We start from the raw sequence: 144179 nt of genomic DNA on the forward strand, positions 1-144179 counted from the left end.
TGTGTCGGTAGTGTACAAAACAAAGGAAGCACAAAAAGAGAAAAACATCAGTCAAAATAGATAAAAACTTTATAAATTGACTCAAAATAAATTCACATACAAATTCACATAATAAAAAGAATCCTAGTAGACCCAGATGAACCACATAGCCCAAGCACTAGAAAGGGGTTCCCATCTCCAAAAACCCACAGAACTATAGATGTAAAAGACACAGAAAGTTACACAATTCAAGATTAACAAACTTACTGGGAATGGGGCTAACGAATAAATCTGTTTCTGGAACGAAATTCCTTAAGATCACCTTTTTAGAGCACTTTCCAATGACCGGTAGTTACTCCCAAAAGTCCTGGAACTGCTTTGAGCATGCAATGCCTGCTGCGACTGCTACTGCACTGACACACTTTATTCGAGCAAATACCCAGTATGTACCTGGCAGATACCTGGAATGCGCCGCTCCTCACCTCTGACAAGCCCCGTTGTGTTTGCCTTCCCAGCCTGGGTTCATGCCTGGCTGACGGGCGGCTGATCTGTTAAATGATAATGATTAGGATTTAATAGGCTGCAATGCTTCGCGTGTCTACCAGATGGCATAAATTCATGAATTGTAATGCAGTATATATATATACTGTGCAGTATTGCAGCCAGCGGGAATAAAATGCTTCAATCCCTGCCTGGAAAATAACGCAATGCACTCGGGCAGAAAACAGTCACAAACCTCAATACACCCGGGTATACCCGAATTCGTGGGACTAGCCGAGCTCAAATAAAGTGTGTCGCCAGTGTATGTTCTAAAAAGTGGGACTTACAGTAGAAACTTTTCTGCCTTGAAAATCTTTGAAGACGGCTCGCATCTATTCAGTTCTGAGCATCTTTGAATTCGCCACTGTTGGTTTGGCGCTTGGAATCTGCACTCCCCATTGGCTGCAGACTCTCTTAAGCTTTCAGGCTTTCATTCACTAATCTGAATAGCCTATCAGAGCGTGGGAATTCTTCTGCCAGCCAATCACCAATATGCCGGTATTGTAAAACCGGGAGGGCACCTTTTCTCAGGTAGCAAGGGGACATAGGCTAACCTGGCCCCTCTGCCTCTTTGCATACAGAGCCCCCCCCCCCCTGTTGCTTAGGCTCCACAGAGTCTGGATTTGGGCAAATGGTCATCGGGTAGCCTTGTGTTAATCCAGGACGTGGGTACTCAAGTATAACTGCAGTGCCCCTCCTGTTCTAACACCTTGGCCTCCCTGAGTCTTTCAAGTATGGACTCCGGACAGACACAGCGGCACCAAGCTTGAAAGCCTGCATGGTCTTCCGGAATCCATGACTTAGCCCTCAGTTCATATACAGGTTATATATATATATATATATATATATATATATATATATATATATATATATATATATATATATGTACAGTTTGGCCCGGAAATATTTGGACACTGTAACAATTTTCATAATTTTGGCTCTGTACGCCACCACAATGGATTTGAAATGAAACAACTGAGATGCAATAGAAGTACAGCCTTTCAGCTTTAATTCAAGGGGTTGAACAAAAATATCGTATGAAACGTTTAGGAATTGCAAACATTTTCATACACAGTCCCCTTATTTCAGGGGCTCAAATGTAACTGGACAAATTAACAGCAAAAAAGTTGTAAGAATGCTCAAATACCCTGCTGAAATAAGATCATTCAGTCCCAAAACATAGAGAGGTGTATGTCATAAAGTGAGTAAGTCCTTATTAAATGTATTTAAGCCACATTACCTGAAAACTGAGAGTGAATGAGGGACTCACCACAGACATTTCATTGGGGGCTAGTGGGGCATAATAGCCCAATTACTCAGACACCTCTTGTAGTGGATGATGTGCTGCTGCTGATAGATCCAGAGTGAAAAACGAAAGAAGAGAGCACCATCGATGACTGGAGTCAGGAGGGGATCCAAATAACAACTTTATTGGAGTAAAAGCACAGGAACACCTCCTGTGTTCCTGTTCTTTTACTCCAATAAAGTATTGTTATTTGTATCCCTCCTGACTCCAGTCATCGATGGTGCTCTCTTCTTTCGTTTTTCACTCTGGACAAATTAACACAATCATAAATAAAATGTTCATTTTTAATACTTTGTTGAGAATCCTTTGCAGGCAATGACTGCTTGAAGTCTGGAATGCATGGACATCATCAAACGCTGGGTTTCCTCCTTTGTGATGCTTTGCCAGGCCTTTACTGAAGCTGTCTTTAGTTGTTGTTTGTTCATTGGTCTTTCTGCCTTATTTTTTGTCTTCAGCAAGTGAAATGCATGTTCGATCAGGTTGAGATAAGGTGATTGACTCGGCCATTGCAGAATATTCCACTTCTTTGCCTTAAAAAACTCCTGGGTTGCTTTCGCAGTATGTTTTGGGTCATTGTCCATCTGTAAAGTGAAGCTCCGTCCAATCAACTTCGCTGAATTTGGCTGAATCTGAGCAGATATTATATCCCTATACACTTCAGAATTCATCCGGCTGCTTCTGTCTTCTGTCACATGATCAATAAACACTAGTGACCCAGTGCCATTGTAAGCCATGCATGCCCATGCCATCACACTGCCTAACCGTGTTTTACATTTGATGTGGTATGCTTCGGATCATGAGCCGTTCCATGCCTTCTCCATACTTTTTTCTTCCCATCATTGTGGTACAGGTTGATCTTAGTTTAATCTGTCCAAAGAATGCTGTTCCAGAACTGGGCTGGCTTTTTTACATATTGTTTGGCAAAGTCTAACCTGGCCTTTCTATTCTTGAGGCTTATGAATGGTTTGCACCTTGTGGTGAACCCTCTGTATTTGCTCTCATGAAGTCTTCTCTTTATGGTAGACTTGGATAATGATATGCCTACCTGCTGGAGAGTGTTCTTCACTTGGCTGGATATTGTGAAGGGGTTTTTCTTTACCATGGAAAGGATCCTACGATCATCCACCACTGTTGTCTTCCGTGGACGTCCAGGCCTTTTTGTGTTGCTGAGCTCACCAGTGCGTTCTTTTTTTCTCACAATGTACCAAACTGTTGATTTGGCCACTCCCAATGTTCCTGCTATCTCTCTGATGGATTTTCCTTTTTTTTTTGCAGCATAATGATGCCCTGTTTCCCTTGCATTGAGAGCTCCTTTGACCGCATGTTGTGGGTTCACAGCAACAGCTTCCAAATGCGAATGCCACAACTGGAATCAACTCCAGACCTTTTACCTGCTTAATTGATGATGAAATAACGAAGGAATAGCCACACCTGTCCATGAAACAGCTTTTGAGTCAATTGTCCAATTACTTTTGGTCCCTTGAAAAAGAGGGGGCTACATATTAAAGAGATGTCATTCCTAAACCCTTTCTCCAATTTGGATGTGAATACCCTCAAATTAAAGCTGATAGACTGCACTTAAAGCCCATATTCATTATTTAACTGTAACTTTAATTTATTTTGGTACACAGCCGAAATAACAAAATTTGCATTAGTGTCCAATTATTTCCGGACCTAACTGTATATAGATAGATATAGATATAGACAGTGCTTGACAAATCACCCAAAAATCTACTCGCCGAACCAAAAAATCTACTCGCCACCTAGTCCCGCCCCTAGTCCCGCCCCCAACCCCGCCTCTAGTCCCGCCCCCAGCCACGCATTTAAAAAAAAGCCATAAATTAAATAAATTGAATAAATTCCTAGTAAGAACATTCGTTTTTGATATTAGTTTATTTATTGTATTACATTATACTACAATTAGTCCTTGGTGTGTGTGTGTGTGTGTGTGTGTGTGTATAAATGTCAAATCTAGAAGAAAAAAAGCCAGATGTGGATGACTAGTTTCCTGCACCCCTTAACTAGTGTCTGGATGCCCCCGCTTCACAATATTTAAAGCAGCAATCCCGTCTGGGATCTTACCTGATCCGCAGACCCTCAAAGTCCAGGTACCCTCATTCCCGCAATGTTATACATTGGAGGGGAGGTGTTCGTTACCTGTCTTCTGGGTTAGGGGGGGTTCGATGTCTTCCGTGTGAAGCTTGAGTCAGATCTGGAAGTAAGCAGTATAGGTTATTTCAGTGTAGTATAGGGCAGTTAAGATATCCAGATCCATAGTGTGAGAGTGTGTGGGGGAGAGAGCGAGAGTGTGTGGGGGAGACAGAGAGAGAGTGTGGGAGAGAGAGAGTGGGAGAGAGAGAGAGTGGGAGAGAGAGAGAGTGGGAGAGAGAGAGAGTGGGAGAGAGAGAGAGTGGGAGAGAGAGAGAGTGGGAGAGAGAGAGAGTGGGAGAGAGAGAGAGAGTGGGAGAGAGAGTGTGGGAGAGAGAGAGAGTGGGAGAGAGAGAGAGTGGGAGAGAGAGAGAGTGGGAGAGAGAGAGGGTGGGAGAGAGAGAGAGTGGGAGAGAGAGAGAGTGGGAGAGAGAGAGAGTGGGAGAGAGAGAGAGTGGGAGAGAGAGAGAGTGGGAGAGAGAGAGAGACAGAGAGAGAGTGGGAGAGACAGAGAGAGAGTGGGAGAGACAGAGAGAGAGTGGGAGAGACAGAGAGAGAGTGGGAGAGACAGAGAGAGAGTGGGAGAGACAGAGAGAGAGTGGGAGAGACAGAGAGAGAGAGTGGGAGAGACAGAGAGAGAGAGTGGGAGAGACAGAGAGAGAGAGTGGGAGAGACAGAGAGAGAGAGTGGGAGAGACAGAGAGAGAGTGGGAGAGACAGAGAGAGAGAGTGGGAGAGACAGAGAGAGAGAGTGGGAGAGAGAGAGTGGGAGAGAGAGAGACAGAGAGAGAGACAGAGAGAGACAGATAAAGAGACGTCAAGGCGCCGTGATGTTGACGCTGCTCCGCGCTGATTGGATGTTTTCAGCCGACAGTGCTCTGAAAAACAGCTTGGCTGTCGGCTGAAAACTCCAGCTCCTCAGCACGCCTGCGGACGCTCGCGTGAGCCCCCTCTCAAGGCATCCTCATTGAGTATGCAGGGGCTCAGCGCGGAGCGTCCGCACGGCTCAGCGCGGCCTGTCCTTCTATGGACTCGGCCAGAGAGACAGATAGAGAGAGACAGATAGAGAGAGACAGACAGAGAGAGACAGACAGAGAGAGACAGACAGAGAGAGACAGACAGAGAGAGACAGACAGAGAGAGACAGACAGAGAGAGACACACAGAGAGAGACACACAGAGAGAGACACACAGAGAAAGAGAGAGACACACAGAGAAAGAGAGAGACACACAGAAAAAGAGAGAGACACACAGAAAAAGAGAGAGACACAGAAAAAGAGAGAGACACACAGAAAAAGAGAGAGACACACAGAAAAAGAGAGAGACACACAGAAAAAGAGAGAGACACACAGAAAAAGAGAGAGACACACAGAAAAAGAGAGAGACACACAGAAAAAGAGAGAGACACACAGAAAAAGAGAGACACACAGAAAAAGAGAGACACAGAAAAAGAGAGAGACACAGAAAAAGAGAGACACACACAGAAAAAGAGAGACACACACAGAAAAAGAGAGACACACACAGAAAAAGAGAGACACACACAGAAAAAGAGAGACACACACAGAAAAAGAGAGACACACACAGAAAAAGAGAGACACACACAGAAAAAGAGAGACACACACAGAAAAAGAGACACACACAGAAAAAGAGAGACACACACAGAAAAAGAGAGACACACACAGAAAAAGAGAGACACACACAGAAAAAGAGAGACACACAAAAATGAGAGACACACAAAAATGAGAGACACAGAACACACACAGAGAGAATGAGAGACAAAGACAGAGAGAGGGCGAGGGCGACACAGGGAGAGGGTGACACTCACAGACACACACTCACTCTCACAGACATGCAGAGACACACTCATGCAGAGACACACTCACGCAGAAGACTCACAGACACACACTCAGAGACACTCACTCACACACACAGACACACAGACACACACACACACAGACACACACACACAGACAGGCACACAGACACACAGACAGGCACACACACAGACACACAGACAGGCACACAGGCACACTGACAGACACACAGGCACACTGACAGACACACAGGCACACTCACAGACACACAGGCACACTCACAGACACACAGACACACTCACAGACACACAGGCACACTCACAGACACACAGGCACACTCACAGACACACAGGCACACTCACAGACACACAGGCACACTCACAGACACACAGGCACACTGACAGACACACAGGCACACTGACAGACACACAGGCACACTCACAGACACACAGGCACACTCACAGACACACAGGCACACTCACAGACACACAGGAACACTGACAGACACACACACACACACACACACAGGCACACTGACAGGCACACTCACAGACACACAGGCACACTCACAGACACACAGGCACACTGACAGACACACAGGCACACTGACAGACACACAGGCACACTGACAGACACACAGGCACACTCACAGACACACAGGCACACTGACAGACACACAGGCACACTCACACAGGCACACTCACAGACACACAGGCACACTGACAGACACACACACACACAGGCACACTGACAGGCACACTCACAGACACACAGGCACACTCACAGACACACAGGCACACTGACAGACACACAGGCACACTGACAGACACACAGACACACAGGCTCACTCACAGACACACCGGCACACTGACAGACACACAGGCACACTCACAGACACACAGGCACACTGACAGACACACAGGCACACTCACAGACACACAGGCACACTCACAGGCACACTCACAGACACACTCACAGACACACAAGCACACTCACACACTCACAGACACTCAGTCTGTCACTCACACACTCACCGGGTCACACGTGGCAGCAGTGGGGTCTCCGCACGGCAGTGGGCCCTCTCCAAGACATGGGACACACAGCGCAGCGTGGGCCTCAGCAGCAGCAGCAGGTTCCCCCCCCCCCCCGAAGCGGCCGACGCCGCAGCACGCTCCCCGGACACCCCCGGGCAGCAAGCGAGGATCGGGGGCAAGTGATTAGGGGGAGATCATGGGCAGGAGGCGGACTGGCGCAGGAGGCGCGCACGGGGGAAGCTGGCTTGGCACTTCCCCCTCCGTCCCACGTGGGGAGCGGAGGGTGCGGGGGGGCTGGATCGCGCGCTTGTTTTGGGCTTCCCCCTCCGTCCCATGTGGGGAGCGGAGGGTGCGGGGGGGCTGGATCGCGCGCTTGTTTTGGGCTTCCCCCTCCATCCCACGTGGGGAGCGGAGGGTGCGGGGGGCTGGATCGCGCGCTTGTTTTGGGCTTCCCCCTCCGTCCCACGTGGGGAGCGGAGGGGGGAGGGTGTGGGGGCTGGATCGCGCGCGGCGCTTGTTTTGGGCTTCCCCCTCCGTCCCACTTGGGGAGCGGAGGGGGGGGGGCTGGGTTGCGCGCGGGGCTTGGTTTGGGCTTCCCCCTCCGTCCCACGTGGGGAGTGGGGGGGGAGGGATGCGGGGGATTCTGGGTTGCTGGGGGGAACAGGCAGCGCAAATGGCAGGACACTCTGCTTGCCCTGTGCACGCGCGCCGGGACCACAGGATTTGCCGCCATTTTTTCTAACTTTTTTTTTAACCCAATCAGGGAGGGGGATTATTTATTTATTTAAAAAAAAAAAAAAAAAATTGGCACGAGCAGGGGAATTCATTGAGCTGCAGCACGGGTCGCCAGCTGCCTAAATCCACTCGCAACGGGCGACAGGTTATCATTATTTGTCGAGCACTGGATATAGATATAGATACACATACATATTAAACTATAACCATTTAATAAAATATATTGTGCCCTGTTTTCTGTGTGCTAAAAGTTATGGGTTCCTATTCTGATGTCAGGAATGAAGTGAGTGTATATATTCCTTACAATCACGAGCCACATTTTTGGCACACAAGAGAAAATAACATTTAAAACTTTTAGACACTTTAAAAATCCGCTCAGCATTATAACCTAGCTGGAGCAGCCCCTGAACCACTAAACTAGGTTCAGTGTACAGGGGTATGTATGTGGGTATCTCTGCTACTGCTGCGGCGCATCTAATTCTAACACATCGCCGTTTTTTCCCTGGCTTTTTCCTGGAATGCGACGCACTTCACCTGGAGCATGCCGCATTCATTTTGCTTTCTCAGCCACGGATCATGCGCGGTTGACGCGCGGTTGATGCGTTTATTGAGAATGGTTCGGATTTAATATGTTGCAATTCTTCGCGTGTTCGCCAGATGGCAGATATTCATGAATTGTAATGCTCATGCGCTTCAGTAATGTGTCGACTTGCAGGTGTTTCGTTTAAAAAAGATTCCACAGTGTGCTATTGTAACTTGGCCTTGAGACTGACGGAAGAGGTTGCAAAAATGTATAAATTTAGGCTTTACATATTAAAGAAAGACAAAGACCAGTTTCGGTTACAGTATTCTCCAGAGACCCGCCGCCCGCCCTGAGTGTTCAAGTGCAGCCCGCTTTCCAAAAACCCGACAGAAGTTACGTGTATTTGATATGGGCCGCGATTAATGCAACAGATGATAAGATGGCAACAGTTGTTCAAATTTATCAGTATTTTATCGAAAACTATGACTTTTACAAATTTTTGCCAGCTCCTCACACGTGGAAGCGTGCAATAAGGAAAAGGTTATGTAGCGATCCCTGTTTTTATCGTATTGAGTCACAATTTGTTGGAGGGTATTGGTGTGTATCACCAGCTTTTTCCTGTATCTATGATCATGCAAACAGCAAAAGGCGAAGGGTCGTGTTAAAACCAACTAAGAAACGACAGTCGCTGCCAAGCAATGGCTTCAAATGACGGTCCCACCGTCAGTGACAACCCTTTCTGTCTATCCAGAAAGCCTGAGATGGATTTCGTGTGCAGTTTCGATCAAGCTTGCATGTACCTAAGCAATTTCCAGCCTCATCAGCTGACTACAGGTGGACTAGTCCCGCTGCAAACTATCGACGTGGATGATCAAGAACACTGGACTGGCAGTGGACAGGCGCCGGTGCCAGCTGAATGGGAAATTCTATGGTGAGTATTGTTGCCGTATTATTTTCTGTGTTTTTTTTATTTTGACAATACAGTATCAATATCGGTGCGATTCAAAAGTCAAGCGATTCTCCTGTAAGCAATATCATTGGCTGAGCGGCTTCTCCAGTACTGTACTGCAGATACAGTACTGAACAATTGGTGGAACACTAGGCGCATGCGCATTGGAACCTTCTTGAAACGCATATGCGTGTCATTACATCGACGGTAGGCGCATGCGCATGAGAACAGGAGACGCCCCCCGAGAAAATTATTGGTGGGACTGGCTGGGAACTTCTTTAGGGGGCTGACCATTACAGTAAAACTTTTCTTTTTGTTTTTCCTCAGAAAAGTAAACAGCTAATGGAGGGATTTCGATGGATAATATCGCTTTGTGTAACAATGCCTGTACATTGCTGAATCGGATTTAAAAACCCACGTACCGGAGTCTACAGTTTAGTGGCCGTTGTTATTGATTAGGATGGAATACTGTACCTGAAACAGTATGCTGATGTTTTCCGGCCGTACAGTATACAATAATTTTTTATATACAGTATACTGTGTAATAAACCCGAAAAAATAAAAACTATGCATTTATTCTACATGTATCACAGTACTGTACATACATTATGTGTCTTCTACAGTATACAGTGCCAGTACATACAGTACAGTATGTGTCTTCTATTTTTTTTAATACTCTTATACTGAGCATGCCTACAGTAGACAGTGCAGTATGCCTCGACATTCTAGAAACACTGTATTTTGTTACAGTAGCAAAGGAGCCAATGGAACAATGTAAAACAAAACAACATGTTCTTTTATTGATGGAGTAAGTACAAAAACATTTATTTACAAATACTGTACAATGTAGAAACATTTTAAGTGCACAGCAATTGAAAACATCAACAGGTGTATGGTTTACTGCTACAGTAGTGAAAACATTTATGCATAGAAAGTAAAAACATTTACAGTCAGTCAGTATGGTTTACAGTCACATGTTATAAAAACAATTCTTTATTCATAAAATATACAAACCGCAACATCTCCTTTATTAAAGAAACATACAGTATACAGTACAGTGGGATGGTGTGCAAAACAGTCAGACAGGCCTGCACCACTACAGTCCTCGAGGGCAGCAAACAGGCCCGGTTTTGTATTTCTTTCTACTCGCAGCAATGGCTGTTAAAAAGATTTCCAAGGATCTTAGCATGCGAATTAAGGAGATGTACATGAGTGGACACCGAATTGCTGCTATCCAACGCTGGTTAGCAACTTCTGGCCTCGTTGTGCCAGCAACCACCGTGAGCTATAAGGCAAACGGAAAAAACAGAGAATGCAAAAGGGCACCAAGGGTAACTAACGCGTAAGTATATTTATAAAACGTAAAAAAAAATTATATCAAAAAATGTACTGTACATCTACAGTACTGTATCTAATATTTTTGTTATTTCTGTTGATTTATATTACAACAGTATATATATTTTGTATAATTATATTTATATTATAACAGTATATAAATTTTGTATATTTATATTTATATTACAACAATATATATATTTTGTATATTTATATATATATTACAACAGTATATATATTTTGTATATTTATATTTATATTACAACAGTATATATATTTTTTCTATTTATATTACAACAGTATATATATTTTGTATATTTATATTTATATTACAACAGTATATATATTTTGTATATTTATATTTATATTACAACAGTATTTATATATTTTCTATTTATATTTATATTACAACAGTATATATATTTTGTATATTTATATTTATATTACAACAGTATATATATTTTTTATATTGCTGCATATTAATAGAACAATATATTGTATCCTGTTGATCTACTGTCTGTAATGTTTTTACTTACCGGATTGTTTCTCTTTACATTGTAGGCACACAACTCTTCTGGTGGACAAAATAAGTGAAGAGAATGATGAGAAGAGTGCATTGAGAGTCAAATACACTCTACAGGAAAAACACAGTCTCACTGTATCCGAGACCAGCATAAAGAAGATGAGACGCAGCATTGGATGGAAATATGGACGTGTGAGGTTAGTACTGGACAGTACAGGAGGTTAAAGTGTTGTTTAGGAAACTGTACTGTACCGCTAAAATTATTTATTCCTTGTCATTACAGAGAGTACCCCATGATAAGGGACGCAAACAAAATCAAAAGAGTGGTCCAGGCCCAGGCATGGATCGACAGTGGGGAAACTTTCCAGGATTGCATCTTCACTGACGAGTCTACTGTGTCGCTGGAGAGATTTGCAAGCTTTGCATTCCACAAAAGAGGCCGCATATCTTTGAAGTCGCGGCCAAAACACCCCGTGAAGCTGCATGTGTGGGGTGCCATCTCTAGGCGTGGACCGAGATGCATTGTCATCTTTGAAGGTAAAATGTATCAAATATAATGTCGCCTAATGCACTGTACTTGACTAGTGTTGCCTTACCGTATGCACTGTACTGTACTATTGTGCAGTTTTTTGAGCACTTTTCTTTTCTTGCTATAGGAATCATGAATAAAGCTTTCTTCCAAGACAACATTGTGCCTGAGATAGTGCAATACATCACACGCGAGTTCCCGAATGGTCACCACTTCTACCAGGACAACAATCCCAAGCACACCGCGTCAACGGCGCATATCCTTGAGCGCGGTATCAACTGGGTGAAGATGCCAGCGGAGTAAGTGCGGTAACCGTGTCTCATTTTTTCCCCACTGTTTTTACTATGTACTGTATCTCTTAAACTAATTGTCCTTTTTTTCCAATGACAGATCGCCAGACTTCAATCCGATCGAAATCGTCTGGCATGAGCTGAAGGACCATATCCGGGAAGTGGTGAAACCCTCCAAAAAGGACGAGTTGTTGAAAGGCATAATGAGTTTTTGGAAAGATGTACTCACCGTGGAACGCTGCAATAAATATATAGACCATATTGCCACTGTGTTGCCCATTGTGATCGCGCGTAATTGGCAAGCATCAGGAAAGTAGTACTGTGCTGTAGTATTGTAAGTACAGTATGATACATGTAAGTATGGCACAGATTTTTTCTTTACCAATAGTCAGAGTATACAGTAATTACAGTTTTTTCTTTACAGAGAGAGCAGCACCAGCCATCAGGTTACAGTACATAGTATTTAACAGTAGTCAGAGTATACAGTAGTTCCAGTATAGAATAGTTTGACATTACTACAGTAACTGCCTACTAACTGCTCAATTTTTTTCTTTCCAGAGAAAGCAGCACCAGCCATGTACAGTAGTACTACACATCACACAATGCCATAATACAGTACGCACATAACTGCACTAATTGTTTGTTTTCTTGTCGTTTCAGGAAAAAAGGGTGGCCTGGGGGGAGGTGGGGTGTTGTGTCCAGTCTAATCTATTTGTACAGTCAAATGTACAGTATATAAACAGTATACTGATGTACACAAAACCTCTCCTCTCTCAATGAACTACTGTACTGTACACAGAATGAGGAACAAGATAAAGACGTAAAAAATAATATATATATATATATATATTATACATTACAGTATATATTATTAAATCATATTCTTATAAATGTGCATTATTCATGTTTCTCCATGTTTTACAAATGTTTTCTAAATGTTTATCCAATTTCAATCTGCCAGAAGAACTTAATAAAGACTGCATTATGTATTATTCATGATTATTTTTATATTTGTATTTTTTGATTCCTGATAAAATAAATATTTATTTACATTCCTGCTAATCATAATCATTGACAACACCCATCCCCTCCCACACTCACAGTAAACCAATAAATAAGAATGAATGACAAAACAACATGAATCAGTTAATGTTTTTTTTAACTCTCAATTCTCACAATGTTGTGCAAATCAGATTTACATTTCAAATTCGAGAAGGGATTTTCCAAAGCGTTACCATAAACAAAGCCTCAAAGGGTTGGGGGGGGGGGTTGGGTGAGTCATGTGCAGTAATCAGCTAGCTCCCATCTCAAAGAGGATTATACGAAGGCGCAGTGAGGCTTTGTAGCTCGGCTATGGATGGATTAAGAACACAATGGCAAGATTCAGAAAATTAATGACTCTGTGGAGAGGGGGGGGGGGGGTTGGGTGACGCATGCAAGCTCCCATCTCAAAGAGGATTAGAGTACACGCAGGCGCAGTGAGGCGATTGACGCTCGGCTAGGGACGGATTATAAACACAATGACTAACTTCAGAAAATTAATGACTCTGTGAAGGTGTCTGTCGAAAAGAATTTGTGTGTGCATGGAGGAGGGATGAAGGATTAGTTGTGCAGCAGTTCAAAGAAATTACATACTGTAGAGTACAGTAATTTCAAAAGGCAGTTCATCATAATAATTTGATTAATAAACCCCCAAATACAACCCCCAAATACAGTACATAAAAAGCACAGAAATCAAACATGTGCAGGCAAACGCATAGATTGAATATCGTAATATGAGATGAGTGGCTCAGTGAGTAAATTACAGAGTGGCACTGAGAGTTTGAAGCAGGGGAGCCTGGTTCAATTCCCGGTGTCAGTGTTACGCCGGTGCTGCCCACAGACCAGACCCGTCCCCTGTGCTGAGGTGGGATGTAGGGATACACACACCCGCAGCAAAGGGAGCGCATCCGGAGTGTGGTGTTAGTGTTGCCAGGCCAGGTATAGTAATGAAGACAATACTTGCCGGTACTGGTAGTAGAGGAGGAGTAGTTATTGCCGTTGCCAAGATCAGGGTTAGGAGAGTTGCGGATGATCGAAGGTATAAGCCGTGTTACAGGGATGCCAGAAGTCACGAAGTCCAAGTAGAGCCAAAGTCGAGAGCCAGAGGGGGTAGTCGTCCAATCCGCGTCAATACCTGAGGAGTCACTGAGAGAGTAGTTAAATGCTTCCATACAGAACTATGTCGAGCGACGGAGTGATGGGAAGCACAGGCATAATAAAGCTGGGCAGGCCAATGGGAAAAGGGGGCAGGCCTGGAGGACTGCAAGGAGTCCTCCCTGATAGGAGGGAGGTGTTACAGCCCAGCTGAGTGTAATCATTGATTTGCATGGAACTGTGTGATGCTTGGGGCGACGCCTCACTGCAGGAGCAGTGGTTAAAAGTGCTCTGTTAGGCGTGTGCTCTGTAAACTTGGAATGCATGCACATAACGTCTGGGGCTGGTGTGCGTATAGGTGTGCGTGCAGGAGGGCGTGGGCGCGCCCGGCGCTGAGCAGAGGAATCGCCGAGGTGAGTGATCGCTTGACGGCGGCAGGGGCGAGGAGCCGTGGAGGACGGTAAGGCAGGATTGTTTTGTGGGTCCAGGGGCTCCCTGCGGAGAGGGGGTGCTATGTGTGGGAAGCGAGGAGAACGCCGATTCCTGACAGTACCCCCCTCTTCAGGAACGGCCTCAGGACGGTCCAAGAACGGTTTCTCTGGAAACTTCTTCCTGAAGGACTTAAGAAGAGCCGGGGCATGAATGTCCTTTGAAGGTACCCAGGTTCTCTCTTCAGGGCCAAAGCCCTTCCACTGCACCAAGAACTGGAGCTGACCCCTGGATAGGCGAGAATCCAAAAGAGAGTGAACTTCATATTCCTCGTCATTTTGTACCGTCATGGGATCTGGTTTACGAGTCTGATCCGGAAAGAAGTGACTGGAGATAAATGGTTTTAAGAGAGACACATGAAAGACATTGGGAATCTTTATACTGGGTGGTAGTTGGAGCCGGAATGCCACAGAATTGATTTGTTCACAAATAGGGAAAGGACCCAGGAACTTGGGTGCCAGTTTAGGAGATGGTACCTTGAGGTGGATATTCCTAGAGGAGAGCCATACCAAATCCCCTGGTTTGTAACTGGGCGCCGAATGACGACGACGATCGGCCTGTAATTTCGATCTGCGGGAGGAGTTGAGAAGGGTAGACTGAATCCTGGACCATGCGGTTTGGAGGGAAGAAATGCGTTCATCTACGGCTGGTACTCCAGAAAGAATGTTGGGGATGGGAAGACAGGGAGGGTGGAACCCATAATTTATAAAGAAGGGTGACTCCCGGGTGGACTCGTTTTTTGCAGAATTGACGGCATACTCTGCCCAAGAGAGGAGTTGAGCCCAATCATCCTGGAAATCGGATATAAAACATCTCAGGTACTTCTCCAGGGATTGATTGATTCTCTCCATTTGTCCATTGGACTGAGGATGATAGGCGGAAGAGAAGGAAGAAGAGATGCCCAATCTCTTCGTGATAGCTCTCCAAAATTTGGATACGAACTGAGAACCTCTGTCAGACACAATGGACGAAGGGATCCCATGAATCCGGAAAATCTGCTCCGTAAAGATATCAGCAAGGGCGGGGGAGTTGGGTAATCCTTTAAGTGGAATGAAATGGGACATCTTCGAGAACCTGTCCACGACCACCAAGATAGTGTTCATTCCTCTGGACCTGGGCAACTCCACGATGAAGTCCATAGAAATGTGGGACCAGGGGCGGTCGGGAACTGGAAGGGGTAACAGAAAACCCTGAGGCTTTTGACGGAGAGTCTTGCTTTGAGCGCACGTGGGGCATGCGCGGGTAAACTCCAGAATATCTTGAGACATCCTTGGCCACCAGAAATTCCGACGAATGAGATCAGTAGTCTTCTTAAAACCTGGATGACCTGCAGATTTAGAGGAGTGACCCCAAGACAGGACCTCTGGAACAAATTTGGATGGTACAAAGAGTTTGTTGTCGGGAACGACCAAGTCCTTGGGAATGCATCTCTGGGAGTGCAAAATCTTGTCAAGATTCTTAAAAGAAGACATGGAGAGAATCCTCTCATGCGGAAGGATAGTCTCCAAAGATTCCTCTGGCCTCTCTTCAGAAGAATGTGTACGGGAGAGTGCGGAGGTTATTTGGACTGGGGCGCTCCCTAAATTTTGTGGCTTAAAAAGTTGTTATAACGCCTTACTCTATTGAAAAATGATAAAATATAAAATATGGTTTTGGTGTTTGTGGTGCAAAAGGGTGTGTGGAAAAAAATATACTGGCCCTTTTAGTTGATTTTGTGGTTGCTGCTTGACCTTGGAGAAGGGAATCCCGTGTCCTTCTCAGCGTGGCAGTAGTGGTGTGAAGATGGTCAGCGCGAACCTCGTGGACCTCACGAATATAGTGGATCCGGATGCAGTATTAGGACAAGAATAAAAGAATAAAACACGATATTAGTGTATCATGTCCACATTGGGGGATTGAGGGGAAGGGGAGTGGGAAGGGGGAGTGGGTAGGTGGGGTAGGAGTGGACGGTGGTGGGATGGATGGTGGGTTCCCACTAACTAATCACAGAATACATAGAATATATGGATCTAGTGACTCACACGGGCTTGTGTGGTGTCTCTCCCTCAACGCTGACTGGAGTGGGTAAATACAGACTCATATACTGGAGTCTCAGATATACATTAAACTCACACGGCCTGATGTGAGTCCTTGCCCTCAGAGGGTAATATCCTGTATGGATGGTAATACAGGATATTACCCTCTGAGGGCAAGGACTCACATCAGGCCGTGTGAGTTTAATGTATATCTGAGACTCCAGTATATGAGTCTGTATTTACCCACTCCAGTCAGCGTTGAGGGAGAGACACCACACAAGCCCATGTGAGTCACTGGATCCATATATTCTATGTATTCTGTGATTAGTTAGTGGGAACCCACCATCCATCCCACCACCGTCCACTCCTACCCCACCTCCCCACTCCCCCTTCCCACTCCCCTTCCCCTCAATCCCCCAATGTGGACATGATACACTAATATCGTGTTTTATTCTTTTATTCTTGTCCTAATACTGCATCCGGATCCACTATATTCGTGAGGTCCACGAGGTTCGCGCTGACCATCTTCACACCAATACGGGAGAGTGCGTCTGCCTTTATATTCTTGTTCCGGGAATATAGGACAGGTGAAAATCGAATCGAGAGAAAAAAAGAGCCCAACGAGCCTGTCATGGACCAAGGCGTCGAGCGTTCTCTATGTAAAGAAGGTTCTTGTGGTCCGTGAGAATAGTAAACGGCTCTTTTGACCCCTCCAGCAGGTGTCTCCACTCTTGAAGAGCCATCTTCACGGCCAGAAGTTTCCTGTTACCCACGTCATAGTTCCTCTCGGCAGACGAGAATTTCTTGGAAAAATATGCACAGGGATGTAACTTATCTTGGGGCGTGGGTCTCTGGGAAAGAACGGCACCAGCGCCGCAATCAGAAGCGTCGACCTCCAGGACGAAGGGAAGTTCGATGTTGGGATGACGGAGAATAGGTGCGGATATAAAGGCTTCCTTGAGTGTCTCGAAGGCGGAGATGGCCTCGTGTGACCAAGCAGAAGGATCAGCTCCTTTTTTGGTGAGCGCAGTGAGGGGTGCCACAATGGTGGAAAAACTCTGTATAAACTTACGATAGTAATTAGAGAACCCTAAAAAACGTTGTATGGCTTTGAGAGAGTTGGGTCTTGGCCATTCAGTGACTGCTTGAAGTTTACCGGAGTCCATCATAAACCCCTCATCGGAAATGATATACCCCAGGAACGGCGTAGAGGTCGTATGAAAGGTGCACTTCTCCAGTTTGGCGTACAAATGGTGTTCACGGAGACGGGAAAGGACATAGGAAGTGTGGCGTATGTGGTCCTGGAGATCTTTGGAAAAAATCAGGATATCATCCAAGTATACAATAACAAAAATATTGAGTTCCTTTACGAAAGACGTCGTTGATGAAATCCTGGCAGACAGCGGGAGCATTACATAAGCCGGAAGGCATTACCAGATATTCGTAGTGTCCACTACGCGTGTTGAAGGCCGTCTTCCATTCATCCCCCTTCCTGATGCGCACCAGGTTATAGGCACCACGTAGATCCAACTTGGAAAAAATCTTGGCCCCCTGTAATTTATCGAACAGTTTGGTAATAAGGGGAAGGGCGTGACGATTTTTAATAGTTATCTTGTTCAAACCCCTGTAGTCGATGCAAGGCCTCAACGACCCGTCCTTTTTCTTGACGAAGAAAAACCCAGCCCCTGCTGGGGAATTGGAGTGACGAAAAAAGCCTTTCTTGAGATTCTCCTGGATATATTCATCCATAGCGTGAGATTCTGGTAACGACAAGGGGTAGGTCTTGGATTTGGGTAAGTAAACGGAAGGTAGAATAACTTCGGGAACAGAGGTATTGGCCAGCAGTTGATGAGTCTCGTCTGACCTCGGCCTCCAGGAAATGGGAGCGGAGGAAGTCCAGTCAATGAGAGGATTGTTAAGCTGTAGCCAAGGAAGACCAAGGGTGATGGGTATCCCAGGTGCATGAATGGCATCGAGAACTAAGGTCTCCTTGTGCAGATGTGAAGACAGAAGCAAGGGAGCCGTCTCTAAGGAGATGTGGGCCGGGGTAAGAGGACATCCATCGATACCGACGAGTGCGATGGGAACCTTCTTTCTCACTAGTGGTATGCGGTTTACCCTGGTGAATTCAAGATCCACGAAGTTTCCTCCAGCTCCTGAGTCAATGAAAGCGGCGGTAGAAGTCTTGAACTTATCGCCTGAAAGGAAGACTGGAAATGTAAGTTTCTTAGGGAGTTCATCTTTATGAAGGGGACATGGAGACATTACACCCAGAGAGAGCTCCTCTGTACTCACTGGGTGTTCCCGTTTCCCGGACACAGTGGACACTCCCGAATCAGATGTTCCATGGAACCGCAGTAGAAACACAATCCCCCGGCGTGGCGGAACTGCCGTATCGGTGTGCGGATGCGTTGTACCCCCAATTGCATTGGCTCTGGCCACTCCAGTGCAGGCAAAGAGGTGTAGTAGCACTTGGGGGAGCAGGAGTGCTGCTGAGAGTACTGGAGAACGGAACTTGAAAGTTATGGAAGCGAGTGCGCTGACGCTCTGAGCGGCGTATCTGGATGCGTTGATCCACTCGGACGGCCAAACAATCAGGACCTCCAGTTGATCCGGCCTGGATTGGCGAGAGAGTCCATCCTTGATGGGATCTTCCAGGCCTTGCCAGAATACGGAGATGAAAGCCTCTTGTCCCCAGTTAGTCTCGGCTGCTAGAGTCCGGAATTCCACAGCATACTGTGTCACCATCCGCAGTACCTGAGTGATCTGGAGGAGAGAAACAGATGCCATCTCCCGACGAACGGGGGAATCGAATACCCGTTGAAACTCGGCTTTAAATGCCGGGTAATCTTGGGTAAGGTCAGAACGTCGCTCCCAAACCGGGGAAGCCCAAGCCAGGGCGCTGCCAGTGAGGAGGTTATAAATGTAGGCTACCTTCTTGCGATCAGTATTGTAGAGATGGGGAGCCATTTCAAACTGCACCTCACACTGGTTTAGGAAACCCCTACAATCTTGCGGTTCACCTGCATAAGGCTTGGGGGGAGGAATCCTTACATCTGAGCTGCTAACTGTGCTTGCGGAATGGGGTCGCGGTTGGTAACCTGTCTGAGAGTACTGCAACCTGGCATGTAAGTGCCACAATTTGATCCGCCATGGCCTGGTTTTGCTGAAGCAGATTAGAGAGAAACTGCTGTAGTTCGGTCTGGTCTGCGTCTTGTGGGCTCGACATAATGTTACGCCGGTGCTGCCCGCAGACCAGACCCGTCCCCTGAGCTGAAGGGGGAATTGGTAATACACTCACCCGCAGCGAAGGGAGCGTGTCCGGAGTGTGGTGTGAAGCGTTGCCAGGCCAGGTGTAGTAAGGTAGACAATACTTGCCGGTACCGGTTGTAGAGATAGAGTGATGAATGCCTTGCCGAGGTCAGGGAGTGGAGAGTGGAGATAGGTCGTAGTCCAAGCCGTGTTCAAGGGATTACCAGAGTGAGCATTGTCCAAGGAGTGCCGAGATCGAGAGCCAGAGGGGGTAGTCGTACAAGCCGCGTCAGAACCTGTGAAAACACTGAGAGAATCCAGAAGTACTTCCATACAGAGACTATGTCGAGCAAAGACTGAGAGCAGAGAGGAGCTAGATAAAGCAGGAAGGTCCAATTAGGAACGGAGGCGGGACAGGAAGAGCTACAGGGAGACACTGCAGATTGGTGCAAGCATAACAGGCCAGGTGAATCTTGTTGGTAACCTGAGTATGCTCATGCAGTGTGCGGGGGCGGAGCCTAAGGTCCGGGGGACGGGAAGAAGAGTGTGCAGACTGAGCTTGCTCCGTAACTCGTGTACGCGCGTGAACCGAGCCAGTGGATGCTGCAGGTGTGCGTGCAGGAGGGCATGGGCGCGCGCGGCGCTGTACAGAGGAATCGCCGAGGGGAGTGATCCCGTGACGGCGGCAGGGGCAGGGAGCCGTGGAGGCCGGTAAGGGAGGATTGTTTTGTGTGTCCAGGGGTTCCCTGCGGGGAGGGAGTGCTCTGTGTGAGGAGCGTGGAGAACGCCGATTCCTGACATTCTGGAATATTTTTGATACGCAGATTGTTGTGGTTTGATCTGTTTATGCTATCTTCAGCTTTTACAAGCAGAGCATCCACCTGTCTGCGTAAATAGAGTAGTTCCTGGTCAGCCCCCATCTGGAATTGGTGCACTTTCTCTAGGCTGCGTTCCACAGCATCCGTCCTTTCCCGTAGTTCAGTCAATTCTGTTTTGATTTTTTCCATTAATCTGTTCAATTCTGTCTCTTTTAATTCTGTTTTAAGGTCTTGCATCCTGGAAAGCATATCTTGCCTTGTAAGAGGTATGTGGTGTCCTCCCTCTCCGTCCACTTCTCGGTCCTTCTGGCCTCTTGGGGATCCGGAATCATGTGTCACCGTTGAGCTAGCGGATGTTGGTTTCTTGAAGAAGCTGGAGGCTTCTTAAGCGTTCCCTCTGCGTGCTTTTTACATCGCACAGGTATAGGATGTGTCGGCTGCCAGACTTATTTAATTCACCTTTAGAGTTATTGTTACGTTTCAATGTTTAGTGTTCCCAGGTTCTGGGTTGCGCGGCTGTCAGTGGTGCTCCACTACATAGCGGTCATCACCAGTGAGTTGTGTTATTTCTTTTTATACCCTCCTTTTTGTTTTTTGTTGGGAGGTCTCCACTTTTTTATGTGAGGGGGTTTTATACTTAGATTTTATTTTGGCCAACCTATAGTTATTTTGTGGGGGTGATGTGAGGTGTGAGGGCTCCTCTGCTTTTCTACACTCCTTAACCTCAAGCCCCCCTCTCTGGATCCTCCCTCCTTGTATTATTAGGGTTATTCTGCCACAGCTCCTGTCAGGGATCGCTCCTAACGTAGGCTGCACTGCAGGTAGGTGCCAGTTTGTCCAATCTGACACTTTTATCCTTATTTATGTTGTTTCCCTCCGTTGGGGTATTGTGATTCAGGGTGGCCGTCTTCTCAGCCTCTTTTCCTTAAGTGACCGCTACTCAGACAGTGCACACGTAGTGCCTGTTGAAACATGAAACTCTTGGCTTTCAGTCTGCATCCAATCTTGTGCAGCAGCCTCTGTAGTGAAGCATAATAGCATAAACCGTATAGTCTCCGGTCACTGTGAGGCAGCTGTTTTAGGAAGTTAAAATTGCATTATTACTGCAAGCACATAGCTGCTAATCAGCTAATCAGTGACCAGAGACTATACGGTTTATGCTATTATGCTTCACTACTGAGACTGCTGCACAAAATTGGATGCAGACTGAAAGCCAAGGGTTTCATGTTTCAACAGGCACTACGTTTGCACTGTCTGAGTAGCTCCGGTTCCTACCCACCTGTATGCTATCCTGTCTAAACTGAGTATTTTATTCCTAGTCAGCATTAACCTTTTACAGGCAGAATAAAGCCTGCACCTATCATTATGGTGTGGCAAAGCAAAGAATATATACAACTACTATGCTGTCCCTACCCATATAGCCTATTGCACTAAGGTTAAGATTAGCCCCATACACTCACGGATCAAGGCGTGCATTGATTATATCCTACATAGTGGCTTTTATACAGGCTTTACAGGTGGGCAAGAGGATATACAGTGGCGGCCGCCTTTATGCTCCTGCGGCCGCCACAGTGGGATTTTTAAAAACGCGGCGGCGCACAGGTTTTTTCCACAGGTTTCCCGCGCCGCGGGCGCTTTCAATGATAAGCGCCATTAGCGCTTATCTGATGATGCGGCCGCCGCGCGGGAAACTCCAATAAAAATGGAGAAACTCCCCTCATTTAGCCGGGTAAGTAGGAGAATAAAGGTGGCTGCAACAGACCATAGCATTGCTATAGTACCGCAGTCATTGCACTTACACTATCCTCTTTTCTATTTAGATAGGATACTGGCCACATACAGTGGCGACCAACTTTATTCTAACTCGGCTATCTCCGCGAATTTCAGAATATCCCTGTGATGTGCGGTTTTGTGTCGTTTTCGCCCGGAGTGTATTGCGTTATTTTCGCGCCGTGATTTAAGCATTTTAATCCCGCTGTCTGCAATTCTGCAATGCCGTGTAAAAACGCATGGGGGCATTTGCGAGCTGTTGTCTTTGAAGTCTAATACCTTCGCGGATCAACCTACACAGTCTGTGCGTGCGCGCGCAGTAATAGTAAAATTGCATATTTAATTTATTTTAAAGTACAGTACTGTACATGCTCGGACCCTGTTGGGGTGAAGTGAGGGGGTTCCTAACATCTGGGGGCAAAATGAATTTTATTTCTAGGTGCCCTAGAACCGAAGTTCCCACGCCAATTGCGCGCTCATTGCTCTTTTTTTACATTGTTGCAGATCTTGCGGCTTTGCGGTCAGGCAGTGAAAAAACAGTGCAGTAAGCCTCTACATTTGTTGCACTGTCAAAGGAGCAAATGGAAACAATGTGAGGCAATTCAACATGTTCTTTTATTGGTGGAGTCAGTACAAAAACATTTATTTACAAATACTGTACAATGTTGAAACATTTAAAGTGCACAGCAATTCTAACCATCAACGCACAATAATACATACTGCAGCCTTTATTAAATTCTTCTGCCACAAAACATTTGTAAAACATGGAGATACCTGAAAAATGGACGTTTATACTGTGTGAATATTAATTTATAATACAGTATACAGGCATACCCCGTTTTAAGTACACCCGTTTTACGTACACTCACAAGTACGTACATTTTTTTTTAATTGCACCTTACCCCCTGTGTACGTACACATGCTTCGCGAGTACGGACACCAGGGGGCAGCGTGCGCATGCTGCGGCGGTGTGCCCTCTCTTCCTCTCCTCGGCGCTTCCTTTACCCGGCTCCCCTAGCTCTTCAGTTCCCCAGCTTCCCCCTCGCTCTTCCTTTACCCGGCTCATCCAATGCCTGGCTCTTACGAACACCCCCCACCTCCCCTGGCTCTTCAGATCACCCCCCTGGCTCTTCCGATCACCCCCCCACCCCTTCCGATCAATCCCCCACCCCCCCTGGTCCTTCCGATTACTCCCCCCACCCCCTGTCTCTTCAGATCACCCCCCCACCCCCCCTGGCTCTTCCGATCACCCCCCCACCCCCACTGGCTCTTCCGATCACCCCCCCACCCCCCCTGGCTCTTCCGATCATCCCCCCATCCTCCCCGGCTCTTCCGATCACCCCCCACCCCCCTGGCTCTTCCGATCACCCCCCCACCCAGCCTGGCTCTTCCGATCACCCCCCCCCCCCCCCCCGAGCCCGCTCAGAGCCTCCGCTTACTGCCATGCTTCTGCCGCCCGCAACCTGCACGCTGCTTCAGGTAGGGGAAGAAAGGGAGGAGGGACATGGGGGGGTTGATGTGAGGGACATGGGGGGGGTTGATGTGAGGGACATGGGGGGGTTGATGTGAGGGACATGGGGGGGGGGTTGATGTGAGGGACATGGGGGGGTGATGTGAGGGACATACAGGGAGGTGGTGATGTGAGGGACATGCAGGGGGGGATGATGTGAGGGACATGCAGGGGGGGTGATGTGAGGGACATGCAGGGGGGGTGATGTGAGGGGCATGCAGGGGTGGGGATGATGTGAGGGACATGCAGGGGGGGTGATGATGTGAGGGACATGCAGGGGGGGATGATGTGAGGGACATGCAGGGGGGATGATGTGAGGGACATGCAGGCAGGGATGATGTGAGGGACATGCAGGGGGGGTGATGTGAGGGGCATGGAGGGGTGGGGATGATGTGAGGGACATGCAGGGGGGGAGGATGTGAGGGACATGCAGGGGGGGATGATGTGAGGGACATGCAGGGGGGATGATGTGAGGGACATGCAGGGGGGGATGTGAGGGACATGCAGGGGGGGGATGATGTGAGGGACATGCAGGGGGGGTGGATGATGTGAGGGACATGCAGGGGGGGTGATTATGTGAGGGACATGCAGGGGGGGTATGATGTGAGGGACATGCAGGGGGGGGATGATGTGAGGGACATGCAGGGGGGGGATGATGTGAGGGACATGCAGGGGGGGGGATGATGTGAGGGACATGCAGGGGGGGATGATGTGAGGGACATGCACAGGGGGGATGATGTGAGGGACATGCACGGGGGGGTGATGTGAGGGACATGCAGGGGGGGATGATGTGAGGGACATGCAGGGGGGGGATGATGTGAGGGACATGCAGGGGGGGATGATGTGAGGGACATGCACGGGGGGGATGATGTGAGGGACATGCAGTGGGGGTGATATATGGGAAACGCAGGGTGGTGATATGAGGGGTGTTGGAGGAGATGTGATGATTTTACCCGTGCAGCCCGATTTTTGTATGGGGGGGGGGGGATCTTTTAAAATGTATTAAGGCGGTGTTTTTAAAAAAAAAATGTATTGAGGCGGTGGGGGTCTTTTTAAAATGTATTGGCGGGAGCGGGTATTTTTATTATGTATTGCGGGGTGGGGTTACATGTATTTAGAGGGGTGGGGGTTTTTGGTATGTATTTTGTGGGGGGGATTGAGTGAGTGGGGTAATTGACATAATTTTTACATAATTTTCCGTTCATCCATTTTGCATCTGCCAGCACTAGTAAGAAAAAAATCAGCTGACATTAAAGATTTTCTTTCTATAAAGCTTACTATATTTATTTTGGTTACAAATGCATTATTTACATCAGTTATGCACGTATATGACGATTGCAGTATAGTACATGCATCGTAAAGTGGAAAAAAAGTAGTGCTTCACTTTAAGTACATTTTCACTTTACATACATGCTCCGGTCCCATTGCGTATGTTAAAGCGGGGTATGCCTGTACAGTATATGCAGTATATATATATACTGTATATAAAATCTACTGTTTGTTTTTGGTACATGGGGCAAAGGGAGTTAAAGTGACTTGCTTTTTATGTACTGTATTTGGGGGTTGTCTTTGGGGGTTTATTCATCAAATTATTATGATGAACTGCCTTTTGAAATTACAGTGCTGTTAACTATTTCAGCCACACACCTCCAGAGTTTTAAATCCCTCCCTAGACAAGTGTCAATTGGCTGAGTCACCCTATCCTAGCAACCCCCTCTCTCCACTGGGTCGTTAACCTTCTGCATATTGCCATTGTATTCTTAATCCGCCCATAGCCGAGCTACAAACACTCAGTACGCCTGCGTCTAATCACACCACCCCCTTCCCCCAACCCTTAGAGGCCTGTTGTTTTAACGGTAACGCTTTGGAAAATCCCATCTCGAATTTGAAATGTAAATCTGATGTGCACAGCACTGTGAGAATTGAGAGTAAACTGATGTATTTCATCAGGGTGTGAAAACATTTGTCAGTCAGTATGGTTTACAGTCACATGTTTTAAATACAATACAGTACATTCTTTAATATCTTTAAAATAAAAATATATAAATATATAAGTATAATTTAAAATAATCCGTTCTGTGGGTCTGAGCGGGTTGAATCGGATAAACATTTACAAAACATTCTTATTCATTGGTGCACTATAGGGGTGGCTGTCAATGATTATGATTCGCAGGAAAGTGAATAAATATTTATTTTATTTTATCAGGAACCAAAAAATACAAATATAAAAATAATCAGGAATAATTCATAATGCAGTCTTTATTAATTTTTTTGGCAGCTTGAAATTGGATAACCATTTGGAAAACATTTGGAAAACATGGGGAAACATGAGTAATGCACATTTATAAGAATATTATTTAATACTATATACAGTACAGTACTGTAATGTACTGTATAATATACTGTATATACTATATACTGTATAATAAAATTATTTTTTCCGTCTTTATCTTTTCCTCATTCTGTCTGCAGTACAGTAGTTCATTGAGAGAGGAGAGGAGAGGTTTTGTGTACATCATTACTGCTGTTTATATACTGTACATTTGACTGTACAAGCAGATTTGACTGGACACAACGCCCCCATCTCCCCCTAGGCCACCCTTTTTCCTGGAACGACAAGAAAACCAAAAATTAGTGCAGTTACTGTACTGTACTGGTGCAGCTTTCTCTGGAAAGAAAAAAATGGAGCAGTTAGTACGCAGTTACTGTAGTACTGTCAAACTAGTCTACTGTATACTGTACTGGAACTACTGTATACTCTGACTACTGTTAAATTATATGTACTGTAACCTGATGGCTGGTGCTGCTCTCTCTGTAAAGAAAAAACTAACTACTGTATACTCTTACTATCTGGAAAGAAAAAATATGTGCCATACTTACCTGTATCATACTGTACTTACAATACTACAGCACAGTACTACTTTCCTGATGCTTGCCCATTACGCACGATGACAATGGGCAGCACAGTGGCAATATGGTCTATATATTTATTGCAGCGTTCCACGGTGAGTACATCGTTCCAAAAACTCATTATGCCTTTCAACAACTCGTCCTTTTTGGAGGGTTTCGCCACTTTCCGGATATGGTCCTTCAGCTGATGCCAGACCATTTCGATCGGATTGAAGTCTGGCGATCTGTCATTGGAAAGAAAGGACAATTGGTTTAAGAGCTGAAAACAGTGGGGAACAAAAATGGGACACGGTCTACTACACTTAATCCGCTGGCGTCTTCACCCAGTTGATGCCGCGCTCAAGGGTATGCGCCATTGACGCGGTGTGCTTGGGATCGTTGTCCTGGTAGAAGTGGTGACCATTGGGGAACTCATGTGTGATGTATTGCACTATCTCGGGCACAATGTTGTCTTGGAAGAAAGCTTTATTCATGATTCCTATAGCAAGAAAAGAAAAGTGCTCAAAAAACTGCACAATAGTACAGTACAGTGTACAGTAAGGCAACACTAGTCAAGTACAGTGCATTAGGCGACATTATATTTGATACATTTTACCTTCAAAGATGACAATGCATCTCGGTCCACGCCTAGAGATGGCACCCCACACATGCAGCTTCACAGGGTGTTTTGGCCGCGGCTTCAAAGATATGCGGCCTTTTTTGTGGAATGCTATCTTGCAAATCTCTCCAGTGACACAGTAGACTCATCAGTGAAGATGCAATCCTTGAAAGTGTCCCTGCTGTCGATCCATGCCTGGGCCTGGAGCACACTTTTGATTTTGTTTGCGTCCCGTATCATGGGGTACACTCTGTAATGACAAGGAATAAAAAAAATTTGCAGCACAGTGCAGTACAGTTTGCGAAACAACACTTTTACCTCCTGTACTGTCCAGTACTAACCTCACACGTCCATATTTCCATCCAATGCTGCGTCTCATCTTCTTTATGTTGGTCTCGGATACAGTCAGATTGTGCTTTTCCTGCAGAGTGTTTTTAACCCTTAATGCACTCCTCTCATCATTCTCCTCACTTATTTTGTCCACCAGAACAGTTGTCTCCCTACAATGTAAAGAAATTATATTGTTTTATTAATATGCAACAATATAAAATGTATATAAATGTAATGTTGTAATATACAGTAAATATAAAAATACAAAAAATGTATACTGTTGTACTATTAATATAAATATACATCCTATACAGTATATACCGTTGTAAGATTAATTGAAATATACAAAAAATGTATACTGCTGTACTATAAATATAAATAGACAAAATATATATACTGTTGTACTATAAATATACAAAATAAATATACTTTTGTAATATAATTAAAAATATACATCCTATATACTGTATACCGTTGTAAGATTAATTGAAATATACAAAAAATGTATACTGCTGTACTATAAATATAAATAGACAAAATATATATACTGTTGTACTATAAATATAAATATACAAAATAAATATACTGTTGTAATATAAATATAAATATACATCCTATATATACCGTTGTAAGATTAATTGAAATATATAAAAAATGTATACTGCTGTACTATAAATATAAATAGACAAACTACTGTATGTTGTAATATAAATCAACAGAAATAACAACAGTATTACAGTAGATACAGAACTGTACTGTAGATGTACAGTACAGTTTTCTATATTTTTTTTTGTTAAGTTTTATAAATATACTTACGCGTTAGTTACCCTTGGTGCCCTTTTGCGGTCTCTGTTTTCTCCGTTTGCATGATAGCACACGGTGCTTGATGGCACAACGAGGTCAGAAGTAGCTAACCAGCGTTGGATAGCAGCAATTCGGTGTCCGCTCTTCTACATATCCTTAATCCGCATGCTGAGATCCTTTGAAATCTTTTTAACAGGCATTGCTGCGAGTAGAAAGAAATACAAACACAAGAATGTATATTCGATGTTTAGTCGATGTGTATTCTATGTGCAGTCAATCCACAAAATGGATGGTGTATTTATACGGTAATGACTCACATTAGAGTACACCCACTTTCAACACCTGTACCTGGTCGCCATGCATAAAAGGTCACACACTTTGCATAGCCCACCACTCCATGATCTTTATCTGAACTTGCTCTTGTCCAGATACTGTACTGCATTGTGCAACCTGCTTCCATGGAGCAACCCCATTTCTATGGACGCAAGAACCCACTCACCTCTGCCATGCCTGTCATGCTGAAAAAGCAAAAGGCGGTTGCCGTTTCCACGCCAAGGGCAAAGCGACAGGCTAAGGCCAATAAAGATAACCTTCTGCTGACCCCAAAGGTTAAGGGTTTTCTTAGACGTAAGCCTCATTATTTGAAGAAGATATACGGTGATGTACTCTCGACACAAAACGATTGGCAGCCAACCCATCGTATCCGCAGACCACTTCCTCCCATATGCTTCGACGACTCTGCTGTAGCTGTCCCGGAAATCTTCATCCCGTCTTCTCTACCCCCATCTTCTCCGGTTCCATCTGACGATGCTGCCGCCTCTGAAATCCACGGGTCACTTTCTCCTTTGCTCTTAGACGACTCTGCTTCTCACCGGAAATCCAAAGGTCACCTTCTCCATCCCTCTTCGACGACGCTGACGCTTCTCCTCTACCGGGTATCCACAGGTCACCTCCTCCACTCTCCATCGATGCCGCTTCTGTCCATGGAACCCCCATCTCATCCTCCGTTGCACCCATCCCCCCAGATGTCCAGACGCCATGCACAAGAAGCAGCTCGTTAGACCAGATGCTGAATGGGATAAGTGTGGATCTCCCCGGGAACTCTATTGTGCTAGCAAAGATAGATCTGCTTCTGGAGACAATGCTAAATGTGGAGCAATGGATGCTACAAATGGAACAACGGATGGATCAACGGATGGAGAAGATAGAGGCTGACATTGCGGGCATACATTATTTGCTCGGTGCTAATACCCCTGTTTCCCCGACCCGGAGCAGGGGGGTGACATGGATGTGATGAATGGGACCTTCGACCCCCTTCCATCACCAAGCGCCCCCCTCCACCAGAAGATGTAGTGTACATGTATGCTGTTGAGGAGGACATGACAACCCCATCAAGACCACGCCAGGAGACAACACGGCGACCACGACCGGAGGAAAGCTTCCTCCCAAACAACCTACCATCGCCCGTCGCCTCAAGCACACCCGTTCCCAAAAGACCTACACCCGCTCGCATCGAAACAGGGCCCGACATCACCCTGTGCGATCTGCCACCAGGCTCAGGGAGAAGTATAGGGTGATGAGTGCTGGTGTAACCCACAAGTATGCCTTGATCATTTTTAAGCACCATGTTCCCTACACGTTGTACTGCGAGTGGGTGTTCAAAGTGAACTACGAAGGAAATCGCGTTAAAAAGGCGCTTCCTGTCAATTTAAAGAAAAACAATGTGGAAGAAATGCGGCGCTTTTATGCAGTTACAGATCCTGTAATGAAAGGCGTTCGAGACTGCATTAATGGCGTTTTGCGCCATGCAAGGAATCGGCCATGGCTGGACAACGTGGAGGACTTTCAGTGAGACCATACTGTTGTGCTGAACTGTATTGTACTGTACATGTTTTGCCCTACAGTACCTGCTGTACTTAAACAAAGGAGATGTTGTTGTGTGTTTTTTTACACAGGACATGCACAACTCCAGTCCCTGAGGGCCGCAAACAGGCACGGTTTTCAATGTTGCCCTGAAAACCTGCCCTGTTTGCTGCCCTCTAGGACTGAACTGGTGCAGGTCTGACTGACAGTGTTGCGCACCATCCCACTGTACTGTACTGTATACAGTACTGTGTTTTTTTTAATAAAGGAGATGTTACTTAAAATGCTTCAACATTGTACTGTATTTGTAAATAAATGTTTTTGAACTGACTGCACCAATAAAAGAACATGTTGATTTGTCTTACTGTACTGTGCATTGTTTCCATTTGCTCCTTTGATAGTACTGTATAACAAAATACAGAGTAACAAATGTCGAGGCTTGCTGCACTGTTTTTTTACTGCCTGGTCGCGCAATTGGCGTGGGAACTAGGGCAATTGGCGTGGGAACTAGGTCAATTGGCGTGGGAACTTCTGTTCCAGGGCACCTAGAGATAAAATTCATTTTTCCCCTAGATGTTAGGAACCACCTCACTTGACCCCAACAGGGCCCGAGCAGTAATGGCGGCGAGAAAGGGTCACGCCGGCGAGGAGGGGCCTACAATTTAGCGTAATGGCGGAGAAAGCTTTGAACCGGCTAAGTCAGAATGAGCAGAAACCTGGAACCCACAACTCCGTTTCTGTTCAACCTAGAGGGCTCAGATTCGGTCACCATGTAGTCCTAGTTGCGGCAGGATTGCAGGTCAAATTGCGACCCTCTCGTGGCAACAGAACGGAGTCAGGGTAATGTTAAAGTTCAGGTTTCTGACATTGACTTGCATGGCAGAAAAAAAGCCACTTTGGTAATGTGCTTTTAAACTGTCTTTTGGTATCTCTGGTTCCGGGGGTCGTGCAAGGCTGATATTTTGCCACTATGGCAATGGTCCTCACGCATGAGGACCAGGCGAATTTCAACCCACTCAGACCCACAGAACGGATTATTTTACATTATATTCGCGCAATTGGCGTGGGAACTACTTAGGGCCTCGGTCAAGTTCACGGCCAATTGGCGTGGGAACTTCTGTTCTAGGGCACCTAGAAATAAAATTATTTTTGCCCATAGTTGTTAGGCACTGTATACCACTGTACAGTATACTGTAGAAGACACATAATGAAACAATACTGAACATGTAGAATAAATGCATAGTTTTATTTATTCGGGTTTATTACACAGTATACTGTACGGCCGGAAAACATCAGCATACAGTACAATATTATCCATCGAAATCCCCCCATTAGCCGTTTTCTTTTCTGAGAAAAAACAAAAAGAAAAGTTTTAATGTACAGTAATGGTCAGCCCCCTAAAAAAGTACCCAGCCAGCCCCACCAAAATAATACGGCAACAATACAGTACTCACCATAGAATTTCCCATTCAGCTGGTGCCGGCGCCGGTCCACTGCCAGTCCAGCTTTCTTTATCATCCACGTCGATAGTTTGCAGCGGGACTAGTCCACCTGTAGTCAGCAGGTGAGGCTGGAAATTGCTTAGGTACATGCAAGCTTCATCAAAACTGCACGCCAAATCCGACTCAGGCTCAGGGTTGTCACTGACAGTGGGACCGTCATTGGAAGCCGGTGCTGGTGCTGGTGCATTGCTTGGCAGCGACTGTCACTTCTTAGTTGGTTTTAACATGACCCTTTGCCTTTTGCCGTCTCCATGATCATAGATATACGGGAAAAATCCGGTGACACACACCAATACCCCCCAACAAATTGGGGCTCAATACGGTGAAAACAGGGATCGCTACATAACCTTTTCCTTACTGCACGCTTCCACGTATGAGGAGTTGGCAAAAATTTGTAAAAGTAATAGTTTTCGATAAAATACTGATAAATTTGAGCAACTGTTGCCATCTTATCATCTGTTGCATTAATCGCGGCCCATATCAAATACGCGTAACTTCTGTCGGGTTTTTGGAAAGCGGGCTGCACTTGAACACTCATGGTAGGTCTCTGGAGAATAGTGTAACAGAAACTGAAACTGGTCTTTGTCTTTCTTTAATATGAAAAGCCTAAATTGATACATTTTTGCAACTCTTCCTTCAGTGTCAAGGCCAAGGCCAAGTTACAATAGCACACTGTGGTACCGTATCTTTTTTAAACGAAACACCTGCAAGCCGACACATTACTGATTCGGCGCATTACAATTCATGAATTTCTGCCATCTGGCGGACACGCGAAGCATTGCAGCCTATTAAAATCCGAACCATTATCAATAAACGCATCAGCCGGGCATGACCCGTGGCTGGGAACTCAAGGTGAACGCGGCATGCGCCAGGTGAACAGCGTCGCATTCCAGGAACCAGCCAGGGACAAACCGGTGATTTGTCAGAATAAAAGCTGCCGCAACAGTATCTTGCTGCATCCACATCGTTTTAATTCGCTGTTTCACTGGCCTTACTTGAATCACATCATTTTGATTCTTGAGCGCTCTTATTTTATTACATTAGAGTTATGTACTCATTAATAAAGTGTGTTTTAAATGTATCATTTATCCACTAGGGCCCCTGTGATCCAGAGGTGACGAGTGCTCTCCTTGGGGTTCTTTCTTTCTTTGTTGTTCTATTCTGCTATTACCCCTGATTGTAGCACCATCACTACATACTATAGCAGTAGCGAGGGTTCCTCTCCCCTTCCCTATCCCCTTCTCCCTCCTCCACGTTTGTGCATCTATATGCAGTAAAGTAAAACAAATTGAATTAAACATTACTTAAATTACAATTCTACTCACTACTGTAAGTTATTTAATACAAAAAATTTTAAGGACTTACATACATACATCCACAATTTAAGGACTTATTTTCCTTTAGATATAATACAGTTGAGGTGTGTCTAAGTATTACAGACTTCTAGACAAAATGTATGCTAGTATATTACATGTGCATACTGTATACAGTACCAGTGTTAGTATGATAAAGTGTGAGGCATAGTTGCATAGCACTTGTATCTCAGTGGACAAACTTTTAGGCTAAGTGGTATTTACCACAATGAGTCTTTTAGTGGTAGAATATTAATTGAGTTAGACAGACAATTTACATCATGTACAGTAAGCAGCATACCGTTAACCTCAAATTAAAATACCACTACAATCCAGTACACTTTTTGGTGTACTACAATAATATGTCCTATGCAAGTACTGAGAGAAAAAAGAGAGCGTTTCTTCACTGTGTACATGCACGGTCCCTTGGCAGCTTGGCTGACATTCTAGCAGGTTCATTTAATCTCACCAGTTGTTTGCAGAGTGGAACAGAGATGGTCGGGATCTGTATTTCTATGTGGCTGCCAGAAGCTGTGTTTCAAAGCTTTTTAAATCAATGAGCAGGATCAAACCTTAACTCAGCTGTCAGGCAGAACTACTGTACAGTACAGTAGCACTCTGAAAACTTAGAATGGACTATAGGTATGTATTAAACTTGTAGTCTTAAGTAACAGGATTTCTCCCTTTTACATTCCGCCTCTTTTGGCAGGTAGCCGAGGGCACATGTGGAAGGCACCTGTGGTACAAACTATACGATTGAACCATCCGATTTTGAAACCGGCATCACTGACCTACACAAGTCACTCTGAGAAGACTTAATCACACCTACAGTAGTCATAGCATGTCCTAGATATCCATTCGTAAAAGACTTATCTTACTCTCAAGGAGCTGGTACGGGAGTGTCAAAACATTTGCTCCTGGCGAGGTGTTAATTGCGTATTTTATGAGATTAGTTTTACCTGTTACTTCAACAGCATTGAATTTGGCCTCCCTCTCTGAAAGCTGTTCCCTGCTTAAGTGATCTTCCATGCGAGCCTGATGGGATATTGTGGTTTTTTTTTACGGGGAATTTTAAGACCCTGCTCAAAAGGGTGTGCTTCCCAAGGCTACAGGAGGTTAATACATTTGTAAACTTTTTTCTGGTGCCTGATTTGCAAATGCCACACTTTAACCTTTACACTGATAACCTAAAAGGGGCATAGCCACTCAGCCAAGGGTTTACTCTCATTTGATGATAGAACGAGCATTATTTTATTACCAAGTTGGTACAGTATATCCTCACATGGGGATTTTTGGTTGTAAAGTTTTTTCCTTGGACGTGTCTCTCTCAGTATCCACAAGATTGTTTGGCATATTTTTTTAAAGTTTGATGCAATTTCTCTAAAAATTCATCCATTTGTTGATGGTAGACAGAGTTCACAATGACTTCACCTTCAAATCTTTCAACATACCCTGCATAAGTTTTGACATGGAATTGGCGCTTTTGGTAAGGAATGGATCACCTTCCATTGGTTGTAGCCAATCCATACTCTGAAGAATAACTTGTTAGCCACCTGTTTAGCTGTGGCCACTCACCGTGGGAAGGCTACTGCTTTACTTATTGACCTGTTATTGACCCTCAAATCATCTTCCTGTCTAAATGCATTCCAGACTTCTGATGTTAGTCATTGCAATCATGTTAGAAATCATCACTTTTCAATTAATTAACGTTGCTTTGTGACCATGACATACTTGAAAATGAGAGGTCACTCTAAATGTCATTGCTCTACAAAAGAGTGATAAACTATAGCATGGTTCAGCTCTCATTGATGTGAATTGGAGTAATGGCCTTCTAAACTTCTGCAACAGGTTGTGAATCAGGGCCTCTATATATTCTACTGCTAAAATGTTCTATAAATAAAGGGACATGTTAAAAAATGCATGAAGCTTAGCAAATCTATCAAAATGTGCATAAACGTGCCCATGTGCTATATGAATGTATTTGATGATATGATGTATATCTTTTTCGAAAATATCACGCAGGCAGCCAGTGGCTACGGCTGCAGAGCAATGGAATGAAGGAAGAGAAGACAGTGACCCTCTTCCTGATGGGGGTCACGTAACAGGAGACCCCAGCTGCACACCAAGCTGACCATCCAGCTGCACCTGACGATTCTGCTGCCACAGATGCCCCCATAGCTGATCAAGCTGCTGCCCCAGCTGTCCCAATTGCTGTCCCAGCTGCACCAGATCTCTATCTGTGACAGAGGAGACACTGATGGGCCATCAGTTAGAGCTCCTTGAAAGGCAGCGCAGCGAGTTCTGAAGTGTCACGGCCACATCTAGGTGTCGGGAGCTTGCAGCCCTCCACTTATCATTGAGCAGACCATGCAGCAGCACACATGCCATGCTTGATAGCAGACACAGATTGCTGCAGCCCTCATTGCACCAACATGGGCCATACAGCAGGGGATGGAGGGAATCCACATTCCATCCCTTGTAACACCTGGTGCCTCTAGTGACTCCCTGGAAACATCAGGGGTGTTAAATTAGGGGTCAACACTCCATCCTCCTCAATCCACACCACCAAGAGGTGCTGAACTTTCTTTTCAGTTTTTGTTATATGTGGATATCGTATATATTGTTTAAAAAAATATTTGTTTACACGCAGTGAATTAACTGTAGGAATATATTTTATTTTGGCATCGTCTGTCTATTGGTCATTTTTGTTTCAATATATAGACCTATTATTGTACTCACTTAATACACTTAATATTAAATACCATAGTAGTCACACAAACATATCCTACATTCCCTTTAATCATAAAAAACCATAGTATACTGTAGTTTAATACATGAAAATAACACAATATCGGATGCATCTGTTGATGTGTTCCTGCCATCAAGATGTTCCATTACATATATATATATATATAGATATATATATATATATATATATTTATACAGTATATATCTTGGTATTACATATGTAATGAAAGGGTTAAGTCCTACACTCTTGTAGGCTATTTCTTGAAATAAAGCAGCGGTGCGCAAACTTGGGGGCGCAAGACTTTTCCGTGGGGGAGCAGCATTTACAGAGGTCCCGCACTAAAAGTGCGAGGCCTCTGTAAACTTACTTACCCAGCTCCAGTCACGCGTCTCTATGACAACGCAGCGTCAAATGACATGTCATGTAACCCAGACATCCATTAAAAGTTGGCCATCTGCTATTTTAAAGGTGAACGCAAGCACATCATAACGCTAAGCACTTTTGGGGATATCCGTTATATGCTAACTCAATTTAGCGCCACATAAAATACATTCCAATATATTCCCACTTTATGGTTTTAGCAAATTCCTCATTTTCTCAAAACTTAAAAGGTGCTCTAAACCAAAATTGACCCCATGAGGTTTTCTGATTTTGTGCCAGTGTAGTAGCAATTGACTTTATGAACCCTTCCCCAGAAGATTAAATTCGACACTCAATGAATCCCTTCTAGTGATTCTTAATATTTCTAAATCTCTTGATCAAAAAATAACAAATTATTTTGATTTAAAGACATCTCATTTTCCACAGTATGGGACGCTCATCACACTTTTCTTAGAGGCAAACTTATTAATCTAGCCCCTAAATGCAAAAAGTTAAAACTGCTAAAGACTGCTGAGCTCACTGATTCCTTAAAAAAGATTGGAGTCAATCTATAAACAGACTCTTAGCCCTCCGTTTATAAAAAGAAATGATTAAAAAAAAAAGAGGCTAATTGAACCTCTTGTTATCTGAAAAAAGCTGAGCAAGCTCTAAGATGGTTAAATCAAAAATACGATGACAAGAGTAATAAATCTGATCGCACTCTGTGCAACTAAAGATTGGAATAGAAAACATTCACACAATATTGTGTTGATTAGGTCTGTATGACGTTTTTCATACAGAAATAGATATATACACTAAGTAAAAAGGGGTATTTTAGAATTTTTATTGAATATACAAAAGATCGACAGAGCACAATGTTTTTGGGGTGTTATCCCTTATTCAGATGCAACACTCCGAATTATTGTGCTCTGTTAATCTTTTGTGTATTCCATAATGGTCTAAAAGATCCTTTTTTCAATTAGAGTGCGTATATCTATTTCTTGATGAAAAACTTTATGCAGTGACGGTTCGTGGGAGATCCCGTCATACAGACACTCAGCACCGTGAGAAATACCTTTGACAAGATCTCTACTTCAAAAGAGATCATAATGGGGCAGTGCAGGGCAAGTATATAATTTGGTAGGTCTGCATGACCCTAAATTTATATATAGTGAATTTGAAAGTTTATTTATTTCTCACACATTTACTGTATATAATCTGCTGATTGATCGTTTTGTAATTATGAAATATTTAAATAAAAATATTTAAAAAAAATAAATGGTATAAAAAAATAAAAGAGAGGTCAGTGCGTAATAATAAATGCATCTTCCCAGAACAAATTAATAAATAGAACTTGAAGATGCGTTGAATTCTTTTTAACATTGACCCTGAGAAGTTACAGTCAAGAACAAGTCAGAGGAACAAAATCATATGATCAGCTTTCAGTCGGTCACACAATTATTCATCTATATTCTGCACACTTCACCTGCAGGTTTAATTCCCTAGGGTTTCTCTTGAGATGTATTTGATTTGTATCTCTCATTAAAGTTTCAATTCTGTTGGTAGTCCACACATTGTGGCTACATGCTCTGCTTTTAGGTGTTTCACTTGTTTCCTGCCTTGTCATTAATCACAGCTTTGTCAGTTTTTACAGGCTCAAAGAGTTCATTATACAGTATGCAGAAGTGTAGAATATATGCTATCTCCAGAAGAGATGAAAGTCAAAGGGATCAGATTCTAAAAGTTTGTTGAAACATTTTTTTTGTGAGTGTTGCTGCAGCATTCGTACCAATAATTTATAAAGAAAAATAACTACGTGATCTGAAAAGGAGCTGGTGACTTCCTAACACAAAACATCATGGGCCTCATGCAGAGAGCAGCGCTATGCAGAATTGGAGAGGGGGAAAAATTTTACCTTTTTTGGAGAGTTTTTATGTCCATATGCAGAAAGGGCAGAAAACTGCCTTTCTGCATATGGAGAGTTTCAAACAGCGCTATTAGCGCTGTTGAAACTACTGGGGAAAAAATCGCGTTTTTTTTTTTTCCCTCTCCACCGGCCGCAGAGCGCCAGCTGCTTGGTGGAGAGGGAAAATGTTGAAAATCGCGCCATTTTTTTGCCGCGAACAGCCACTAGATGGCGATCGCGCCTCTCTGCATACGGCAGAGAAAAAAACTGGAGAGAATTTAAACTCTCCAGGCACGCGGCGAATTTGAAGGGGAAAAAAAAAAATGGCGCTTTTTTTTAAACTTGCCGGTTTCTGCCTTTCTGAAGGCAGAATCCGCCAATTAATGCCGCTTTCACTTTTTGCGCTGCTCTCTGCATGAGGCCCCATGTCTCTTAATGACACATTTCATAAAATAATTGAAATAACCCTATAATATTTCTAGTGAAAATGAATGGTGTTTGGTGATTGTACTGTTAACTTTAATATTGTGTGTGTCATTTTAGAGTCAGAGATGATCATAATAATTAGATGTGTGTCTGGAGCTCATTTACAGTATATCACCAATACTACTGTGGTCTGTGCTATTTGTTAACCTCAGTGACAAAAGTGTGTATTTCAAAATTAATTTCCAAATGGCTGAGTGATAATGCTTGTACAAAATGTCATAATGTACAAAGCTATAACAAAAGACATATTTTTACATGTTTTTATTTTACAGGTTGGCTCTATACTGTATAAATAATGTTATGCATACGGTGTATGCAATGTTGCATTAGAAAATGTCATTTAATTATACAGTACATGTACATTTGTCCATAGACCTATTCTTACAGCACTCGATGCTTACTTATTTTCATTTTTGTTTGCATTTTTTTGTACATACCACATTGTAATTACTTTCATTTACTTCTTGTTCTTTCCAGAGCAATGTTTAGTTTTTAAATCCGATTCTCAGTACAGGAGATATAATCATTTGAAATATTACGTGTATGGGAGGTTAAAAAGGAGCTCTCCCCTGAGCTCAGACAGTCTAAAGGTCACCATAGTAACCTCAGATGCGAAATAATTAGAAAACCCTGATGTTATATACTAAAACATAAAAAAGCAGTGAATGTTTAGGAGGCGATATACTAACATTAAATGAGTTATATGGATATGCTGTTGGCTTTTAGAATGGGATTGCTGCTTTAATTGGACTGGACTGAAAGTAACTACAGTATAAATCTATAACAGATTGTAGTAAAAGAAGTTTGTTGATTTGCTGGAAATTTTATTTGAGTTTTCCCGATTGTCATCTCCCTCATCCTGTTGATTTGCACTGTGTTTCTGCACCGGGGCTTGAGGTATATGTAAACAAAATGATACAAACATTTAGAGCTGGTGCAGATGTTAAGATTCTCCTTCAGCAATAAAAATAAAATGGAGGCTTCAATCAAAGCTGAAACTTGTTAATTTGCTGAAGTTATCATCAGCATGTTATATGAATCATTCACAAAATGAACAGAACCTAACTGCTTTGGTGCTGCAGGGCTAAAACAGGTAAAAAAAAAATGCAATAAAGTAGCCATATGTTTCAACCAAGGCTCCCTATGTTTGAAACAGTGAAATGTTATACCAAAATGTTAAATAAGTTATGTTGTGCATCCACATCAATAAATAAGACTGCCATTTTCAGATGCAGCGGCCGTTATTCGAACACTTCACACGTTGTATACCTCGGAATACCCATGTCATGGCGCGAGATTTCTTCCAACCGTACCGCCTTAAGACGCGAGTGCAGAAAATGGCATTTTAGTGTTCTGGTTTTTAAACACCTGAAATTTGCACAGTAGCACAGTACTGTACACATTACAATTCGTTCATTTCATTGCATACAAAGAAACAGAATCCATGAAATTCAAACAAAGCAACCACGATAAACACGTGTGCCCGGGGCGATTGGCGGCGTTAATGCCGCGTGGAATACAGCGAGCACACGAAAACGGCCGCTGCATCTGTATATGTATTGCATTTCTTTCACTTCAGCTTTCTTGTGTGATTTAAATATACTGCTGCGGCCGAGTTTATTCGAGCATTTGCCCGGTCTCGGCCGCAGCAGTAACCTGGCGCGCGCCGCAGGGTGCCGGGCGCGTGCCGAAGCCGCGGAGGAGCGCCCTCCGATCGGGGCTTTCTCCTCCCCGCTGCCGGGTCCGCTGGGTCCCCCGGAACCCCCTGCCGCCGTCCCCCACATCGTGGGACACCAGGGCTCCCTCGGGGAGCCCTGGACGCGCGTGCAGGGGGCGCAGGCTCCCAATGACGCGTGACCGTGCGTCACGCCGAGGGAGTGGGGCTAGCAAGCCGGGACATGTCCCGGCTTGCGGTACTAGCCCTACTCGAATTAAACGTGTCGCCAGTGTATAAAAGCACAAGATGGTATCCTAATGTGCTGTACAACTTTACCAAAAAAAAATATATATTTTATGTATTGTGTAAAATCATTAAATAGCGAGTATACATGTGAAAAAGGTTAATACCTTAATGGTGTATATGAGCTAGATGTGAATATATCTGTAACAGGTTTTTCCCCACCCTCTGGGATATTTTACTATTACAGTTTTTTTTGTGCTGCTCATTGTTGGTTCACACAATGATGAGTTTCTGCCGGTGTTAATGGGGAAGACAGGACAGGCTTTCAGATGATGGTTGGTTCTTTCTCACTGGTGCAGCGCCTCCATCTCCAGCAGGCTCCAGTAGCAGTAGATGCAATCCCTGCAGGAGAACTCTCTACTGATACTGCCCCTGATTAATTGCAGTCTTAGGCCGGAATATATAAAACTGGAACGACTTTATTCTCTCCAACAGGATACAGTATACAACGGTACACTCTACTCCCTCTTCTGAATGGTCCCTGCACTCAACCAAGGAAGCTTGAAGCCCCAAGGGATTATCCTCATCTCTTCCCCTATTTCCTGGTGGAATAGGCGGCATTGGGCCCTCTCCCTTAATTGAGGGGACGGAATGTGGTCAGAGCCCTGACTCCCAACTACCTAGACTCAGGCTCTCTAAATTTGGCTGTGCAGCCCTTTTTCTACCCAGGGGGAGGGTCCAAGGTCTGAGACCTTGATTTGGGCAGTACAAAGGCCTTAGCCCACCCTCTGTCACTCAAAGTAGCTGCTTACTACAGGGGAAAGTTTATAAACACATTGTGTAATGCTCAGCATTTAAGCAAGATCTTGCATGAAGGTGAATAATGTCCTTTAGAGGGAGTATCCTTAAGGTATCCGTGTATGAGGCAATCTCTTGAATGACCAATCAACTGGTGGTAACCCACTAGCACTCTTGTAAGGTATACCCACAAAATAGTGTCCAGACACACACATATATATATATATATATTGTAATGAAAGGTAAGAGATACTTTACAAGGACTCACATGAAGTGCAGCATCCTTGGGTGGTATATCCACATCCTCCATGTCCTCAGGTACAGGTGTGCGGAAGTCTTTGAGAAACAGGAACAAGAATGGCCGAAAAGATTGAGCACTACTTGTATTGTATGTCTTTATTTATATAGCGCCATAAATGTACATAGCGCTTCACAGTAGTAATACATGTTGTAATCATATAAATAACAAATAATATAAATAACAGGTAATGGGAATAAGTGCTTCAGACATAAAAGTAACATTAAGGAAGAGGAGTCCCTACTCCGAGGAGCTTACAATCTAATTGGTAGGTAGGGGAACGTATAGAGACAGTAGGAGGGAATTCTAGTAAGTGCATATGCAGGGGGCCAAGCTTTATGTATCATGTTTCCAGGATTATCCAGTGCAATTCATATGCTTCTTTAAGCAAATGTGTCTTAAGGTGGGTCTTAAAGGTGGATTGATACTTCCCCACGATGAACAAAAAATGATGTAGCTCCCTTCCGGGGGTCCTAGTCACTTGGATCCCTATATTCCCCCTGAGATACCATACATAATCCCTAAGCAGCAGGCCCTGATACTGTGGTTTTCAAGCACCTCTCAGCTAGGCATAGTGGAAATCAATTATCTTTCTGCTGCAAAATCCTTGTCACAAGAGACCAGGCAGTTTACACCATTTTATCAGGATCGAGATTTGGAAGCCGGTCAAATTTGATTTTTCAGAGGCTGTCGCCACATGTGAGCCTCTGAACCAATCAATGGCTAGGTCGCTTGTGTGGTCGCTGCAAAAGGAAATACAACTTTCGTGGGTGGCGACGGGTGACGTTATCCGTTGTGTCGCCGTCACGCGCACTAGAAGTTCAGCCTTACAGAGACAGCAGGTGAGTGGCTGGCAGTGCTTTGCCTCAGTGACTGTGGGTGTGGGACAATAGCTATGAGTGCAGGCTATTGGGATGCGTGAATAGTGAGGTAAGTTTTAAGGTTAATCAGTATTAGATGCCAGAAGGAGTGGAATCATTTGCATAGAAATGGTCCAGACTTTAATGGGGATTCATCGATCGACTCCACTGCCTCTACTCAGATCTTCTTCAATAATGTAGAATGGTGGGTATTGTGGTGCTCAAAAACAAGATGAGGCTTTATAAGAAACCAGGTAAGGCTTTATAAATCCAATAAATGTCCGGACATTAACACAGTGTTCATATTCTGCATGCTTGATGAAATATGAAAAGGGTATGTGCCTAGTGGTGTCCACTTGACATCCACATAGAATGACACATTTGAGTAAACCCAAGCATATGGTCATTGTAAGCAGCAATGTCCAGAGGAAACAGGAACAATTACATGGCACTATGGCCCATTACCTGTCTGGTGCAGGAACACTGAAAGCATCCACGGAGTGCATCCATCCAAAGTAGAAATCCAGATGATAGTGTGCCAAACAATCTGGCTCACTATCATCTAGACTTCTTCAATAATGGATTTTGGTGTTCCTATACAGATAGTTCATCAATGAAATTTCCTGATATTCCTGAATCGATTAAAGCATCAACAGGACAAGGAGATTGATCATGCTGAAGCATCATAGCTAAAGTCAAAAGTTAATATCTGGCAATCTTATTCAGTCTAGAAAAGGCAGCATGTCTAATGCAGAGTTAGACCTTAACCCTACATCATATAGCGCTACTACAATGCTTTCTGACATGGGCGATACCAATAACAGCAGTTGAGTGCAGTAATTGAGCACTAGGCCAACAGTTGATGTAAACTACCCAGGGCCCTAAATTCTAAACCCTAAGTCTGTAGCCAAAACCAAGTGTACGTGAATTCTTCCTTGTAGTACAGTACATCTGCAGCTATGTCTATACTGAATGCAAAGCCTAAACAGGGTGTACGTGCTGTAATAAAGAAAATTAAATCATAACACACCAGCCACAGTGAAAACAAAGAATAAAAAAGGAGGACTTTTGCTTTAATATGTAAATTAACACTACCTTAACTTTCAAGTAAATATTAGATTGTAAGCTCCTCGGGGCAGGGACTCCTTTTCCTAAATGTCACTTTTATGTCTGAAAGCACTTCTTCCCATTATGTGTTATTTGTATTATTTGTTAGTTAGATAATTATCATGTGTATTACTACTGTTGTGAAGCGCTATGTACATTAATGGTGCTATAAAACTAAAGATATACAGACAGTACATACATACAATGCTGATGTATCCAAAGGATATTTGAATATATGAGGTGGTGTCTATTTTACAAGATTTGGTGTTGCTGTTGTACAGGTATTTGAGATTTGCAAATATTTAGAAAAAAACTGTGGGGTAATATGACATTTTGGTGCTAAATTGATGCCAATAGGCATTTTCATCCAGCATAAATGCATCAAGGTACAGGTATTTATTAGCTTACATCAGTTTACAATGTAGGGAGTATTTACAGGAGTCAATAGTTAGTTTTATCAGTATAAACATTCTGAAAGGCCATAGATTATGTATTCAATCACTACAAACCGAATTACATGGTCTACTAAGTGCATTTTCTGATTTACTGTTTGTTCAAAGCTTAGAAAAGAAAATACTACATTGTTAAGCACCTTATGCAAGCCAATACAGTGAGTTTTAGGAAATATAACCCAGTAAACTGTAAAATGTGTTCACCCAATTTTAAATGAAGACTGGGAAACTGAGAAACTGTCCAACCTGGGAAAGCACTAGGTTGGGTTAAGGTTAAGAAAAATTGTAGACTGATTCTAAATTATTATTACTATGTGTATTATCTTTTTTTTAATTTATTTATTTTTACTATTATTAGTATTAATAAATATTTTACAGTTTTCATCTTTATAATATAAAATTATTCTTAATAATATTAATGACAATATTAATTGTACAAATAATGATGCCATGATTGTTGTTAATACATTACTATTATTAAATTATTAAATAATTATTGTGGTTTTATTGTTTAGGTTTTGCCTATTCTTCTTTTAGATGGCTATAGAGAAGGGTCCTCTCTAAATAGTGACGTACAGTAAAGTTGGTGTTTTCTTTCATTATCAAACATGTAACATGTAATATAATATATAAACTAATGTGATCCTTTAAAACAAACAGTTCTTTAAATACATTAGAGTGCAACTTTTGTTTTTTACAGCTTGTCTATTAAGGCAAGGGTGCTCAAATCCAGTCCTCAAGCCTCCCCCCACCCCCCAACAGGTCAGGTTTTTAGGATATCCATGGCTCAATCAGTCCTGCTTCAGCACAGGGGGCTCAATCAGAGGCTCATTGTTTGACTGAGCATCAGATTGAGTCCCCTGTGCTGAATCTGGATGCCCTTAAAATCTGACTTGTTAAGGGGGCTTGAAGACTGGAGTTTAGCACCCCTGTATTAGGGTATGAAAAGAAAGTTCAGTACACAATACAGTAAATACCATTGTGTTTGCTTTTTGAGGTTAAAGAGATTCCCGGTCTAGCTCTACATACTGTACAAGATCAAGAGGTAATTTATGCCGTACCAAACATATTCAATACAATGGAGGTGGAATTTCTTGGCAGCACAAGTTTTCTCACATAATTCATGACATCGGACAAACGCCGTCAGCCCATACTGTATCTGTCTTTATAAATATTCCTAGTAAAGATGAACACCTTCAATGGTGTATTAGTTTTGGTAATGGAAAAATTGTGTATTTGGTTCTAAACCTTTTTAGTGGATCTGGTTTTCGGTTGTTATTAATTATGGGAAAAATACATTGCCCAGCTTTCATATATTGTATAGATATACAGTATGTGTGTATGTATAGATGAAAACTGACAAAAGACTACGCTGCTCAACGAGTCTATAGAAATATGAATCAAACAGTAGTGTATATAATGTATATAAGCCCCTAACACATTTGTGATGGTGATATGGTGCTACCCTTGTTCAATTTCAACGTGCAAAAAAACATTAGAGAACTAAGGGAAGTCTCTAAACACAGAGCACATTTGTGGAGCACACCGCGGGACATTAAGCAACTTCTATTTAGGAATTGGTTTAAAACGCAAACGGAATGAGCTCAAACGAAAATGTGACATATTAAAATAATCCCTAACTAATTACTTGAACTACTTTATCAGTGGATTCACTTGTGAGACAAACATGTAGGGCATAATGATGCTTTCATCGCAATCAGGAAGCATTTGGTGGAGAGACGGAGGAGAGGGCTGGATTTGCCGAATGGCAAGGGGCAGAGTAGGAATATTATAAATTGCCAATATGCCGATAATATGTTCCTGGCTGGTCTTACAGTAGTTTGACTAATGTGTAACTAGACAAATAAATGTTACTTATCTACATTAGTACACTACCCAATAGGCACAGGAGGCTAAGGATTCCAAGCTATTGCATACTGCATACTGTGTATCTATATATTTCCCTGACTGTTCAGCCACTCTCATTTTGGGCATCTACTATTAGGAAATACATGATTATTGCATCTAGTTAAACAGTTTGAGTGTCCACTATTAGCTAAGTAGAGGTTCAGATGATAACCATTCTTGCCTCCTGCCTCCCTATCAAGAGGTATTATACTCTTAATTGTGTAATACAGAATTTACACCTGTGTCTCCCCTGCCATGCTCCTGTTCTTCTGTAATTAGTTTGGCTTAATTTTATCATTTGAGCTTTTTCCGTTTTTAACCAATATGTAAACAAAAGTCAAGTTTTAAGCCCCATGATGTTCTCCACAAATGTGCTCAATCTTTAGCGGACTTTTCTTACTTCTCTAATGTTATTTTGCATGTGTGTACTGTATGCGCATACATATATATTGTGACAGTCATAGACTCTGTATACATTAGTAGGAGTTGGCAGTATGCCTACTTTCCAGTATGCGAAGAGTTAACACCACTGATTAGGCAGTCCACAAGTAATCCTAATTAAGGATGCTCATCTGCTTTTTGTAGGGAATCAGGGAACACATCCTTTGCGACGTGTTTCCTCCTTACCTGCCTTATCTCAGACCTCCGCTCTGGCACCAGCGCGTGCGTGCACTCCCGCTCTGCTTACAGAGCGCGCGCGCAAGTGCAGCTCTTCTAGTGTGCCACGGAGCTTAGCTCCAACCCCTCGGACGTGCCGCGCTTCTCTCACGCTCCCCAGCTGCGTGGCAAGTATTCAATTAGCCCACTTGTCTCCTGCAGCCAATCCTTGCCTCCGCGGAGGCCGCACCTCTGCTCCGTCTCCCTTGCTACTGGTTCCTGTTTCCTATAAGTAGCCTGCTCTCACTCCCAGTCATTGCTGAGCATAACTTTTTGTAGCCTTGAGCTCCTACGTCCATTGTGCCTTGCTCCTTGTCCTGTGTCTCTCTTGCTGTTATCCCTTCATGTACCAACCCAGCTTGACCTTGATACCCCTCTGGATATTGACCCCGGCTTACCCTCGACTCTGTGGACCACTCCAACCCAGACCATGGCTATACGGACTTCCATGTTTCTAACCTCTCCAACTCCAGACCACAGCTAATGGACTTTGACTATTCTGAACTCTCCATTCCAAGACATTGGCAAGTATCGACTAACCCACTTTCTCCAACCCAGACCCTGCTATGTTTGACAATCCACCTGCCAGGCACGCTTCCGCTGCTGTGGGTGCGTGGTTTGCTACTTCCCCACCTCAGTACCGGGGTCCTGTCTTGCTCGCGGGCAGCGCAAGCGTTACAGTTTTAAAAGAGGAAGTGCCTCCGCAGCAGCAGTCTCTCTCAGACAGAGAGGACAGAGTAGAGTTGACAGGCTGCTCATATTTCTTCCTTCTTCCAGTTGACACTACTCCCCTCCATATCACTCACGCAGCACACAAAAAACATTAAGGGAAAAAAAATAAACAAAAATGAAGACACACTACAAGAAAACTTTCACATTGACAATTATACTAAGGCTTATACATATCTACTCTCACTGCTCTGTACATCAAGCATTTGCTTGTAACCCGGTGATCTTTTTATTATTCACACATGTCTTATGCTATATTAATATACTTTAACAAGGAACTTGACTATCTATCAAAGAGTTTGCTGGAATATTGATCACGTTCAGGTTACCTTGGGTCACCATCCACTGCCATGTCCAGAATACAGGATGCTATAATTGATAGGCAGTCCTTCTGAATTGATAGGCAGCTTCACATTATACAGTACTATCATTCTATGATGTACTGTAGCAAGCACCCGAGGGATCATATGAATATAGCAGCCATGTGTGTCTTCTTTTTCATTGCAGCAATGTTAAGCTTACCACACTATTTAGCTGATACACCCGCTTCTGATACATTGACACAAACTTGCTACATTGCTCACTATAAATTGGCAACATCAGAGCACTCAATATACTACTGTATCAGTATTATGGTTTAGATTTTTTAACATCCAATAAGTATCTATTTAAGTATCCAATTTGTTCAACCTCCAGCAAGTATTTCCTATTAATTGGGGAAAAGGTTGAGGGGTACAATATCACAGTCACCTGACCTCTTACTATACCAACTGTGTATATTTATACTCCTTGCTGTTTGGCTGAAATTAATGGGTTTATCAATATTATACTGTATATACAGTTCCCCTTTGTAATTCAACCTTAGTGTGGTCACCTATCTGCTATACTTTTACATTTGCATGTTATCTATACACGTCCATGTTGCTTATTGATTAGCCATAGATTTACCTACCAATCCATAAATATTCTTTTATATTTCCTTATTTAAATATTTTTTATTATCATTACATTGCTAGAAGTATAGAGTGCATTCAGAGGAATTCTGTTTCTCCTTACCTTGTCCCGAGTTACGAGGTAATGCATTCGGGCAGAGGAGTTTGCTGGCCTAATCGTGGGGTCCCAGATGGTTTCTTCCTTCTTCCGGTTGATATCACCAGAAGTTGTGCGTTGGGTTCCAAGCTGGAAGTGGGCTGATCGATCCTCTTTCAACCAAGGCTCCACCCTACGCGTTTCTCAAATCTAATACTCAACTTCCTCAAGGGTATCCAGTAAAGTAGTCTTTAGGAGTGTATATACTGTACCCTACTAGTAACCCTATCTTTACCTTACATTACATGAATAGTATACAAAGCATTTTCTTATACAGTATTATATTGGGTATGATGAAAAGGGAAGAGATAAAGATCACATACAAATACATACACATTACACAAATGTTTATAACTACAAATATAAAAAATGTAATATGGGTTCAAAAAGGAAAATGTAACAATTTCATCTAAGAGCCTGTGTATGAACAATGCATAAAATATAAAATATAATATAAAAATCTATCAGTGGAGAAAATGTACTTACAAGCTCTACATGCATAAAAGTTATGTTGTGTATAAATTATTCTAAAAAGGAGAAGAACATGTAAATTTGAGGATAAAGTAAATTAACATTAAAGTAATAAGCTGATTAGGAATCAAAAGAGTGAAACATACCACACAATATTGTGTTTTAAACTTTTAACTTGGATAAAGGAACATGTTTTAGTTACTTTCGACAGGTCATCACTATACACAAGCACTGATCATGATCTTGGTTGCACTGGAATAAGATATTTTTTAGAGAACGACCCAGATATGGATATAGATCTAATTCATTTTATAGTCAACTAATATTTGTTTTCTTCTAAAACACAACTATTTTTTTTTTAAACACAGCTTTTATATACAAATATGTGGAACTGCCATAGGTACAAGGTTTGTACCTAAAGCACTTGTAGTTATAATAATTTATTTGTGGGTTAGTGGAAGGACAATCACATTCGGTCTAACAACACATATGGCTCAAACCTTGTACTCAGGAACAGGTATGTGAAGAACACAAAAACGGAGACGCAAACACTCATTTTTCTTTTGTCCTTTATCTCTGATATTTTTTTAAACAATTATTATATTGCATTGTTCTGTACTGACTTTTAACAAAAAAATGTATATATGAAAATTCCTTATTTATGCACAAAATTGCATTAACAGCATTTACTTAATTGCATGTTATACTAACAGCGCTTTTATGATAAGATTCCAGTTTCGCTTTAAGAGTTTTTAAGTGACATCTTTTTTTTATAGATTTAATAGGAAATGGACAGAATTGCTGCCTTAACATTCATTCCTTTTCCTTTCCCCTTATTTGCAAATAGATATCCCCATTTTAATCTGGATGATTACAGTTTGTGGTGTCATTTATACTGTAGTGTACAGACACAAATTAATGAGTTATAGCCTACAGTATATGATCCTACAACTTTATTAACTAATTTCTTATGCTATGAATTTGATTCACATTGTTTTCTTTTGTATGGTAAATGTATACTTTTGCAGGGAAACTTTCTGTAAACAATGAACGTGGAACATACAGTACGTAGAAGAGAAAATTGCAGGATGTGCTAATTAGCTAACAGCAAGTTCCAACCATTATTACAATTATTTCCTAGCGACCCTGTTACTTTTAATTATAGCTGTAATTGAATTGCAAGGATTAGTGTTAAGAAAGGATAATAAGAAAATAAGCTGTTGGGATATAGTCTCTACATTTTAAAAGAGAAATGTTGAGCAGATATTTTTCATACTTATTAAAGTGCTTGACTAAATACTAGTTCATTTTACTCAACCACCTGCTGCCTAGCTAAGTTGATTAACCCCCTTTTAACTGCATACCACTACATACCATTACATAAACACATAGTCCATCACCAAGGAACTGACACTTTAAGGTTGCATTCATTTAAATTAGTTAACCATTAATGCGACGCTGTGCTCCAAAGCTGGCACCATTTGGTGCGGCACTATTGAATTAGATGATGAGGTGCATGATATGATATACAGTGGCGACCAACTTTATTCTAACTCGGCTAGCTCCGCGAATTTCAGATTATCCCTGTGATGTGCGGTTTTGTGTCGTTTTCTCCCGGGGTGTATTGCGTTCTTTTCACAGCTGTGATTTAAGCATTTTATTCCCGCTGGCTGCAATACTGCAATGCCGTGTAAAAACGCATGGGGGCATTTGCGAGCTGTTGTCTTTGAAGCCGAGAAATTCATGAATTGTAATGCAGTATATACTGTATATATACAGTATATACTGTATAACAACCCCTATAACCCCTATAACTCCTAACATACACATACAGTACTGTATATGCACATCAATGATACTATAGGCCGTCCCCTGGCGAGATGTGTTTGCAGCAGAGAGAGATCCGCTGCTCTCTCTGCGCAAACATCGGCACATTAAAAATTATTTAAAATTATTTTTTAGTCATAGTGTAGATGTGCAGGGGGTCTCCGGAGCTGAACCGCATTGGTTTCAGGTCCGGGGACCCCCTGTTTCCCGAGATACAGGCCCCTTTATGAGGTGCCGGTATCCCTCTGCATTTAAAGGTCCCGATCACGTGACCGCGGCATGTAAACAAAGCAGAGGGATACCGGCACCCCCTAAAGGGGCCTGTATCTCGGGAAGCAGGGGGTCCCCGGACCTAAAACCACAGTGGTTCAGCTCCGGAGACCCTCTGCATGACTGTATTTATATATATATATATATACTCACACAGTATATACACACACATGATGAACCAATATACAAATAAATGTACGAGGGTTATCAAAATCATACTGTACTACAAATAACACTTCTCCATACAGACACACTACATTACAATGAATTTCCTTTAATAATCCTAACTGATCTTACAATCTAAATCATCAAATGCCAATGAAAAACCTCACATTCCAATCAATACATTGCATTTACATTGTATTTATGATGCATAAAATCTATGCACCATATACATTCTGCAAATGAATGTGAACAATATCATTGCCAGCTAAATATAAATACTGTACCTCCAAACAAGTAAACTATTTTAACCAATCAAGTAAACAAAAATCCATATATAAGTACCAACCAGAAAACAAAATTTAAAACCAAGGCTAACCCTTACAATACCAAGTATTACATCTATCTAATTGTAAAAAACATTATACTGTACACACATTGAAGCATTGCAATAAACAACATACAGTAAAGTACATCCCCTGTATCACCCTGCCTTGAGTGTAATCTGTGTAAGGCCCATTCCCCCTAATGTTTCTATTAAATCTCCCTGCCTTGAGTGTAATCTGTGTAAAGCCCCCTCCCAACTAATGTTTCTATTAAATCTCCCTGCCTTGAGTGTAATCTGTATAATGCCCCCTCCCCCTAATGTGTCTGTTAAATCCCCCTGCCTGTGTTGCTGTGAGTGCAGTTTATGTAAATGTGGGGAGGGGGGGGACCCGATGTGCATACTGTGAGGTCTAACCACCCTCACCCACTACCCACATACCGTTACCCCCCCCATCCTGGCCATGGCCCCTCCACTTCTGCAAAACAGACACAAAAATTAAAACATCCAAAGTAATGTCCCCTAACCCCTTAATCACCATAGCGGTTATTAACCGCTACAGTCATTAAGGGGTTAACCCACCCTCACCCACCACTCGGGACGCCTACATACCCTCCCACACTAGACCCTCACCCCGTGAGGCCTAACCCTCCTCACCCACTACCCACAAGGGTGGCCTACCCACATACCATTGGGGAACACACCACCCCCAACCCCAGTACCCACAATAAAAACAATACAGTTACCCACAATAAACATCATTATATTTATTAAATACATTACCCACCCCCTGTGCCCCCCCATAAATACAAGATTTATCCTTTTACAAACAGGGTTCATAACGCAGCCCCACGCGAGTCCCCGGTGGGCTGGCGGGGCACCTAACAGACCTACAGGGTACCAGCAGCCCTTTTCAAACAGGTTCTGAAAGCCTGCTGGTGGGTCCCGCCAGCACCATGGCCCCCAGGTGGTCTCCTTGGGTCACCGTGGGCCACAATTGGGTCCCCACGGTAGGCCCAAGGATGTCTGGGAGCCCCGGGTCAGACCCACAGGTGTCTGCGGGGCCTCGGGTGGTTCCCACGGGGGTCTGGGGAACTCACAGGTGCTCACTACGGGTCTGCGGTGCCCCCACAGAAGTGGGACCACACATCTTCATCCCCACACCTATGGGTCGGCGGTGCCCCCACAGAAGTGGGACCACACAGCTTCATCCCCGCAGACTACGGGTCCGCGGTGCCCCCACAGATGTGAAGCCACCGCTTCATCCCCGCATGTGTCACCCGTGGAACCAATACATTGCCAATACAATGGCAACCAAAAAAATACATTGGCAACCAAAAAAAAGCCAATACATTGCAATTACATTCAGATATCAATTCACCCCTTAAACACCTTATCGGATAATAACCGCAAAGGTAATTAAGGGGTTAAGCCACACTGGCCCGATACCCACCCTTCACCCATGAATTTGTACAGTGGCTTCATCATGCAACTATATATACAGTAGGGTTATCAAAATCATACTGTACTACAAATAACACTTCTCCATACAGACACACTACATTACAATGAATTTCCTTTAATAATCCTAACTGATCTTACAATCTAAATCATCAAATGCCAATGAAAAACATCACATTCCAATCAATACATTGCATTTACATTGTATAAATGATGCATAAAATCTATGCACCATATACATTCTGCAAATGAATGTGAACAATATCATTGCAAGCCAAATACAAACACAGTACCTCCAAACAAGTCAACTATTTTAAGCAATCAAGTAAACAAAAATCAATTAGCAATCATTATTTACATCCCTAAACAATTGACAGTCCACCCCGAACAATGAAACATTTAACTAATTCACGCCTGGAGCAAAACAATTTAACATGTGAAAAAATATAAGTACCAACCAGAATACAAACTTTAAAACCAAGGCTAACCCTGAACACAGAAAAAAGGAAAAGAGAACAGCGCAAAGAAAAACCTCATGGTGTAGTATATTAAGAAATTCAATTTATATTTAAAAGGGTGAGTATTGCACGTACATCTAGTAAAAAATCACACAGCATGACATGTTTGGGACATGTTACCCATCTGTAGACAGCCGTTCGTCAGTGGCAGAGGTTCACATGGATCAGCTCGCAGTTGGAGATCACTCAGCAGTGGCAGGGACTCTCCTGGATCAGCTCGCTGATGGAGATCACTCCTAGAGTCTGGCGATATCACCGATAAACACACAATAAAGCATAGCAGCATAGACAAATTATTTTAAAACACATGCTCCGGGTGAACAGCGTCGCATTCCAGGAACAAGCCAGGGACAAACCGGTGATTTGTTAGAATAAAGTGTGCCGCAACAGTACTGCAGGACATCCTTTCCAGTGTTGTATTTAGAATATTAACACATCAGCAGGTGCCATAATGTTGGTTACATCTGTGTTTCACACACTGATCTTGCCCCCATTACTTTAACACACCAAGGGCCACCTCAAAAACCTCATGGAGACCACGTTCCAACAACCGTGGCCCTTTTCCATATAAATGTTGGAAACATTTTCAGACCACACAACAACCACCATCCAAGAAGTATGAACTATATCACACAAATGTATTTTCATTGCACGCTATATGCAAAATTGCTAAATCTGGAACATGCTCCATTTTTTAACCTCAGTCATTCTGGAAAGACCCAAACAACCCTTAAACCAAGATATTTCAATATTCCCAACCACATGCATGGCCAGACCCTCCAGAGTTTCATTAATCCCCTATTTTTGATCCAATGGACACAATCATTCTTTATGATCCAAATGTGCACTTCTTGACTTAGTTTTATAACAATATCATACAGTACAGTAAATTACAATACAGCACAATAAATTATATGACATTAATCAACTTAATTGTCCCATGAAATGCCAAATCAGCCATCCTGATCTCTGATCTTATCCTTTTAAAGACCACATCCCCACAAAGCCTATGAACTTGGGAGTCACTGTCCGCCTTAACATTCACTCAAAGAACATGCAGCAGTGAACATGCCAGGATAATGCGTAAACGGGCTCCATTGTCAATCCCAGATGTCACTAGCAGCTGACTCACTGAAGTAGTGTGTTGTACCCCAGAAAACGTGAACAGCCGAGATGGCCCCAATCTATCTGATGAGTTTACTGAAAGAGAAAAGATTGTGAGTATATCTAATTTAGATATTGTGTTTTTTTTAAACAAATTACTACACTACACAGTGCCTTTTCTCTTTGCTTCTTTTGTTTCAGTATTTATGTTTCTGTACTGTACGTTTCAGTGGGGAGTTTTTGAAGCGATCTGCACAGTGAATTGTCACCACTATAGAGACAATTCACAAAATTGTGCATAGTCACTATTCTTATTTATGTATTAAAAAAAAAAATATATATATATATATAATGTGTAAAAAAGTAAACATAAAAATATATGTATAGTATATTTTCTATATGCTGTGTTCTATACTTCTTTCCAAGTTATACTTTATGTTTTATTAAGATTTTGTGAATTGCCCTTAATTTTACAATACAGTATATCTACTGTAGATCCAAAAATAATTAGTAGAATCCCTTTGGAAAGTCAGGACCCTCCTTTTGAGGGCAACTTTTTCACTGTCCCAATCTAGTATATTTATACTGTAGTATACGTAATCTTAGGGGCCTCTTCTAGTAGCATTGAATTTGTCATTACCAAATCGCACATTTTGGCATGTTCAGAAATTGCGATATGAAATGTGTGAAAAAATTGTATTCTCTATTGCAAATCACATTTTCTAAACTGCATCTATAAAAAGGTGACAACCCGCCCCATTTTTTATCAAGTGAAATGACCTGCTTACTACCTCCAGAGTAGCAAAAGTACACTGGGGTACTGGAGAGAAAAGAATTCCCTTCACGGTGCACAATTGTACTGTAGTATAATGAGTTAATTTAAAATAAGCAATTTTATTATAGTAGTATTAAAATAAGGAGTTCTAATTGGAGATCAGGTATTTACACCTTTTTTACCGGGATCATTGATTGAGCAAAACAAGATAATGAAATAAATTATAGTTTATTCACTTAAAATAGGCATACACACAATGCAACACAAACTACATAAGGAATACACACTTACTTGGGACCTTGGGAAAAATACTAGACATTCCTAGCTGAAATGAACGTAAAACAAGAGTCTTCTGTTGTCCGGGACTAAGCCCGAAATGTCCTGGAACTCAAATCGGCATGAATTTTCTGACGTCACCACTCTCTTTCCTCCAGAGGATTGAAATCATTTCACAGGACTTCGCTCCAAACGTCCTAGAACTAAATTCAACTTGCAATCCCAACCGCGACCGCAATGTTCCTTTTTGAGAACTTGGGGCCTCATGCAGTAAGCGCCGATAAGCCATTTTTCGCCATTTTTTTGGCAAAATTGCCTTTCCGATTCAGTAAGCGCCGATAAGTGGGAAAAATCGGCAATTTTTGTTACCGATAAAAACTTATCGGCAGCCGGGTGGTGATAAGCCTCTTATTGGCACTTTTTTAAATCGGCTGAATTCAAGTAGCCACGATCAGCTTTTCGCTGCTGATCGGCACTCCAGATTTGAGAGTTTAACGGCAATTCATCCCGCCAACTAAAGTTGGCAAGTTGGTGGAGGAGAAGCATCGGCAAGGTCGACACTTAAAAAAAATCAGACCTTTTTCCTGCCTGGGATTGATGCCGGGGGTCTCCGGAGCTGATACCCATTAATACCAGCACCGGAGCCCCCCGGCATGCATCTGAGGCAGGAAAAATGCATGTAAAACGGATGTGGGACCACCGCTTCATCCCCGCAGACTACGGGTCCGCGGTGCCCCCATAGATGTGAGACCACCGCTTCATCCCCGCATGTGTCACCCGTGGAACCACCAGCCTGATACCCGTGAGATACCCGAGAAAACCACAGGTGGTCTCCAGATGTCTCACGCGGAACCACGGAACAAACCCTGAATGTAAAAAAAATAAACCTGGCCTATACATTCAATACATACACCCCCCCACCCCCAACACCTACAGTACAATAATGTGCAAAATAACAATTATCCAGATATGGATAATAGATTAATTGCCCATTATTAAAAACATTAACTAGCATATTCAAATAAATGATAAAGTGCTACTGACCTCATCAAGAAGAAGTCTCCGTCGCCAGCAACATTCTTGTCTTGTCCACAAAATACATTGCCAAAACAAAGCCAATACATTGCAATTACATTCAGATATCAATTAACCCCTTAAACACCTTATCGGATAATAACCGCAAAGGTAATTAAATGGGTTAAGCCACACTGGCCCGATACCCACCCTTCACCCATGAATTTGTACAGTGGCTTCATCATGCAACTATATATACAGTAGGGTTATCAAAATCATACTGTACTACAAATAACACTTCTCCATACAGACACACTACATTACAATGAATTTCCTTTAATAATCCTAACTGATCTTACAATCTAAATCATCAAATGCCAATGAAAAACATCACATTCCAATCAATACATTGCATTTACATTGTATAAATGATGCATAAAATCTATGCACCATATGCATTCTGCAAATGAATGTGAACAATATCATTGCAAGCCAAATACAAACACAGTACCTCCAAACAAGTCAACTATTTTAAGCAATCAAGTAAACAAAAATCAATTAGCAATCATTATTTACATCCCTAAACAATTGACAGTCCACCCCGAACAATGAAACAATTAACTAATTCACGCCTGGAGCAAAACAATTTAACATGTGAAAAAATATAAGTACCAACCAGAATACAAACTTTAAAACCAAGGCTAACCCTGAACACAAGCACACAATAACAACAATTACATCTATCTAATTTTAAAATACTTTAAGCACACAATAAAGCATAGCAGCATAGACAAATTATTTTAAAACACATGAAAGAAAGCTTTTAAAACAACATCATTTCTTACCCTGTATGTATATATCTCTCTAGACATATATACATACATACAGTTGCAAGAAATGATATACCACAAAAAAAATACACATGTTAAAAAAGCTTTTAAAAAAATTAACAAGTTAAATAAAATACATTTCTTTAGTTCACTTACCATTACTTGCCCCCACCGACTCCCGTTGCGCACCTTACTCATGAACCAATCCACCAGGCACAGGAACCCATAAAATAATAAACCATACAAAAAATAAACATTAAACTAAAAATCCAAATCAATCCACGGGTCTTCTAATTGTAATCCATCTTCATCTGTATTATTCTTTCTTCTATCTTCTTCCGGGCGGGGCGGGGTCTTCTTTCCATCTTCGGCCACGCCCTGGTCTTCTTTCTTCTCCGGAGGTCCATCCTCCTTGGCGTCTGGCTTCAAAATGAGACGACATAGGCTTTTAAAGGCCTATGACGTCACATTTTCGTCATATGGTTCCCACGGCCCTTATTGGGCCGTGAAAACCATGTGTTTTGGCCGATAAAAATAAAAATGATGACGTCACTTAAAGGCAATGAAAGCACAGCCAATCAGAATGGCTTTGTTTCAATTGCCTTTAAGATGACATCATTAAAAGAAACATGGACGGCCTCCCATGGTATGGTAGCCAATCAGAGCGTGGGAACTCCATCCCTACTCTGATTGGCTCTAGTATACCATGTGACAGAGGCTTGGGGGGAGAAAGGATGTGACGTACTACAGCCAATCAGAGTAGGGATGGAGTTCCCACGCTCTGATTGGCTCTAGAACCATGTGACAAGCTTTCAATGACGTCACATTTATTTATTTTTTGGGCGGCTGCTGTGTGTGATTTTTTTTATTGTGGGTAGCGGGGGTAGGTGAAGGGGGTATTAGCAAGGGTGAAGGGCTTGCAGGGGGGTAGCGGGAGGGGTTAACCCCTTCATGACCGTAGCGATATTAACTGCTACGGCCGTGAAGGGGTTAAGTGCACCCGCAACCCTCCCCGCAAGTCCTAAACTCACAGCAAGGGCCAAATACCTCCTTCACCCTCCCCCGCTACCCACAATAAAGCGGGCACGGTGGGTTAACCCCTTCAGTGCCTTAGCGGCTATCAGCTATGGTAATGAAGCAGCATTTCTGTATTTTTAATAATATTGTGCAGGACAGGGAACCCCCTGCTCACTGTACAATATTATTAAAAAATACAGTCATGCTGCTTCGTTACCGTAGCACATAGCCGCAAAGGTAAGGAATGAGTGTTTATTTATATATGTGTTTTATTCATACTGTAGATGTGCAGAGGGTCTCCGGAGCTGAACCGCTGTGGTTTTAGGTACAGGGACCCCCTGCTTCCCGAGATACAGACCCCTTTAGGGGGTGCCGGTATCCCTCTGCTTTGTTTACATGCCGCGGTCACGTGATCGGGACCTTGAAATGCAGAGGGATACCGGCACCTCATAAAGGGGGCTGTATCTCGGGAAGCAAGGGGTCCCCGGACCTGAAACCAACGCGGTTCAGCTCCGGAGACCCCCTGCACATCTACACTATGAATAAAAATGAATTTTAAATAATTTTTAATGTGCCGATGTTTGCGCAGAGAGAGCAGCGGTTCTCTCTCTGCTGCAAACACATCTCGCCCCCGCCGGCCTACTATAGTATCATTGATGTGCATATACAGTACTGTATGTGTACAGTACTGTATGTTAGAGGTTATAGGAGTTGTTGTTATACAATATATATATATATATATATATATAATATATATATATATATATATATATATATATATATATATATATACTGCATTACAATTCATGAATTTATGCCATCTGGCAGACACACGAAGCATTGCAGCCTAGTAAATCCTGAACCATTATCAATTAACACATCAACCGCGCGTCAGCCGGGCATGACCCCTGGCTGGAAACGCGGCATGCTCCGGGTGAACAGCGTCGCATTCCAGGAACAAGCCAGGGACAAACCGGTGATTTGTTAGAATAAAGTGTGCCGCAACAGTACTGCAGGACATCCTTTCCAGTGTTGTATTTAGAATATTAACACATCAGCAGGTGCCATAATGTTGGTTACATCTGTGTTTCACACACTGATCTTGTCCCCATTACTTTAACACACCAAGGGCCACCTCAAAAACCTCATGGAGACCACGTTCCAACAACCGTGGCCCTTTTCCATATAAATGTTGGAAACATTTTCAGACCACACAACAACCACCATCCAAGAAGTATGAACTATATCACACAAATGTATTTTCATTGCACGCTATATGCAAAATTGCTAAATCTGGAACATGCTCCATTTTTTAACCTCAGTCATTCTGGAAAGACCCAAGCAGCCCTTAAACCAAGATATTTCAATATTCCCAACCACAAGCATGGCCAGACCCTCCAGAGTTTCATTAATCCCCTATTTTTGATCCAATGGACACAATCATTCTTTATGATCCAAATGTGCATTTCTTGACTTAGTTTTATAACAATATCATACAGTACAGTAAATTACAATACAGCACAATAAATTATATGACATTAATCAACTTAATTGTCCCATGAAATGCCAAATCAGCCATCCTGATCTCTGATCTTATCCTTTTAAAGACCACATCCCCACAAAGCCTATGAACTTGGGAGTCACTGTTCGCCTTAACATTCACTCAAAGAACATGCAGCAGTGAACATGCCAGGATAATGCGTAAAAGTGCTCCATTGTCAATCCCAGATGTCACTAGCAGCTGACTCACTGAAGTAGTGTGTTGTACCCCAGAAAACGTGAACAGTCGAGATGGCCCCAATCTATCTGATGAGTTTACTGAAAGAGAAAAGATTGTGAGTATATCTAATTTAGATATTGTGTTTTTTTTAAACAAATTACTACACTACACAGTGCCTTTTCTCTTTGCTTCTTTTGTTTCAGTATTTATGTTTCTGTACGTTTCAGTGGGGAGTTTTTGAAGCGATCCGGTTTAAGGACACTCACTTAAGTACACCATAGCGGTATTAACCGCTACAGTCATTAAGGGGTTAACCCACCCTCACCCACCACTCGGGACGCCTACATACCCTCCCACACTAACCCCCCACCCTGTGAGGCCTAACCACCCTCATCCACTACCCACAAGGGAGGCCTACCCACATACCCTTGGGGCTAATACCCCCTCCCCCCACCCCCAGTACCCACAATAAAAACAATACACTGCCCCACAATAAACATCATTATATTTATTAAATACATTACCCACCCCCTGTGCCCCCCCATAAACACATGATTTATTCTTTTACATACAGGGTTCAAACCCCAGCCCCATGCAAGTCCCCGGTGGGCTGGCGGGTCACCTGACAGACCTACAGGGTACCAGCAACTTGTTTCACACAGGTTCTGGAGGCCTGTTGGTGGGTCCCGCCAATGGCCATGGGTCACCGTGGGCCACAATTGGGTCCCCACGGTAGGCCCGCAGATGTCTGGGAGCCCCGGGTCAGACCCACAGGTGTCTGCGGGGCCTCGGGTGGTTCTCACGATGGTCTGGGGCACTCACGAGTGCTCACTACGGGTCCGCGGTGCCCCCACGGATGTGGGACCACCGCTTCATCCCCGCACCTATGGGTCCGCGGTGCCCCCACGGATGTGGGACCACCGCTTCATCCCCACAGACTACGGGTCTGCGGTTCCCCCACAGATGTGAGGCCACCTCTTCATCCCCGCATGTGTCACCCGTGGAACCACCAGCCTTATACCCGTGAGATACCCGAGGTCTCCAGAGGTCTCACGCAGAACCAAGGAACCAACCCTGAATGTAAAAAAAATAAACCTGGCCTATACATTCAATACATACTACCCCACCCGCCCCCCAACACCTAAAGTACATTAATTTGCATGAATAAAAGTAATTTTGATATGTTTTTATTTTGCCGATGTTTGCGCAGAGAGAGCGGCAGGTCTCTCTCTGCTGCAAACACATATCGGCAGAAACGGCCTATCGGCAGGTTATCGGTAGCCAGGTTTATTTATCGCCGGCTCATCGGCGTTTTGCTTTTGCAGTGATTCAGCAGGGATCGGCATGGATTTTCCCATACTGAATGCTGCGAGGGCAAATCGCCAAAATCATGCCTATCGGCAACACTTGCCGAAAGCACTTTTTCGCTGCTTACTGCATAGAGCCCATGGTCCCAAAAAGCGGGTCTTAGAAAATATTTTGACTTGAAATTTTCTGAAGCCGGTCTCTTGCTATGTCTCTGAGAGCATCTTTTTGTACATTCAAATTTGCCAGTTCTGTTTTGGCGCTTAGAATCTGATGACCGGACTGGCTGAGGGATTCTTATAGTATTTCTGAGTTCATTCATGAAATACTACAGCCAATCCCAGCGTGGGAACTTTTTCACCAACCAATCAGAGCGATGCTAGTCTTCTGAACCCGGGCAAGCATGACTTCTGAATCAGCCAAGGGCATGCACAAGTTTGCCACCTTAGCCACTTGCAATTCAGAAGCCACCCACTGGTTTAGGCACCACACAGTCTGGTGGGGTTAATTGTAGTCCCAAGGACATCCATTTATCCCAGGATGTGGGTATTCAAGCATAAACCTCCTGCCAAAATGTCCTTCACACCTTTGGCATCCTCTGTGGCTTTCATGTCCGTTGTCTGAGTAGACACACTGGCACTAATTTGGTAGCCCAGTGGTCTGTCAGAACATTGGATCTGAAAGTCTAAGCTCATAATACTGTGCACAAAGCATATAGTATTTTTAAAACACTGTTAATAAAATATACACTTTAAACTATTCTAAGTCTTCTGGTATGGTAAATAGGATAAAAAGTTGCACTTTATTTCTTACTAGCCATATTCCCCATACACTAGAAAATAGACTTAGACTTTTAAAACTCCTCACAACCTAATGTATGGTTGGAGCACCTCAGAACCCCTATACCGGGTGCTGGGTGACCTGTGAATTAACTGGGTATCCCCCTTAACCTAAGGACCCCTTGACAAGTTCAGGGAAACCTTACATCCTTTTCCCCATTTGCCTTTCTGGTCTGTGCTGAAGCAGGGAATCCTAGCGGTGAGTCGCGCAAGCGTTTTCAAAGGGAGATTTTGCCGGGACCATGTGCCTATACGTATCCGGGAATCTGACCGGAGTCTCAGGTACATTTTTAGGGTATCCAGCAACTCTGGACCCCGACTACCTAGACACATTCTGACAACATTTTTCCCCCAAAGGCCCCCCCCCCCCCTTGAAACTCATAGCCCAGCAATCTCTGCTTGCTGGCACTCCTGGAAAGGTAAAAACACATAATTTCTTTATTGTTGCATAATTTTATAGTATGGCTATACAACAGTTAGGCTCAAGAGCTGACACTCCTGAGCCCCAATACATGGATCAGAGGTAAACAAATGGGCTTAACCTTTATTAGTGAGCCTAGTTACTCCCTCACCATCTCAGGCATCCAAATACAATGAAGTACTAACTAGATAAAAATTAATTGAATTAAATCTCTGTGCAATCAGATTGTGGTCTAAATTTAGGCATGGTAGCAAATGTACCCGTTTAGACCACAGCAAGGAAACACTAATGCTAGGTCCCCACTGCCTGCTGCAGTGTGCGCTATGGTGTGTGCTGCAGGGACAAGAACTGTCCCTCAATGGGGCTGGGGCCACTACCAACCTTGGCCGCTGCACGGCCAGATTTTCCTGAAGACAGAAAAACTGTCTTCAGATCTGGCGATGGAGCACTGGCCACGCCCCCTGGCAGTTTAGCTAATGAGGGCGATCCTGTCGGGTGGCATCATGGCCAGGCCCCCCGCCACGCACCCGTCACGACCACCCCGTCTTTCCCCGTGCAGCACAGTGCAGACTGGGGATCTCAGCTGCACTTGCCGCCAGCCTGGCAAGGGCGCGTGCAGCGTAGACACCGGGGCCACTAACTACTACAGCGCATGCCTCGGCGTGCGTTGTGCGATCAGGCCCTGCACCACCCAGTTCCTCCGGTCCCAGTTCCTACCTTGTCGCTGCACCTTTCCCCAGCGGTGCGCGACAGGTTTTCAGGCAGGCAGGGGAATTTGAGATTGGCATTTGCGACCGAGGCATGGCCACGCCCCGGCCGGCGGTTCAGCAAATGAGGGCGAACAAGCTGCGGGACTGTCTTGGCCACGCCCCGCAAAACTACCGCCACGCCTCCTCCCGTCTCAGACGTTCTCTCTCCCCTCAGTCCGCAGATCGCGGTGTAGCGCTGTGCACGCGCCGCCCCCACCCCCCCACCCCCCCGCCGGGCACGCATGCCACAGTGCTGACTGGGGACTCAGCCTAAGTTGTTAACTAGAATGATAAGCAACTGAAAAAAACAAAATTAAAGTTAACGTGTTTGCTGCTGTTTGGCAAACTATTTATTACTGGAGCACAAATGTTTGGGACTATACCTGTCACTAGGATCTACGTGGCAGGTGTTAATGGATTGCGGGATCTGTTCACTAGTTCCCGGCATATACAGTATAAAGGTAGACCTCTGAGGTAAACCTTTAGATTTGCAGGAACGTGAGGGAGTGGAAAACGGGATCTGATTGCCCCTGTATGTCGTTGATTTGACTGAAATAAATATTTTCTTCTTACTGTTGTGAGTAAGTACAGGGGCTAAGAAATAAGCATATTAGGTCTTACAATTGAATACTGTTCTTACATTCCTAGTGGTGGTAAAAACGCTACTGTATGTCCCTATTCAGATCTCTGTAAGGTGGAGATGCTAATGCATGAAAGTATATACATAGCGGACACATTTATAACCAAGATACATTCCTTTAAATCGCAACAAAAGAATTGAGCTTCTGTAGATGTATGGAAATACTGTAGCAGTATATTGTACTAAATCAATTGATTATATTTGGAGGAAAAATCATGGCTCTTATGCTCATGCTATGTGTTCTGTCTTTGTCTTTGTCGTTGTCAACCAGAATGTATTTGTTGCCTTTGCAGCAAAAAGTGTTTTTCACTGGGGAGCGAATGCTCGGGACATTGCCTGTCACCAGAACCTAACTGGCAGCTGTTCATTTTGGCAGAGGATTGCGGAGTGTTTTTGCATGTTCCCAGTGTATATGAAGGTAAATACTGATTTTACATGAATTAGTAGGAACGAGATAGAAATTCCACTGTATGATTACTGATAGATACTGAAAATACGTTTGTCCCACCGCTGTGAGTGAGCTCAGCAGATAGGAAACAAGTATAATCAATATTTCAATTAATTAGTGAGATAATGGTCCTCCGCTTCTAGTGATCATACAGTACAGTAGATACTAGCAGACTATGCTGTGTCCCTGTTATAATCCTAATAAAAAGAGAAAGAGATACCAACGCATAAGAGTATAATCATAGTGAATCCATTTAATGGTGGAATAGAAGGTTGAGGCTGATTGTATATATAGAAAGCTCAATATGTATTTATTAGAGTACCACTAAGGTACATAAAAATAAATTAAATTAAATTTCCTCTTATCTAGATAGTACTTAATTGTATTTGGATGCCCTATTTAAATAGTATTGCAATAAAATTGTTTATTTTAAATTAACTCATTATACTACTGTTGTGCACCGTGAAGGGAATTATTTTCTCTCCAGTACCCCAGTGTACTTTTGCTGCTCTTAGGCTAAGGCCCCGCTGCCTCAGACCACGCGCCCGCACTGCAGACAGGTGGCGCGTGGAGAGGCACTTGACCGCTATATGCGGTCTGTAGGGAGCGGCGGCCGGGGTGTGTGGTTTCAGTGGAGGGCTGCAGCGGGGGTCTCCCGAGCTGCAGGAGGGACCCCCCACATGCCCTCTGCTGCTCTCCGTGCTACTCCCCCCTCCACATGCCCTCTGCAGCTCACGTCCGATAGCACCACCCCCCTCCCCCTCCAGTGGATGGCTGCATCGGGGGTCGGTCTCCCGGGCTGCAGGAGGGAGCTGCTGCTGGCTGTATGCTGGAAGGTAAGCAGCCCCCCCACAAATGCCCTCCTCTCCATGCTGATCCCTCCACACGTACGTACACACACACACACACACACACACACACAAACACACACACACACTCTACCTTGTGGTGGAAGCTCTCTGTCAGCTCCCGCTCCCGCCGCTGATAGGCTCATCAGCGCACCAAGTGATGTGTCACCGCTCGGGATCACAATTTTCTTGCATCCCCTGGCGGCTGACGCGTCACAGCGCGTTGTGAGCCGTGCAGCAAAGGGGGGACTGGGACCGGCTAGGAAAGGATACAGCTGCTGGTGAGGAGCGCGCATGCGGCCGTGCGCGCCGCTGGAGGCAGCGGGACCAAAGCCTTAGCCTTTCCAAGGCAGCACACAGCATACAATCAACAATCAGGTTTGAGCGAGATCTTCTATACCTAACCCTCCAGAACCTGAAATAGGACTTTGCGTAGTGATGGTCGTTGAAGAGGAGGACTATTGAATCTGGTAGTGCTGATTGGCCGGCAAAGCCAATTACATAAACAGGTACCTCACTGGTCCAGGTTAGGGGAGCGCTGAAGATCTCAGATGAACATGTGGAGAAGTGAAAAAAATATAATGGTGTAGACAATAATAAAAGTGTGAATCCAAACTGTGGTGTCTCAGGTTTCACTCACATATTACTTCTGTTATAGAAGGCATATCAGAGAACCATCTCTCTCTGATAAGAGCTCTTTACAGGGACCCATACGTAGATGGCTGTAGTAGAAGGTAATCCTTAAGTGATGTGCTGTATATGTGGTAGGATCCTTATATATCCCTCTCAGGAGATGGAATAAAGAAAAGAGCACACAATAGTGTAGTATGCTTAAGAAAATTCTATTGCATATCATAAACATACAGATATTACACTCACATTCTGTAATGAGGAACAATTCATGGGAGAGAGTCACTGGTGCACATGAGGGACACGCCGTTCGTGCTGCTGCCTCATCCGCTTCCGCGTGCGTCACACCTACGTCACGTCCTGTGACGACTCGAGTGAGGACGGAAGGAACTTTTCTGGATAGTCAGCATTCAGTGGCTCTCAAACATCAGATTCTACGCATTTCATAATGGCTTCTTCAGGAATCATCTTCAGGTTATGACACTGCTGGCTTCCAGAACACATTCGCCACACTGTGTCTGTGCGCCTCAACGCCGGCTAATCCACCCCTGTAACGAGTCACAGAGGAGTGACCGCTCTCAACGGAGGTAGTGCTAGTTTGCTGAGCACACCTGAAGTGTAGCGTTTGGAGTTCTATCCTGTGTATATGCTTTACACTGGTGCTGTACATGCGGAGAGTACACAAATTCTTTCCTGTAACTATGGACTATACACCACTCTGGAACCTTGAGACCCTCTGATGTGGGGAGTTTCCCTTGATGAGACGAATACTCCATGACGGATTGATTGCACCATCTGTGGGAGATACGACCACTCACGAAGAACTGAGACGGAGTCCTGAGACGAACACGGGCCACTTACCAGAGGGATCTGTTCCTGTTTACTGCTTTGAGTGTCGCTAACTGGTAACTTGTCTGTTTAACACACTCAATGCTCATGTTCTTACTCCCAGATGTACGCAGATAACTTACCCTGATTTTATTGTCAATATATTTTGATATACTTCACCATTTGCGTTCTTTGCACTGTTTTTTGTTTCCGTTTCTCTAGTGTTTGGGGTTGCTGTGCCACCCCTTCATTACAGCTGCAGACGCATTCACGATATAAATCACGGTTATTGTATGTATTATACATTTTATATTGTGGTACTCTCACTAAGTGGTTACAGCTTTAGTGTATGTGCTAGTTTTACTTATTACTTATTGTCACGTTGTTATTATTAGTGGTGAATTAGATGTGCACTTAACTTCGGTATTAGCTCACAGAATACCCTCCCTTTCATAAAAATGAGAGCACCTGGAACCTGCAAAACCCATCTCTACAGCCATTGACATTAAGCGTACCTATTCGCAAAGCCATTAATTGTCAGAAGTAAATCTTGTGCTTCCCACCGCTTGAGGTTCTGAACCCTAATACCTAGTAACATCATGTACTATACATATGTTAAGAAGAATACTATTACCTATCAGTCTCAAAATAGGTAATTGAAGGGTGGCTGCCAAATCTAACACTGACCACCAGGTCACTGCAAAAGCTTGTAACACAAAAATGGATGAGGTGCCTATATGCACATATTATTGCAAGCAAACAGATGAAAACATAATTAATAAATAATATACAACCATATTCTGATGTTGGACACAAATTCCATACACTGATGTTGGACACAAATTCCTTGGGACATCCAATGATGAAGATGGTTCAAGGGCATGGAAGACTAAAAGAAAAAACATACATAGTGTAATACTATTAAAAATAACACTAATACTGATAAATGAAAATAGGTGGTCAAACTAAGTTGAACTTAGACCTAATGCTGAAACCTGACATACAGCAAAAAAACTATAGAAGCCTCAGAGAATATAAAAAGGTGATGAATACTAAATAATAAAAAAACACATTTATTAAAATTATGGTAAAATAATAGCTATCAATAGCAGCATTGAGCAATGTGTGCCCATAAATCTCTCAGCTGCTTTAGATGCATTTCCCACTTACTTACGGAAGAGGGTTAAGAGCAGTGGATAGGATTGGAGAGCGTCCCCTCTCATAAGTGGCACATCTACTGCAGGGCAACTGCTGACATCTGTGGTCTGTGGATCCCCAGACCACAGATGTCAGCAGTTGCCCTGCAGCAGATCACCTTTTTGTATTTTCTGATGCTTCTATATCCGAACACCCACCACATACAGTGGCGGCCGCCTTTAGTCTAAAGCGGCCGCCACCGCGGGTATTTTTAAACCGCGTGCAGACGCGGGCTTTCTTTTTCTTTTCGGCGCCGCAGGCGCTTTTTTTGTTCAGTGCCATTAGCGCTGATCGGGAGAAATGGCTGCGCGCGACCGCAAGATGCGGCTGGCGCGCGGCCAAGTTCGGCGGCTGAAAAAAAAAAACCCCGAATAATTGCGGGTAAATGTTAGATTAAAGGTGGCCAGTACAGTACATATATTTGTGTCAAAAGGAGTGTTGTTGAGTGTGACCAAATGTACTCTATACAAGAAAAAACTAAAAGCCCCAATGCAAAATCTAAATGACAAAGTATATAGTCAAATACTTACAGTATCTGTTTGTCTTCTAATAAGTATGGGTGATTTCGTTAAATTCTAGACAAGTATCTTAATGTTTCAGCTGCTTTCCAAGCTCTGCACAGAGCTATTGTACTGTTTGCTTGGCCCTTTCTCTAATGTCCTGCATCAGCATCTCCATTTTGCTGCTGGTACAATGTTACAGTATGGATATTATCATTGCCCACCTCTATCTATTGATGCACAGTACATTACATTTATCAAATTTAGCCAGCCCTCTTTAAACCTTGCACAAGCCCTACGACGTGTTATCCCTTCCTGACAAAACGTCTGGGACCTTCTACATCCAATAGTCATGCCACCATCCTAATTCATGTCTGGGACTCATCTGGATGTTGTGAAAAATAAGTTAAATTAGGATAATGAATGATGGAAACACATGTATTGTACTGTCATGAGCCTTTCAAATTGACAATAACCATGGTCCGTTCAGGATTTAATAAGGGTTGATGTTACAAATGAGGAGGATGAATTTATCAAGCTTTAAAGTATAATATCTCCCTTTAATTATGTGCCTCATTTGAAGAGCTGGTCTACATTAACACTCTATACCAGAGTAACGTGTATTCAGCTATCAATTGTTTTTGAAGTATGCTTTGTTTCTATTATACAAGGGAAATAAAGAAGCTAGTCTGTGATGCTTTTGTTAAATGGTTGAGATGATTTTCAATGTACACTATTGAAATAGAACGTATTATACATCTAAATATTTTTTTACTCAAGAACTTACCAATCATTAATTTTGATAATAAGGGTTACTTTAATCAGTCCATCCTATATGTAAATATACTGTACACCACTCTAAATGTTTAATTTACAAGATTTTTTTTGTATGTCAAAAGGTCACCACTCATGTTTTTATATATTTATGTAAATAATTGTTAAGAAGAATGAAAAAAATTAGGGTCTTGATTCTGTAAAACCAGTCAGTCTGTGATTTGCAAAGTGTATTAACACATGAAACTGAGAGCAAGTTATTACAAAAAAAATGTCCAATATCAAGCTACTGAAAAGGAGATCCAAGGCACTGCGGGTTTGCTGAATATATACATTTATTGTGCCACACAACATTTCGACCTTGAAGGTCTTTATCAAGTGCCTGTCACTTGATAAAGAGCATCACTGCCGAAACGTTGTGTGGCACAATACATTTTTCTATTCAGCAAACCCGCAGTGTGTTGGATCTCCTTTTCAGTAGTTCAGATTCCGATTACAAGGACAGGTGCCCATTGAACCAGCAGCACCGGTAATATTGAATGTATTATTTAATTGTGGTGTGCAGCATATCACTTCTGTTTAGTCCAATACAAGCCACATTGAAATGCATGTCTAGTTTAAATTCAATTTAAATTACCTTTCCTACTAAAAATGTTCTAGGTCAAAAGTCAGTCATTGTATCGATGATGAGGAAACAAAGAAAATCTTAAAATGATGTATAATATGATAGCAGATATTGCAAACAAATTGGTACACGCACACCTGCAAAATATATTACCGAAATTATTGCTTTGTTTCAATGTTCCAGAGCAAATTAATCATAATAGAGTCATTGGGGCCTATTCTAGTACTGTAGGTTCGATAACTAACTCATCGAGCATTTGGAGAACTTCTCAAACGAGTTGGCACAAAGCTCTGATAACATGCCAAATTTGCTTTGGAAGTACTTCTCAATTGGTAGCTCTCCTGCTCACACAAGCTGAGTGTGAGCTCATAAATGCTCAAACTCGCATTTTTTGAGATATCAAGCAATTCAGGTAGCTTTGATAATTACATCATGGCTGCAACTTCCAAGCAAATCACAGGTTCTGATCTCTCCACTTCAAGGGTGGCACGATGGGATCCACGATGTGTCTTAGAAGAACAAATGTATTTTTACTGCATCGGATTGAAGCCGGTTTCTCCAGAGCTAACACACATTAACACCAGCTTCGGTGCCCCCCCGCTTCAATCCTATGTAATACAAATACATTTACGGGCAGCTTCATAACCTTAGCGGCTAACCAATAAGGTAATGAAGGGATTAAATACCAGTTCCCAGTTTATTGGGGGTAGAGGGAGTGGGTGAAGTGGTATTTGGCCAGTTTGGGTGTTTATGCCTACCGGGAGGGTTGTGGGAGAAGTAACCCCTTGATTACCTTCTAAGGTTAAGTCTTATCTACGCGACACTACACACGTGTTGCAAATTCTCAGAGATATAGAATGGTTGGCCGGCTACATTTGGGTCACGGCAGATGTAACATCTCTTTTTACTGTCATTGACCATGGTTTGGGCTGCCAGGCTATATCTCGCACACTAGCATTAGACAATTGTATGACTCCAGCCCTTAAGGCATTTTTATTTGAGAGTATCCAATATATTACGACGCACACTTATTTTTGTTTTAATTCACAGTATTTTTGTCAGATGTGCGGTACAGCCTTGATACGAAGTTTGTGCCGAGCTATGCCAAATTGTTTATAGGCAGGTGGGAGGAGGATTACATCTGGAACCACTGCCCTCTCTGCACAAGCCTGGTGCTCTGGCGCTACAAAATTGATGATGTGAGTTTTATTTGGTCTGGGAGTCAGGAGCAGCTTGATACATTATTTATCTTAATAGCAACAATATAAACCTCCAGTTCCCATGTCATATGATGCACAACACATACATTTTTTTGATTCAAACATTTATATTATTGACAACACTATTCAAACAAAGACTTATTTTAAGTCTGTGCAGGCCAATAATTACCTGATGGCGGATAGCCATCATAATCCTCAGTGGATTGACAATATACCCAAAGGCCAGTTCGTTCGTCTGAAACACAACTTCTCTGATCATGAGACATTTACTGCTCAGGCTTACAAACTGAAAAACAAATTCATTCATAGGAAATATTCTGCTCGCCTATTAGATAAAACATTGGAACAAGTAGGACAGATTGATAGGTCACCATAATTAGAATATATAAATAAAAATAGTCAACAGTCCACTGAGTTTAAAAATCGTTTTTCATTCATCACACAATATAATCAAATGGCTCAGAAAATCAGGAAAATCTTCAATAGACATTGGCCGATCCTACTCAGGGATGATACGCTTGCACAGATTCTTCCAGAAAAACCTAGTATCATTTTCACTAAAGCCACTAATTTGAAATCCAAGTTAGCACCTTACCTGTCCACTTGCACATCCTACATCCTCCTCGTCCAATACCTCTAGAGGTCTCTTTACTTGCGCTGCATGCACAGCTTGTGCATATGGCGTGACTAGAAAAACCTTTAAGTCTAATGTCACTTCCAAGGTTTATTCAATTAAATAATTTATTGTAAGGATCCGTGATGGCCTGCGGCGCCCTCTCCACTGTGCTCACCCACCTCAACCTGCGATCGGGTGCTCTGTCGACCCTTCCTCCCGCGGGTCTGTAGGTGTCGTCCGTCTGCATCGCTTCGCGCGCAGACCCCGCGCTGGTGGAAGCACTGGTCCTGCCTCCAGGCTCCGTCCTCCCAGTGACATTAACGGCGTGCAGCACGCACACGCTATGCGCGGACTGCACACTCACGCTGAATCAGGGTCTGGCCTCTGTCCATTATTGAGAGAACAGGAAACGGAGGGCAGTGCACAGCCAAAAAAAACTCCCCCAGGCAAGGTAAGTGCAGTAAAAACTTATATTTATTAGCACATAAGGGTTAAAAAACACATTGTCTTGTCATTTCTGGTATTGCATGTAGGTTTGGATGGACTTCTTTATGTCAGAGCACTCTGAATCATATTCCATTTTTTGGTTGTCAACAAGACAATTGAACTACATGGATAGACAGAAATAGCCCAATGTGCTCAGAAATGTTGTAATGAGAATAATCCAGTAACTTCTGTTAATGCAGACCTTTATTTATTATGTTTATATGTATTTATTATAGCATGCCTGCAAGTGATATTTACATTTCAACACAAATTATGAATTCTAAATAACCCAAATGTTTCTGTCTCCATCATTTATTTCTAGTGCAAGCTGTCAGGGGAATCTCTAACATTCTAAATGTGAAGTGGCTACAAGAAAAAACACAGCAAGTGAAATTAACCATGTCCTGAAAAAGCTGTGCAACCCAATCAAATTACTGACAATCAATTGACCTACAGATGTAATCAGGTGTTAAAGGGTGCTACAATATTTTTAAACTGTTTTACAATACAAACCCTCTCAGTACACTTGTGACATATCAGATATGACACTCCAGTGGCTCTTGCTATGTACTGTACCAGGTACCTCATGGACATTCAGTCCCCTGTGCATCCAGTGGGACTTTACTTCAACCTCTGCCAGCTAAATTAGTTGCTCTGCACTTCATTGAAATCATTCAGATTTATTTCTATTTTAAAATAAATAGATGTTAGACTAAAGTGAGGGTGCCCTCTCCTCTTTCGCTTAAATCCTGCCCTTCTATGCCCCAATGTGGACAGGACAGGGAGCAGGGACACCCTCAAACAAATTGTTCCCCCATTATATGTCTCCCAATGGTTCTCTATCTTTTGGGGTAATTGGTAGGGACTGGTGAAGAGGTGGGGAAGGCCCTTTTTAGGGCATATCCTAGACTGCTCCATTCGTTAGAGGCTGCCTCAAGTGCAGATCTTGCCCTCTCCAGGCCCTGGTGATGACTGACAGCTCTACTTCTGATGGGATTCTTCAGCATATGTGGTCAGTTGTATGTGTATTTTCAAGATATACTGTGTGTATATATATATATATATATATATATATATACAGTGTTCGACAAACCTATACATTTGCTCGCCCCGGGCGAGTGGATTTAACCCCCGGGCGAGTAAATATTGGCCCAAGCAGCACACGTTTGGTACTAGGTGGCGAGTAGATTTTTTTGTGTGGCGAGTAGATTTTTTGGTGATTTGTCAACCACTGTATATATATATATATATATATATATATATATATATATATATATATATATATATATATATATATATATATATATATATATATATATATATATATATATATATATATATATATATATATATATATATATACATGTAGAGGTATCAGATGATACCGTTCTGTGGCTAACGAAATGCTTTTATTTGTGCGAGCTTTCGAGATACACTGATCTCTTCTTCCGGCGATGTTACAATGAATGAAGCAAGAAAAAGCTATACTATAAACAGTGTCTATTGGAATGTTATCTATGCTGGTCCTTCCCACGGTGTGGATGTGTTTTATGGCTGTAGGTGTCAAAAGGTTCCTGAAAGCAAGTGATGAAAGAGTGTGTATGTGTATCAGTGTGAATTAACATGAATGGAGAGCCCACAGTATATACAGTGCTTTACAAAAGGTGTGTGTGGAGTGGGAGCCGATATAAATGGTGTGGGTGGGTGTGGAAATGTGAGAGTTAGTAGCATAACTAAAAGTGTGTGTGTATACTATGTGGTCCCTATTGGTGTATAGCAGGCCTGCACAACTCCAGTCCTCGAGGGCCGCAAACAGGCCAGGTTTTCAGGATATCCCTAAATCAGCACAGCTGACTCAATTAGTGGCTCAGTCATACTGAGCCACTAATTGAGCCAGCTGTGCTGAAGTAGGGATATCCTAAAAACCTGGCCTGTTTGCGGCCCACGAGGACTGGAGTTGTGCAGGCCTGGTGTATAGGGATGGAAAAAAGGGATGTAGAGGTATCAGTACCGTGTTAGCCGAGCTTGAATAATCAAAAAATAAATAGATGATACCGTTCTGTGGCTAACGAAATGCTTTTATTTGTGCGAGCTTTCGAGATACACTGATCTCTTCTTCCGGCATATATATATATATATTCAATTGTTTTTCATTTTTTTATTTATTCTGTAATTGCTTTTACATTTGTTGTTATTTTGAGTGTTTGTGTTTATAAGAGCTTGTTGTATCTCCCTTTGGTTTTTGGAGATTTTTCAGTAATACCATCCCGATGATCATCACAAGGAGCACACCCCTGTCTGTCAAAATGCATCCCCAAAATGTAAAAAAAAAATGAACAATCTACATAATCACCTTTATATGGCAGTTTCAAGTGACTCCTAGGACTCCTCTGGTTGTATACTTTCAGAAAATATAAGTTTTGTTTGGGGGAATCACTGTTTAGTTAGTGTAATTACATGAGAACATAGCGGTGTGTCAAAATCTGTCTAATGTTACATTGGGATCCACCATCCCTTCACATGAAAACATTAACAAAAAGGCATTGGCCCTTATTCTGTAAGGTGTGATAAGCACAGGTGACATGTATCGCAGTCAAAGCCCCACTAACTTTAATGGGGCTTTTCCAGCAATAGCAAGTCACCCGCACTTATCACAGCTTACAGAATAAGGGCAAATATATTAAACATTATATTTTATAAAAGTAGATACACATTTGGTTAGCCATACATTGCAATGTATGAAAAAAATATTCCTATTTTCTTAGATGCTTAGTAGATTGAAATGTTACATGACTAAACATGCCATCGCATTAACACCAATTTAAATTTAAACTTTTTGTGAAAAAGAAAATAAATACTGTATGCTTTGGTAAGGTACACCACAACAATGACACAGAATCACATTTTTATTGTAAAAAATGGAAAATTCCTTTGGCCATATAGGTGGCAACAAACCTTGGCAGTAAAAAGGGGATTCCTAGCAAGATATTATTTTGGGGAAATACCTAATACCCATACCTGGTATTTTGTTTTACCATGGATGACATCATTTGAAGTTAGTGTAAGTTTATGAGAAAAATATCAAGAGCGTTTTTTCAAAGATTCCCAGCTAGAATGTTTACTGGGAAAACCTGTTACGTGTTTAAATCCATTGGGGTATGTTTTTGTAGAAAATATATACTTTTAGGCTGGAGGAGCCGTATACTGTACATGTTATTTATGTATATATTTTTTTAATCTAAAATGCCAAGTATTGCATTAAAAGTGTATCCAGAGTGCCAGCACACAGGCTCTGAATGTGACCCTGATAACACCAAAGGTGGTAACGACCCCAACAGGAAAGTTAAATATTACTGGGACATCACTCCCCACTAGCGATCCCAAACATCAGAACAAGCATGGCATATAAAATAAGTACGCTAAATGTGAAAGAGTTAAACTCACTAGCAAAAAGGAGGAGAGCTCTTGCAGAGTTCAAAAAGCTGAAAAGTGAGGCAATAATTGTACAAGAAACACATTTTAAAGGGGACACAGGTCCTAAGATGGTAGACAAAGGTATAGTGCAGGGTGGTTACAGCTCATCCAGAACCAAGAAAAATTGAGTGGTCATACTGCTTAGTAAAAACCTCCCACTACAAGACATCACCATTAAAAGAGACTTGGCGGGCAGACACATCCTACTTAAAGGAAAATTGAAAGGGAGGAACGTCATGCTGGCAAATGTATATGCCCCAAATGTAGATATACTAGAGAAAGTACTATCAATCTTTAATATATTTAGAGAAGGGGCTCTATATCTGTGAGGTGACTTCAATATAGCATTGAACCTGGCATTAGATACCTGTAATGGACATCTCAAAACTACTAAGAAACAGAACAAATATCTCATCAAAACATTAAACCAGCATGCGCTAGTTGATACATGGAGGGTGCAAAACCCGTCAGGGAAGGACTATACTGTATGTTGTATTTACATCTACGCAATAGCTTTTCCAGGATAGACTACCTATTTTTAGACCAAATTAATGTGATTAAAATACGAAAAATAGAAATTGGCAATACTACTGTACGTGGTCAGATCACGAACCACTAACTCAAGAAATTGATATGGGGGAAAGGTTCCCACAGAAAGGAGAATAGACATGGAGATTAAATGAGTCCTTACTCAAAAATAGTACAGAAACACTAATAATAGAGGAAGCACTCAAAAACAACTTCATGGAAAATAATATTGAAAATGTATTCCCAGCAACCCTACGGGAAGCCCACAAGAGTGTAATCAGGGGGTTCTTTATTCAGCAAGCTTCCCTGGGAAGAAAGCTAAGAGAAAAATACATTTTGATACCGAACAAGACTATACAAGACCTAGAAACAAAGCACAAAAGAACAGTGGATAGAAAGGAGCTGACAGAATTAGTAACAGCAAGAGGAAAATGTCATCTTTAAATGACTCAAAAAATAGAAAAATCACTGCTCTGGCTTAAACACAAATATTATGAGAAAGATTGATAGATTGGCTAGCAATCAGGTAAAACAAAAACATAGTAAGTATAATATTAACAAGATTAGAAAACAGGATGGAATGGTTTCACAAGACACTAAAATTAATTAAAAAGAATTCAGATTATTCTATGAAAACCTATACAGTACAACATAGAAAGCACACAAAATAGGACAAATGTACAAATTGCAGAAGATATAGAAAACTTCCTAGGTGAAGTTAAAATTGAACAATTAACCGTGGGACTACACTTAGGGCCTATTCTATTAACTTTGATAACAAATGTATTGATGATTTTGGGCACTTTCTATACATTTTGTCAAGTTTGCTTTTCAGAAAGCTCTGATGACCTGCTAAACTTGTTTGGGAAGTGCAAAACCCCCGGGCGGTAGAGCTCCAGCTGAAACACAGCGAGCGAGAGCTGAAAAAGAGCTCCAGATTTAATGTTTTATAAAATCACCCTTTTCTAGTAGCTCCGATAATATCAGCGAGGCTCTGAACTTGTGAACTTATCACAGATCTCATTTCACCACCCCAAGGGTTAGGTGAATATTTTAAGTATTCATATTTGTCAATGACAAATCTTTTAATTCCATCATTAAATGCAGAAAATGTGGAATCCATACGGCAGAACATTCCCTCTGTTTCTTCCTCCCATCCTACACCTCTTCCTAACTCTCCTCCTGCCTTCCTTGACTCTTTTTCCACTGTCTCAGAGGAGGATGTGTCGCTGTTGATCACCTCGTCTCCCTCTACCACTTGCCCTCTCGACCCCATTCCCTCCTATCTCCTAAAACCTCTTGCTCCTACTATAATCCCTACGCTCACACACATTTTTAACTCCACCCTCTGCTCTGGAACCTTTCCATCCTCCTTCAAACATGCAACAGTCATACCATTACTCAAAAACAGCAAGCTTGACCCTACCTGTCTTTTTAACTATCGACCTGTCTCCCTCCTGCCTTTTGCCTCTAAACTCCTTGTACGTCTTGTATTCTCTCGCTTGCTCCATTTTCTCAACACATACTCTCTCCTAGACCCTCTACAATCTGGCTTCCGCACTGCTCACTCCACAGAAACAGCCCTCATTAAAATAACTGACGACCTCCATGCTGCCAAAGACAGAGGTCATTACACTCTGCTCATATTACTCGACCTCTCTGCAGCATTTGACACAGTGGACCACCCTCTTCTCTTCCACATTCTCCATATTCTAGGTATTCGGAACAAAGCTCTATCCTGGATCTCATCCTACCTCTCCCATCGTACTTTCAGTGTCTCTTCTGCTAACACCTCCTCCTCCTCTATTGATCTCTCTGTGGAGGAACCCCAGGGCTCTGTTTTGGGACCTCTTCTCTTGTCTCTGTACACACTCTCTCTAGGTGACCTAATAACATCTTTTGGGTTTAATTATCACCTCTATGCCGACGACACACAAATATACTTTAACACCTGACCTTACACCTGCTGTACAAACCAAAGTTTCTGAATGTCTCTCTGCTATATCATCCTGGATGGCCCTCCGACGCCTTAAACTCAACATGGGTAAAAAAGAGCTCCTCATACTTCCTCCCAAACCTGGCCCTACTACCTCCTTCCACATTACTGTTGGAACTACAATCATTCACCCAGTAGCCCAAGCACGCTGCCTAGGGGTCACACTCGACTCCTCTCTCACATTCGCCCCTCACATTCAAAACATTTCTACGCTTTTTCCTCCGCAATATAACAAAGATACGCCCTTTCCTCTCTTGCTCGACTGCTAAAACTCTGACTCAGGCCCTCATTCTCTCCCGTCTTGATTACTGTAACCTCCTGCTGTCCGGCCTTCCTGCCTCTAACCTGTCTCCCCTACAACCTATCCTAAATGCTGCTGCCAGAATCACTCTACTCTTTCCTAGATCTGTCTCAGCATCTCCCCTCATGAAATCCCTCTCCTGGCTTCCGATCAAATCCCGCATCTTATACTCCATTCTTCTCCTCACTTTTAAAGCTTTACATTCTTCTGCCCCTCCTTACATCTCATCCCTAATTTCTCATTATGCACCATCCAGACTCTTGCTTTCTTCTGAGGATGTCTTCTTTCTACCCCCTTTGTATCTAAAGCCCTCTCCCGCCTTAAACCTTTTTTACTGACTGCCCCACACCTCTGGAATGCCCTTCCCCTCAGTACCCGACTAGCACCCTCTCTATCCACCTTTAAGACCCACCTTAAGACATACTTGCTTAAAGAAGCATATGAATAGCACTGTGGATATTCTGAACACGATACATAAAGCTTGGGCCCCTGCAGACGCACTTACCAGAACTCCCTCCTACTGTCTCTGTACGTTCTACCTGCCTACCAATTAGACTGTAAGCTCCTCGGGGCAGGGACTCCTCTTCCGAAATGTTACTTTTATGTCTAAAGCACTTATTCCCATGATCTGTTATTTATATTATCTGTTATTTATTTGATTACCACATGTATTACTACTGTGAAGCGCTATGTACATAATTGGCGCTATATAAATAAAGACATACAATACAATACAATGTATGTTAAACTGCATTTGGGTTGATTATAAGGAGTTTACATCATGACCCGCTGCAACAGGCTCCGTTTTTTTATTAAATAGTTATTTTTCTTTCAGCTTGATTGTTTTATGTTTGTCTTCTGTTAAGTGTTTCATGTTGTTTGTCCCATTTTAACATTACGTATTACACTATTATTTTTCTTTGTTTCTGTCTATGTTACGGACAACAACAAAAAACACCACACACAAGTGGTATAATAGGCGTCGACACTCAGTATCTTAATCTATAGAGAAGTAGAGAACTTGACACTTGCCTGTGTATTTGTTCCCATAGTGCATACTCCTCTATTTTCCTTCTGCTGTTACCTTAAAAAGTGGAGAGAGGCATAGCATAATACTGTTTATTACAAAAATAAGGGAGGTGAGATAAAAATACACTTACAAACGACCAACCACATGGATTGTGGTGGTTTCTATTGCTGCAAGTGTCCTTTAAAAACTTCCTTGCTGGAGCTGCTTTTCAGTCACTTTTTCTCAACTCCTGACTTGTCTGTCTGGGTCCACGGGGATGGGAGGCTTTCTCAGATTCATGCACAGTCTGTTGTGCCTCTCCATGTGCAGAGCTCCCTGCTGTTTGTCAGTGTTGGTTAGCTGATCCACAGACTCCACAGGTATGGTGGCTCCAAAAGACCAAAAAGGGGATGTCCAAATCAAACTAGCTTCGCCTGGTTTGGCTTCATCAGTGATGTCATCGTGGGTTAATGCAGTGTTCTTTATAGTGGTTTAATTGTGTGCTCCTCCCCTTTATTCAAATCTACCTGGTTGTTGATCTATCATGTTCATTATGTATGCATACATTCTGATGACTCCTTACAATGAGCACAGAATCTTCACTTGGAGACTATAAATACATTGCAGTTAAAAATATAAATATATAAAATGCATTGAGATAACTCCCTTTAAACGGCTACTGTCATAGCTTCCCTCTTTTCGGTTCCTTATAAAACAATGTGTTGATTAGCCCTAAATAGTATGTAACCCCATATATTCATAGAGAGCAACAGTACTTTCATAAAAAGCAGCAGTACATTCATAAAAAAGCAGCAATTTCCATGTCTATATTTAGACCCAAAGGAGTGAGTGTCTGTAAAGTGAATATCCAGAAAGTTTCTCTCCTGGACATTTTCTCACAGAAATCTCCTCCTCTCCAATCATGTTCCACTTTTTCAATTCCCCAGAATCTTAGACATTTTGGGTTCATATTGTGTTTAGTTTTATAGTGTTGTGATACACTATGAGTCTCCAAACCATTTAAAATATTGCGTATATGTTCCCCTATTCTTGTTTTTAGCTTCCTGATCATTCTACCCACATATTGCAGCTTGCAACTACATTCTAATGCATATATCACTCCTTTGCATCTCTCTCTCTCTCTCTCTCTCTCTCTCTCTCTCTCTCTCTCTCTCTCTCTCTCTCTCTCTCTCTCTCTCTCTCTCTCTCTCTCTCTCTCTCTCTCTCTCTCTCTCTCTCTCTCTCTCTCTCTCTCTCCTTCACTTAAAAATTAAACTTCAACATGAGCAATAAATGATATTCTTATTTTAGAAACACTTGCAAGTTCCTACTGGTAGATCATAATTTTGTATATATACAATAAACCGACATTCATATTATTCAATGCACATAAAACTTTCACATAGTTAGGATTCACTCAGAGTAAACAAGTACACAGGGATTACTCAATCAATCAACCTGTTTACCATATTTATAAAATCTAATAAAACATTTTTTTCTTTACCACAGTAGCAATGTCTGACAATCTTTTATGCTTCTAACCAATACACTTCCTCTACTCTCGTCCCAATTTCTGCATGTAAACCTTTATAAAAAAAACGCCACTATAAATGGTCTTGGGAGTGGTCTAGGGAGCCTATTGCTTGGGGTTCCCCATGAAGCCATAAGGGTTTCTTCATCGGAGACTGCCTCAGAGCCTGTGACCTGGGAAAGGTTAAGGGGTTCAGGGGTGTTTAGAACAGGGACACTGGGGTAAATTGGGGCTACCTATGGAAATGGTAATTGTCCCGATGTCATAGGGGCAGGGGGCAAATATGCATTTTGAGAGTTATATAAAAAATTTCAGTTGGCAGCACCTAAAAGATGCAATTCTGAGACAGGCTGCAGCACATTCCTTATCAGTTTTAACACATATCTTTAGTCTTATACTTTATTTTGTGTGGCTTAGTTCCAGACAACATTTTACTTGTTAGTACTCTTTTTAAACAAGCAAGCACAGCACAGTAAATATGAGGAAAAACAGCGTTCTTATGCATATATATATATATATATATATAATATATATATATATATATATATATATATATACACAGTTAGGTCCGGAAATAATTGGACACTGACACAATTTTCATAATTTTGGCTCTGTACGCCACCACAATGGATTTGAAATGAAACAACTGAAATGCAATAGAAGTGCAGGCTTTCAGCTGTAATTCAAGGGGTTGTATGAAACGTTTAGGAATTGCAACCATTTTCATACACAGTCCCCTTATTTCAGGGGCTCAAATGTGATTGGACAAATGAACACAATCATAAATAAAATGTTCATTTTTAATACTTTGGCAAGAATCCTTTGCATGCAATGACTGCTTGAAGTCTGGAACGCATGGACATCACCAAATGCTGGGTTTCCTCCTTTATGATGCTTTGCCAGGCCTTTACTGCAACTGTCTTCGGTTGTTGTTTGTTCATGGGTCTTTCTGCCTTAAGTTTTGTCTTCAGCAAATGAAATGCATGCTCGATCGGGTTGAGATCAGGTGATTGACTCGGACATTGCAGAATATTCCACTTCTTTGCCTTAAAAAACTCCTGGGTTGCTTTTACAGTATGTTTTGGGTCACTGTCCATCTGTAAAGTGAAGCGCCGTCCAATCAATTTTGCTGAATTTGGCTGAATCTGAGCAGACAATATATCCCTATACACTTCAGAATTCATCCGGCTGCTTCTGTCTTCTGTCACATCATCAATAAACACTAGTGACCCAGTGCCATTATAAGCCATGCATGCCCATGCCATCACACTGCCTCCACCGTGTTTTACAGATGATGTGGTATGCTTCGGATCATGAGCCATTCCAAGCCTTCTCCATACTTTTTTCTTCCCATCATTCTGGTACAGGTTGATCTTAGTTTCATCTGTCCAAAGAATGCTGTTCCAGAACTGGGCTGGATTTTTTAGAAATTGTTTGGCAAAGTCTAATCTGGCCTTTCTATTCTTGAGGCTTATGAATGGTTTTCACCTTGTGGTGAACCCTTTGTATTTGCTCTTGTGAAGTCTTCTCTTTATGGTAGACTTGGATAATGATATGCCTACCTCCTGGAGAGTGTTCTTCACTTGGCTGGATGTTGTGAAGGGGTTGTTCTTTACCATGGAAAGGATCCTACGATCATCCACCACTGTTGTTTTCCTGGACGTCCAGGCCTTTTTGTGTTGCAGAGCTCACCAGTGCGTTCTTTTTTTCTCAGAATGTACCAAACTGTTGATTTGGCCACTCCTAATGTTCCTGCTATCTCTCTGATGGATTTTTTTTCCTGCAGCCTAAGGATGCCCTGTTTCACTTGCATTGAGAGCTCCTTTGACCGCATGTTGTGGGTTCACAGCAACAGCTTCCAAATGCGAATGCCACACCTGGAATCAACTCCAGACCTTTTACCTGTTTAATTGATGATGAAATAACGAAGGAATAGCCCACACCTGTCCATGAAACAGCTTTTGAGTCAATTGTTCAATTACTTTTGGTCCCTTGAAAAAGAGGGGGCTACATATTAAAGAGATGTAATTCCTAAACCCTTTCCCTAATTTGGATGTGAATACCCTCAAATTAAAGCTGATAGCCTGCACTTTAAGCCCATATTCATTATTTAACTGTTACTTAAATATATTTTGGTACACAGCCAAAATAACAAAACTTGTATGTGTCCAATTATTTCCGGACCTAACTGTATATATGTATGTATGCCCCCCCTCTTTTTTTTCCCACTTTTCCACAGTCACCATAAGAGTATTTCCAGATATACGCTTATATCTCATTCCTTTATCTCAGTCAGGGACTGTAACCCTGGCTTATAAGAGTCCGTAACCCATATATTTTATAACAAAATCTTCCAGTAAGGAGGTATCTATAATAGGGCTCTGGATAAGGAGACACCGGGAGGATAATATACAGATAAATGGTATCTTGTACTTACCCAACCGTGACGCCTTGATCCCCGCTTTCTGACACCAGATGTAAATTTATTCTCTACTTCATCATAAGTAGGAATCTTCTCTGTTACTCGGACAGATTACCCCCCGGGAGGCCTTTACCACTCTTAAGGTGCTGAACAGGAAAAGATACGAGCAGCTCGGAGGAGCAAGTAATTGAGTCGGACACCAACGATCGTTGTCAATGTTTATTAATAGTCACAGTCAGGCTTTTATAGCCGAGTGAAAGTGTGTACATGTACAGTCATAATTCTTGCTTGAAGTGCTGAGACAGTACATAAATTTAGACTATGCATCCTTGGCTAAACTTCCTGTTTCTTCATTCCGAAAGTATGTCTGAACATACATAGTCCACGAGTTCAGCCAACATTAATTGGGTAAAAGGTCAGTTCACAACATAATAAAACATAATGGCAGTGTTAGTATAGAATTGTTACAGTAGACAAAATGGAGTCCCCCCACTGACATATACATTATCAGGTGCTGTGTTGCTCATCTGCTGGCTCTCAGGAGGACTGAGTCTCCGTGATGGTGTGGGGAGTAGGACAACAGTACAGGTTTTCAGGATGCGCAGCGCCTCCATCCTGAAGATCTCTGCCAGAGGCAGGGATTCTTCCCCACAGGAACACATTAAATGACTGTAGTCCCAGGCCAGGAACAGTGTAAAATCTTTATTGGTGGACCAGTCCATACACCAGCCTCCTCATTCAAGAGAGGTGCAGTCACATAGATCTTCAAAGAACATACCCCTCACAGCTTGCATTTCTTCCATGGTCAGAGCTCTGCTCGCAGGACCATTTCCCTTGACTAGGCGTCCCAGGAGCTTGAGGCCCTGGGCTAGACTAAACCCCCTTACCATCTGATGGGGCAAGGTAGAACCATGCCTACTCCCTAAGGAGCAGGCTACACTGGGGAACACCAGATAAAAATGTGGAATAAGTGGATTATATCATGGATAGGTAGAGTTAATTGTATAAAAATAAATATTTTACCGAGGCTTACGTTATGTATCTGTTCCAAACTATCCCAGTAAAAATTCCCAAGCAATATATTGCAGCACAACAAAGTAAAATAAATACGTTTATTTGTGAGTTCAAGAAACCAAGGACCAATATTAAAAAAAATAATATTGAGTCTAAGCCAAGTTTCATACTGGCATGAGAAAAAGAGTTGGGTAGGGAGTGTTTTACCCTCGAATGGACGCAAATGTGGAAGATTGCTATTACTTCCTCTATTTCAACAAATATACTTGAAAATGCATATAAGATAATGTATGGGTGGTACAATACACCACAAAGACTAAGTGAAGGAACTCCAATGGCTTCCATGGGTAGAATATACAGAGAACAGGATTTTATAGAAGAAAGGGAAATAGTAAGGAAAGCTAACTATCAAAATCAGGATAATATGGATAATTCTAATTGACAACCTAGGGTTTGGCTCATTTATGGTAGGTTATGTTAAGTTATATTATGTTTTATTCTGGGCCTGTTTAAGATGGCTAATTCTGTTATTAGCTCTAGTTTACTGTATTTAGTTATTTATTTAATTTAGTTTAGTCTTCGTTCTGTTAGATAATATATTGTAATGTATAGTACCATATAACTATATGCAAGGAAGTAGTGTGTAAAGCTTTAATTTGGTTCTATACTATATACGGATTTTATGTTATGAGGTCTACAGTTACTAGGCATGCTAATATAATGCAATATAAAGTATATTTGATTTGATGTATTTATTATGTATGTTAATTGTTAAAAGATTGAAAATTGAAAATAAAATAAAGAACTTACAAAAAAAATGACTAAATACTGTAAATTTAGTCATGTTGAAGCCATACATAAAGTCCTGATATTTATCGGAACCACGGTAATGCCAAAACATACTGCATTTTTAATCACCTATTGCAGGTTGGCGTTAACTCTATCTTGCCCATGTATATAATGGCGAATATGTTAGCGATTATATACAAGGTAAAGATATCCTTAACCAGGATGGAATAGGTGATAAAAAATAGAACACATAACAAGTGGTCAGCTACAGTAGTTATGGGTTTTCATGACTCACTGAATACTAAGGGCTACAAAGGGGTTAATATTAACATTGTACTTCACTATTTTACACTTGTTTGATGCACCATGTGATTACCTCTTAAGAGGACATCACAGATTTTGCCACCAAGCTGTGATGTCATCTTAAGGAGAGGGAATCACATGGTAAATCAAGCAATCTGATGGGTTGATGTACTGTACCATGTGCTCATGGGACACATCTTCTGTGATATCCCAGGCTTCCTAAAAAAGTTCTGGGCTCTTGCAGAAGACCGGAAGTTCTCAACGAGGCCACATCTGGTGGTGAAGAATACAGATGAAGAAAGAAAACGAGTTTTAAGAGGAAAAGATGGAAAAAATACTCACCCAAGAAGATTAATCAAGCAATAGAGGATTGAGGGCTTAGGGTCAAGTTGATTCCATGTTGCAGGCCACAGATCGCCTTGGATTATAAATAGGATTAGATGATTTTTATGGTTGGGTTTGGGGTTATCATGAATAACTTTTTTTGGGGCCGTGGAAATCGGGCCTTGGATTTGTTTATCTGGCTTTTTTATAATTAGACATTGGCCATTTATTGGATTGGTTCTGGGGGGCTTCTATCCTGAATATGAGGAGACCTATTTTCAGTGTGGGATAAGTAACTACCATTTAATTACAGGTCACCATTGATAGCAATATTGGCAATCTAGACCCCCATTGAGAAGGCCTAGGTAGCCATAGTGACAATCAATGGATTCGTGTTTTTAATATTTTACATTATTTGGAACGTATTTTATTTTAATACATGTAATTTTGGGTTATTTTGAATAGTCAAACGCCCGATAAGCCACATTTGGGGTATTAGTTTTATTGGGGAGGGGTGACAGTAAGGAGCAGTGGGTGTGGGTTAGTTGACTTGGCGAGAGTGGTTTGGCCCCCGGAAGGACTGTCTGAAAGCTTTCCTGGGGCCCAGGATTAGAGTTTACACTGAGGCTCCTCATGTCGGTGGCCTTGTGAGACCACCATACTTTCTCCTATACGTCCCCTTCTCAAATACCTCCTCACTCTCTCAGCCCCTCTAGTTCTCTCCTGCTTCTGATACTCCCCTTCTCTCCCCATTTTCACACTCTCCCCTATTATCCTCTCCCCCACCATGGATTTCTCTCCCCCATCTATCTCTCACTCACCCTATCCCCCCCTCCCTCACGTAAATCTCTAATTCTCTTCCATCCCTTACACCTCTACCTCTCACACTCCCGCATCTCATTATCTCCAGTCAATGAATTTTTCTTCTCCCTCTATCTCTCACTCTCCCCCTCTTGCACCCCTCATATTGCCCCTCTCTCTCCCCATCCCTCTTACAACACCCTCTCTTAATCCCCCACCTCCCTTCCATCTCTCATTTACACCCCACTCCCCTCCTTCCACTACACCCCAACTTCCCTCACAGCCCAACCCCCTTACCTCCCTCACATCCCTACATCCCTCCCCTCTCACACCTCTACCTTCCACCCTTCTCACCCCCCCACCTCCCTCACCAACGGGAGGATTGCGGGTGCACTTAACCCCTTCACGACCGTAGCAGTTAATACCGCTACGGTCATGAAGGGGTTAAGCCCTCCCGCTACCCACTCGCAAGCCCTAAACAACCACCGTTGTGCCTAATACCCCCTTCACCCACATCCGCTACCCACAATAAAAAATAATCACACACACCAGCCCCACACTAAATAAATAAATAAATAAATCTACATAAATAAATAAATGAATATAAATGTATATATATATATATATATATATATATATATATATATATATATAGATATAGATATAGATATAGATATAGATATAAAAAACATAATACTGAGTTAAGTTATGGTGAGTAAAAAAAGTGACAAAAACCCTCCACAGGAAAGCAAATATGCAAATATAACTGTATGCTCATCTGCATGTCTTAGGCAGGTCTGCAACCCCGCCTTTCCCCATTATCACCCAGCATACAGCACTTCCACTGCAGCAAGGGATTCTGGGAAATGACATGCAAATGAGCACACAGTGTCACTTTTTGCCTCAATAACCATTTTTAACAGACCTGCCTAAGACATGCAGATGAGCATACAGTTATATTTGCATATTTGCTTTCCTGTGGAGGGTTTTTGTCACTTTTTTACTCACCATAACTTAACTCAGTATTATGGTTTAGCCTATCCCATAGCCTCTCTTGCATTCCCAGTAAAATCAACCCCACACTGATGAGACCCATCAAGGTCGAAACAGCTGTCTGTGGGTGGTTTTCTGGGTATGCACCTTAACCCTGGCTGTGCTCAAAGCTGTGACCATGCAGCAAGCTTAAGCCTATAGGGAACCATGTTAAAAATGGTTATTGAGGCAAAAAGTGACACTGTGTGCTCATTTGCATGTCATTTCCCAGAATCCCTTGCTGCAGTGGAAGTGCTGTATGCTGGGTGATAATGGGGAAAGGCGGGGTTGCAGACCTGCCTAAGACATGCAGATGAGCATACAGTTATATTTGCATATATATATATATATATATATAGATATATAGATATATATATATATATATATATAACCCCAACAACCCCTAACATACACATATATGCACATCAATGATACTATAGGCTGGCAGGGGCCCTCGGGTATTACCCGCAGGCCTGCAGTACCAATTATGTGCCCCCCCCCAGATTAATGTCAAAACACATACATACTTATAAAGAAATAACCCCCCCCCCCCTTAACACATACAGTATAGTAATGGCCACAATTACTATTATTCACAAATGGATAACAGTGAATGTGCCCATTTTAAATACATAAACACCAATAAATACATTAAATATATATATAGTACTCACCCATGTCCGGCTGCCACGATGAAGGCCATCCTCATCTTCATCCTGCCCATGCCCCATCCGCTGCAGCAAAACAGACACAAGAATGAAAACATCCAATGTAATGTCCCCTAATCCCTTAATCACCATAGGGGTTATTAACCGCTACAGTCATTAAGGGGTTAACCCACCCTCACCCACCACTCGGGACTCCTACATACCCTCCCACACTAACCCCCCACCCTGTGAGGCCTAACCACCCTCACCCACTACCCACAAGGGAGTCCTACCCACATACCATTGGGGCCAATACCCCCTCCCCCCACCACCAGTACCCACAATAAAAACAATACACAGCCCACAATAAACATTATTCTATTTATTAAATACATTACCCACCCTGTGCCCCCCATTAATACATGATTTATCCTTTTACATACAGGGTTCATACCCCAGCCCCACGCGAGTCCTCGGTGGGTATCGGGCCAGTGTGGCTAAACCCCTTAATTACCTTTGCGGTTATTATCCGATAAGGTGTTTAAGGGGTTAATTGATATCTTAATGTAATTGCAATGTATTGGCTTTGTATTGGCTATGTATTTTGTGGGCAACGAAAGACAAGGATGTTGCTTGCGATGGGGGCTTCTTATTGATGAGGTCAGTAGTACTTTATTTATTTTAATATGCTAGTTAATGTGTTTAATAATGGGCAAATAATCTTTTATCCCTAACTGGATAATAGTTATTTTGCACATTATTGTAGTGTAGGTGTTGTGGGGGGGGGGTGTATGTATTGAATGTATAGGCCAGGTTTATTTTTTTTACATTCAGGGTTGGTTCCTTGGTTCTGCGTGAGACCTCTGGAGACCACCTGCGGTCTCCTCGGGTATCTCACAGGTATCAGGCTGGTGGTTCAATGGGTGACACCTGCGGGGATGAAGCGGTGGCCTCACATCTTTTGGGGGCACCGTGGACCTGTAGTCTGCAGGGATGAAGCGATGGTCCCACATCCGTGGGGGCACCGCGGACCCATAGGTGCGGGGATGAAGCAGTGGTCCCACATCCGTGGGGGCACCGCGGACCCGTAGTGAGCACTCGTGAGTTCCCCAGACCCCCGTGAGAACCACCCGAGGCCCCGCAGACACCTGTGGGTCTGACCCGGGGCTCCCAGACATCCGCGGGCCTACAGTGTGGACCCAATTGTGGCCCACGGTGACCCAAGGAGACCACCTGGGGGCCATGGCGCTTGGCGGGACCCACCAACAGGCCTCCAGAACCTGTGTGAAACAAGTTGCTGGTACCCTGTAGGTCTGTCAGGTGCCCCGCCAGCCTGCCGGGGACTCGCGTGGGGCTGGGGTATGAACCCTGTATGTAAAAGGATAAATCATGTATTTATGGGGGGGTGCACAGGGGGTGGGTAATAAATAGAATGATGCTTATTGTGGGGCTGTGTATTGTTTTCATTGTGGGTACTGGGGGTGGGGTGAGGGGGTATTGGCCCCAAGGGTATGTGGATAGGCCTCCCTTGTGGGTAGTGGGTGAGGGTGGTTAGGCCTCACGGGGTGGGGGGTTAGTGTGGGAGGGTATGTAGGCATCCTGAGTGGTGGGTGAGGGTGGGTTAACCCCTTAATGACTGTAGCGGTTAATAACCACTATGGTGATTAAGGGGTTAGGGGACATTACATTGGATGTTTTCATTCTTGTGTCTGTTTTGCAGCAGCGGAGGGGGCATGGGCAGGATGAAGATGAGGATGGCCTTCATCGTGGCAGCCGGAAATGGGTGAGTGCTATATGTATTTAATCTATTTATTGTTGTTTATGTATTTTAAATACATACACAGGGGGTGTATGTTGTTTATTGCAATGTTTATTGGGGGCAAATGTCCCCAATAAACATGCTATTCTGCCTTAACCCCTTCATTGTCTTAGCGGCTATTCGCTATGGTAATGAAGCAGCATTTATGTATTTTAATAATATTGTGCGGAAGCAGGGGGTCCCCTGAACTGAACCGCATTTATTTGTGGCTCAGAGACCCCCTGCTTCCCAAGTTACAGGCCCCGGTTTGGGGCATCGGTTACAGTGTCGCCGCCATTTTTATAGCGGACACGGCGCGAATGGGACGCCATAAAGATGGCGGCGACACTGCTACCCGATGACACATACCGGGGCCTGTAACTCAGGAAGCATGGGTTCCTGGTCCACGAAGCAATGCAGTTCAGCTCAGAGGACCCCCTGCTCACAGTACACTATTATTAAAAATACATTCATGCTGCTTCGTTACCGTAGCACATAGCCGCAAAGGTAAGGAATGAGTGTTTATTTATATATGTGTTTTATTCATAGTGTAGATGTGCAGAGGGTCTCCGGAACTGAACTGCTTTGGTTTTAGGTCCGGGGACACCCTGCTTCCCGAGATACAGGCCCCTTTAGGCGGTGCCGGTATCCCTCTACTTTGTTTACATTCCGCGGTCACGTGATCGGGACCTTTAAATGCAGAGGGATACCGGCACCCCATAAAGGGGCCTGTATCTTGGGAAGCAGGGGGTCCCCGGACCTGAAACCAATGTGGTTCAGCTCCGGAGACCCCCTGCACATGTACACAAGGAGTCAAAATTGTTTATAAATAATTTATATTTTGCTGATGTTTGCGCTGAGAGAGTGGCTGATCTCTCTCTGCTGCAAACACATATCGGCAGAAACGGCCTATCGGCAGGTTATCGGGAGCCAGGCTAATTCGGCACAGGCTCATCGGCAGTTTTGCTTTCGCAGTGATTCGGCAGGGATCGGCATGGATTCGACCCTTACTGAATACTGCGAGGGCAAATCGCCAAAATAAGGCCTATCGGCAACCCTTGGCGATTGCACTTTTTCGGCGCTTACTGCATAGAGCCCATAGTTACATAAGTGAACAGGGTATACATTATATACAAGACATTGCATGCACAGTTAGAGATAATATATATTATAGGCGTATATAACAGTTACAGAGCAGATTAAAATGTGAGAAAGCTTTCGTTTTGAAAGAATTTAGACTGGTGGTGGCTGTGAGAGTCTCCGCTAGATTGTTCCAGTTTTGGGGCTGCACGGTAAGAGAAGGAGGAGCAGCCAGATACTTTGTTGAACCTTGGGACCATGAATGTCTTTTTGGAGTCAGATCTCAGATGATAAGTGCTGCATTTGGTAGGGATGAGGAGCTTGTTCAGATAGACGGGTAGCTTGCCCAGTAAGTATTTGAAGGCAAGACAGGAAAGATGAAATTTGCACCTAGATTCAAGTGGTGACCAATCTTGTTCATTGAGCATTTCACAGTGACGTGGGTTGTAGTTGCATTGGAGAACAAAACGGCATATTGAATTGTAGAGGGTATCAAGTTTGCTAAGGTGGGTTTGGGGTGCCGAGCCATATACTATGTCCCCATAGTCGATAATTGGCAATAGCATCTGCTGTGCAATACGCTTTCTGACCAGCAGACATAGGGAGGATTTGTTCCTGTAAAATACACATAGTTTGGCATAGGTATTGGATGTCAGGGTATCAATGTGCATCCCAAATGTTAAAAGGGAGTCAAACCATATGCCCAAGTATTTAAAACTAGTAACAGGAGTTAGGGTGGTATTAGTGTTGGTTCCAACCTTGAGCTCAGTCATTGGAAGCTTTAAAAATGTAGCCTTTGTCCCAAATACCATTATTACAGTCTTGTCAGTGTTTAAAAACTGTTAGTTTTGGGAAATCCAATTTTCATGTCTTAAAAAGTCAGATTGAAGTATGTGTTCAAGGTCGGAGAAGCTAGGGCTGTGTGCATATAAGAATGTGTCGTCTGCATACATGTGTATTGAAGCTCCCTTACAAGCTATAGGAACATCATTGATGAACAAGGAGAAGATTAGGGGCCCCAGAACAGAGCCTTGCCGGACACCACATGTGATATCCAAGAGGTTGGAGTTAGAGATAGACACATGTTGGGATCTACCTGATAGGTAGGAATGAAACCAGTTTAAAGCATGCTTCCCTATTCTAGAGCACTGGAGTTTGTTAAGCAAGATAAAATGATCAACAGTATTAAAAGCCTTTGCAAAATCTATGAATATTCCACCAGTGAGCTGTCCCAGTTCCATTCCACACTTGATTTCATTGCAAACTTTTCGCAGGGTAGTTACCGTGGAATGTTTGGGGCAAAAGCCAGATTGGAATTTGATAGGGAAATTTGTCTTGGTATAGTAATCGCTTCATTGGGAGTGAACACATTTTTCCATGACTTTGGATAGTATTGGGAGAAGAGAGATTGTTCTGAAGTTTGAGACAGTGTTTTGTCCCCACTTTTGAAGATTGGGACAACTCTGGCAGTTTTCCAGGTCTTAGGGATAAGGCCTGCAGACAGAATAGAGTTGACTATGGAAGCAATAGGTTTTGCAATGGCTGGGGCACCAAGTCATAGGAACTTAGATTGCAGTAAATCAGGTCCACATTGGCTGCTTTGTTTTAATTTGAAGAGCGCTTGTGTAATCTCTTCTCAGGGTACTGGGCCAAATTGAAAATTGTGAGCAGTATTGGGATAGGGTGGGGCTATGTGGGTACTCTCAGAATGAAGTTCATGTTTGTGGTTTCGGTTGCGTTTCGCTAATAATTTAGTAGCATACCCCACAAAGTAATCAATTAATGCATTTGCAATGTCAGGGGGATTTGTCAGAGTGATATCCTCCTTAGTAATATTACTTGGTTGTTGATGGCTCGAAGGCTGGAATGTATTATTGATAACCTTCCAGAAGTTAACTGGGTTTGATGTATTCTGGTGAAGATTTTCAGAGTAATATTGTGCTTTTACATTCCTTGTTTGCCTTGTGCACATTTTCAGCAGACATCTGTAGTTATTAAGATCCTTGGTAGTGCCAGCTACTTTGTAGCTTTTCCACATGGCATCCCTGAACTGGTAGAGTGCTATAAGTTCAGTTGTAACCCACGGAAGGTGGGCCCCCCGTACTCTTATTCTGCGTAGTGGAGCATGGGTATGACAGAGTTTAAAGAACATTGTTACTATTTTTACCCCATTGAGTTATGCTGATGCAAAATTATTACATTTAGACATATTTGTTAGTTATCTGATGAAGACCTGATTGTTGAAAGGAAGGTATTTGTTATACAGTATATAACGACAGTTAGCTATCTTTAGTGAAAACTTTAGATTATGTACTGTACTGTAGTTCATTTACACATCTCTTGTTGCAGAATAACTATTGAATTATAGCAGGCCTGCACAACATACGGCCCGCGGGCCGGGCCCACGATGAGTCCGGCCGGGCGCCAGTTAAATAAATAAATTTAAAAAAAAAAAAGTTAAAAAAAATGGCGGCGATTCCCTGCTGTCCCCCCCCTCTCCCTCCCCCATGTTCCCCCCCCCTGCTCCCAACGTGGATATGTGCAGGGGGTGATGTGAGGTGCAGGGGGGTGAGGTGCAGGGGGGTGAAGTGAGGTGCATTGAGGTGAGCTGCAGGGGTGTGAGGGGTTCAGGGGGGTGATGTGAAGGGGGTTGATGTGAAGGGGGGGTGATGTGAAGGGGGAGGTGATGTGCAGGGGAGGTGATGTGAAGGGGGGGTGATGTGAAGAGGGGTGATGTGCAGGGGAGGTGATGTGCAGGGGGGTGATGTGAAGGGGGGTCATGTGCAGGGGAGGTGATGTGCAGGGGTGGTGATGTGCAGGGGAGGTGATGTGCAGGAGGGGTGATGTGCAGAGGAGGTGATGTGCAGGAGGGGTGATGTGAGGTGCAGGGGGTGAGGTGCAGGGGGGGTGATTGGAGGTGAAGGGGGGGTGATTGGAGGTGCAGGGGGTGATTGGAGGTGTAGTGGAGGGTGATTTGAGGTGCAGGGGAGGGTGATTGGAGGTGCAGGGGAGGGTGATTGGAGGTGCAGGGGAGGGTGATTGGAGGTGCAGGGGGGTGATTGGAGGTGTAGGGGGGGATTGGAGGTGCAGGGGGGTGATTGGAGGTGCAGGGGGGTGATTGGAGGTGCAAGGGGGGAGAATGATGTGAGGTGCAGGGGGGGAGAGTGATGTGAGGTGCAGGGGGGGAGAATGATGTGAGGTGCAGGGTGGGTGGGATGTGTGTGGTGTGCAGGGGGGTATTGTGTGTTTGATGTGGAGAGGGAGTATTATGTGTGGGTGAGGGGGAGAGATGGGGGTATGAGAGATAGATGGGGATTATCGCAAAGGTTGATAGTGAGGGGTTCAGGGGGAGATATGAGGATAATGATGAGGGGTGCTGGGGGAGATATATGAGGATGATGATGAGAGGTGCTGGAGGAGAGATGATGATGATGATTTTACCTGTGCGGCCCAAATTTTTTTTCCTTGGAGCAGTTCGGCCCTTCTTGCTTTACGAGTTGTGCAGGCCTGAATTATAGCTTCCCTTTTGCGACTCAGCGCTTAATTGTATCTCATGTTCAGAGATTTAAATGCTAATGATCAATGAGGGGATGGATTTTTGACTCGAGCTCCATCAACAATAGAATGGCAGGTATATCATAATAGGATAACATGCTCAATATATGAGATCAGTACCACTTTTAGTGGGGATGACATTTCTTTGAAGGTTAATGTGCTTAGACATCTACTGTAAATGTTGATGATTGTGGGTATGTTTTTCTACTTTGGGGTGTATGCCATATAGAATGGCAACAAACAAAAAATGGGGGAGCACAGGTTGAGGGACTATACAGACGTTTATAAAACTGCACGGTATAGAGCTGTGCGTTGAAATTTAGTAAGGTGTGCAATAACGTAAACACTTACACGGCCTTGTGTAAATGCTTTCACATCAAGGTGTCTTTACTTTAGGTGTCTTCTCTCCAGTGTTCTTTCCGCTTATACTTTTCTTCTCCTCTGTTGTGTAGTTGAGTGTTCCTGGTCTTCTCCACACGAATGATTAGCGATGTTGTCCTCAGGATTAAATGAAACGAGAACAAATAGCGTAAGGAACAATACAGGAAATAAAATGAAATATAGCTGGGGTAGACAACTGTATTAAAATCAAAAAAGCAGATGATTACTGCATCCACTCACACGGGCAAGCGTGAGTGATCTCTGGAGGGAGGTATCTTTTAAGGCACCTAACTGCAGGGCTGTCACATCCCCCACCTGCTCCTTTGTACCATATAGATAGGGAAAGAAGGGGTAATGGGGCAGAGGTTGATTTAAAATGTAACCCCGTAAGGTTAATGATAGACTCACACGGCCATGTGTGAGTATAAACTCTGATTGGTATCTCTTCTCCCCTCACTGGAACTTCAAATCCAAACCTTCAACTGAGTTTGTTGAACCACTCAAATAGTGCCTGGATCACACGATGATACACAAGGGTGCAGAGGTTGAAAAGCGTGATATTTTATTAACAACGGGACAAAGTCCTAACAAAACATTTAAAAAAGCACTTAGTCAAAATGACTCAAGAGCTAGGTGTGCATAAACGCTTGCCCGTGTGAGTGGATGCAGTAATCATCTGCTTTTTTGATTTTAATACAGTTGTCTACCCCAGCTATATTTCATTTTATTTCCTGTATTGTTCCTTACGCTATTTGTTCTCGTTTCATTTAATCCTGAGGACAACATCGCTAATCATTCGTGTGGAGAAGACCAGGAACACTCAACTACACAACAGAGGAGAAGAAAAGTATAAGCGGAAAGAACACTGGAGAGAAGACACCTAAAGTAAAGACACCTTGATGTGAAAGCATTTACACAAGGCCGTGTAAGTGTTTACGTTATTGCACACCTTACTAAATTTCAACGCACAGCTCTATACCGTGCAGTTTTATATACGTCTTTATAGTCCCTCAACCTGTGCTCCCCCATTTTTTGTTTGTTTCCCCATATCACTAAGGATCCTGGATAGGTCCTCTTTGGGGTTTGAGCAGCGGGAAGAGAATCGGAAGTAGAGGGGACCTTAAAGTACCCTTTAAGGTTGTATTGTTCTATCATTAGAATTGTATCACCCCATTAGTCAATCTTTTGAGGTAGCGCCCGGGCTTTTCTGTACATCACATATAGAATGGCAGCCATATTATGGTAGGATAGCATGCAGTAAATATGAGATCAGTACCATTACTTTTAGTAGGGATGGTATTCCGTTAAAGGATAATATTACAATTTATGTGAATAATTTGTAAAAATGGTTAACTAACAAACACTTTCACTCCCACAGTATTTTTTTTCAGCGTAGCTAGGAATATGTTCTATGACCATAAACCCTAACATCTATCTTTTTATATTAAATGTCAGTATCTATAGCGTAGTTTTATTGATGAAATAACGATTAAAATGATTTATGTGTTTTATTATTATTATGCTTGGACTTGCTATGTTTATGTAAAGTGTAAATTATGGTGATTACACATTATGTCATCATTCTGATATTGGCCCCTCCATTTTCTGTTATGGGGTTTATATATATATGTGTGTGCCTTATTCTAATGTACTATACACCACTCACTATGTGTACCTGACAAAGTGGCTGCAACCCCAAAAGATTGTGCTAATTTTGTGCTGCTATTTATGTATTTAAGTGGAATATAGACACTGAGAAAGTAAAGCATGTTTATTAGCAAGATCCACTATATGTGTGCTATCAATGATTGTCTTCAAAGAGATGTTGCCAATATTTAAATTCCTTTGGGAATGTACAACCCCTCTTGGGGTAATATTATGATACTGGGTAGTTTTACCTTGTCAAGGATTGCATGCTCCTCTTGCTAGCTTGATGTCTGTGTAATAGCCATAAAATGTAAAGTAATGTAATTCTAAGCATATATACTACTGTATCAGTGTAATTAGAAATCCAGGAGCAATACAATATTATATTAATTTTAAATAAATAACTATTATTGTTAGAGAAATCTAGGATATTATTAATAAAATAGGTACAACATTTTCAGATTTATGACATCATATTTTGGTCACATGCAGGGCTGCCGATATCGGGTAAGAGCCGGGAAAAGTGTCCTGGGCCCATTGGCTGCGTGGGGCCCAGCCAGTAGGTGCTGGAAGTTGGGTCCGACCAGAGGCTCTCGTTGCCTCAATGTCCCGTGTCAAGCCTCTCTCCGGTGCGTGCCGGGCTTCTATGATTCTCAGTGTGGGACAGTGAGGCAGGCCCACAGCTGGGGAGAGCCGGAGCCTGGCAGCATTGAGAGAACCGACAGCCAGGCAACGAAGTTGGGGCCAACTGCTTTGTCTGGGCACAGGGCCCCAGCTCTCCCCAGCTGTTGGCCCCCCTCACTTTCCTGCACAGCTGGAACACACACCGGCATGAAAGAGAGGCCTGACGAAGGGAAAGTGAGAGAGAAAGGCCCGTACAGCATGGGAGACCATCCCCAAGGTAAGTGTGTGTTTTGAATGTATTTGGGGGAGGGAGTTATATATATTTGGGGGTGGAGGGATTGTATGTGTGTGGGGGGGGGTAGGGTGGGTGTATATATTTGGGGAAGGAGTTCTATGTATTTGGAGGCTTGTATGTATTTGGGGGCTTTTTTTATTTGGGGGACGAGAGGGGGTTGTATGAATTTGGAGGGTGGGGGGGGTTGAATGAATTTGGAGGGGTTGTATTTGGGGGTGGGTTTTTTGTATTTGGAGGGTGGGTTTGTTGTATGTATTTTGTGGGGGAGAGTGAATGGGTCTGAGGGGATATTAAGGAAGCGCATTGAGTGAGAGTGTGTATTGATGGGGGTGGAGGGAATGAGTGTGAGGGGAGATTAAGGGAGTGGGATTGAGTGAGTGGGGGGTAATTGATGGAGAGAGGGTGTAAGAGAGGGAGTGAGGAAGAGAGAGGAGTGAGGGGGTAGAGAGTGAGGGAGAGGGGGTAAGAGTGAGAAGGGGGAGAGAAATACATGAGAGGAGGGGGGGAATAAAGGTGTGAAATTGGGGCTCACAATACCGCCGACACGGGGGGGGGATTCCCTGTCAGAACTCTAGCCCTGCGCCCCGGGAAATCTGTCTTAGATACTCTATGCTAGATACTACTAAGTTATATTGTAACATATAATAATGTATAATTTGATGAGCCGACATCCCCTGGAAATTATGTCATACGTACCCAACGTATGTTTCACCAGGTTGGGCCCCTGCTTATGTCATCCCCGCAGCGCAGTTCTCAGCTGATCACCAGCAAACACATAAATGTGTAAATGCGATATGCAAGATATTTTTAGAGTAATACAGTACAAGTTTTTTGCTCTAAAATAATTGCAAGGAAACAAGTACTGTAAACACACAAATGCATTTACCAGAAATACAGTAATTACATGCAGTAATGAAAAAAAAAATACTTACTCTGTTGTGACTGTGGGACTACACTTTTTGCCTTACCATGGCTATGATAACTGACAATGCTTTTTGCTAAACCGAGGCCCGAAGTAACTAACCAGCGTTGGATCTAAATAATTCTGTGTCCTTTCTTGTACATACAGGTATACCCGCATTAACGTACGCAATGGGTCCAGAGCATGTATGTAAAGCGAAAATGTACTTAAAGTGAAGCACTACCTTTATTCCACTTATTGATGCATGTACTGTACTGCAATCGTGATATATGTGCATAACTGATGTAAATAACGCATTCGTACCAGGCTCTATAGTCTCCCCACTTGCGCACAGCTTCAGTACAGGTAGGGAGCCGGTATTGCTGCTCAGGACGTGCTGACAGGAGCATGCGCAAACTGCCTTTGCCTATTGGGCGATATGTCCTTACTCGCAAGTGTACTTAAAGTGAGTGTCATTAAACCGGGGTATGCCTGTATCCTTTATTTTCATGCTGAGATCCTTTGAAATCCTTTTCCTCGGTATTGCTGCTTTAGAAAATAAATCAAGCACAGAGGAATGTATATTCGATGTGTATTCAATGTATATTCAATGTGCATTGAATCAATAAAAGTGATGGTGTATTAATAATGTAATGGAACTTGCTCGACAGGTTTAATATACAGTATGCCCACTTTTAACACCTGCAGCTCGTGTCCATGCCCGCCCAAAAATTCAAATAGGGTCACAGTGTATAAAAGGTGACACAAATTGCATAGCCTTCCACACGCTGATCTATCTGAACAAGCTCTTGTCCAGATACTGTATTGTGCATTCTTCCATCTGCATCCATGGATTAACACCGATTGTTTGGACGCAGGAACCTGCTTTCAACTGCCGTGCTGACTACGAGAAAGCAAAAGGCTTAAGCTGTTTCCAAGCGAAAGCCAAAGGAGAATAAAGAAAATGTTCCGAAGGCTCCCAAGGCAAAGAAGTCTGGTCATTATTATGTGAAGAAGAAAATGGCTAACATATACTCAGATCAAACACTTTGGACCCCCAAAAGAAGTGACCCTGCACCCACCGAAGAGAACGTCCCAGACTTTCAACTGCCATCGCCCACCGCCACCGATTCCAAAGCATCCGCCCTTCTCTGACCCTTTGTCCACCAATGCTCGTCAGGAAAGCCCCAGCTCGCCTGCTCCAGCACCCATCCACGATGATGCTCATCTTGGAACCCTCAGCATACCTGCTCCAGCACCCATCCATGCAGATGACAACAGCACTCCTCGCACCAGTTCCGCTCGTTCACCCACATGCTGAATGTTTTCAGTGGTGTCGAAATCACTGACAACTCAACTAAGCAATACAGTGATGAATGGAGGGCAAGATTGATCTTGTTTTGGAGACCATGTTGAATATGGATAGGTGCATGGGTGCCATGGGTGTTCAGATGGATAAGATTCAGAGGAACATCGCGGGACTCTATTCTTTGCTAGGAGTCCCTGCCCCTGTATGTCCGACGCAGGAGCAGAAGTGTGGCCTGGAGGCGCCTTATTTGAACATGGAGGAACCGCAACCCCCCCCCCCCCGTGCATCCTCTCAATCCCTGGATTTAACTTTACGCTTCTAACACCAAGCACACCACAGGACCCTTATGCTCTCCCCCTCCCTCCGCCTGCAGATTACACGTATTCCCTTCTGGTGAAGGAGATGACAACACTGGTAAGGCCACGACAAGACATGACAACCCCGGTAAGGCCACGACAGGAGATGACAACCCCGGTAAGGCCACGACAGGAGTAAAGCATCCTCCCAGACCATCTACCCTTGCCTGCTGCCAGAAGCACACCTGCTCCAGCACCGAGGATTGTAACGCTCCCAGACATCATCTTGAGAGAACTGCCCCAGTGTGTCCGAGGGAAATACAAGATCAGAAGTGGTGGTCTAGCCCAGAAATATGCCCTGTTCATCTTTAAACACCACGTCAGTTTTGAGCTGTACAGCGAGTGGATCCAACATGTAAATTATGAAGGTAATAAATCCAAGAAGGGTCTGCCTGTAAATTTAAGGATGGCAATTTTGGAAGAAGTGCAGCGTTATTTTAATGTTACCACTCATCTTTTGAAAACCGTGAGAGACAGCATCAATGGCATTTTGAGGCATACAAGGGCTCTTCCCTGGAAGTCCACCCACTTGTTTGACGACTGATGCTAGTTTAAAATTTATTTTAAAATATAGATGTGCCGCCAATGTTTTTAATCTAAAAAAAAACCTGTTGATCGTTTTAAAATGTTTCATTGTTTAATGTTTTTAATGCTTGGTATAATATTTTTTTTTCTATTTCTGCTTTTCATGTAGGTTTGGAAAAATACCTGGGCGCTGTCTCTGTATGATATATATAGGATTGGTAATAAACAAAAATGGAACGAAAAATAAGAAGGGTATAATACAGCCTCTAGATTTCGCGTGTTTCCTCCGTGGTGCCCCTCTGTGTCTCGAAACCCGAGCAGGATCTATCCAGGACCCTTAGTGGCATAGATCCATCACATCACCCTTCATTTATATCAGTTTGTCTATACCCACAATATCTAGGTCTTTATTATATACAAAGTAATGTATAATAATGTATACATATACTTTTTAACTTTAGCCAGTAATACAAATATGTGTGGATGCGCGCGCAACTTGTTCCCTGAAGCGCGCACGCAACCTCAACTGCGGTAGAAATTAGAACTTCTACACTTCACTATGACACAAAAGAGCTAGGATGCGCGCAGCTTATTCTAGGATGCGCGCGCGCACCTCAAAAGATGGCGGCGGTTTAGGGATTCCAGTCAAAGATGCGCGCGCACCTTAACAAGATGGCGGCGCTCCGGGATTCCAGTTAAAGAAGACATAATTGAAAAAGGAGGGGGATTGGCCAGTTAACATATATAAACAGCTGATACGTGGCCCATCCCAATTCAAAGAGCCTGAGGAAGCCCTGCACAGGGCGAAACGCGTAGCTCATTACCTTGGATAGTTGCAGCCACCATAGAGGAGCCGGAAGTGACGTCGTACCTCTCAATCTGGGCGCAGAGAAAGAGATTACCTACCACCCACTACTGAGCGACTCCCTATGTCTTTTTAGCACTTTTACAGTGCTCTATTTCTTTTATTTTAAGTTTTAATCATTTTGTTTTTGTGCATCATTTTCAGTTTGTTTTGCTTATTTAAAATAAAGCTTTTGTATGTCCTGGCAACCAATTGCCCCTGTGGTTTATATCCTATTATTGCATGAAGCAATCACATCTATGCTGGACATAAGGAAGACAGAAGGACTCCAAAATTGAAAAAGGAAGCCAAAGAAACCTATATCAGTGTGCTCACACTGGTCCGTGTGAGTATTTGAATCTATTTTTATCTGATATCCCCTTTTCCCCTTCCATCCTATTGCCAGGTGAAAACCAAGATACCACTAGAGGATAACACTCACATTAGCCCGTGTGAGTGATAGATATTATCTTTTATTATTATCACAAATACCTCCCCGCATCACAGTTGTCGTTCGCATTTGTACCGATTTAACTGCTTTTCTTTTTCTGTGAGAGGGAGACCTCTAGAAGGAAGAAGTTACCTCTGCGGTGAGGAACATCCAAGAACCCACGAAAGATAAAGAAGAAAAAACAGAACAACAACCTACACCATAAGAAAAAGCCGAGAGTTAAAGAAACCTTGATGTAATAGAAGTTACACAAGGCCGTGTGAGTTATATACCCATTTTCATATACACTTATATGTATATTTCTCTCCCACCCATCAAGTCTACCCTACAGCTGATGAATAAATTGTGGTGATCTCACCATATTGATCACCAGTGAAAGAAGACACACCTTCCCTAATAACACATACACTTCCTCACACTGTGCTCCCCCATCTTTTTGTTCCTCTGCTTTTCATGTGCATGTCTGGAGCTGGGCGAATACAATGTGCAGGAAACTCAAGACTTTTAATGCTGCAATCCTGTTTTTCTTTCTTTCAGAGATGCATCACTACAGGAAAGGGCGGAGGGGGGGGATGTGTAAACTTTTGTACTGTGTGCATATTGTAATAACAGTCCGTAATTTGTCCTTATCCCCCATCTCTCAATGACAAAAAAAACTACAGAATGCAATGCAGCCATTACAAAGAAGATAAAGACAAGATTGTAAATTTTGAAGAAGAGGCGACGCTATATCTTTGTATTATTCCTTTTTCCTTTATTATCCTGTACAAATAAAATTGTTCATTCTTTAAATATACTTTTTGGTGTGTTCATGGTTTAACTGTCTATACTCTTACAGTAGTACTATACCTACAGTAAAGTTCTTTGGCCATTTCAATATATAAAAATGTGTCATTGATAAACTGTACAGAATAAGTTGTTCATCAGAATCATTTGAACCCCCCCAACCCCAAATAAAAATTATAGTATGCCACCTCATACAGTACAGTATACAGTACAGTATAAATTAAAAAGCAAGTGATTTAAGAATGGCGAAAATTGATAAAGTATAAAAAACATGCTCCACATAATGGTTTCTTAAAATCACTCATTCAATAAGCCTGTGTTGATAAAATAAAAAAAAGGATGCCTTTTTTTTCAGACTTGAAATTCACATTGAATGCGAAGTCATTCTTGCCAAATAACCAAGAAGAGGGGAAGGTGCAACTCCAGTACTCTAATGCTGTGATGTGCATGCATGTCAAACCAGACAAAGTAATTACTCATTCAAGAAACCAAGGCTCAAAGTTAATGAGTTTGTTTTTAAGGAAGCTTCCATGGCCAGGGGGAGATAAGGATAATGATTTGAATGCCTTTTGCAACTAAATAAGTCCATCTTTGTCTAATGTGTGTGCGTCCTTGAATCCTTAGAACTGTTTTAAAATGTAATAAAGAGTTAACACTCACAGAGACCACTCACAGAAACAGTACTGTATGAAAAGTAGAGCAAGCCTGTCAAAAGTATTGACTAATAAATATAGAATAAAATATATACATTTTTATTTTTGTGGTTTCTTAGCAGAATTAATAACACATGCAAGTCTGCTGTAATTATACTGCAAAATGCAACATCATTGATAAAATAAAACAGTAGTGATGATAACAATGTAAAAATATATTGAATATGAACATAGCATCATAATGTATATGGTTTTGTATAAAGCTCACAATTATTCTCTCCTTCTCAATAAAAATGACATTATCACTTTAAAAAAATTTCCTCGTTGGATTTTTAAATCAGATTCACAATACACAAGCAACATTTAAAAAAAGCGATATTAGAGTTCCATCTTACTTCCTCCTTATCTTTTAACGCTTGGGGAAATAAATTGATGCTATTATTTCCGGTATTGCGCATGATCAAGTCGCGCTGTAGTGTGCATGAGTACAAGCATTGATATTGTATGGCAAGCATACTGTACACTACTATAGTGTCATTGGGAATTAAAGCAGCAGCTCAAGCAATATCCTACATGTGTGTTTTTTTTTAAATAAATCAGTTCTGTATTAAGAAAATAAACTTGTAGCATTTTAAAAAAATTAAAAATGTTTGAAAGACATTTTTAATGTTTCTAATGTACTGTAGATAGCATTTCCAAAGTGACAGACCCTTCCCCTTCTGACAGGCTCTGGCTCTTGAGCCCCGTCCTCTCCCTAGCAGTCCACCAATTGTATCTACTGTAGTAACTGCTCAGTCAATCATATTGCAGGACTACATTTTCAATAATGTTGTGCAAGAATTGAATTAAAAAACCCTGAGCAAAGCGAGTGATTACAGGAGAACGGACCGATCTGCAGCTAACTGTAGCTAATCACTTGTCAGTGTGCATATTGTATTGATGCACATATTGTTATAAAATATATATATATTTTTGAAATAACAGCTTGAACTGCAGCTTTAAACTTAATACTGTACTGTATAGTGTAATACAGTATACTGTAGTACATTATATTTACCTTCATTATAAACTTTGCCAAACGGGGGGAGATGAGCCACTGTCACTCCTGTAGTCTGTATTATATTTGACAGGTGACAGCTGGCCTGCTACACCTGTAGTTGATAGCTGCTGAAGCTGGTAATCATGTTGGTAAGCATGCTGGTACGTGTAATCTGGTTGGAAATCAGACTGGAAATTTTGCGTGTAATCTGGTGGGGACAGGTAGCAAGGATTGCCATTCCCCAGCTTTTCACAGACGGTCGGACCGTTATTGTAAGCCAGTGCTGGTGCCATCGCTGGCACATTGCTGGATCGGGATAGACGAATCTTATATGGATTAAACCCGACCTTTCTTCTTTTGAAGTTGCCATGATCAAACATACAGTAAAAATCTGGGATCACACACCAGTACCCTCTTCTATGTCCGAGAGGAGGGGCAATGCGAAAAATGCAATGATCGTTAGTTAAGATTTGCCTTACCGAACGCTTCAACCCACGAAAGTCAGGTGAAAATTTGTAAAAATCATAGTTCGAAATGAAATATTCATAAATTTCTGATAAAGTCGCCATCTTATCTGTTGCAGCATTAATTGCAGAACATATTAAAAATGCATAATTACAGTCAGGTTTTTTATACATGTACGGTGTACACATGGTGTCCAGTCCAGTCAGCAATTGTGCAGGGATAAGAATGTAGAAAAAAAAACAACAGCATTGGGTTTTAGAGGTTTTTATTATGAAACCCCTACATATGATAACATCTTCAGCGTCTTCAAGGACCAAGGTCGATTCAGAATGGACCACTGTGATACTGTAGACTTGGTTTTTATCTGGTTTTTAAACACCTGCAAATTGATACAGTAGCACAGTACTGTAAACATTACAATTCATTCATTTCTGCCACCTGGCGGATATGCAAAGAATTACACCCAAAGAAATCAGAATCCAGGTAATTCAAATAAATCAACCGCGGTAAACAAAGGTGTGACTGGTGTGGTTGGCGGCATTCACTGCAGCGTTCACGGAAGAATAACTAGTGAATGCCACGTGGAATACAGCAGAGTTCACGGAAAAGGCTGCGTGAAATGTTCGAATAACAGCAGCTGCTCTGTTCAGTAGATACAGGTCAGCACTACTTATATTGAGTTTGTGAGAGTCATAAGGAGTAATTTGTACAGCAAAATAAAAAGAACAGAACAAATAAATATAAAGAATATGTAAATAAATGCAACTGTGCAGTCATTAAATTCAAAGAGAAAATAGGTTTGGAAAGTTAACACTTATGTACATACAGAGAGCATAATAGTAATAAAAATGGGAAAATAGAGATATTGGACTCTTCAGTGTTCCTTTGGAGAATTAATTATAGTGCTGGTGGAGATAGGACTGGAGTTGCTGAGTTAGATAGAGAAAGATACGGCATTCAATTTAATCTATCACTCTCATGTTGTTACTATGATAAAGTGCTTCTAGTGGGTCATTAGCTAGTTTCATTAGTGAGTTGACTCCTTTGTAGATGAAACTGACATATTTATTCCATTTAGAAGTGAAAATAGGTGGAGTGAATGATCTGTTTTAGGGAATAATTCCACACTATATACGCAAAAAAGGCAGTTTGTGTCATTTTCATCCAAAAAGGCTATCAATGGCCCTAGAATATATATATAATAGGGCCCTAAGTGTACTTCAATTCTATTCATAAACATACATTAGGTAAATTAATTGTTTAAATGGAAATGGGTCATGGAAGGTGTAAAAGTGTCAGTCAAGTTCTTTAAAACACTATTCTTTGATGCCAGTAAAATCTCGAATCAAAGCTGGTTCTTTAGGTGGCTTATAAATCCAGATAATCATCACACCAAACAAAAGTTGTCTATAATTGAATGACATTTTTGTATTTGTGAGTCTGGCAATCAATTGTAAGGTTTTTTATGCCAGAAAGTTCTGATTTTCCTACAGCTCCATGTACAAGGTATACCATTTGCTTCATAACATTTTCATTTTGAGCCTGGACCTTCAACGTTTAATCTGTATGTAGCCATATGCCCTTGGCTATATATTCATGGCCCCACTAGTATAAGTCCTGGTAAGAGCAGGCAGTGCTGTGGTTAAACTCCTTTCACATGGGCCAGCATGTGAGTCTCCTAATTGGGATGATATTTTGTTACGGGTTCCAGGTGCTAGTCTGGAAAACATTAGCGCATGTGCAGGGGGGGGGGGGGGTAGGCTCACTCCAGTGGTACTGCCCAGTTACTGGGGCTTAGGAGTGAGACAGACCCCTGGAATAAAAGATGCTCACTTTCATATTTAGAGAGTTCCCCTGTGTAGCCTGCTCCTTAGGGAGTAAACATTGTTCTTCTTTGCCTCATCAGGGGGTAAGGAGGTTAAGACTAGCCCGGATCCTCAAGCTCCTGGGGGCCTAGTCAAGGGATATGGTCCTGCGACCATAGCTCTGACCACTGAAAGGATTGCAAGCTGAGAGGTGCAAGAACTAGGAAAATGCTACTCTCTTACATGAGATGGAGGAAGTATGTGCTGGTCAACCAATAAATACAGTTGTACTGTTCCTGGCCTGTGACTGCATTTATTCTGAGTGTTCCTGTGGGGATGAATCCCTGCCTCTGGCAGAGCCCTGCAGGATTGAGGCGCTGCACCATCCAGAAGATAATGTCCTGTGTCCTACTCTCTACATCGCAGACACTCAGTCCTCCTGACAACCAACAGGTGAGCACCACAGCACCAATAACACCATAAGACCTACATATCTCCCTTAGGGGGGAGGGGGCAGGGGTGTTACATGTATGATTGTAGTTGGACTTGGCTAATATACACTAAGACCGAACTCCTGACGAAGCTGCTAAGCCAGCGAAACGCGTAGAGTGAACAAGCAGCAGTCCAGAGGTGTACCCTGAATGCCCCAGAGCCCATGTGGATCCATCCCGCGATCGATCACAAAACCGGAAGTGACGCGACGGGCCGGACCGGAAGTGACGCGACGCGACCTCGGGAGTGGGGTAGATGGTGAACGCTGAAGCTGCGCATCGATATTTACGTGTCTATGCACATAGTGCTTATGTGAGTGCAATAATAATTGCTTTTATCAATACATTTATAGTGAACATGCAATGTTGCACTAAAAGTGTCATTTTTGAAGTGAAACTTCCTTAGTGGCACCTCATTCGTGATGGGGCAAAAAAGAATTGTGGAGACAGAAATGAAACGGATGTGACGTCAGTGCTGGCAGTTGAGGCCGGGCTGTGTTCTGGCTCAGCCCGACCCCAACACTGACATCACACCCGCTCCACAAATCAGATGCGGCGGCGGCGGCGATAGCCGCCGGCGCCGCTCCTAATCACCCCCCACACCCCACCCAGCCCCACACCCCCCACACACCATGACATATGCGGCGGCGATAGCCGCCGCTCCTAACGGCCGCTGACATGCTGCGCAGCCTCTCTCCTCCCTACCTCCGCTTTCCTGCGTCCCGCTGACTCAGCGCCGCCGGGGTCGAGGAGAGGAGCCCAGGGATCATGGAGGGTATCCGCCGCCGCAGCTCATAACGAGCTCTGCTCCCCCCACCCGCTGACATGCGGCGGCGGCAGCCCTCAAAATTTAATTGCCGCCACTCCTGCTGACCTCCCTCGGCCGAGGCATGGAACGGGGGGGGGGGGGGGGGTAGAGTGAGCTGCGTTCCCCACAGCACCAAGCCAGCTCCCGCTGACGATGACACGCTGCCCCCCTTCCCCGCCGACACTGCCTCTGCCCACGCAGCACTTCCGGAGGGGGGGGGCCTTTATTAGGTATCTGCCCGGTGCCCGGTGCGGCCGCGTCTCGCCGGGGGGTGGGGGGGGGGCGAGGAGAGACTCAGGCAGAGCCGCCGCGGGTCCGCAGCTCTACCTGTCTGTGAGGGGAGTAGGAGTCTCAGGCAGAGCCGCCGCGGGTCCGCAGCTCTGCCTGTCTGTGAGGGGGGGGGGGGAGGAGAGTCTCAGGCAGAGCCGCCGCGGGTCCGCAGCTCTGCCTGTCTGTGAGGGGGGAGGGGGGGAGGGAGGAGAGTCTCAGGCAGAGCCGCCGCGGGTCCGCAGCTCTGCCTGTCTGTGAGGGGGGGGGGGGGAGGGAGGAGAGTCTCAGGCAGAGCCGCCGCGAGTCCGCAGCTCTGCCTGTCTGTGAGGGGGGGGGGGGAGGGAGGAGAGTCTCAGGCAGAGCCGCCGCGAGTCCGCAGCTCTGCCTGTCTGTGAGGGGGGGGGGGGAGGAGTCAGGAGAGAGGGGGCAGGACACAGAAAGAGAGACACACATACAGTGACAGACACACACACATACATATATACACACACAGACACACACACTGACTGACACACATACACACACACACACTGATTGACACACATACACACACACTGACTGACACACATGCACACACACTGACACATACACACACACTGACTGACACACATGCACACACACTGACACATACACACACACTGACTGACATACACACACACTGACTGACATACACACACTGACTGTGAATAGGTTAGGGGGATGTGTGAGGTGCAGGGGGGCTGCGCATACGTCACACGGTCACACGCACGCACACGGTCACACACACACGCACATGGTCACGCACACACACACAGTCACACGCACACACACACAGTCACACGCACAGTCAGTCGCGCGCACAGTCAGTCGCGTGCACACGCACTGTCACGTGCACTGTCACGTGCACTGTCACGTGCACTGTCACGCGTACACGCACTGTCACGCGCACAGTCACACACAGTCACACAGTAACACGCACAGTCACACGCACAGTCGCACAGTCACACGCACAGTCGCACAGTCACACGCACAGTCGCACAGTCACACGCACAGTCACACAGTCACACGCACACACACAGTCACACGCACACACACACAGTCACGCACACACACACAGTCACGCACACACGAGGAATTCACGCTTAGTGCAAATACAAGGGATGTGTACGCATGTTCTAAGTCAAATTTATTTGCGTTTTGTCAATGAAATTTTTTTTTGATTTTTAATTAAAACATCACCAATACAAATACAATTTCTGTGACAAAAGTCAAAGAAGTTTCACTTACTATGCGCGTGCACAGCACACACAGCTTTTTGTTGAGATGTGATTTAAACTGATCTAACTCAAAAACAGAACCTCTCCAAATAAAAATGACGTCATCTATGTAGCGCCGCCACAGGACCAAATTCGCCCCCAGCTCCGCGTTGGACCAGATGTAATCATCCTCATACTTCCCCATGAAAATATTCGCATAGCTGGGGGCAAATTTGGTTCCCATGGCGGTGCCACATACCTGTAAATAAAATTGATCCTGAAATAAAAAATAATTGTGTCTTAATATGAAGTCTATAGAAACCATTAAAAATTGTGCTAAATTTGGTGATAAAGTGATATCTTGTTCCAGCTTTGATAATATAGCTTCACATCCCTTTGCATGGGTTATTTCTATTGAGGGTTTGTTCTGCTGATATCTGGGACTTCATGTCAAGCAAGTCCTCCCTTCATACTGCTGAGTCTACATTATTGTATCCACTGCTATCCATTGCTGAACTTTCACTGGGAGATTGTGTCCCCAATCGTGATTCTTTATATAGATTGTTGATGAATCTGTTTAAGAATACTACACTATTATATATTTTTTTCCCCGCATATGGTGACATCTGCGCTCCCCACAAGCTTCTCCCTATAATATACACTAAGCCCTATAATAATTGTATATAGGCTGAAGGTACAATATGGATTTGGGTGTTCTATCATATGCAATAAGTATTTGTTCCCTGTCAGGTAAGTCAGGAAATATCCCTTTTTCATAAATACAATATTCTTTTCAATACATTTTAAAGATCAGTGTAAACATTGGGAATTAGATCAAGTAATTAGATTTTTCAAATAGTCAGCAATTCATATGAATGAGTTAAAAGTTAGACACCAGAAAATCTACTGCTGCTTTGTTTTTTTGTCAAATGGCAGTTAACAAAAAGTTAAACATGAGTTCATAATGAAATTTTAATATGTTTCAGTATAAAATTGCGTGAGTTTTGAAGGAGCTTTCATTTGAATTTACTAATGAGTCGCTACTGTACTTTATCGTTAAATGACTAGAACTTATTCATAAAAATATGTTCCAACCCTCATTTCCTGAATCCTGATCTATCACATAAGTTAAACTAAGACACAGTCATACAACTTCTCAACTTGAAATTGGATGTCTGTACAGACAAATTCTGCATCTTCTGTGAAGGCCTTGGTGCAGGCAATGGATAGGAATTTATCACACTGCCAAATTTACATATGAAAGTTCAGTATTATAATTAGATGTAACATATTGAGGAACTGGAATATGTCTACAGTAGGTAATTCAAAATATACTGTATGAGAAGGATGCTGGTAAGGTAAATATGTTTTAATGTTAATAATAAACAGCATTATGTGTAATATTTGCATAGCACCACAGTCCAAAGCAGCAGCATGCCAATTAAAAAAAAATTATATTCAAAGTTCAAATTATAACAAATAATACTGTCTAACGTTTCACCCTCGCAGCATAAGCCCCACAGGTCAGGTTGCAACAATGAAAAGAAGAAATCAGGCAATATTTGGAATGCACAATTTCAAAGCTTTGCAAATCCATACAGTATTAAATGAGCCACCAATACATTTACACAGCATTAAAATGCAAATTTTTATTATGCCACATTCTAAAATAAGTACTATGTAAACACTGAATATAGTACTGGTTGTTCCTATCACTCTCTCACAACCAATATTAAATACGGCATGCCTTCTGAGTGCCGAGTCCAAACAGTCCCATTTATTGCAGAACGGCCCTGGTTTTCTCCTCTCGATCCTCAGTTCTGGGACAGAGAAATTCCTTCCCGGATTGGAGAGAGGCTGCCAATGTTATAGAGCAAGGGGTAGGAGCATGTAAATGAATGAACTGCAGACTTCCTGCCTCTTCCACTGTCCAATCAGTGCAGCTCTTCATCTGATGGGGTGTAGCATCAGGGGGACTGCAGAGAGGAGTCATATTGAGACGCTGAGGCGAGATTATGAAAATGTGTTTGTTTTTGTGCTCAGTGTATGTGTACTTGAGTGCTTAATCTCAGTGTGTGCCTGCTTTTACCAATGCAGGGGCCTGTGCGTATCAGTATACTACTCCATATGTGTCGGCTTTTACAAATGCAGGGGCCTGTCCGTATCAGTTTACTACTCCATATCGTGATAGAAAAATTAGTAAGAATGAGAATAGATTAAAAAAAATTCTACCACATTTCTGTATGAATGATTTATTTTAGATTAGTGTAGCTATAAATATTTTTTTCTTTGCTTGAAGTTTTGACACTAGTTTTGTGTGTGTGGAGGTGCATGAACAACATCACATTGTTCTCTGTGATAAAACTGGTGCTGTTTTTTGCCTCTCTCTCTCCCATTCTGTTTCTTCTTCTGTGCCCGCTATGTCTCTATTTGTCTCTCCCACAGTGTGCTCAGCAGGACTCTCTGGGGCCTATTCTAGTAGCTTCGATGAGTTTTCTGCTACCTCGCAAGGGTTGGCATGTTCCCACTGAACTGTTTGTCATTTGTGTTATCACGTTATTCGGAAAGAATCTGAAACCCTCTCAAACCGTGAGGCAGGAAAATGCAAAAACCGTAAGGCCTAGCGGCAAAGTCATCTCAAATTTATTCCAAGTTCTCCCGCCAGCGATTTTCTAGAAATCTGAGCAGCACAGAGAGAACCACCTCTCCCTGCACTGCTCTCACAGGCGATCGCAGTGTTTTTAATAGAATTTGAATACTAGTGTGCATGAGCGGGGGGTCTCCAGAGAAGAATCGCATTGATTTCTGGTCCGGGGACCCCCTGCTACCCGAGTTACAGGCTCAGGTATGGGGTACTATTATCTCCTATGTGTTTACTTGTCCCAGTCACGTGACACGGGAGATTTAAACATTGCATGGGGAAACTGGCACCCTATAACGAAGCCTGTAACTCGGGAAGCAGTTGGACCCTGGACCTGACACTAGTATACAAATTTCAATAAAAAAAGCTTAATTACATTAGAGGCTAGCCGCTAAGGCAATGAAGGGGTTAAACCTGAATAGTCTGTTTATTAGGGGCAGAGGGAGGGAATGAATGGGGTAGTTGCCCCAGGGTGGGTGGCTAGGCCTGACAAAAAGGTTGCCAGAGGAGTTAACCCCTTCACTACCATAGCGGTGGTGACCACTATGGTAATGAAGGGGTTAACTACTCCCACTAGCCACCTGGTAGGCCTAACCACCCACCCTTGGGGCATCTACCCCCTTCACCCAATCCCTCTACTCCCAACAAACATTAAAAAACACAACCCTTCTACCCACCTCCTCTACCCCCAACAACCCCATCCCCCCATCCACCCCCAACACATACAGTACAGTAATGGGCAAAATTACTATTATCCAGATATGGATAATAGTGCATTTTGCCCGTTCAAAATAAAACATTATCCAGCCAGCATAAAGTAATTAAAACCTACTTACCTTTGCCAGGATGAAGGCTGTCCTCGTCTTCCTCTCTGTCCTTGTCCTCTGTTGGCTGGAACATAACAAATACGAATGAATGGCCACTAACCTCTTAATCACCTAGCGATTAGTAACCGCTATAGTAATTAAGGGGATAACCCCTCCTCCCCTACTACCCACCCGGGAGGCCTAACCACCCTCACCTGGGCAACTGCCCCCACCTTCTACACATTGATTTGCACAGTGGTACATCATGCCCTTATATTATCAGCAGTATAGCAGTCAATGGGCAACGTAAAAAAAACAGCACACAAACAACACAACAATAACAAAACCCAAGCACCTAAACAACACAACAATTACAAAACCCAAGCACCTAAACAACACAACAATTAAAGAAACCAATCACCTAAACCATACAACAATAAAAATATCAAATGCTTAAAGAACACAACAATAAAAAATCAAACGCCTAAACAACACAACCATTTAAGAAATCAAACACCTAAACAACACAACAATTAAAGAAATCAAATGCCTAAACAAGCCAAAAAATAAATAATAAAAAAAGCCCTACAAATATATAACAATTAACTCAAAAAAAGAAACACAATTACAAAACATAACAATTAATTAAAAACAAGCATTTGTCTACAAATGCATTGCTTGTCACTGTATTTACCTATAGCTCTAAAGGGGCACAGATAAATACATTGGCAGTCAATGGGCAAGTTAAAAAAATAACAATTTAAAAATACAATATAAAAACTTGGAAAACAAAAATTACATACATTCAATTTTTTCTTACCTTTAGATGTCTTCACCCTCCGATTCCCGATGTATCTGGAAGCTCACCATCTGCGACACAATTATCCTCAGCCTCAAATAAATTGTGTTCTTTTGTTCTTCTTCTGTCTTCAATCTTCTTTACTTGTAATCCATTGTAATCCATAAACGGATTATAAAAAGCCTGTGACGTCACATTTTTGGTTCAGATGGTACAGCTCCAATCCGATTGGATGCTGTACCATGTGACAGTATGCAGAGATCGTGAGCGGCGGTGCAGCTGCCTTGGAGAAAATTATGACCAGTACTGCAAAAGTCTAGGCACGAAAATTTATTAAAGGCACATTAAAAATAGTAAGAAAACACTGTTACTCGTTTCGTGTGGGCAGAAACGCTTTATCAAGAGTACTCTTTGATAAAGCGTGTCTGACCACGCGAAACGCGTAAGAGTACTTTTTGATAAAGCGTGTCTGACCACGCGAAACGCGTAAGAGTGTTCTCTTACTGTTTTTAATGTGCCTTTAATAAATTTTCGTGCCTAGACTTTTGTAGTACTGGTCATAATTTTCTCCAAGGCAGCTGCACCACCGCTCACGATCTCTGCATACTGGAACCCCTTGGTAGGAGCACACCGACAGCCTCCAGATCTCCACACGGTCTTCAGTGAGTAATTTCATTATTATATGCTGCTCATTTCATGTGACCTATATACCATTTAGTTCCTATAGCCACTTGACACCCATACAAGACGTACCTATTATAGGCTATTGGGAGTCTACAGACAGTGGCATTCAAAGGACTTTAATAGTGGTATATCACAGTATTTGTGGATGTTGGAGTTCTGAGTTCAATAAGACTGTTTTGTTTGGAAGAATTATGAAGATTCAAATGCTTTAACTTGCATATTTATTACATGGAAATTTCCTGGCTAGCATCGCTAGGGGTTAAAATCCTCTACTTTCTCCTGTACCATGTGACAGGGTATTTTTTTTAATGATGTGACATCATCTCCAAGGGAGGTACATCACATCCTTAAACCATTGTCATACAAAGGTGACACCCATGTCAGGGCCTCACCGGCCAGGAGGGGAATGATAAATGCCATCTGAGAGTGATGGGGAATGCAGGAGGATGGCTGGAAATCAAACTGAATATTGCACTGGTTCAGGAATCCCCTACAACCAGAGTGGGAGATAGCTATAACGTTCGTGATTGGGGATAGCTTGTTCCTTAAGCACTACTGGAGGTGCGGGTGCCAAAAATGAACCAGCAGGGGATAGGGAGAAACCATGGGCATAGAGGGTTTGCAAGGTGGAGGCAATTTCATATCCAAGTAGACTGGTGGTTGGAGTGTGTCCCCAGGAGTTGGCCCTGTCCCAGAGCATTTTCCTCCTCTGCGGGGTCCATTGCGTGGATTGTGAAACATGATAGATTTGCGTACGTTGCTTTGGACTGTCCAGGAGACAGACCCATTAGGAAGAGGTGGGGAATTTAAACTGAGTCATACTTGGTATCTAGATCATGAATCAGTAAGAATAGTGGTGTCCGGTTCCTGGGTAAGGGCTGGATGCAGTGCTGAATCGAAGTCACAATACCGAGGCAGGAGAGAGGCAGAATAGTCATGTTCACAGTTCCATTGTCAGGGATGTAGAAAAGTCAAGAGGCAGACAGGGGTCCGAGGCAAGCAAAACAGCACCAGAGGTTCAAACAGGAGACAAGATAGGGAGTACCTTGCGCAAGCCTTTTAAAGGGAGATTACAGGTATGAATAATCCAGCTCAAACAGAGGCTGACTTCCTGTCAGCCATGTTGGTACAGGCAGTGAAGTCGGGGGGAATCCTTCTTGGAGATCCTATCAAGATGTGGGGCTTTGATGGACTGAAATTCAAAGAAGAAAAAGGGGAAACTCCAACCCCAGGTAACTGGGTGCTATCTGTCCCTCACCTAGTTCTGTTTCAATTTACAATTATGTCTCAAGAGGGAGAGGAGGGATGGGCTTTGGCCGTGAGTAGCCCTAGGAACCCACAAATGAGAGGGGAATGTAACAGGGGCAAGACTGTTTACAACAGCTAGAGCTGTTGGGTGTCAGCAGTGGTTAAGCATTGCCTGGAGAAAGGCAGGGTTACTAACAAGCACAGCTGAGTCTAGAAAAGGGTTTAAAAGGCAGGTAAAGGAACTGTTTCTCTGTCTCTCCCTGGTCTGCATTCAGATCAGACATGCGTGTCCTTGATCCCTAGAATCACCATGGTGCGCGGGCCCTATCTCCATGTCCTGGATGCCATGGGACACCAGTTATCTATTTAGATATCTATAGACGTATATGGACTTTCATACACTGGAGAAGCAGAACTTGGGCTAGAAAAAAAACCTATACTTTACGTTGCTGAAAACAGCTGAATAAGAGCCTACATTAATTTCCCCAAAACAAGTCTTGTGTGGTCCCTTTAACACGCATCACCTTACGTCACGATAAGTTGTAATGCACATCCATAAAGGTGATGAGCATACGATGCCCTTGCGTCCTGAAAAATATCGGATCGCTAACTTTTTACGGATGCCTGGCTTACTCATATGCAAATAATATGCTAAAGAGCCATTAACCTAACAATTGCAGATATATATTATGAAACATTTTAATGTCTGAAAGACAGAAACAGATGCATCTGATAATGTGTCATGTAATAACTATACTATGGTTTTTAGTGAGTAAATGGAATGCAGGATATGTTTGTCTGGCCTAATATGGTATTTCATATTGAGAATATTCATTATTGGTGTCAAATAATGTGTCTTTATACTGTATTATAACAGACCACAAAGAGAAATCCCTAGATTCGGCACTTAATCTCCCAGAGGCCAGGTGGGTAAATGGGTAGAATTTAACACTTAATTTTCACTGCCAAATCTAGCGATTTCTTTTTCTCCTTGTGGTCTGTGCTTACTAATATATCCCATTTGAGCACCTCCCAGCACTCACTGATGTTCCAAACTAGCTGTAGCAAGGGTCACTCTGTGTGGTCTACATATTACAACACTAATTACCAAGAGACAGAAGTTGGGATAAAAACTTTTATTCACACACAGTTAATTCAATGTGTGTGGAAAAGAAACTTAGAAACAGATTAACAACAACAAAAAACAAAAACAAATAAACTATGTACAAATCTCAGCGCCTCCTCTTTGCAGCCTAAATGCCAGGCTCACGCAGCCCCCTGGTGTGAGGTCTGCCCCGCCACAATCTAGACATGGGGATTGTAGGTGGCGTTGGCAACTGGAGAATGGAGGAGAAGGAGGAGGAGAAGGAGGTGGAGTTGCGAGCACTATCGACCCCCCTGATGTGGGCAGGGACTCGCTCAATGCAGTGGATGTTTTTAGCATCAAGGCTACTCACTGGCTCTGCAGGCCCTGCTGGATAGCCCATGTTATCCAAATGAGGGCAGCAAGAGCTATGACTGGGGCAGCAGGTAGTGTGGCACATGTAGCTAGAACTGTGGATGGGGCAGCTGGTGCTGCATATGGGTGCAGCTTGGGCAGTTGGAGGAGTCACACCTACCACCTCATCAGGAAACTCCTGTCAGAATGAGGGTGATGGTCTCCCCGTCTTCCTCCAAGGGCTCTACAACCTCTGGCAATGGCTGTCTACTAGATGGTCTTAAAGAAAACGGAATCATATAATCAAATACATTCACACAGAATGTGGGTACATATAAGCACATTTAAATATATTTGGTTTGCCAAAACAGACATTCTTTAACATGTCCCTTTATTTAGAGAACATTTTAGTAGGACAATATACAGTACAGAGGCCCTGATCGACACACTGTTGTTAAACTTCAGAAGGAGTTTACTCCCATTCACATGACTGTTAGCTGAGGCATGCCACCATTGATCACCCTTTTGTGGAGCAGTTACATTTAGAGTAACCTCTCATTTTCAAGTGTTTCCTGGGCACTAAGTTAGGTTAAGTACTTTCAAAGTGACACATTTTACATAATTGTAATGGCTAACATCAGAAGACTGGAATGTATTTAGAAAGGAAGATGATTTGAATAACACAGGTAAATACAGTAGATAAAGCAGTGGGTTGAGCATTAGCGGAAGAAAGAGCAACACGATTCTTCAGTGAACCTTGAAGCGGCAATCCAAGCAACCGTTTTTTTTCCATTTATGTTTCTTTTTTTCCATTGGGTTGAAGCAGGGGGATTCACGGAGCAGAACCCCATTTATTTCAGGTATGGAGACCCCCTGCTTCTTGAGACACTTAACTCCATAGGGGTGTCAGTAGCCACTTTGGTTTGCTATCTAAGTTCATGTAATGGCGAATTTTCAAAGCTCCCGCATCCTGCGGCCAATAGGAACATGTGACATAAGCTTCACACATGGGTGTGAATTCCTATTAGCCCATGTGACGCCGGAGCTTTAAACTTTGCCAAGATACCGACACCCCCTTCTTCTGTAAATATCTCTAGAAGCAGGGGACCTCCGGAGCTGAAATTGATGGGGTTCAGCTTCAGAGACCCCCTGCTTCAAACATATGTAAAAAAAAAAGAATGGCCTCTTGTATTGCTCCTTTAAGACTATAAGCAGGTCGCTGAGGTTGAATCATAGGAGATAAGTGCTGGGTACTGTGGGTTGTTAAGATACATTTCAAAATATGATTAATCAGGTTTTCAGGGAACTCTTTGAGATACTGAGACTCTTTAAGTGTTGCTTAAACGAGTGTTCCTGTGATTAGACAGCAATTATACTGTATGGCCCTCAAATAGGCAAAGGATCACTTTATACTGATTGAACCCTTTGTGCAATTTGGAAGGCATGGCCTATAGTGTTTTGTAATTTTATGAGGGCACACATGTAAGCATGTCACATACGTTGTATAGCTAAGTACTCCTCTGTATACATGAGTGAACAGCAAATAAGAAGGTAATCTTTGTTATGATGTACCAGGTTGTATATAAAGTGACATGTATAAATGGGATTGATATATAGTATATAATATATGTACTTAGAATTGCCACATTTAATTTATAATAGGGGATGCCGAAATCCAGTTTGAAAGTGTGACGTCATAATGAGTGGTGAATGATTAGCAAATGCTTCGAGCTGAATGGTATATCCCGCTTGACCGCTATTTTCTTTTGTTTCTATCATGGCTGCTCTTGGCAGAGCGGGGAAAGATGCATGATGAACTAACAAGTAGCAGTGGGAGTAAACATGAACGTCTGTATGGGTGGGTGTCCTGGTATTATGAGATGACAGGCAGTGTCCTACCAAGCGTGTTTTCCACATTATTACTCCACTTCTTCAAAAACAGCATATTTTAAACAATTGTTAAGGATTCTTGACTCTTTAAAGATAATCTGTCAGGGTGCCCAGTTCACAAACTGCATTCTGTTAATGTTTTTCTTAAATGTCATGAAAAATATAACTGGAATGTTTCTCGCCTGAGACGTTTGGAGAGACATGGCGGTACGCACACAATTTGAATCTGATTAATTAGGGCCATATTTACTACATTGTGCTTCTTCAGAATAATGTGAGGATCAGCACAAGGCCCCGTCTACGTCACGCATCTCGCGACGTCACAAGTGACGAACGTCAGCAACAGCCTGTGCACAGGCGCCGCCCCGCTAGGAAGACTGACACCGCGGGGACCGCCTCCAGGTCCCGCCTCCGTGATGACGGGGGCAGCGCACAGCGCACACGGAATACATGCAGATGCCGCGTGGACACAGGCACTCAAGGGGTTAACGGGATCACTTATTCCACAGTTGCTATGGGCTCCACCCCTGCCTATCACTATAGAGCATACTGATGATGCTCACTCTCTGCAGTCTTCCAAGTGGCTCTCTCTCCTTTATATGCTCAACCAGCCCCTTGGCAAATTGGCTGAGCATCAAGTTTCTTGTGTGCTAACCGCCTTGTTTCCTGTTGCCTTGTTCGTGTTTTGTAGTTTTGACCTCAGCTTGCACCCGGACTCCCAACTTCTCTGACCCCTGGACCACGGCTACAGACTCGACTATTCTTCTCTCTCTACCCCTGGACTCTGGCACCGCATCAAAACCAAAACTCTTTAAGATTTTTGGAATCAAAACCAAAGAATGATTTAAAAATCAAAACCATAACAGTCCATGTTTTTCAGTTTTTATAATTTTTGTTTCCTACTTTGTTTATATGAATTTATACCTATTTTATATATTTTAATTAATTTTCCATCATTTGGTCAAAATGAAAAACCAGAACAAATTGATGTTTTGTCAAAACCAGAACTACAGTAAAACACCAAAAAAATTGTAGAACCAAAACCACGCCCAAAAGAAGAAACTATTATTTTTTTTTAGACCCAAATCACAAAGAAAATCATTTATAGAAATCATTCTATAAAATGAAGCAATGTGAGTCGGGCATTCTGATTATTGTTAAACAATGTAGAAGCATGAATAATTATTCAAAAATGCTTGTGTTTGATCCAGTGGAATAATAATGCAATAATACTGGAAATTGAAAGGGTAAATCATTTTCTAACAAACATTATCCAGCTTCCTTACAAAACTAATACTGACATAGGGTGGGGAAAAAGTCTGTAAAATACATTAGAATAGACATGCCAATTGAAACGTTGGCTAGGATCATAGTTCACAGACCCCCACAATCATTATTCATGCATCCAATAATGCACCTGCAGACCTATTTCTCTCAGAAGGGAGTTTAACATTTAATTTTAATCATTTCTACCAAGCAAGGTATGAGAAGGAAAAGGTTTAGAGTTGACACTTGCACATTATCTTTTCACTTTAAGTTAAAGATCGTTCCAATTTTAGATTACACATATTGACTGAGACATTTAAAAAAAAATGTATAGTGTCTCGCTGCACTTTTCTGTAGCACGAAGGAAATTTTTCATCAAGAGTAAAATTAAACTTTAAGATGTTCGTAACTGTCTGGAATTGTAATACCTCTATGATGCAGCATTTGTTTGCATTGTTTGCATGGAAAGAATCCAGAACATATAGTGTATTATGTGGGAAGTATTTCACCCTAATTGTGTACCTTTTAATGCAATACTTTCCTATTAATTAAATATTATCACTCTTCATAAGAATCAGGCACTGTTTTAATAGTCTGAATAATTTTAATGATGTTCTAATAATAATGGATACATAAATCCAGAGGGGGGTTTTTAGGCCCCCAGTGGAGCAAGAAACCCAGGGCTGCACTCACGAGAGAGAGTAGAGGGGAACACACAATATGTCCCGGGCCAATAGCCCTAAGCTACGCAACGCAAAACAAAAAAGGTTTATTATATATACAAGGGAAAGGAACATCCGGGGGTGTAGGGTAAATGGGTAAAGAGAAGTGCGTTAAAAACATGAGGTGGGTAAGTGACCAGGGCAAAAACTATGTCTCATATATCAGGTATACTGAAGGTACATGTGTATTCCCAGTATATATGACGCTGGAAGTACTAACTGATAAGAGACTTGAATGGCCAGGGGAGCAGAAAATGTACCTTTGTAGCAGCTAGCAATCAGATAAGGTACAGGGGGATAATCTAACATACATGATAAATATCTAAGCTGTTAGGGTCCCCGGCTGATGACAGGAAGGCACCTAGTAGGTGTCCGCACATAGGTGATCCAATTTTGCCATATGACATGCACATATAAATAAACAGTGATGCCCCTACGGTAGGGGACCAAAGATATAAATGGCCTCCCGTTGGAATACTGTATAATCAGCCTAAATAATGCTTTGAATCAGGCGCCTGCGAACACACATTCTCCTGTGGTGAGAGGCCGTGCGCATAAACAGGCTCCCGCAAAGGGTATGGATTACAGTGTTCCGTCACCCAAAGCTATGTAGTAGGCATGAGAGGTGTATAAGTAAAAAAACAGGGCTAATACAACCCATTCCGCCGCGTGACTGTTAGGTGACACGGTACAGCAACCTCTCCTGGCCACATCCTGGTCGCCCACACCTACGTCAAAGGAATGACGTCATCTAAAACCGACGGGCCGTTTCGCATAGGAACCTATGCTTCGTCAGGGTTGGTAAGGAGACTCACTTCATTAGTGCCTTATATACCCGTTTTGTAGCAGGAAATGGGTAGTTCCCTGATTATTAACCCCTTGTTAGCATCCTCTCATGGATGCTTAATAGTAAATACCTCACATTGTGGATTTCAACCGACTTTAATGTGATGCTGCGCTTTCGGAGTCCTGCAGGTTGCTGCAAGAGTTATTATTAAAGAATATCGTGGGAAGGACCTATTTTTGTCTCGGACCCTCAGTTATCCATAACATGATTGCATGAAATAAACATATTAAAACACCATTGCTGCTTGTTGGTGTATTTGATGTAAGACCTGTCCTGATGTATGTCACAGACTCCAGTGTGGCTGATAACATGATGGTATACAGTGAACACACTGAAAAACCGTGGCTGTTGGTTGTGTACAAGTTAATGATATGAACTCCAAAAATGTGTATGTGGCATAAAGAAGGGGTATATAGATATATATATATATATATATAAATGGGGTGTAGGAGTGTGAGCCCCTGGATGGAACCACCTCTAAAGTCAATATGGCTCCTAACGAGTATATGACTCATACATATATATCGACCCTGTACAGAGAATACATACTGAAAACCATGGCTGTTGGTAGTGTATAGTATAGGCTCAAGAAGTGGTAAGTGGCTAAGGAAAGAAACCCCTCCTGTTTATTAACCTGCAATGGGATCCAGGGATATATTTTTTAATTGAGTCATATACTCTTTGGAACCATATTGACTTCTAGAGGTGGCTCCATGTAAGGGTTTACACTCCTACACTATAACATCTTTTGTATTCATGAGACCTATTAGATCCACCTACACTTATCAACGTAATAGTGTATAACTAGGCCCCATTATACATGTTTAGTATGTGGCGATAAGGGATACGGATTGCATCCCATATATGTATGAGTCATATACTCCTTGGAACCATATTGACTTTAGAGGTGGTTCCCTATAGGAGCTCACACTCCTACACCCCATATATATATTCACTGCCCTTTCCTTAGCCACTTACCACTTCTTGAGCCTTTACTATCACTAATACACTACCAACAGCCATGGTTTTCAGTATGTATTCTCTGTACAGGGTCGATATATATGTATGAGTCATATACTCGTTAGGAGCCATATTGACTTTAGAGGTGGTTCCATCCAGGGGCTCACATTCCTACACCCCATTTATATATATATATATATATATATATATATATCTATATACCCCTTCTTTATGCCACATACACATTTTTGGAGTTCATATCATTAACTTGTACACAACCAACAGCCACGGTTTTTCAGTGTGTTCACTGTATACCATCATGTTATCAGCCACACTGGAGTCTGTGACATACATCAGGACAGGTCTTACATCAAATACACCAACAAGCAGCAATGGTGTTTTAATATGTTTATTTCATGCAATCATGTTATGGATAACTGAGGGTCCGAGACAAAAATAGGTCCTTCCCACGATATTCTTTAATAATAACTCTTGCAGCAACCTGCAGGACTCCGAAAGCGCAGCATCACATTAAAGTCGGTTGAAATCCACAATGTGAGGTATTTACTATTAAGCATCCATGAGAGGATGCTAACAAGGGGTTAATAATCAGGGAACTACCCATTTCCTGCTACAAAACGGGTATATAAGGCACTAATGAAGTGAGTCTCCTTACCAACCCTGACGAAGCATAGGTTCCTATGCGAAACGGCCCGTCGGTTTTAGATGACGTCATTCCTTTGACGTAGGTGGGGGCGACCAGGATGTGGCCAGGAGAGGTTGCTGTACCGTGTCACCTAACAGTCACGCGGCGGAATGGGTTGTATTAGCCCTGTTTTTTTACTTATACACCTCTCATGCCTACTACATAGCTTTGGGTGACGAGACACTGTAATCCATACCCTTTGCGGGAGCCTGTTTATGCGCACGGCCTCTCACCACAGGAGAGTGTGTGTTCGCAGGCGCTTGATTCAAAGCATTATTTAGGCTGATTATACAGTATTCCAACGGGAGGCCATTTATATCTTTGGTCCCCTACCGTAGGGGCATCACTGTGTATTTATATGTGCACGTCATATGGCAAAATTGGATCACCTATGTGCGGACACCTACTAGGTGCCTTCCTGTCATCAGCCGGGGACCCTAACAGCTTAGATATTTATCATGTATGTTAGATTATCCCCCTGTACCTTACCTGATTGCTAGCTGCTACAAAGGTACATTCTCTGCTCCCCTGGCCATTCAAGTCTCTTATCAGTTAGTACTTCCAGCGTCATATATACTGGGAATACACATGTACCTTCAGTATACCTGATATATGAGACTTAGTTTTTGCCCTGGTCACTTACCCACCTCATGTTTTTAACGCACTTCTCTTTACCCATTTACCCTACACCCCCGGATGTTCCTTTCCCTTGTATATATATATTATAAACCTTTTTTGTTTTGCGCTGCGTAGCTTAGGGCTATTGGCCCGGGACATATTGTGTGTTCCCCTCTACTCTCTCTCGTGAGTGCAGCCCTGGGTTTCTTGCTCCACTGGGGGCCTAAAAACTCCCCTCTGGATTTATGTATCCACTATTTTTTCCCTATGCACCATGAGCTACATTACTCTCTACATTGAATAGTTGATGAGCGATAAGCATTTGTGTGTTTGTTCTAATAATAATAATGAATGAAATTGTGACAATTGAAAATAAATATACGTGCACAAATACAATTGCACTTGTGCAATGTTTAGTGCTCTTTCGCTAAGAGATGCAGCCTTTTCAATTTTCTAGAAGATAGGATGGGCTAATTTATATAAAAAAGTAATTTCAAGACTAATACAGGGGCTTACAACCTGATCTGTGAAGTTATGGCACAAAATAATGTTGTACATGTACAGTAGTTCTTTTACCTATCAAAGGTGATTTATCCAGTCATGAAAAAAAATATTTAACAGCAATAACTTGATTTGGGTTCACTAATTTACAGGACACTTATGAGATACAGAATATCCAGTGACTTACGCTTATACGTTCAATTATATATGATTTTCCTTCATTCACATCTTCTGCATTTTTCAGAACAAAGGTGAATTAATAATTTTCTGACAAATGTAAATCAGGAAAATTTGACTTTTCTCTGACTTATTTGCAAATTTAGCAAAATTATTCTAATGAATACTGTAATCTAGTCATTTAGTTTTTGAGTCTAGCTTAGCTCCCCGCTCACCTCTACGCCTGGAGGGGGAGGGCTGCATGGCCATCGGGTTGCTGGAGCTCTGTGACGTACCCAGAAAGCGGGGCCCGCCATCTTTATTCTGAGCATGCGTGATTGAAGGTCTGTGCATGCGCAGAGGTTCCAAAGTGCGGCAGACATTACAAGAGGCTCTGCATGGGACTATGTGTCTCAGCAGCCCATGGGGCTGCTTACCACGTGGGGCAGCGCAGCCAATAGGGCCGCGGGATTTATGTGAGGCAGAGAGAGGAGTTTGGCATGAAGCAGAGTCGCACGCCAGTCACGAAGAGGAAGACAAGAGGTGAGGTAGTGTCCAGGTGCCAGTGGCTCCTGGACTAGGCCAGAATTCCCCTGCAGGTCCCAGATAGGTTTCCCCCCCCTAAGCACAGTATTGTAGGGATGGCTCCAGGAAGGGACAATCCCCTATTACTGTATAGCTCACCGGTGAAGTGACGCCACAAGGTGACCCACGGCCTGCGGTCTTGGACAAGATCACAGGCACACTAAGAGACATTAAGGGACACCCTCCAGCTGGAGCTCCTTCAAGAGGTGGACACCTTCGGTGCAGAACGAGAGGAGTCAGCAGACTCCGGGTCGTGGGATCACGTTGCGGCCTGCGGACCAATCATCTTCCATATACTCTGGTCTGGACGGAGACCAGGAAGGTACCCACGTGCACCAATGCCCATACACAGTGGGTAGCGCTACTCCACACACTTTGGGTGGGCTTGGCACTGTGGACACCGGGTGGTTAGGTGCCCAGAGCACCTCAGTACTTTGGGATATCTCACAGGTGTGTGAACATTGTGTGGGTTATTGCATTGTGTTGGGGCACTGTGTATAGTGTTATCTAGTTATGTGTGTCAGTAAATATGTTAGTTATACCTGTGTGCATATCGTTATTTACTGACTGTATTGTTCCTGTGAGGATCCCTCCCAGGTGGAGGCGCTGTATCCAGATAAACGAGCTCAACCCAGGCTCCCAGCCGTGGAGGCTTAGGTCTTCTGTGAGCCCCAGGTAAAGACAGCACACGTAGTTTCCTTAGTTACGGGGAAAGGGGATTACATGAGTATGTCATTTTAATAGAAAAAAAAACACAACACTAGCCTTGACTTAAAAAATAATAAGAAACATGCACACAAACCAGACCATCTTGGTGGGAGGCTATCTACTGTATATAAACAGGGACAGACAGACAAGGAGACAAAAGTAGTCTCCCAGAGATCCCTATTAACTGCACAACAAGGTTGCTAAATTTAATAGGGGTACTATACTCCCTGACAGATAGTCAAATAAGCTAAATGGGAGATTCCCAAGTAGCAGACCCTGGTCTGGTTCAAATATATACAGAGAGACCGACTATGCCCAGAGGGAGATTCCCAAGCAGCAGACCCTAAGCATAATTGGATCAGCCCCACAGAGGGTCCATTGCTAGCTCTCATGCAGAAGGCCACATAGACCACATAGACCACATAGTGGCGGACCGCCCTGATACGTGGAGACTGATCACAGAGGGAGTAGTTCCAGGCCCTTCAGGGGCTCTGTGGGTAGCATTACTGGTGCTTTATAGAAAAGGAACTCTATAGTTAACATAATAAGTATACAGCCTCAGCACCTTCCTAGCGGGCTAAAATGGGGAAGCTAGAGAAGCCATACAAACAGCATAGGCAAAGGACAATGACGTGGATATACAAGATTCAATACATTTACTAAATGTGAGACGTGTATAAAAGACAATAAAGCTGCTATTTGAATAAATAAACTTCTGGGCGGCCAACATTGCTTACCAATGCCCAGCCTGCACTCTGACTAAGGTACTGCATCCTGAGCAGCCCTAACACTGACACTGATGTAAACTCCCTTAGAGCCATGCAGGGAGGGTTACATACTGTACTAATCCATTTCTTCTATTATAATAATAATAATAATAATAATAATAATAATAATAACATGTTCTTTTATAGCGCTGCTAGTTTTATGTAGCGCTTTACATGGACATTTTTGCAGGCACATGTCGCTGCCCCGTGGTGCTTACAATCTATGTTTTTGGTGCCTTCTTTTTATTTAGTTTATAAAGTATATTTTCTGGTGACAATAACAAACTGGAATTGTGGTGGCAATAGTACCCTTTTAGTAGGGATACTTCACAATACGTTGTCATAGATGCTTTGTAATTATATTCACAAAAAGACCTCGGCAATTTTCTGGTAATTGTGTGCATGTTTCTTATTATTTTTTAAGTCAAGGCTAGTGTTGTGTTTTTTTTTCTATTAAAATGGCTTATTTTGGCCATTCTGATAGATAGGCTATACTGGAAACTGACCGTCAGACCACCTACTCTGCTGTGTCATCTGTACTGTATCGGTATTCATTTATTACTACTATTGTATCACTGTGATTATACTGATAATTACCATAGCCACACACCCGTGCCATTACCACTGAGAGGAGGTTCTGCCTAAGGATATATATTGTAAGGGTACACATTACACTGGTGTCCCAGAGTTTATTAGACATACATATATTTGATACATTCTATATACCTGTTCATCCTGCCAGAGATAGATACCTCCTTATCTCACCCCACACTTAGATTTATCACCCTGTTGTTTTAATTGTTTTTATGTCATTTGAGTATGCGTCGCTGTTTCTTGTATTAATAAAACTTTATTATTTTGGCCTGTACTAGGCTTTTATTGGTAACTGTCCTCCCACAGTGCTGGGAGCGGTTACTTCTCTGTACCCCATTTAGCTTATTTGACTATCAGGGAGGATTGTACCCATATTAAATTTAGCAACCTTGTTGTGCAGTTAATAGGGATCTCTGGGAGACTACCTTTGTCTCTTTGTCTGTCTGTTTCTGTTATTACCATTCCTTTGCACCGGTTGTTTTAAATACTAATATATTACTGAGCGGTTTTTCATTAGTTATATTTATATAAACAGGGTACTTTCCCTAACTGAAAACAATAAAGGAGATGCTGAACCTATCCTATATAGAGGGGCTTACATAACTATTAACAGTGAGCCCTCCTTTTCAGCTCTTCCTGGGATTTAAATTCAGGAAGTTTACCCTTAACTATTTATAGCCCAGTCTGACAACACTGTCTCTATACAGCAAGGGGGCGAGGCTTTACGTCTGCTGAGCCACCCCAGACCATGGTAGGGAAGCAGCGTTACTCTGTGTGGGCTCACACAGTTAGCCCCTTAAGGCCCTGTTAATCCCAAAGGGGGGGTTATAGGTAAAAAAAGATAATGTTATTGTAAGAGAAAACTAACCTTTAAGGTTACTAAGTGTCACCTTTTTCATGGTCCAGTGATGTTTATATTGATCCATAGAGCAGACTGTACAACAATACCCAGTATGTGATTTTTTTTATTTAGACACACGTATTTGTTCTCTCCAGACACATTAAGAAACAAAACAAGTGCATTACAATAAAAACCTATAACAATTTGACCTTCAGTTACATGTAATTGACAAGCTTTGTAGGGCAATCAATTTACATTCCAGGCAAAACTTATCTAAATCTTGAAAGCACCAACTAGCCCTTATCAGTATATTTCAGCTGAATTTGTTAGGTTTGCCTCAGCATGGTACTGTAGATGCTTCTGTACACCCTTCCAAAGACAGGCTCTCTTAATTCCCCAATCTCTTTACAGCAAAAAAAAAAAAAAGGATAGAAAAAAGTTCCAAAGACCCAATGCGAGTCAATTGAGGATTAAAGACTTCCTGCATTTTCCTGCCACATCTCCATTAATTCTCCAAAAACAAAGAGAAAACAGAAGTGCACGAGGTAAGTATAAAACAGATTTATGTATCGTAAAAAGATAACATCCACACTTGCAATGCGGTATAAAAGCTTGAGCTTTCCAAATTGTCCCACAACCTCAAGCAGCCATCAACATTGGCCCGCGTCTCAACCTCCCTAAAGCAGACGCCATCATATTCGGAAGAAGAGCATCTCTACGTAATCCCTATGCGTTTAGAACCTCAGTACTTCGTCAGTGTAAATTACAGATATGCCACATGCCATATTTATACCCCACAGAGTCTTACAATTGGATAAACTCTGGAACTCATTAAATCAATACAATCATATATTCCTATATGGTTAGGGTGGTGTGTAATACAAATCTTTTTATACATCATTCCTGTGCAAATAACAAATGTCAGTGTCAATCTTCTCGTAAAGTGTCCATTACAAATGTACCAAGTTACGTGTGGTGTCCAATAATATTATGTCAATTAACTATATATATTGTATTTAGTTAAAAAAAAAAAAAGTTCTGCAGCCCTGCTTTTCGCCATTATCACTTAGCATACAGTGCTTCCACAATAGCAAAGAATTCTGGCAAATGAGCACACTGTGCCACTGTGTGCTCCTTTGCATGATATTTTCCAGAATCCCTTGCAGTGGAAGGACGGTATGCTAGGTGATAATGGTGAAAAGCAAGGTTGCAGACCATGCTATATGGTGGAGGGTTTTTAGTCACCTCCTTTTCAGCCACTATAACCTATAATATATATATATATATATATATATATATATATATATAAAGCAGTCAACCCTCGCTAGAGCAGACACAAGACAGCACTCAGAGGTAAGTGAAAAAACCTGTATTAAAAGGTGAACAACAGCACAAACATGACCAACGTTTCGGTCCTTGTGGGACCTTCCTCAGGGTGGTGCTAAAGACAACTGGCCACAGAGTCCCTTATATACCCCTAAACCCATAACAAATAAGCTCAAACAGACTGACTGATTGGCCGTGAAGGGAGTCCCGTGATACACCCCGCCGCCTCCGCCATCGCGCTCCTGACGTCATCGGATCAGCTGGATATTCACTGACAGGTCCTGATGCACACGCAATGCATATAAGCGGCCAATTATAATGGAGGAGGATAGCGTCGTCCGTTGCTGGGGTGCCGCGCTGCTGGTCGCCATGCCGCCGTTGTCGACTGACAGAGGGTTTCCACAGCGTAAGTCACTGCGCATGCGTGGCCACGTCACCAATAGTAGAGGCAGCACTGGCATCCACCACAGCTAGGAGACACGATCCATGTCCCCTATGTCATGGCCAATCAAATAGCATCAATGGTCACAGGATGCACATCAAGGTGGATCCAAGCATCAGTGCTTTTAATACAGGTTTTTGCACTTACCTCTGAGTGCTGTCTTGTGTCTGCTCTAGCGAGGGTTGACTGCTTTCTTTATTTATCATTATAGGACATGCACCGCAATTGTTGTTTTATATTTGGAGTGCTAGCTGCCCCCCATTCTTGTATATGTATATATATATATATGTATATATCAAAAGACACACAGTGGCGCCACTAGATAAAGAGACAATATTTATGTATATATATATATATATATATATATATATATATATATATATATATATATATATATATATATATATATAATAGAACTATATCAGTCCTAATGTGGTAGAAAGAACATATAAACAGCAATAAATTAAAAAAATACTAATCCACTCCCAAAGTGTTGTCCAGTCCAGAAGTTACTCTTGAATAGGGTTCATGGCAGCTTTCATATGGGAGAACCACATCCAAAGGAATCTAAAAAACAAGTCAAATTACCGACACATCCATGTCATTGAAATTTATTACAGGTTTCAATCAATCCTCGGGCACTATTTGTAGGATTCTCAATAAACATTGGGATATTTTGAAGTGTGACCCACATTTGGGGTCACACCTACCAAATAAGGCGGCAGTAATATTTTGGAAGGCCAGAAATGTAAAAAACATACTGGCTCCGACTAAAATTAAGAATAAGACTGCATCTGCCTTAACTAATACGAGGTCATCTGGAAATCACAGGTGTGGCAGGTCACGCTGCATCACCTATGGACATCTGTCATCATCTGATCAGTTCGTCTCGTCTGTTAGAGGTAGCACACACAGAGTTTTAGCGTCAGTTACTTGTTTTTTTTGTTTGTTTTTTTTAACTTTTTTATTAGGCAGATATAAAATGTACATACAAAAAACGGTATACATAGCCTAATACAGAACATTTTTGTATTTTTTTGGGGGAAAGGAATGGCAAAACCTGTTGCCCGAGTCGGGTGGCCTACCAATAACGGAGAGGCCAAGAAGGGGGGGGGGGGGGGAGGTGAGAAAGAGAGAGAAAAGAGTGGGGGGGAGGGGGGGAATGTGTGCCCTGGTCGCTGGTGTCCCTTTTGGATGAACTTCATAGAAGTACTGATTATCAAACGCTTCCTTATCTGTATTGCCTTATCTCCTTGTTTCTTCCTTGGTGAGCTTAACTCGTTCTATATGATAATCCATGGTTCCCAGATATTGTAAAAATCTTTTTTAGCTTAAGGTGCGTGGTTAGCTTCTCCATACGCATTACTTCATTTATCCTGTTTTTTAGTTCAGTCATGGAGGGTGGGGACACTTTCTTCCAGGAGGCCGCAACCTCACATCTCGCCGCTGTGAGGATGAAGGAGACCAATTTCCTCACTGGACGGTCAATTGTTTCCATTGGCCTGGCCAGTAGGTAGGTCAGTGGATCAATAGGTAGGTTGAGGCTAGTAACCTCTTTTAATAGAATTTGGACCCTTTCCCAATACTTCTTAATTTCCGGGCACGTCCACCATATGTGGGCCATGTCACCCTTTTGACCACAGCCTCTCCAACATAAATCAGAAGCCAGAGGGTAGATTTGTTTTAGCCTCACTGGAGTGAGGTACCAGTAGAACATTATTTTGTAAATGTTTTCTTTGGTTGTGGTGCATATGGAAGTTCCTGAGGCTACTTCCCAAATGTTTTCCCAATCCTCTCGGTTGATAACTATATTCAGGTCAGCGGCCAATTTTTGCATGTAGTCATGAGTCGGAGGGTCCGCTGATGTTTCCAATTCTGTATAAATTTTTGATATTAGCCCTTTTTGTTGAGAGCTATCTCTACATAGTCTCTCGAATTTAGTGAGAGGGGGAAATTCTGGATTCGGGGATATCTTCTGGGCAAAGTGTCTAATTTGGAGGTATTTGAATGTGTCCAATTGTGGTATATCGTATTTAGTGCGTAAATTTTGGTAGCTCAAGAGTTTCCCCAGGCTCAGAATGTCTCCGATCACCCTGATCCCCTTTGATTTGAATTGGTCGTATAATTTGGAAGTGCATCCGGGGGGGAATTTGGGGTTATCAAAAATTGGTGTAAGTTGTGAGCTAGGGGACGCAAGTCTGTACTTAGTCTTGACTTTCAACCAGACATCCCAGGTATGGCTCATCGCTCCCAGTTTAAATTTGTTAAGGTGCATATCTCCTCTATCCAGGCTCCATAGGCACGCTTGCAGAGAAGGCATTTTGGCATAGTGTGACTCTATTTTGAGCCAACATTGTTGTTCAGGGTCAGCGTTCCATACGGCCGCTTGTTTAAGTTGGGCTGCCTGGTAATATTTGCAGATTAGTAAATCAGGGACTGGGAAAGAAGGGAAAGGGGAAGGGGAGGCTCCCGCATCAGTATAAATACTATATGGATAAAGTAAAACCAAAGTCTGGTGCAAAAGAGGATAGAAACTATAGTAACAACACAAACAAAAAAGTTCCTCCTTGAATGCACTCAGAAAGGTGAATGAAAGTGATATGGTTAGTACAATTAAAAACCTTTTAATCACAAATATAGTAAAATCATGTTTGTATAGAGGGGGATGGTAAAAAGTCCAAGACCAATCCCTACTGACAGACCAAGAAGATCTTCCAAAATATATATACGGAAGATAGTATAAATGACAATACACCACCTTAATGTGGGCTCGTGGACTGCAGAAATCACCTATGTGAACCTTCAGACTTGGAAACCTGTCCTGTCTACAGAAATCCAATTAACAAAAAATCATCAGACCTGGATAGATATAGGCTGATGATACAGAGTCTGGAGGGGTGATAAACTGACAGTCAATTAGGTCATATAATATATACCTATTGGGTATCAATGGACCACATTAAGTTTAGATGTATGTCAACTCCAGAACAGGGTGAAGTCAACATGAAAGTGGGGAAAATACGACGTTAAGTGAATACAAAACAACATATAAAAACAATAACTACGTGGCTTGATGGTATAGAGCTCTGCGGAGGGCAAGCACAAAGTGTGCACTGCTAATGCCCTGAGGCACGGTTCTGTGACCGTATCCAGTTATAGCCTCAGTAATATATAGAACAATTAGCGCAGAGATACATAAATAGAGTCTCCTAGATAAAACTCACTGACTCTAGTGGCAATCAACCCCTTGGTCACAGTTGAAAATCAGTGCTTGGGGTGTTATCCGCACTGAATAATACACAGTGTTGTGTCGCCATATATATATGTGCTCCCCCTAATCGGGAATACGGCGAGGGCCCCTTATTTAATGGTGGCTATATGAGTAATATCCTGTGGTCCCACATAGATAGTGCACTGCTATAGTACTAGCCTGTCAGGAAAGAAAGCTATAGTGTATACAGCAACAAGGTTCAGTTACCTTGAACAATTACATCTGAATCGCTAGTAAAATATTATACTTAGGTTAGGGCGCACTGTGTGAGTCCATTGCTACTTCTCTCGATCCCGAAGTGAGGGGGAGAGGGGGCAAGGTGCCAACATGGGGGATGTCAGGATTCAGAGTCAGCGGCTGTAGTTACAGAGATGCCATATCGCTTGTAGGAGGCATCCGTTCAGTATGATGACGTCACTACGTTCCGGTCACCTAAACAATCAGATGTAATTGTTCAAGGTAACTGAACCTTGTTGCTGTATACACTATAGCTTTCTTTCCTGACAGGCTAGTACTATAGATATTTTGCCGAAATCTCCTAGTTCCCTTTGAAGGTTAGGAAGGGAAGTTTGGGGTCTGGATAATGACAAGATAATATCGTCCGCAAAAAGCGAGATCTTGTAATTTGTTTTTCCTATTTCTATGCCTTGGATATTTATATTGTTCCGTATTTTTGATGCCAGAGGCTCGATAGTGAGTGCAAAGAGGAGGGGGGATAGTGGGCATCCCTGTCTCGTACCATTTTTGATTTGGAATCTTTCGGTGTTCCCACCTGGCAATCTAACGAGGGCCGATGGATTTTGGTATAGGGCGCGAACCCCTGTTAAATAGGATTCGTTAAAGCCAAATTTTTCCATTGTGGTATTGAGAAATAGCCAATCAATTCTATCAAATGCCTTCTCTGCATCTAAGCTCAGTAGCATTGCCTTGGTGCCTGTGAGGTGTACATGATCAATTATATTGATTATTTTGCGGGTATTGTCCGAGGCTTGACACCCCCAGACAAACCCCACTTGGTCCAGATTTATTAACCTAGGTAATATTGGGTTTAGCCTGTTAGCCAGGATCTTGCTATATAGTTTAAGATCGTTATTCAGGAGGGAAATTGGTCTATAACTCCCACATTGCATAGGGTCTTTCCCTTCCTTATGTATAATAGCAATGCCAGTGACATTGACGAGGGAATTGGGTTTCCCTCCATGAATGAGTTAAACATATTCAGTAGGTGTGTGGACAGTATGGGTAAAAACTTCTTATAATAGACATTAGTGAACCCGTCTGGGCCGGGGGCTTTGGAGGTTTTCAGTATTTCCACCACTGCTGTCAACTCTGCTTTTGAGATTTTGGAGTTAAGGGCGGAGTTTTCTTCGTCTGTTAGTGTGGGAAGGTTGCAGTCATCAAGGTAGTTTGTGATTACATCTAATCTATTGGGCTCTGAATCGCTACTCTGTGTCCTTAGATTATATAATTTGGTATAGAATTTAGTAAATTCTTCAGCTATTTTTCTTTCGTTATATATTACCTCACCAGACATATTCTTGATCGTCGTTATTTTGGATCTTTTTTGTACTCCTCTTAGCTTGCCAGCCAGAAGTTTATCGGCCTTTTTGCCTTTATCGTAATATTTTTGGTTAGTCCATTTAAGGGCTTTTTCTACATTTTCCAATTGAATTTGTTTAAGCTCAGTTCTATTAGTAGTCAGATGTTTATATATTTTTTTTGAGGAGTTCGCTTTATGTTGTTTTTCCAAATCGAGAATTTTGTCTGTTAATATTTTTATCCTCTCCATTTTAACTTTCTTTTTGTGGGAGGCAATTGAGATTATTTTACCTCTGATTGTGGCCTTATGGGCTTCACACAAAATTGTTGGGGATGACACCGAACCATAGTTAATATTAAAATATTCCTTGAGGGCTTTTTTGATATCTTTCTCTACTTTTATATCATTTAATAGGGAGTCATTCAGTTTCCAATTGTACGTGACCGTTTTTGTAAATGGTATTGAAAGTGTCAACGTAACTGGGGCATGGTCCGACCAAGTTATCGATCCGATGTCCGAGTTAGTGGCGGCCTCTAGAATGTTCTTGGTGGCAAGAAAATAGTCGATACGTGAGTACGTCTGGTGAGGGGGGGGGGGAAAGGTGAAGTACTTCTGTCCTTGGTGATGGATTCTCCATATATCCTTCTCGTTGACAAAGGGCGACGGCCCGAAACGCGTTCGAGACTTTTAATATATCCCATGCCATGATGTCTACCATGGAATAAAGGATTTTTATAGCGGTATCTAGCCCCCTTCTTGTTGCAATTGCTGTGCTCCGTTCTTTCCGTGAGGATATCTTGACTATCCATGAGGGAGAACTGTTAAATTATCTCTTTAATTTTTTCCCCAGTTCTATGTAATTGGGCGGAGGGCAAGCAGCCCGGGTTGAATGACTTGTCTTCTATGGGGTATAATACCATATTTAGGTCTCCTCCTAATATTATTGAGGACAAGTATTCAGGGTCCACTCCTTCTAGTACTTTTTTTAAGGATTCGTTTTGGTTTTCATTTGGCGCATATAGGTTGATCAGAGCGATCGGAGAGCCAGCCAGAGACCCATACACCACTAGAAATCTACCCTCTGGGTCCGTTGTTATTTTTGTCAGATTGAATGGAGTGCCTTGGCGAATTAAAATTGCAACTCCTCGCTTCTTACTGCTAAATGACGAGTAATAACTCATTGGGAACGCATTTTGGAAAGTTTTGGGTGGATCCTGGGATGTGAAGTGCGTCTCCTGAAGGAAAACAATGTCACTCTTTAAACTCTTCAATTCTTGCAGAGCTAACCTCCTCTTTCGATTATTTTATAAACCTTTTACGTTCAGAGAAACCAGTTTAATAGCTGATTGGTTGGCCATTGGGTTTATTTCTACTGTGTTTGTCTGTACTTAGGAAGGGTGTTAGTATTGTCAAGACTCTCGTGGAAGCAGGTCTCTCTTAACCGACCAGGGTTGGGGGGCGAGTGCAAGAGAGGGGGGGTAGGGAAGGAAGGGGAGGGGCCTGCTGGGACAGTACCAGCAGGTGATAGAAAGAGTAAACTAGGCCTTGATGTGGCCTGAAAAATTACAACCGGTGTAACTTTAAACCGGCTTTTGGGCTGGAGGCCCACCGGGGGTGGGGGGGGTAAGTCCGGTGACGGGAACCTTTGGGGACAGGGAAGACGTGGGCCCCTAACTATAGATTACATAACTTTGCACCCCTCTGGGGTTGCCAACTGTAAGACTTGTGTATAGGATTTCGGGGGATCCATGTGAGGTCAAGTGGATACTTTGGAGCGCTTTGTATCTCTGCTTTAGATTACTAAGCCTGGTAACCTAGTGCTCACGTGCTTCTGTGTATTCGCTTTTCAACTAGTTACGGGGGGGTCAGTGTGTCCAGACCTCTGGTTTCTCTGAACTCTGGCTCTGGGACTGATAATTAGATTGCTTTCTTGTATTAGCTGAGGGATAGGGAGGGGTTAGGAGGGGGTGGAGTGGCGGGCATGTGAGTAGAGTGGGGGGGGGTATGATGAGGGGGTAGAGGGTGAGATTTATGGAGTCTTATAGTGGGAGATAGGGGGGGGAAGCAGGATTCAGATACCTTTTTTGAACCCTAGACAAATGTCTCCTTTGGGTATTTCAGATAGCTTAGACAGGATAGTGCCCTTGTTTTCAGTCATACAATAATATCAGGTGGGTTCACCTAAAGATACCATAGTTTGTTACTCTGAGCCTGTCGGGTATGCCGTGCACCTCCCTTTACAAATTAACGTTACCCTTTCTTATCAGTTGAAGGTACCGTACCCCGCCGACTGGCCCATGAGTTCTTTGTTCTGAGGGGGGGAGAGGGAGGGAGGGGGGAAGGGGTGCCCAATACCTTTCAATATATCTGGATGAGATAGAGCTAAAACATTTGTATGTGCATTGTTAAAATGGTTTCATCATATATTGGCCTGTTTTGTGGGTATAAACGACATATGAACAGCACAGGAGGAACAGGGGGAGGGAGGGGGGAGGGGGAGAAGGGGGAAGAGGGAAGGGGGAGAGGGGGGGAGGGGGAAGAGGTGGAGGGGGGAGGGAAAGGGTAGGGTGAAAATATGCCTAATACCTTTCAAAGTAACAGGATAGGATGAAGCAAAACATTTGTACATTCAGTGTTAACAATTGGTTTCCACCATATATCGTCCGGTTTTGTGGGTGTGAACGGCGTATGATCAGCAACCTGCAGCTTTAAGAGGGGGGGAGGGGGGAGGTGAAGGGGGGGAGGTGAGGGGGGGGAGGGGGGGAGGGGAGGGGGGAGGTGAAGGGGGGGAGGGGAGGGGGAGGGGTGGGAGGGGGAGCAAGGCAGGGGGGAGGAGGAAGGGGGAGGGGGGGCAAGGGAGGGGGGAGGGGGAAGAGGGATGGGGGGGCAAAGGGGGGGGGCAGAGGATCGGGGGAGGGGGGAGGAGGAAGGGGGAGGGGGGGAAGGGTCTAAGGAGACTACTGCGGTTCAGCTTGGTGAGTGGGGGGGGGGGAGATCGAAGAATGCAGGCGGTGAGGCCTAGGCAATAACGGACCCCTTTCCCCCACCCCCTCCCGCCAACCCCACAAACCCTGCTGTACGTCCATTTCTGCGACTGGCGGTCTGGCTCTGCTCACTCTCCAAGGTGGTGATATGGTCCACAAATGCAGACCTGACTTCTAGGTAAAGTTTTTGCGCCAACAGGCCCTCCACCCACCTCCCCAAAAACAAAACCCAACTGTGGGGGCCCAACAGGGCTCCCGCTTCCAATAACGGGCGTGCTGGTGTGGGTGGTTGCAGGACCCAGGAACGAGTATCCTCCTCTGTGACCGATTGGGCGACTGCTGCTGTGAAGAGGCGTGTGTGCTGCATCCTTGTAGCTTGTGGGTCGGCGGGAACCAGAGCATCTAAGCAGGTGTGGGCAGCTCCATTTTTTTCCACAGGTTAAATCTCAACAGGGTCCCCGGGTGGCTATTTGTTTTGACTCTGTTGGTGGGCAGCTATTCTTGCTGACTCTCGTCTGGGCCTCCTCTGTTTCCACTGGGGCCGTGGTTCGGCAGTTCTGTCGACCATGATGGAGGAGGGGTCAGGCCCAGCGCACGGTCAAACGGGTCCATATCCTCTGGATGGCGTATGGTCAAGAATCTTCCCCCCTTGCTGGCAAAAAATTTAAACAGGAACCCGGAGCGGTACTTTATTGCTTTCTCCCGCAATAGAGTCGTAAGGGGCTTTAGTTCTTTGCGGCGGATGATGGTCAGTCGCGAGAGATCGTGGAACATCAGCATGGTTTCATCTTGGAATGTTATAGATTCCCTCTCTTTGCAGGTTGCTATGATCCGCTCTTTGGCTGAATAGCTATGCATCCTCACGATGATATCACGCCTACGTTTTGGATCATCCGATTTTGTCCCCAGGGCCCGGTGGGCTCTGTCTATTTCAAGATCCTTTTCATCCAAATCACCGCAGAGCAAAGTGAAAAGTTCGGTTAGGTACGGTCTGATATTTTCTGGTGATATTGTTTCAGGGACATTACGGACGCGCAAATTTTGCCGTCTGTCTCGGTTTTCTTGATCTTCCAGACCTTCTTTGAGGGATAGTATTTCCTCTCCTAGCCGTATGATTTCTTCCTCTGCCGCAGACTGCCTTGTGAGGGACGCCTCCATTTTATTCTCCGTCTCCGTTGCTCTTGTTGTCAGGCTTGCAATATCTTGCCTGATATCCCTGACTGCCTCTTTGATGTCCGCTTGCAAGGATGTGTGCAGTTTCAAATGCATTACAATAAAGAGCTCCTCCAGATATGCTCTGGTGACTGGTTCCTCAGACCCCGGGCTTGCTCTCAATTGTTGCTGGTTGTCTGCCGTCGTCGCTGTGTCTCGTGCTCCGGTGCCAACCTGTTTTTCGCCTGAGTCCTCCGCTCTCCTCTGAGGCGGCGAAAAGTGTTTTGTGACCCCCTGGGCTGCCGCTCTTTTTTCTTTAGACATTCCTGGTCCTGGCGGGGCTTCGGAGCTCCACGCTTACCCAGTCATACTCGGTGACGTCACCCCAGAATAAACATTTTAATGTGTTGAGGACAGACATTCTCCCTTCATTCTGTTGATTTGTCTCTTTAAATGGTGAGGTCAGGAAAAGGGGGGGGGGGCAGATTCTATGTGGTCCCCAGGGACCGCAGGCAGAGCTCAGTTGGGGGGGAACAGTGGAGGCAATTCCGCGTTTCTCCCAGGTGGTGCCAAGGCCCCAATAGCCAGAGAGGGATGGCCACCCCTCCTCACCCGGCAGCCTCTCTGGTGTATCTATAGGGTGCTAGCACGCTTCCACCGTTCCCCGTAGAATGTATGCCCTCTCAGGGCAGCACTGCACCCCTTCTCCTGGGATCCGGTGACTGATCTCTGCCTCTTGCTTCTAGGACTTATGCGCGGGCCCAACGGCCATTTTAGAGGGGGGGGGCAACACTCCTCAAAGCTGCAGGGCCCCGCTTTCACTTTACCTCGGATTTGTTGCAGCCGGAGGGGCCCACCGACAGGGGGGGGGGAGATTCCCTCAATCACCTCTGCCGCCCGAACCCGCTCCGTGATCCACCGTTTGATCCGCCTCCTAGATGAACCGCGCTGCTCCGGCGGCCATCTTGGGATCAGGGATGCAGGGGAATCACCGGGCGCTCGTCAGCGCAACAAACCCTCTGCGGTGAGTGGACCGTACCGCCAGGCCACTCTGTGCTTTTATTTTGGGGGAGTTTTAGAGGGGTATTACCCGTCTACCGCTGACCTCAGGACGGAGCAGATCTAACTTGCGGCTTCCCTGCTCCACGTCCTGGCCACGCCCCTCAGTTACTTGTTTAAGTATGTATGTCATTTACATGCTGACGTGTGGTTGCGGCAAACAATATGTGGGCCGCACCACACGTCCTCTCTGAGCTCAGTTTCTTGAGCATCGAAGAAACATTTTAAATGGTGTAAGCAGTCATGGCATCTACAGACATTTTGACACAGTTCACAATAGGGATCCGATCTCATTAAAAATTATAGGCTTGGAGTATGTTTCACCTCTCTCATTGAGGGGTGATCGATTCAAGATATTATGTAAACGTGAGACTTATTGGATCTACCAGTTGGCTACGCTAGCGCCTGGTGGATTTAATGAGTCTCTAGATACAAGTACAATTATGTGAGTTGGGGTTTCTGTATTTAAATAACCCATTCAGCCCTGTTTCCCCAGTCCTCTGTTTTCTCTCCTATCCATTTGCTAACTACAATGACCAATTGAATATAATAGGGGTTTAGTCTATATATGAATAAATCAACATGAAGATTCATGCGTATAGAACTTTACTTTATAATTATATCCATCAATTGTGTGAGTTATATACACTATCCATTTACATCTAGTATACCACTTGGTCATTGTAAGTATTGGAAATGTTATGACAGAGTGCATTAGACTAGTCTTTTGCACTCAGCAAATAATCAATATTCTTGTTGTTTCTGTTGATTTGTTTATCTTCTTAACTATTATTAATTATTGTATAATATAAGATTTGTGAATGCCATTCTTTTTATCTTTTTATTATCTTGATTAATTACTGATTTTCTCTCTCTCATTAGTCCAATCGGCGAATCTCTATGTACAGTAGAGGCAGCGATTATTCTAACAAAAACCAGTGGCAATTCCCCAAAAGACCCAGGTACATTCTGAATACATGCCTTAAACTTTCCTTAAACTAGCCCCAGCATTTCTGCATTGATTAATGGCCTATCAGATTAACAGCGGGGGGTCCCTGGCAGTCCCATTCAAACTGAATGGGACTGCCAGGGATCCCTGCTGTGTTAATCCTATGGGTCGTTAGTCAATGCAGAAATGCCTTAAACGTGCCTCAAACTAGCCCAGAACATACCCAGCACATACCCAGCACATACCCAGAATGTAACCCGGCTAGTTTACAGCAAATGTTAGAATAAACGTTGCCTCTACTGTATGAGCTATACAACAATATAGGAAGGGAAGTTTCCCTTAACTGATTAGACTTTGGTTGCCTAGTAACCCGACCCCTTTTTCTGTATAAATCTATGTCTGAGGGAAGATTCCATCATCCTTTGACAAAGTCAGTCTATCTGACGAAACGCGTTAGATGGGCAGTGAAGGAGATACGTCATCACTGTGGGCCGGCCAGCTCGTAGCGAGCGTCCTTCCCTGCTGCCTGAAACCCCAGTGTAGGTTCGGATTAGAACTTATCTGGTAGGAAGAAACTGACTACGCAGGACTTCCTTATTGATTCCAATCACTTGATCCACGAGGTCTGAATATTTGGAGCAGCTGCTGACAGCGTTTACAACATCTCTGCTGTGGAGGTTACATCTTGCGGTTCCCGTGGTGGTGATATTCAAATGCCTTTTATTCTTGTTCATTTGTGAGTGAGCCTGTTTCCCTCATCTCTACATTTTATATTAAAATTTGTACGCATTTTACGCTATGGGCCGTGCGCTTTCTCTTTTTGTTTTATATATGTATATATATATATATATATATATACTGTATATATATATATATATATATGTATGTATGTATGTATGTATGTATGTATGTATGTATGTATGTATGTATATAACACACAGAAAAGCCGGCAACAGACCTATATGAATAAACTGTGCTAAAACCAGTTAAATAAGGTGTAAATAATAACACCACTGGCGGTGCTGGGGATGGGAAATAATTGGACACTGACAAAAATTACATAATTTTGGCTCTGTACGCCACCACAATGGATTTGAAATGAAAAAACTGAGATGCAATAGAAGTGCAGACTTTCAGCTTTAATTCAAGGGGTTGAACAAAAATATCGTATGAAACATTTAGGAACTGCAACCATTTTCATACACAGTCCCCTAATTTCAGGGGCTCAAATGTAATTGGACAAATTAACACAATCATAAATAAAATGTTCATTTTTAATACTTTGTCGAGAATCCTTTGCAGGCAATGACTGCTTGAAGTCTGGAACGCATGGACATCACCAAACGCTGGGTTTCCTCCTTTGTGATGCTTTGCCAGGCCTTTACTGCAGCTGTCTTCAGATGTTGTTTGTTCGTGGGTCTTTCTGCCCTTAAGTTTTGTCTTCAGCAAGTGAAATGCATGCTCGATCGGGTTGATATCAGGTGATTGACTCGACCATTGCAGAATATTTCACTTCTTTGCCTTAAAAACTCCTGGGTTGCTTTCGCAGTATGTTTTGGATCATTGTCCATCTGTTAAGTGAAGCGCCGTCCAATCAACTTCGCTGAATTTGGCTGAATCTGAACAGACAATATATCCTTATACACTTCAGAATTCATCCGGGTTCTTCTGTCTTCTGTCACATCAAAAACACACACAGAACCACCTCGCTCACCATACAGAGAAAGAGTATTTAAATGGTGCAAAGGGAAAGATGATAGACAAAACACAACTAAGTGACCAGAAAGAGTCACTAAAAGTCCCTGCAGACTGCACTCATTACATAATATAATATAGTACACATAAAGTACCAGTATATTAACTAGTACCAATAGTTCTGTCACATCATCAATAAACACTAGTGACCCAGTGCCATTGTAAGCCATTCATGCCCATGCCATCACACTGCTTCCACCATGTTTTACAGATGATGTGGTATGCTTCAGATCATGAGCCGTTCCAAGCCTTCTCCATATTTTTTTCTCCCATCATTCTGGTACAGGTTGATCTTAGTTTCATCTGTCCTAAGAATGCTGTTCCAGAACTGGGCTGGCTTTTTTAGATACTGTTTGGCAAAGTCTAATCTGTCCTTTCTATTCTTCAGGCTTATGAATGGTTTGCACCTTGTGGTGAACCCTCTGTATTTGCTCCCGTGAAGTCTTCTCTTTATGGTAAACTTGGATAATGATATGCCTACCTCCTGGAGAGTGTTCTTCACTTGGCTGGATGTTGTGAAGGGATTTTTCTTTACCATGGAAAGGATCCTATGATCATCCACCACTGTTGTCTTCTGTGGATGTCCAGGCCTTTTTGTGTTGCAGAGCTCACCAGTGCGTTCTTTTTTTCTCAGCATGTACCAAACTTTTGATTTGGCCACTCCTAATGTTCCTGCTATCTCTGATGGATTTTCTTTTTTTTGCAGCCTAAGGAGGATGCCCTGTTTCACTTGCAGGTTTGACTGCATGTTGTGGGTTCACAGCAACAGCTTCCAAATGCGAATGCCACACCTGGAGTCAATGCCAGACCTTTTACCTGCTTAATTGATGATGATATAACGAAGGAATAGCCCACACCTGTCCATGAAACAGCGTTTGAGTCAATTGTCCAATTACTTTTGGTCCCTTGAAAAAGAGGGGGCTACATATTAAATTGATGTAATTCCTAAACCCTTCCTCCAATTTGGATGTGAATATCCTCAAATTAAAGCTGATAGACTGCACTTTAAGCTCATATTCATTATTTAACTGTAACTTGAATTTATTTTGTTACACAGCTGAAATAACAAATATATATATATACAGCTAAGCCCCGTTATAACGCGATCCGTTACAACGCGAATCCGCTTATAACGCGATGCAAACGTGGCTCCCAATTTTCGTATCCATGAATACTTTACAACACGATT

Source organism: Ascaphus truei, chromosome 4 (genome assembly GCF_040206685.1).
Source record: "Ascaphus truei isolate aAscTru1 chromosome 4, aAscTru1.hap1, whole genome shotgun sequence".
Lineage (NCBI taxonomy): Eukaryota > Metazoa > Chordata > Amphibia > Anura > Ascaphidae > Ascaphus > Ascaphus truei.